This window comes from Haemorhous mexicanus, chromosome 2 (genome assembly GCF_027477595.1).
Source record: "Haemorhous mexicanus isolate bHaeMex1 chromosome 2, bHaeMex1.pri, whole genome shotgun sequence".
NCBI classification, from domain to species: Eukaryota; Metazoa; Chordata; class Aves; order Passeriformes; family Fringillidae; genus Haemorhous; species Haemorhous mexicanus.
The window spans coordinates 120626620-120768889 of NC_082342.1; the positions used below are offsets into that span (position 1 = coordinate 120626620).

General features: G+C 48.2%; 1 protein-coding gene and 1 long non-coding RNA gene across 4 annotated transcripts; one reads left to right on the top strand and one right to left on the bottom strand.

Annotated features, from left to right (window-relative positions):
* Positions 1–20779: 20779 nt before the first annotated feature.
* Positions 20780–116051, bottom strand: RUNX1 (RUNX family transcription factor 1). 3 transcript variants are annotated; one of them, XR_009485528.1, is made up of 7 exons: positions 114153–116051; positions 109001–109157; positions 87282–87386; positions 65570–65761; positions 30450–30611; positions 23038–26748; positions 20780–22991 (listed from the first exon to the last, which is right to left on the bottom strand). XR_009485528.1 is itself a non-coding variant. In XM_059840153.1 (6 exons), exons 1-6 carry the CDS (start codon positions 114420–114422, stop codon positions 26255–26257), a joined length of 1380 nt encoding a protein of 459 aa, XP_059696136.1. In that variant the 5' UTR covers positions 114423–116051; the 3' UTR covers positions 20780–26254. The 3 variants fall into 3 exon arrangements, 2 of the variants coding, with proteins under 2 accessions (XP_059696136.1, XP_059696137.1); XM_059840153.1 differs by having other exon boundaries at positions 20780–26748; XM_059840154.1 differs by lacking the exon at positions 65570–65761 and having other exon boundaries at positions 20780–26748.
* LOC132324133 (uncharacterized) lies at positions 110371–112557 on the top strand. Its single transcript, XR_009485529.1, has 2 exons — positions 110371–110646; positions 112090–112557. It is a non-coding gene; the product is annotated as an uncharacterized LOC132324133 (long non-coding RNA).
* Positions 116052–142270: the final 26219 nt, after the last annotated feature.

A 142270-nucleotide genomic window follows, 5' to 3' on the forward strand; every position in this document is an offset into this window, starting at 1 on the left:
TCCATCCCCATTCTGAACCTTTGGAGCCAACTGCTAGTATTTTTCTTGATGCTGCTCAGTAGTGCTTCAATGTTTCCAAAATGAAGCAGATGAGAGGAAACAAGGTCTTCGTATGTTCAAAAGGCAGGAACAGCAAGTCAAAAAACTGCCCATGAAAGATTTTTCAACTACTCTAGCTGATTTTTGGATGAAATCTTTTGACAGCAGACATGTTGGTCCTAACTACCTTTGTATGACTTTTGACAGCCCCGCTGCCCGGGCTCCCCGGCCCGTCCGTGCGGCCAATTCCTGGTGCCCTGGGCAGCGCAGCCGGCAGAGCCAGGGCTGTGCCCTGTGGGGCTGGGGCTGTCCTGTGGCAGCGTGGCCAAAGCCTCTGAGGGCTCTGGGCACAGCAGGGGCCAAAGGCCACAAGTGCGGGGCTGCTGCCAGCAAGTTCCTGGCTGCTCCACTGATGCTGGGCTGCCGGCGGTGGCCCTTTGTGACACGGGCCCACGGTGTCAGGGCCCTTTGTGATGTGGGACGTGCTGGCCAGAGAGCCTTGTGACATCAGGGAGCCCCGGCCTGGCTGAGGGTGTCTAAGGGGCGCAGAGCCCTGGCGTGCCCAGTCACAGGAGAGCCGCTCTCTGTGCAGGAAGCAGCTCCCTGTGTCTGTCTGCGCTGGACGCCCACAGCCACAGAGGCCGACAGCGACCGACAAGGACAGCGACGAGGACAAAGGCAACTCCAACTCCCGGTCACCAGCCCCTTGCCCAGCTGGCTGGAGGCCACCAGCGGGCAGTGGTCGGGGGCAGTGGGCAGGTCAGTCCTGTCAGACTGAGGAGGAGGAGAGGCCCTTTGCCAACATGGACCATGAGCTTTCCCAGTGGGAAGCTGTAAAAGATCTGTACTACCGAGAGGAAATACTTCGAGTCCAAGAAATGTCCCAGGGGAGATCCAGGAGCAGCCCAGAGCTGTACCCATTCCAGGTAGGTGAGATTTGGGAATTCTCCCAGTGCAGAGGTGGGACACACCAAGAGCTCTAGGAACAGGAAGAAACTGTCAGAGTCTGGGAGCTGTAGCAGTGGGGAGTCCTCAGTGAGATGTAGCAAGAGGTGTGCGAATGGGAAGAATGTGGGACCACCCAAGAGATAGCCCAGTGGGAAAAAAATTGGAGTGGGCAGCAGCAGCTGGGACGGGGAGAAGACAAAAGAAGCCCTGAGTTGTCCCTGTAGAGAGATGTGAGTGTCTCAGATGATTCCCAATGGGACAATGGCCAAGAGATGTCCCAGAGGGAAGCGGAGAGGTACCAAGATCTCTGAGTGGAGGGGACAAGATGTGCGCTGTCACATGTCCCAATGGGAAGAGAGGAGAGATCTGGAACTGTCCCAGGTGAGAGCCAGCACAGTGACAAGGAGCTGTCCCAAGGAGCAGGTGCCGCAGCCCAAGAGCTGCCCTGGTGGGACGATGGGAGTGGGCAAAAGCTGTCCCCGTGGGAGGAAGATGTGAGCAGGCAGGAGCTGTCCCAGTGGAGAAATGACATCAGCTCTGAGATGTGGGACAGAGCCTTGCTACTAGGGAGTGAGGAGGAGCCTCAGCCTTGTCCCCCAGGGGGCCCAGCTGTGGCAGCCCAGTGGGCAGAGAGGTGGCAGCAGAGGCAGTGCCTGCCCTAACCAGCTCCTCTCCTTCCCTACAGAGTCCCACGGAGGCCGAGCCAGCAGCTGCTGCCCCGGCGGGAGCTGCTGAGGAGGAGCAGTCCCTGGAGCCTCTGGCTGCTGAGGCAGAAGAGGCAGCAGAGCCTCCTGCCCCCAGGGAGAAGCTGCCATCAGCAGGGACACAGAGCCCAGTCCCTGGCCCTGTCAGCCCCCCAGGCTTCAGCCAGGCTCTGCTGGACTTAGCCTGCCTCATCAGCTGTGTGATCCTGAGCCAGGTACTGCTGGAGATCCAGGGATCCGGGCAGCAGCCGCAGGAACAGGGGCAGCAGGAAGAAATTGAGGATCCAGCAGTGGAAGGAAGAGGCAGAGCAGAGAGGGAAGAGAGGCCGGTGCCTGCCCCCCACAGCCCCCCCAGCACCAGGTCTGCCCAGCTGGCATTCCCGGCCCCCAGGGAGCAGCCGGAGTGGGCAGTGGCCGAGTCTGAGCTGGCAGAGTCAGAGCTGTCCCAGGAAGGCAGCCAGGAGGCCTCGCCTTGGGAGAGTGACTGGGACACCTACAGCGAGGAAGAGGAGGAGGAGACAGAGTCAGAGCTGTCCCAATGGACAGAGTCTTCTCTCGAAGAGGTGTCCCAGGATGACAATTGCAGCTCTGGCTCTTGGGATTTCTTGCGAGCCACTGTAGGCCCAGTGAAGGAGGAGAACAGCCAGCCTTGTCCCTCAGAGGGGCCCAGCTGTGGCAGCCCCGTGGGCACAGAGGTGGCAGCAGAGGCAGCCCCTGGCCTGCCCGGCGCCTCTCCTGCCTGGGGCTGTCCCACGAAAGCCGAGCTGGCAGCTGCATCCTGGTGCGGAGCTGCTGAGGAGCTGGCAGGGCCAGAGCTGTTGCTGCAAGGCAGCCCAGAGACCTCGGTTTAGGACAGTGAGTCCTGCAGCGAGAGGGACGCCTACTTTGAGAGGGACGCCTACAGGGAGAGGGACGCCATCAGCATGGAAGAGGAAGATGAAATAGAGTCCCTGCTGTCCCCATGGGCAGACTCTTCTCTCGAAGAGCTGTCCCAGCTGGCAGCCCCTGCCCTGGCCAGCACCTCTCCTGCCCCAGGCTGTCCCACCGAGGCCGAGCCGGCAGCTGCTGCTCGCTGCGGAGCTGCTCAGGAGGTGCTGCCAGCTGTTGCCGTGCCCAGGAAACGTCCCTCCCGCTTCAGGCGGGCGCTGCGGGCGCTGCGGGGGCTGTTCCGCTGTTCCTGCCTGAGGCCACGGCCGGAGGAGTGAAAGAGATGAGAAAAAGAGGAAGAAGAGGAAGATGAAGACAAATAATATGAAAGAGATGAGGAAGAAGATGAAGACAACAAAGATGAAGATAAAGAAGATGAAGAAGACCAAGAAGATTAAGACCACAAAGACAAAGAAGATGAAGAGAAAAATGGCAAAGATAAAGAGGACAAAGGCAAAGACGAAGAAGACAAGACAGAGAAAGCTTATTGAAGTTTCCACAGAAGAAGAATAGGAATAAGAATTTAGAAATACTTAGAAGAAGAAGAGTACTAGGAATAGGTATAAGAATTTTAAAATATGTTGGAGGAATAGAAAAAGAAGAGTAGGAATATGAATAAGAATAGGAATAGGAATAGGAATAGGAATAGGAATAGGAAAAGGAATAGTTATAAGAATCTAAAACTCTATGGAAGTAGCAAAGAACAAGAGTACTAAGAAATAGTATGAAGACGAAGAATAACGTCAAGAAGGATAATGATAGAAAAATGAAGAGAAAATTGAATGAATAAATAAAACTAGAAAATAATTTCTTTTAATTTCATATTGTTTATTTCTTTTACAGTCTATGATACAAAAAATTAATATACCATATGCTGTAATTACGATACATTCTAATGTCCCAAAACTGTTCCCGTTCTCGAAGAATTTTTCATCAAGTTGTCTAATAAAGTTTCTGAAAAGGCACAAGAACAGAGTCGCCAGGTTTCATCTCCAGTCTCTCAGCGGTGCCGATGGATTTTCGGAGCCAGCGCCGCGCAGTCCCCTGTGAGCCGCCAGCGCTGCCAGAGCCTCCCTCCCTGCATGGCTGCGCCTCTCACGGGGCTGCCAGCACCAGAGGGAGCTGGGCCAGCAAACAGCAATAGGGAGCTGCGGATGCACAAGGCAAAGACTGGGGAGGAGAGAAAGACAACAAAAGAACATTAGACAAAGATGAAGAAGATGATGAAGATGACTTGGAATTCAGTCATGCACAGTAGAAGAGTCATAAAAGCAAGAAATTACCAATAGATTGAAGAAGAGCAAGAGAAATAAGAATGTATTATATAGGACATGCAGAAGAAGAAGGAGTACCCCAACTGCCAGCTTCTGGATCACAAGATTGTTTTATGGTCACTAAGCTGGTTGCAGCAGGAGTTTGCACCGGAGACATTTGTACTGCAACAACAGGAGCAACTCTGATTTTGCTCCTTGTGTGCTGCAATGCAGCCCCAGAAAGGAGAGGTGCTTTCTGCCTGTGTGCACACACATCTGAAGCCTGGGAATCCTCCTGGACTTCCATACCCATTCTGAACCTTTGAAGCCAACTGCTTGTATTTTTCTTGATGCTGCTCAGTAGTGCTTCAAGGTTTCCAAAATGAAGCAGATGAGAGGAAACAAGGTATTTGTATGTTAAAAAGGCAGGAACAGCAAGTCAAAAAACTGCCCATGAAAGATTTTTCAACTACTCTAGCTGATTTTTGGATGAAATCTTTTGACAGCAGACATGTTGGTCCTAACTACCTTTGTATGACTTTTGACAGCCCTGCTGACCGGACTCCCCGGCCTGTCCGTGCGGCCAATTCCTGGTGCCCTGGGCAGCGCAGCCGGCAGAGCCAGGGCTGTGCCCTGTGGGGCTGTGGCTGTCCTGTGGCAGCGTGGCCAAAGCCTCTGAGGGCTCTGGGCACAGCAGGGGCCAAAGGCCACAAGTGCGGGGCTGCTGCCAGCCAGTTCCTGGATGCTCCGCTGATGCTGGGCTGCCGGCGGTGGCCCTTTGTGACACGGGCCCACGGTGTCAGGGCCCTTTGTGATGTGGGACGTGCTGGTGGCCAGAGAGCCTTGTGACATCAGGGAGCCCCGGCCTGGCTGAGGGTGTCTAAGGGGCGCAGAGCCCTGGCGTGCCCAGTCACAGGAGAGCCGCTCTCTGTGCAGGAAGCAGCTCCCTGTGTCTGTCTGCGCTGGACGCCCACAGCCACAGAGGCCGACAGCGACCGACAAGGACAGCGACAAGGACAAAGGCAACTCCAACTCCCGGTCACCAGCCCCTTGCCCCAGCTGGCTGAAGGCCACCAGCGGGCAGTGGTGAGGGGCAGTGGGCAGGTCAGTCCTGTCAGACTGAGGAGGAGGAGAGGCCCTTTGCCAACATGGACTGTGAGCTTTCCCAGTGGGAAGCTGTAAAAGAGCTGTACTACAGAGAGGAAATACTTCAAGTCCAAGAAATGTCCCAGGGGAGATCCAGGAGCAGCCCAGGGCTGTACCCATTCCAGGTAGGTGTGAGATTTGGGGCATTCTCCCCGTGCAGAGGTGGGACACACCAAGAGCTCTAGGAACAGGAAGAAACTGTCAGAGTCTGGGAGCTGTAGCAGTGGGGAGAGTCCTCAGTGAGATGTAGCAAGAGGTGTGCGAGTGGGAAGAATGTGTGACCACCCAAGAGATAGCCCAGTGGGAAAATAATTGGAGTGGGCAGCAGCAGCTGGGATGGGGAGAAGACAAAAGAAGCCATGAGTTGTCCCTGTAGAGAGATGTGAGTGTCTCAGATGATTCCCAATGGGACAATGGCCAAGAGATGTCCCAGAGGGAAGCGGAGAGGTACCAAGATCTCTGAGTGGAGGGGACAAGATGTTCACTGTCACATGTCCCAATGGGAAGAGAGGAGAGAGCTGGAACTGTCCCAGGTGAGAGCCAGCACAGTGACAAGGAGCTGTCCCAAGGAGCAGGCGCCGCAGCCCAAGAGCTGCCCTGGTGGGACGATGGGAGTGGGCAAAAGCTGTCCCCGTGGGAGGAACATGTGAGCAGGCAGGAGCTGTCCCAGTGGAGAAATGACATCAGCTCTGAGATGTGGGACAGAGCTTTGCTACCAGTGAGTGAGGAGGAGCCTCAGCCTTGTCCCCCAGGGGGCCCAGCTGTGGCAGCCCAGTGGGCAGAGAGGTGGCAGCAGAGGCAGTGCCTGCCCTAACCAGCTCCTGTCCTTCCCTACAGAGTCCCACGGAGGCTGAGCCAGCAGCTGCTGCCCCGGCGGGAGCTGCTGAGGAGGAGCAGTCCCTGGAGCCTCTGGCTGCTGAGGCAGAAGAGGCAGCAGAGCCTCCTGCCCCCAGGGAGAAGGTGCCATCAGCAGGGACACAGAGCCCAGTCCCTGGCCCTGTCAGCCCCCCAGGCTGCAGCCAGGCTCTGCTGGACTTAGCCAGCCTCATCAGCTGTGTGATCCTGAGCCAGGTACTGCTGGAGATCCAGGGATCCGGGCAGCAGCCGCAGGAAGAGGGGCAGCAGGAAGAAATTGAGGATCCAGCAGTGGAAGGAAGAGGCAGGGCAGAGAGGGAAGAGGGCCTTGTGCCTGCCCCCCACAGACCCCTCAGCACCAGGTCTGCCCAGCTGGCATTCCTGGCCCCCAGGGAGCAGCCGGAGTGGGCAGCGGCTGAGTCTGAGCTGGCAGAGTCAGAGCTGTCCCAGGAAGGCAGCCAGGAGGCCTCGCCTTGGGAGAGTGACTGAGACACCTACAGCGAGGAAGAGGAGGAGGAGACAGAGTCAGAGCTGTCCCAATGGACAGAGTCTTCTCTCGAAGTGGTGTCCCAGGATGACAATTGCAGCTCTGGCTCTTGGGATTTCTTGCGAGCCACTGTAGGCCCAGTGAAGGAGGAGAACAGCCAGCCTTGTCCCTCAGAGGGGCCCAGCTGTGGCAGCCCCGTGGGCACAGAGGTGGCAGCAGAGGCAGCCCCTGGCCTGCCCGGCGCCTCTCCTGCCTGGGGCTGTCCCACGAAAGCCGAGCTGGCAGCTGCATCCTGGTGCGGAGCTGCTGAGGAGCTGGCAGGGCCAGAGCTGTTGCTGCAAGGCAGCCCAGAGACCTCGGTTTGGGACAGTGAGTCCTGCAGCGAGAGGGACGCCTACAGTGAGATTGACGGCATCAGCGTGGACGAGGATGATGACATAGAGTCCCTGCTGTCCCCATGGGCAGACTCTTCTCTCGAAGAGCTGTCCCAGCTGGCAGCCCCTGCCCTGGCCAGCACCTCTCCTGCCCCAGGCTGTCCCACCGAGGCCGAGCCGGCAGCTGCTGCCCGCTGCGGAGCTGCTCAGGAGGTGCTGCCAGCTGTTGCCGTGCCCAGGAAACGTCCCTCCCGCTTCAGGCGGGCGCTGCGGGCGCTGCGGGGGCTGTTCCGCTGTTCCTGCCTGAGGCCACGGCCGGAGGAGTGAAAGAGATGAGAAAAAGATGAGGAAGAGGAAGATGAAGACAACAAAGATGAAGATAAAGAAGATGAAGAAGACCAAGAAGATGAAGACAACAAAGACAAAGAGGATGAAGAGAAAAATGGCAAAGATAAAGAGGACAAAGGCAAAGACGAAGAAGACAAGACAGAGAAGGCTTATTGAAGTTTCCATAGAAGAAGGATAGGAATAAGAATTTAGAAATACTTAGAAGAAGAGTACTAGGAATAGGAATAGAATTGAAAAATATGAAGAGGAAGTTAAAGAAGAATAAGAAAAGGAGTAGAAATAGGAATAGAAGTAGGAATACGAAAAGGAATAGGAATAGGAATAGGAATAAGAATTTAAAAATACATAGAAGTAGCCAAGAAGAAGAGTAGTAAGAAAGAGTAGTACGAAGATGAAGAATAACATTAAGAAGGATAAGCATAGGGAAATTAAGGGAAAATTTAATGAATAAATAAAACTAGAAAATGATTTATTTTTATTTCATATTGTATATTTCTATTACAGGCTAGAATATAAAAACATTAATATAACATATGCTGAACTATATATTTTGATGTCCCAACACTGTTCTTGAAGAATTTGTATGTTTTCTAATACAGTTTCCAAAAATGGACAAGAACAGAATCCCCACATTTCATTTCCAGCCTCTCAGCGGTGCCGATGGATTTTCAGAGCCAGCGCTGCGGAGTCCCCTGTGAGCAGGGAGTGCTCAGCCCCAGCCCAGCGGGAGAGTTCCCGGCAGGGCAGGGCAGGGCTGGCGCTGCTCTCTGCAGGCGAACTGAAGGCGCACGTTGAGCCCGGCTGAGAGAGAGCCGTGCTGGGAGAGAGCCCTTGGCAGCAGGGCTGAGCAGCCGGCACAGCGGAGCCAGCACAGCCCCGCTGGGACGCTGCCCGTGGCCCGGGAGCCGAGCTGGCTCAGGAAGGCAGCGCGGGTTTGGCGTGGGCCAGGAGCGAGGGCTGCTCCTTCCCGGGCTTGCTGTGCCTGTGAAGGTGCTGCAAAGGCTCTTCTCCCCATTTTCACTTCTAGTTTGCACACAGAACACCCAGCAGAAGGAACTTGCCGCTGAGCCTGTGGCTGAAGCCTTGCCCCTCTGCTCCCCTGTCCCTGCCCAGGGCCTGCTCAGCAGAAAGCAGCTCTGGAGTCACTTCTGGAGTCCCTACAACTTCTGCACAACACAGCGCTTGGCGTTGGCTGGAACCTGCTCTGGGTCTCCTCTCCCTGACAGGAGTTTCCTCTTTCTTTCTCTCTCCTTTCCTCACACTTCTTGTGCAGTCACATCCATGGTGTTGAATACTACGCTCCTATGGTCCCATTTGCCCCTTAATTGGGGCAGAGCCATCTCCCCCTCATCGCATGGTGACACGTGGGCAGGGATACCTTCCACTATGCCAGGTGGCTCCCAGCCCCATCTCCAGTTTTCTTTGGTTTAGGAGAACTTTCACAGAATCCCAGGATCACAGCTCCAGGGACAGGAGCTCCTGCCCAGCCCCTGCAGCAGCTCCGTGTGGGACAGCAGGGCCGGATCCTGCCCAGCCCCGTGTGGCGCCGCTGCCATCCCGGTGAGGCCGCGCTCGGAGCGGCCCCGCGGCACTGCCGGGCCCTGCTCTGTCCCTTGGCTCAGGGCTGTGTCCCTGCCGGGCCCTGCTCTGTCCCTTTGGCTCGGGGCCCTGCTCTGTCCCTGGGCTCAGGGCCATGTCCCTTCAGCCCTGCCGGGCCCTGCTCTGTCCCTTGGCTCAGGGCTGTGTCCCTGTAGCCCTGCAGGGCCCTGCTCTGTCCCTGGGCTCAGGGCCGTGTCCCTGCAGCCCTGCAGGGCCCTGCTCTGTCCCTTTGGCTCAGGGCCCTGCTCTGTCGCTTGGCTCAGGGCTGTGTCCCTGTGGCGCTGCTGGGCCCTGCTCTGTTCCTGGGCTCAGGGCCCTGCTCTGTCCCTTGACTTGGGGCCGTGTCCCTGCAGCCCTGCCGGGCCCTGCTCTGTCCCTTGGCTCAGGGCTGTGTCCCTGTAGCTCTGCCAGGCCCTGCTCTGTCCCTTTGGCTCAGGGCCGTGTCCCTTCAGCCCTGCAGGGCCCTGAGCTCTGGGCACACACGGCCGGGGGCTGCTGGTGGCCGAGCTGGTGGCTGTGTCCCTGTTCCCGGCAGGAGCCACCGAGGGGGCTGCCAGCAGCTTGGGGACACGTGGCCTTGGTGGCCCTCCTGTGCCACCCAGAGAGGGGGCAATGCAGGCTCATCCCAGCCCAGGAAAGAGAGCTGGGCTTGGAAACAAAGGCCCCATGTTGGCATAAGATGTTTGCTGGGTTTTTCATTACTTTTAGTTACTTGTTTTGACTTTTGTTGTTCAGGGAGACAGCGGGGCCAGATAATCTGCTCTTCATTTAAGATTGCTACTCAGGAATAATATATATTATTATATATATCGCTGTGTCTCTCCCTTTTTTCTTAAGAGATGCAACCCAGCCTCTGTGATTAAGCTTGTAGAATGGGATTTGGGATGTGTTCTAAGCCAAAGTTTAATTTTGGCATCCTTATGATAATTATTTCTATTTAATACCAGGTTTTTGTTGCTCTGAGGGGCCATCACTCTGCATGGAGAGTGATAACCCTTTGAAAGGGCAGCCTGAGAATAAATCACAAACCCAAAACTGTTGTCCTCCAGCCCAACCGAGAGAGAGGGAAATATCAGGGAGGTGAGTGGCTATCAGATTTGGGGGAATTCTCCACCAGTTGGGTTGTTTAGCCTGGACGAGGCTCAAGGGAGACCTCATTGCTCTGCACAACTCCCTGACGGGGGGGTGGCTGGGCTCTGCTCCGTGTCCCAAGGGAAAGGTGGAGAGGAAATGGCCTCAAGTTGTTCCACAGGAGATCCAGATTGGAGATCTGAAAAATTTTGCCCTCACAGAGTGGTCAGGCCTTGGGCTGAGCTGCCCAGGGAGGTTTGGAGTCATTCTGTGTGGGAGTGTTCAGGAGGAGCCTCGATGAGGCCTTGGGGACAAGGTTTGGGGTGATGCTGGGGCTGCTCCAGTGCTACAGGGTGACTTTGAAGGTGTTATAGATACATATTATAATATTGGCTTTTTGCATGTATTGAAATGGATTTTATATGTGTAATGGTAAAGTAAATTTGTTATAGAGTTTTTATTCTGTTGTTAATTAAGCTCAGTGCAATAGCTGATATCAGTGTGCTTGTGTTAAAATGCTTGCTTGGGTGGGATGACACCCAATGCACACAGGATGAGCTCACCTGTACAGATCTGCCAGCTACCAGCACTCACCCTCTGAAGGCAGGGTGGGCCAGGGCCCAAAAACTGGAGGTGATGATAAAAAAGGAGTAAAAGCACACCCAAGGAATACACATGCTCTAGAAAAGTGAACCCAAGAAAAAGATATGCTAAAGAGTTCCTGGAATGTGTAAAGTAGTTTTGGGAAAAGTTTACTGTGCATAAGGGTCTATGAAAATGCAAAGGGCTGATGTAATGAAAAGGTATCTAAGGGGTGTCCCTGGAGATAACAGAGTGGTCCTGGCTGAATGCCAAGATGCACCAGGTGTAATAACCTTCACTCTGTGGCCCTTGTCTCCCACTGTCCTTTATTAAACTTTTTACATTTTCACAGGAGAATGAACCTGTTTTTCACAAAGGTCGCTTCCAACCCTGCTAATTCAGTGATTCTGTGACTGCTGCAGCACTTGAACACCAGGCTGGGTTTGACAGAGCTGTTTCCCCAGCCCTCGAACACCAGGCTGGGTTTGATGGAGCTGTTTCTGCAGCACTCGAACACCAGGCTGGGTTTGATGGAGCTGTTTCCTCAGCCCTCGAACACCAGGCTGGGTTTGATGGAGCTGTTTCCCCAGCACTGGGTTTGATGGAGCTGTTTCCTCAGCCCTCAAACTGGGTTTGATGAAGCTGTTTCTGCAGCCCTCGAACACCAGGCTGAGTTTGACAGAGCTGTTTCTGCAGCCCTCGAACACCAGGCTGGGTTTGACTGAGCTGTTTCCTCAGCCCTCGAGCATCAGGCTGGGTTTGATGGAGCTGTTTCCCCAGCACTCGAACACCAGGCTGGGTTTGATGGAGCTGTTTCCCCAGCACTCGAACACCAGGCTGGGTTTGATGGAGCTGTTTCTGCAGCCCTCGAACACCAGGCTGGGTTTGATGGAGCTGTTTCCCCAGCCCTCGAACATCAGGCTGGATTTGATGGAGCTGTTTCTGTAGCCCTCGAACACCAGGCTGTCCTTCACTGAGCTGTTTCCCCAGCCCTCGAACATCAGGCTGGATTTGATGGAGCTGTTTCCTCAGCCCTCGAACACCAGGCTGGGTTTGACAGAGCTGTTTCCCCAGCGCACACAGCGAGGAAGGCTGAGGCAGCATGGCCTGGAGTCGAGCTCCATCTGCCGGGAATTCCAGCGAGCCACAGCAGCCACGGCACGCCGGGAACCCCCTCCCTGCCGCCCTGCCCTGTCCCGTCCTGCCTGCGCTCCGCAGGGGATGCTCCCCCTCGGGCCCACAGGGCAGAGCAGAGCTGGCCAGGACTGAGCAGGCAGGACTGGCCAGGCCGGGCTCGGGGCGGCCTCATGGCTCCCCTGGCACAGCATTGCAGAGCCAAAGTGAAGCAGGAGCAGCCACTCCGTGTGGCAGTGCCAGTTGTGGGTTTCTCTGGGTCAGGATTGAAGGCACTCCAGATGGTGTTTCATGTTCAGGCTCAGGTGTTTATTATTTATTATCAGTAAAGCAGTCTCACTACTGTTGAGTTCTTCAGCTTTTCATTAGAAGGCACAAAATTGCTATCCCTTGGTACAAGGTCTTTTAAGACTGAACTATCCAATGAAGAACTGACACCTGGATTATTTTCCCTTTTACCCCAATAACTGATCCCACAGAGCTGCAATGGGGACTTTTCCGCCCAATTACAAAATGCCACCCAAACCCATGGAGAAGGAGGAAGAAGAAACATGAAGAAGAAACCCAGGACCACACCCTGTGCCCTCCACCTTGCTTCCATCCACAACACACTAAACACCCCAAAACCTCAATTTCTCACCAAGTGACACACCTGCACTGCTCTCTATAATCTATTGCACACTTTTGTGGATTCCAGTCTGTCCTGAAGTCTGGGAAGCTTTCTCCATGGATGAGGGTCAGAGTCAGTGCTGCCCTGGGGGTCAGGGCACCCCAGAGCAGACAGAGAAATATTCCTGTGCCCTGGGTTTCCACACCACTGTGCCTGGGGGTTCTGTGCTGCAGAATTGCTCAGGTGGAACCTGCAGAGTTAGAGAATATCCCGAATTAGAAGGATCCTGAGAATTCCCTGAGTTAGGCACCCACCAGGATCATCCAGTGCCAGCCCTGCCCTGCCCAGACCCCCCCAAGCCCAGCCTGGGCATCCCTGGCAGCGCTGGCCAAAGGCTCCTGGAGCTCTGGCAGCCTCGGGGCCGTGCCCATTCCCTGGGCAGCCTGGGCAGTGCCAGCACCCTCTGGGGAAGAACCTTGCCCTAAAATCCAACCTAAATCCCTGCTGGGCCAGCCCCAGGCACTCCCTGGGTCCTGTCAGGTCACAGGGAGCAGAGTTCAGAGCTATCCTTGTAGGAGCTGTAGACCCCAATGAATCCCCTCTCAGTCTCCTTTTCTCCAGCTGGACGAGCCAAGATCCTTCAGCCACTCCTCGTGTGACCCCTCCAGACCCTTCCCCACCTCTGTATCCCTGCTCTGGCCTGAGAGCATTAATGTCCTTTTCACATTGTGCTGAGGTGAGGCCAGCCCAGCCCAGAGCAGAGCTGTGACCTTTGCAGCCCCAGAGCTTGTTCAGCTTAGAAGGACCCACTCCCATCCTCTGACCCAAATGGTTTCAGCATCTGTACAGTTTGTGTTTAACACTTCCAGAGGGTGTGGAAACAGCCAAGGGGGGTTTTGTCCCCAGGGCCTGTGTCTGTGACAGTGGTGGTCTCTGCCTGTTTCCCCTGTTAAGTCCCTCTCCTCTCTGACAGGGAAAAGTGATTTCTTCTTCCATCCACCCCTCCTCAGCCATTCTCCAGGAAGACCTGAGTCAGATGTTTGGTACCTAAACCAAATACCTGAGGAAGGTGGGGAAGAGGGAGACAATTGCTGGAGGGAGACACACAGTTACTGAACCAGCCTAATGTAAACAAGATCTAAAGCAAGAGTTCAAAGTTATTAAAACTAGGGGAAAATGCCAAAGAAGGAAATTCTTCTCTGTTCAGTCACTCAGCTCTGGAGCCAATGAAACCTGCTTCACTATTCCTGAAAGATGATTTATGGACATGTTTTTCTAGTGGAGACAACAATAACAACAATTGTGACCCTTTTCATCCAGGGAGCACAAAGGGCTTTTCAAAGTTCAGTGTCACTCGTGCAAGGAGGAAACTGAGGCATGGGGAGGGAGGGATTTTGTTCCTGCCAGTGGGGAAGGCAGGGATAAACCCTGAGTTAGGTACAATCTGTGCTAAGATGCATCACTCAGCACACAGAAGTCACTCAGAAACAAGGGCAGGGTGAGTGGTGGTACAGGTGAGAAAAGAGGCACCTGAGCAGTGGAGTTGAGAGAAATGCTGAGCAGCACTGGGAGAAAATGAGGTTGTTCTCCTCCTTGGGGTATTTGCCTTCATAGGCAGCACAGAAGAGAACCTAATTCCTAGGATGGTTTAGCTCTAACATGTTTCTTTTATCAAGGATAGAAAAAAAAACATTCAGGAGTTTTTGGTTTGCTTTGTTTCCCCCTCCCAGCTTTTTACAACTGGATAAATCAAAATTTGGGGACTGTTCTTGCATCTATTTAATAGACAATAAAAAAACTCATTCTCTGAACAGTGCTGGGGTTTGTCTCCTAGAGCTTTTTTTCTGTTTCCTAATTGCAATATCCACCTGGGAGGGATAAGAGATTGGAAATATAATTTTGTTTATTTAAAGATTTGGGATAAATTCGAGCTCCTGCTTGGCCCTCTTCTCCCCCAACTCCCTCTTCCCTCCTGTGCCACCAAAACTGTCTTTGTGTGGCAGGCACCTCTCAATATCCCTGTTGATATTACTGCAAACAGGCACAAAAATATCCCTCCCAGAAGTGTCTGGAGGGGTTTCTCTCTTCTCCCACTCTTCTCTGAGTGTTCTGTGGTCCTAAAAGCCTCAAGAAGTGGCAAAGTTCACCACCCACAAAGGGGGGACTCCATGGGAGACTCATTTCTCATCTCTAGTGGAACCACACTTGGAAACTTCTGGAATGTTTTATGTGGTGCCTTAATGGGAGTTAAGGTGCATGGAAGACTTTAGGAAGTTGAAAATGTCCAGCTTGGCCATGGGACACTGAGAAAGGAGATGGATCAGCAGCAGGTGATGTGGCTGAAGGCCCAGGGAAGGTGGGCAGTAATGAAGGGATCCCAAAAATCAGCTCAGATTAATGGGATCACACTGGAAAGGCAGGACTCAGAGGTAAAACAGCCCCTTTAACACCTTTGGGCTGCAAAATCATCCAGGTGACCCCATGGGGTCACAGCCACGGTGTGGACAGCACTGAAAGTCAACCAAAATCCCTGGATTTTGGCCCCTCACACCTTGGAAATATTTGGGCTGGCTTGTGGTGCAAGCTGCTGACTCAGCCCAGCCTTGTCATGCTGCTTCCCACAAAGTGACAATCCTGGAAGGGCCAGCATTCCCAGGGTTGGCAGGCTCCAGCCTTTGGCAGCAAAGACCATTCAGCTTTCATCATTTCCAAAAGGAGGCCACTGAACCATTTTTCAGGACCACACTGAGAGATTTTTGCCATCTGTAGAAAGATTTGATTTTTGGTGCAGAATGTTTTGATTTTCTGTTCTAAAATGGAACAACTTCCAGTCATTCAGCCCCAAAATCATAATTCCCATGGGATGGAAACACTGGCTGGGATCACACATCCCTCAAAGTCACCTGTGCTGGGCTGACATCTCCTGCTCCTGGCCTGCAGAAAGCTGGGGAAATATCAGAGATGAGGGATTAGAATTAAAAAAAAAAAAAAAAAAAAAAAAAGGAAAATTTTCTTTCTCCATCCCTCTGCAGATTTAGCCACAGTTTTATGGGGCAAAACTGAAACTGGAAAAATTCCTGTGTAAAATAACCTTGATTCAGAACAACTCATTTCAGAGGGGAAGGGTGAAGTTTGCCATAGAGGGATTCATGTAGGGATTTCGTTGCTTCAGTGAAAATTCACTGATTTTCAAGGAATTTCAGGTTCCTTCCAACCCAAACTGTTCTGTGATTCTGTGAACTGGGAGGTCTCAGTCCTGAGGGACTCTGGTGTGGGAAAACAGGGAAATAAAATCCAGCAGGGATAAACCTGGTGGTGTTGAGAAGCACTTGCAGTGGTCAGAGCTCCCCAGGAGCCAAGCCTGGGTCTCCTCTGCTCAGGGGATGTGTCCAGTGTAAATCTGCCACTAAAGCTTCCCCAGAAAAGCTACAGTAAATTTGTTATTTCTAGTAAATTCCTGCTAAAGTGATGGCTTCGAAAACACCTGTGTGGAAGAAGTATTTTACAGGCTAGGTTACCTTTTCCTTATCTGGTGGCTCAATGTTTTCTTGTTTTGTTTATGGATTATTAATCCTCATCAAAGCATGCTCAGTTTGTGTGAGGTTCTTCTTTTCCTTATTATCTGTATTTTTTTTTTTTAATTTATGATAGATGCTGGGCAGTTGTTAGACTAAGAAATTCAGATTAATGTAAATGCAGGCATTACTAAATTAGACTTGCCGTGGAGCTGCATTGATGTGTTGTGTTCCTGGGTTTGAGGCACTTTTTGGTGTTCCAGGAAACAATTCTGGATCAGCAGGGAGCAGCTTCCCTCTCTCACTGTTGGCCAGGACCACCCCAGTGATAGATTTGGGTTTTTTTGGTCTCTTATTTTATCCTTTATTAAACTTTACAAAAATTCTTTATCTTCTACTCCATTTTTCACACTTCCCTCAGGAAAATGAAGTTTTTCCAAAGCCCTCAGCGCAGCTCTGCCCCCTCCCTGCTCTGCAAGCAGGCTGGGTTTGAAATCTGTGGATTAGATTTTCTCCTTAAATTGTTTTATCCTCCTGTCGAAAAAACCCAAACAATTCCCAGACAGTGACTCGTGCTGACTAATCCAGTCTGGGAGACTTCGAGGTGTCCCTGTAACCTAAAACCAGCAAACAAGCTTCCTAATTCAGTAGCTAGACATTCCAATGGGGACCTGGAGCTTCTGGCCTTTTATTTTCCTTCTCCTCAGGGTTAAACATGCTTTTATCTGCTCTGTGCCTCCCTCCCCCGGCAGGCAGTAGTTGGGATGAGCTGGAATTTGGACATTCCTTTCCTGCCTACACTTCAAAGTGCTGCTCCACAGGGCATCCCTGTGGCAGAGATGTTGGGAGTGCTCCACAAAGGGAAAACAGGGAGAGAGGTGGGGCTGTGCCAGGAGAGCAGGGGGTGCCTCTGCTGCCTTGGGAAGGCTGACCCAGAGCAGAGGCTGGGCAGAGCTCCAGAATAAAGCAGGGATTTATTCCAAGGATCTCCTCCATGGACCCACTGGGGCAGCACCAGAGCCCAGCCAGGGCTGCACCCAAGATGACCCAAAATGGCCCCAAAATGCACGGCCGGGCACGGGGTCTCTCCCTGGGATCAGTTCTGGTTTGTTGGATAAGGTTCTTTTCTGGCCCAGAGATGGGCAACTGGGAGGTGTTTAAAAACTTTTATTCCATTTTCAGTCTCATGTGAAGGGTGAGACAATACAGATGTTATAATTCACACCATCACAATCAGAAGCCAATTATTCCCTAATTACAATGCACTGTAACTGTTTCTTGGCCTGTCAGCTTTAGCCACACCATGCTGTAAATGCCTCAAAGCCAATCATCTAAAATCACCCCTGGTGGGTCCCACTGCAATGCATCTTTCACAGCTCTGTTTCTCCAAACCATCCAGTCTGGTTTGCAAGGCCATCCTTGGAAACTTGTTTCTAGCTCCATTTCTCTCCCAGCAATGTCTGTCCTATTCCAGGGCGTTTCTAATTCAGCATTTCTTGTCTCAAGGTTTGCACACAGGTGCACACTGGGTGGGCCTGCTGTCAAACTTTAAAAATTCTCTAGAAATTCATTTTCCACATGCTCCATTTGCACCTTGCAGTTCATTGTCCCAGCCCAGCTTTAGCCCAGGCACTCCCACCCTGCTTGTTTTTCTCTCTCCAGCCCACGGGGTTTGTGCTCCTGGGCTGAGATTTGGCTCATTTGTCCTTGGTGCCCAGCTGGAGCAGGAATTGTTTTGTCTCCCTGCTCTGTGCACAGAGCTCACCATCTCATCATATGAAGCTCAGACCCACACACTAAAGCAGCAGAGAATGTGAAAAATAGAAAAGCTCAAACCTGAAGCATCACATGGAGTAATAATTGAGATATTCCCAAGTCATCCCACAACCCTGTAAGAAACTGAGTGCTGCAAAAAGATGTGGGGACAAGGGAAAATCCTATTTTTGGCCCTTTTACAGTGCTGGGCTGAGTCAGATTTTAGTCATGTCTGAAGGCACAGGGCCATTCTAGTGGCAGCAGTGACAGATTTCTGAGCTCTGGAGGTTGTGAACAAGCTCTGTCTGGGAGCAGATAATGCAGTTTATTGTCTGCTCTGTGGCCACACACGCTGAGCCAGGCAGCAGCATTCCAGGGAAATGGATCTCACTCCTGCCCCACCATCCAGGAGGGTCCTGGAGCCACTGGGAAGGGGAGAAGCTGGGTGCACCCAAGGGAACACAGCTGGGTTATTGATCCAGAAAATCCCTGTGGGGATGGACACACAGCTGGGTTATTGATCCAGAAAATCCCTGTGGGGCTGGACACACAGCTGGGTTATTGATCCAGAAAATCCCTGTGGGGCTGGACACACAGCTGGGTTATTGATCCAGGAAATCCCTATGGATTTGGATACACAGCTGGGTTATTTTTCAGGACACCTGTGTGGATTTGGACACACAGCTGGGTTATTTTTCCAGGACACCTGTGTGGATTTTGACACACAGCTGGGTTATTTTTCAGGACACCTGTGTGGATTTGGACACACAGCTGGGTCATTTTTCCAGGACACCTGTGTGGATATGGACACACACCTGGGTTATTTTTCCAGGACACCTGTGTGGATATGGACACACACCTGGTTTATTTTCCAGGACACCTGTGTGGATTTGGACACACAGCTGGGTCATTTTTCCAGGACACCTGTGTGGAGCTGGAGGGTGCCTTGAGGGCTGGTGGTGCTAAATGAGCCCCCGCTGGCAGGTGTGTGGGAGGGCTCTGGGGACAGCGGCTCTGTAATTACAGCTCTGTAATTAAAAGCTGGGTCTGAAGTGCCCCAAGAGGTCAACAACGTTTTGCATTCACCCTTGGCTGCCCCTCCTCTCACCACCTGCAGCCTCCAGCCTTGGTCTGCATCTCCTTCCGTACCCTTTCTTCCTCCTCCTCCTCCCTCTCGAGCAGCCACACGGGGCAGGGGGGTTGAGCTGGACATTCCCAGTTGTCCAAACTGGTGTGGTGGGGTCACCTCTGGGATCCAGGGGCTGCCCTGGCTTCCCATGGGCTCTGAGCTCCCTCTTTTCCTGGGCAGGAATGGGAGCTGCTCCTGCTCCCTCCCCTCAGCCAGCACCGAGCAAGTGCCACTGCTCTGGAGTGACACAACCACGCTGGAAACTGGGGAATCTGGGGAGAGGAGGGATTCTCCTCAGTCCAGCTGCCTGGCAAGGGGGAGGACACAGCCTTTCCACAAGGACAGGGAGTGGGATCCATGGGTCTGCTCAGAGTGGGATCCATGGGTCTGCTCAATGTGGGATCCATGGATCAGCTCAGAGTGGGATCCATGGATCAGCTCAAAGTGGGATCCATGGATTTGCTCAGAATGGGATCCGTGGATTTGCTCAGAGTGGGATCCATGGATCAGCTCAGAGTGGGATCCATGGATCAGCTCAGAATGGGATCCGTGGATTTTCTCAGAGTGGGATCCATGGATCTGTTCAGAGTGGGATCCATGGATCTGTTCAGAGTGGGATCCATGGATCTGCCTTCCCTTCCTCTCCACAACCAGAGCTCTGCTGCTCTGTTCCCTACAAAATCTTTAAATTCCAGCAGCCTGCTCTGATCAAAAGAGCAGAAAGCTCAGAAAGCTCTTTTGAGCACTCTTCAAAACCCAGCAGCAAATATTCCTGCTGAGATGCCCTTGGGTGTCATATTTTTGGGTTTGTTTTGACCATTGCTATTTGTGGCTTCCTTTCCTGCATGTCAAAACCAGTGACAAAATGAACACGTGCTCTGCCTCCCCATGCACCTCGAGGGAAAGGCTCTTGGGTTTCTTGGGGTCAGGGGAGGAATCTGCAGGGGAGTCTCTTCAAAAATATAAGTGCAGTATTTTAGGGTCGTGCTGGAAAGAAATGTGAGGGGCCAGGCTGAGCAGGAAAACCAAAAACCACATCAGAGATGGGGGTGCTGAAATTTCTACCTCTAAAGAGGCACCTGGGATCCAGTCACTGTTTTCTCTCAGTGTTTTGGCCTAAATTTTAAATAGATAATGTGGATTATGGATTGAGAGGTGGGAGGTTGCTCTAGAGCTGGCAGAAGAAAAATGCACCTTTGATACTTTGCTTTATAGCTGGTTTTCCACTTCACTGGGAGGAGCAGCTGAAAAGCAGTCATTGTATATATGAAAAAAATATAAATTATATAATATATATAAATATATAAATTATATAAAAATATATTAATATATTAAATATATTATTTATATATAAAATATATAACAACAAGGTCTGGAAGGTGTCCCTGCCCATGGCAGGGGACTTGGAACTGAGTGACCTTTAAGGTCCCTTCCAACCCCAAGCATTCTGTGATTCCCTGATTATTGTGGAGAAGGATATTACTGGAAACTTCTTTAGTATCATGCAATATGTTGTGCAAGGGCCAATATTCAAAGGTATTTTATTTATACCTACAGATGCCTGGATACAGAGTCTTTAAAAATGAACTTTCAATATATTTTGCTCATTTTGAAAGCTTGGTACACCCATAGTAATGTTTCATTAACACTTTTGTTTCATTATTTATTTAAAGAGGAAAAAACCACAAATCTTTTAAGTATCATGACCTTAACATCTGTTTTGGTGCTCCTCAAGGAAGGTTCAAACCATCAGCAGTGAAAAGGATCCAATCCAAGAAGGAAAAGAAGAAAAATAAGAGCTGTAGATGAATCTGAAACACTGAAATTCAGTTGAGAAGCCAGGGATAAAATGCAATTATTGGACTTCTGTAGACACAAAATCTCATTTCATGGAATCCTGGAATGGTTTGGATTGGGAGAGACCTCAGAGCCCACCCAGTGCCACCCCTGCCATGGCAGGGACACCTCCCAGTTCCCCAGGCTGCTCCAGCCCCAGTGTCCAACCTGGCCTTGGGCACTGCCAGGGATCCAGGGGAATCCACACCTCTCTGGGCAGCCTCACTGTAAATTTTCCCTCCTGCCTTGGTGTCCTGTTGGATTTCAGACCTTTCACCAGCTTATTCCACAGCAGGAAAATACCATTTTGACAAAAAAGAAAAAATTTTTAAAAAATTAAAACTATGGAAACCTATCTTTGATGTTTTGTGTGCCACACACTCAGCACCCTCCTCCTGTTGGCTCCTTTTTCCCTGAGATGTTTTTTTTTTTCTCCCAGATAAAATAATGCACCAGTCCCACGTGCATACTTGTCAAACATTTTATTTGTCATTCACACTAATTATGATATTGAATTTACAGAGGAAACTGTGGTACAAAGAAAGAAAAGAAAGAAAAGAAAGAAAAGGAGGAAAAGTGCTCATTAGAACTACTGCAGCAGTCCAGCTGCTCTGGGTAGTTGTAATGAATTCTCCTGTGGTGCTGGACACAGCCATCCCTGTGGACAGCAAGAATTTACCCCGGGGGGCTAGCTAGAGATTCCTGGAGTGGGGGAAAAATAAAACCTACTCTATTCTCTTTTCCTATCTGGTTCCAAAAATCAGCAGCCACCCCCTGCCCTCCCTCCCCAGGAAGAAAAATCCCTGGTAATCAACCCCCCAAAAAATCCCCAAGCTGATGGTTTCCCCTTCAGGAAGAGTTCAGCGTGAAAGGGAAAATGTTTTGTAAACATAGCCAGAAAATGCTGAACAAATTCCCTTTGGTGCCACTCTGATGGGGCTGTGTCCCCCGTCAGCCTCACCACCTCACACTGAAATTTTGGTTTTAAAAAGAGCTGGGATTGTCCAACCCAAAATACCACAAATAACCCACAGATTTTTTTTTTTTTTTTGCACGTTTGTTTCTCCCCTACCACAAAAAAGTGAAGGATGTTGGATAGAGACCATGCTATTACTGTTTACAAAAGTGAATAAAATGTAGTTCCTCTTGAAGCCTAAAAATAACTAATTTGGAAAAGAAATAAGTCTCACTACAGTATTTCAGCAAACACAAAGGTAAGTTCATTAAAAACACAGAAAAAAAAAAAAAAAGAGAAAAATGCAGAGTAATTACAAGCACTAAATATTTTGGCTAGGAAGCTTTGGAAATCTATTTACAGACATAAATACAAGTAACTCTGGGGATGCAACCTGGAAGGACAAGGAGAAAAAGGCCCAGTGGTTGGGACTGACCCAGCAAGGTGAACAAAAACCCAGCGGGAAATGGAACAAGGCAGGAAAACAAGGCAGAGTTTTGCTCTGAGGACAGAAAACAGGTCCACTCCTCCCTGAATTTCAACCACAGCCACGGAAAAGGGCACTCAGGAAGCAGCAGGGAATGTTTGAAGAGAGCAGGAAATTTGGGATGTTTTGGCATAGGCTGTTTGGAGGAGAGGATTTCTCTCCATTCCTGGTGGAGAATTTGTACAAATCAAACCCTTCTCAGCAGGGATGCTCTCTGCACCTTCTTCTCTCTGCATTAAAGCTCCTCTCCAATGCCCTGGGAGCAAGCAGGAACTCTTAAATAGATTTAAATGTTGTTGGAGAGGGAAATATTTGTCCTCAGAGCCAGCAAAATTTATGTTGAAGATATTTGACACGGACAAGGAGCTGTGGCTTGTGAAAGGAGCACCCAAGCTGAGAGTAAGGACAGCCAGGAGCTGAGTTTTGGGAGGGTGAGGTACCTAAAGCACTCTGCTGACTGCAGCTCCAGAGCAGAAGCACAAGAATTCTATTTTTCTGATTCCATTCAGCTCCCAGGATGTTAAAACTATAGAAATATATATATATATAATATCCATATAAAAATAGATATTTTTGCACTCTAATTTGGAGATGGGGATGGGGGAAATGTTTCATCCAAATGTCTTTTTTTTTTTTTTTTCTGCTTGTTACATGCTCTTAAAATATAAGAGGAAAAATGTGAGAGCATTTTCAGAGCCTCAAAAAACTGTGCCATCCTTAGTGATGGCTACAAAACCAAATATTTGAGTAAAATATGGTTTCTGATGAGTGAATACACTGAAACCCACAGTGATTAAGTAAACAGATTAATTGCCAGGGGTAATGAACTTGGCTTTTCCTTTTCTTTGCAGTGCTGGACATACCCAGAGAGGCTGGACTCCAAAATTTGGTTGATGGCAATAAAAACATGAGAAACACTGAGAAATTCCAGAAAAGTGTCAATAAGGACACGGGGGAATGTGGTGGTGACCAGTTCTGTATTTCCTCATCCTGTTCACACCAGGAGAGCCAAATTCAACCTCACCTTCAGCATGAATGGAGACAAAGGAGAGGCACAGACATAAGAAATGTTTGATTTAGGGTCTGAGAGTTGCCAGCTCCCTGTTCCTGTGAATCCCTGGTTTTTTAGCTTCCAGGGAGGGTGGGTTTCAATTCTGGGGGCAGAAAGGAGGTTGTGGTGTCCCATATGGCTGGCAAAGTTTTACCACAACAACCTCACCTTGGTGACCACAACAACCTCACCTTGGTGTCCACATTGAGCTCGCCTTGATGGCCACAACAACCTCACCTTGGTGACCACAACAACCTCACCTTGATGGCTACAACAACCTCACCTTGGTGGCCACAACAACCTCACTTCTGCCACTGGGCTGAACTCATGGAATCATCAAATCATAGAATGGTTTGGGTTGGAAGGGACCTTAAACCCACCCAGTGTCACTCCTGCCATGGCAGGGACACCTCCCACTGTCCCAGGCTGCTCCAAGTGTCCAACCTGGCCTTGGGCACTGCCAGGGATGGGGAATCCACAGCCTCTCTGGGCACCCTGTGCCAGGGCCTCACAAATTTCACAGGGATGAATTCATTCCAAATATCCCATCTAACCCTGCCTTCTTTCATCTTAATACCATCCTCCTCCTCCTGTCACTCCCTGCTTTTGGTAAAATTCCCTCTCCAGGTCACCTGGCCCTTCCTGGCTCCTCCAAGCTCCTCTCCTCTCCCTCCCTGCTGTGTTTCCACTCCCAGCTCTGTGAACTTCGGTGGTCCAGTCACAAGGCAGATGTGAGAGCTGTAATCAATTACCATTTTAATTGAGAGCTGCAATAAATTAGGGTTTGAATTGCACAGAATGTGCCAAATGGATTCTGCAACAGAGCTACTGCTCAGTGCTGTGGGACTTTTTTCTTAGGGTACTGAAGAGGTGAGAGTCCAACTATGGAAACGCTACAGCTGGGGGGGTTCTCTCTATTTCTGTATTCAGCAGGCTCTCCAGACTTTCAGTATATATTTCTGATAGAATTTGGATGTTTTCTGTCTTTTTTTCAGAGCAAACTCTGGAAATAGAAAGGATATTTCATTAAATGAAAAGCACAAGGCTGTGTGGTTTAACAGAGACATTCTGGGCTTTTGCTGAGATCTCTTGAAACACTCCCTATTTTCTGCACAAAAACAACCTCATTGACAGTGAAAATTCTTCGATTCTTTTCAATACCAAAGTGCTACTGCATCCAACTCAAACAAAGAAGCAAAATCATATATATATATAAAAAAAGAGAAACCTTGAAAAACAAATGGTTTTAAATAAGTCCAGCTGTTTTGCTGCCTGCAGCCAAGGATCTTTTTAATTTGAATCCTTTTAACTTTTTAAACTTTTTTTTTAAACATCAAACACTGATCTGAAGTCCTGCTTTCAAATACTCTCTTGAGTTGACCTGCAATTGTTTCTCTGGTTTGAGAGGTACATTAAATAACAACCAGCTCATTTGGGACTCACACGTGTCAACATCAGCAGTTTGGAGTTCAGGAGTAGTACAAGAGCTGCATTCAGAGCAAACCCTCAATAAAATAGTGCCAAAAACGTTACAGTGACATCTGACCTGTTCGTGCTGGGGCGACGGGCGGCCGTGACGGCTCCTGAACCTGCTCCTAGTAAAACCCTTGTAGATTTACTACAGGGCACAACATTGGCTCCACCAGCTTTAAATACCCCCCTCTTCTCCCAGAAGATGCAGATGGAAGGGTTGTCCTGGCCCTGGCCTTTCTGGAGCCTTCCAGGCAGGGATGTGTTTGCCAGCAGAGTGGAACGTGGCTTATGTGCTGCACAGAAATCCTGGGAGCAAATCTCACCCAGATTCCATCAGAGCCAGGACTTCCCCCTTGCCCTGGGAATCACAGAACCAGGGAATGGTTTGGCTTGGGAGGGATCTTAAAGCTCATCCACCAAAACTGCCATGGGCAGGGACCCCTTCCACTGTCCCAGGCTGCTCCAACCTGGCCTTGGGCACTGCCAGGATCCAGGGGCAGCCTCAGCTGCTCCGGGAATTCTATTCCAGGGCCTCCCACCCTGCCAGGGAACAATTCTAATTCCCAATTCCCATCCAGCCCTGCCCTCTGGCAGTGGGAGCCATTGCCTGTGTCCTGTCCCTCCAGTGGGCAGGTATTTAATTAGGGAATATTGAATTTGCCTTAGGAAGGATCTACGTCCTGATTCCTGATCCTGAGGGCCACCACTGGTGACAAAGCAGGAGGAGGGAGAGATGACTCCACCTCTTGGAAAGGTACAGAAATTCCCAGGGATTTTGGTGCCTTCCAGCAGGAACTGGACACCTCAATGCTTTTGAGGACCTAAGCTGAGTAAAATGAGAGCAAGATAATTGTAAACAATGTTTTTAGGGAATTAAGAGGTCACTTTTGCCCATCGTTATTCCAGCCTTTTTCAATGTGAGAAATTTGACTTTGGCTGCTACCAAAAAAAGGCAATTGCTGATATTTTTTTTTAATATAGGCATATTTAAATAATAATAGCATCAACAAATAAGAAAAGTCTAAATATCAGGCATAAATATCAATCAACTCATCAAAGAAATACAGTAGTTGAAAATGACCCAAGGCTGTAGCCGTTGTGTTAAAAAAAAAAAAAAAATTCCAAGAGATAAAAAGTTAAATTAACTCATTGAAAAAGGGGCTGATTCTTTCAGTTGACAAAGCAAGAAAGAAGCAAGCATGATTAAAACAAAAAAGAGAGCAAAATCTTTTTTTTTTTTTGCAATTTATAAGGTGCCAAGAGAAATAAAAAAAAATTAGATGCAAAGCAGGATGAGCTGCATCCTAAAAAAAAAACCGAAATAAAACCAAAAACACCAAAAAACCTAAACCCAAAACAAAACAAAACAAAAAAACCCAGTAATAAAAAAAAATCCATATTCTTTGGAATATACAAACAAAACAAAGAAAAGAAAGAATGAAGTCCAACATATAAAACCTCTCATTCACAGCATTGCTAAAACAGAAGCGTTCACAGTTTCCCTCTGGGAATCTTCCTATACTTCCTTACACTTAAGATGTCCCTAAGATGCAGTAAACTCACTAAGATTTATTTTTGTTTTTTGGGTTTTTTTTTTTTAAGGTTTTAAGTCTTAAAAATAGAAGTGAACCGAAACTCTCTTTTAGGGCTGTGGAGCCCTTCAAGCCCAGGCACGTTGGGAAGCCACAGGCCTGGAATCAGGCTGGATACCCTCTTACCCACCCTCGCTACCTCTGCACCACCAACCGGGGCGTCCTCCTTCCCAGAAGCTCGTTCTCCTGCCGGGAATCCTTTGCCAGGGCCTGGCAACGAGAGCCACCACCCCTGGGAGCGCTGACTTCCCAAGGGTTTGCTCCTGAAACTCGTGGATGAACGCGGCAGGGCCCGCAGGGAAGTTTCTGGGATCCCTCCGGGCGCCGGGCAATGGGAAGTGCGTGAAGTCCTGACCCTGGAGCTCCTTCCTGACCTCCTCATCCTCAGTACGGCCTCCACACGGCCTCCTCCAGCCTGGCCGTGCTGGCCATGTTGGTGGGCGAGTTGCTGTGGCTGCCTTCGGCCTCCACCACGTCGCTCTGGTTGGGCAGGTTGGGGTTGAGCAGCGCGGAGCCCGTGGAGGCGTTGGTGCAAGGCGGGTGGATGCGCGGCGGCGAGCGCTCGCCGCCGGAGATCATGGAGAACTGGTAGGAGCCGGCCGAGGTGCCGTAGTACAGGTGGTACGAGGGGGAGCTGGTCTGGAAGGGGCTGCCCTGGGCCTGGGAGGAGCCGGGGTAGGGCGGCGGGAGGTACGTGTGGTACCTGGAGGCCGTGGGCATGGCCGACATGCCGATGCCGATGGCGGAGCTGACGGGCGTGGGCGTGTAGGTGAAGGCTCCCGGGTAGTGCATGCGCGGGTCCGAGATGGACGGCAGCGCCGGGAAGGAGCGCTCGATGCCCACCCGGGGGTCGCTGAACGCCGTCAGGTCGGACGCCCCTGGGGAAGGGAAAGGAGGGAGAGGAATGTTATGGGATCCTCAGAAATAATGAGGTGAGGAGGAACCTCTGAGGTCATCCAGGCCCAGCTGTGCCCCGTGCCCAGCTTGTTGAACTGAGTGCCACGTCCATGTCTTGGGCACTGCCAGGGATGGGCACTGCAGAGTTCCCTGGGCAGCCCCTGCCAAGGCCTGAGCACCCTTTCCATGGGCAAATTCCTGCTGCTGGCCAAGCTGAGCCTGCCCTGGCCCAGCCTGAGGCCGTTCCCTCTGCTCCTGTCCCTGTTCCCTGGGAGCAGAGCCCGATCCCCCCGGCTGTCCCCTCCTGGCAGGGACTTGTGCAGAGCCACAAGGGCCCCCCTGAGCCTCCTTTGCTCCAGGCTCAGCCCCTTCCCAGCTCCCTCAGCCCCTCCTGGGGCTCCAGCCCATTCCCAGCTCCTTACAGAATCCCTGGGGCTGGCAAAGCCCTCCCAGCCCAGGGAGTGCCAGCTGTGCCCCATGGCCACCCTGTCCCCAGCCCAGAGCACTCAGTGCCACCTCCAGGGGACACCTGCAGGGATGGGCACTGCAGAGCTCCCTGGGCAGCCCCTGCCAAGGCCTGAGCACCATTTCCATGGGCAATATGCTCCTGGTGTCCAAGCTGAGCCTCCTCTGGCACAGCTCCTTTCCTCTCACTCTGAAATGTTCCACAGGAGAGTCAAATCCTGCTCTACTTTCTCTGACATCCATGGAATTATGTCCAGTCCCATCCTCTCTTTCCCTGCCCAGATTAAACAAGAGCAGCAGATCCTCATCATGACTCAGGTTAATGGAAGGTCTCATCCCCAGAGCTGGCAGCTCTGCCTGGTTAAGATAACAACAATAATTACGGAAAAAAAATCTTTCCAGAAGAAAGACAACTTCTCCTGGCAGCCAAGGCGTGGAGTCTGCAGCCGAGGAGCCGTGTGCTGAAGGAAATACTCCTGAGGAGGAGCAGAGGGAAAACAAAGCTCTTGGCTCTCCCCAGATTCCAAGCTGGAGCAGACTGAGTCTGGCATTCCTGGAGCAGACACACTCCAGAGCCAAGCTCTGAAAGCTCATCAGGACACATCAGCCCACCTTGAGGAGCTGCTCTTAATTTCTCAGAAGAGCTCTGAACTTGCTCTTTGCTTCCTTTAGAATTTGCCATCCCTTTTTTCTTTTTTTTTCCTGGAAAATTAATGGGAACACATTTCATTACCCTAAACCCCATCACCTTTAGGTTGAACATGGGAAAACACAGGATGGAACAGAGCAGCAGGAGCTCTGGAGGAGGCAAGGTTAAGGTGGCATCTGCCAAATTTTAAATGTTCCTTCCACACCTCATTCCTGAGCAACTTCCTAAAACTGCCTGCATACATTGTTAATCAGAGGAGGGTTTGTTCTGCCCTGGCAAAAAGCAGAGTCATGACATTTAATGTCAAGATGGTTCAAATATATCCCACGTGGTTGTTTTTTCCGTGGAGACACCAGGTCTTAAGTTGGGAGGGCCTAAAATCCTCCTCAAATTTGCTCTTTGTTCTGCCACAGAGAAGATTTTTTTCAAGTGTGGGTGACAGAAAAGGTTGTGACGGATTCTCCCAGGAATGCTGAATGACTTTTGGTATTAGGAATTAGAACAGGAAAAGGAGGAGGCTGACGTGGGAACAAAACCTTTCCAGGTTTCTTGACAAGGCATGGAGAAACTCTGCCAGCTCCAAGGAAAATCCCCGTGGCCATGGGCAGAAAAAGCAGCTCTGTGGAGAAGGACCTGATGGAAAACTAAGGGGAATTCTAATTTTTTTTTTAATTTGTGATTTCTAATTCTGTATAAATAAAGAATTTACAGGCTTTTTTTTAAAAAGAAGAAATGGCTTTTTCTGAAAAGTTCCCCGTGTTTTCAGTCCTGTCTACAATGCACTTCTCACCCAGACCTAGCAAATAATTTAGATTTGGTGTGAGGCTTTCAAAGCAAGCTCTACATGACAGCAGCAGAGCAGGCTGGAGCACGTTCAAGTGGTTCCCTCTGATCTCAGAAGAAACCCTGAGCCTTCAAACGAGAGCAAGATGTGGAGTTGAAGGAGGGATTTTTGCAAAAGCTGTATGCAAATTAGAATGATATGGCTCGCACTCATTTATAGAAAATTCCTGCTGCTGCACGCACAGATTGTTTCAAGATGTCAGGGACAGTTAAACTGGGTGGAATTGGGGTGGATTTCACTCCTGTTTTTCTGGTGGCTTCTAAAGCTCTGCAGGATGATTTGATGGACATGGAAAACCAAAAAATCCAGTGCAACATCTACAATGTCCAACCCCACCATCCTGCAGCCAAAATCTGCTGTGCTCTGCTCTGGATTTAGGGGAGGGAAGGAAGCAGAGCTGGAATATCTTGGAATACCTTGGAATGCCATCCATTCCTTGGCAATTTGAATCATTTTAATCGCTCCCTACACCTTCAAAGTGTTGCTTTTCCTCCTTTTCCTTCTTTTTTGACAGTGCTCTGTTGGGCTCCCAGCCCCAGGAGCAGCCCTGGGACAGTGGGAAGTGTCCCTGTCCCTGGCATGGAATGAGATGGGCTTTAAGGTTCCTCCCACCCCAAACCCCAAATACCAGTTTGGGATTCAGGTTGGACACCAGATGGAATTTCCTCCTGGAAAGGGTGGTCAGGCCTTGGGAAGAGCTGCCCAGGGAGGGGGTGGAGGTGACCAGGGAAGGGCTGGAGGTGGCACTCAGTGCTCTGGGCTGGGGACAAGGTGGCCATGGGTCACACCTGGGACTCCATGACCTTTGAGATCTTTCCCAGCCCAGTCTGGGATTGGTTTATCCCAACGCAGCTCATTTGTTAAAATTCTCTATTTATTAAAGTTCTGTTTCTCTGCTCTTCCCACAAATCCCCCAAATCCCCCAGAACCTCGGAACGAGCTTTGCCAGAGAGCCCCTGAAGGGCTGGGGCAGCACCTGGGCCACCAGTTTGTCACCAGGGGAGTGTCCCTTGGCATGGGGGCAGCAGGGGTGGGGACAGGATCACCAATTTGCCACCAGGGAAGGTCCCCTTGGTGTGGAGAACCCAGGGGTGGGGACAGGATCCCCAGTTTGTCACCAGGGAAGGTGCCCTTGGCTTAGGGGCAGCAGGGGTGGGGACAGGGCCATCAGTTTGTCACCAGGGAAGGTCCCCTTGGCATGGAGAGCGCAGAGGTGGCAACAAGGCCACCAGTTTGTCACTGGGGAACATCCCCTTGGCATGGAGAGCCCAGGGTTAGGGACAGGGCCACCAGTTTGCCACTGGGGAAGTGTCCTTTTGTCATGGAAGGCCCAGGGACGGGGACAGGGGCCACCAGTTTTCCACCAGGGAAGGTCCCCTTGGCATGGAGAGCCCAGGAGTGGGGACAAAGCCACAAGTTTGCCACTGGAGAATGTCCCTTTGTCACGGAAGGCGCAGGGGTGGGGACAGGGCCACCAGTTTGTCACCAGGGAAGCACTCCCTTGGCTTGGGCGCAGCAGGGGTGGGGACAGGACCAGCAGTTTGCCAGCAGGGAAGTGTCCCTTTATCATGGAGAGCCCAAGGGTTGGGGACAGGGCCACCAATTTGCCACCAGGGAAGGTCCCCTTGGCTTGGGGGCAGCAGGGGTGGGGACAGGGCCAGCAGTTTCCCCCGGGGGAGTGTCCCTGTGTCCCTGTGTCCCTTTGTCCCGGGGCGGCTCCTTACCCGAGAGGCGGCTGGAGAGCTCGGCCGTGAGTGAGGTCATGCCGCCGGCCCGGCCAGGTGAGATGGGCGTGGCCGGGTGCACGGTGGGCGTGGCAATGGAGCCCAGGTACTGGTAGGACTGGTCGTAGGACCAGGGCGGCGAGGGCTGCACCTGCCGGGAGTCTGCAAGCACAAACACACCCATGATTGCTTTCTATAACATTATTTTATTTTCTTTTGTGATTTTATTTTATTTTATTTTATTAAATTTAATTTTATTTTATTATTTTAGTTTATCTTATTTTGTCTTGTTTTATTTTATTATTTCATCTTATTTTATTTTATTATATCTTTTTTTTCCTTAATTTTATTTCATTTCATTTCATTTCATTTCATTTCATTTTCATTTTTTTCCTTGCAAAGCTTTTTTGCTGTTTCCCATTAAGAACAGGCAGGAAAAAATTACACCCAAAATGACACAGAGAATCACTGGGTTGGAACAGACCTTTAAGGCCATCGAGTCCAACCTATGCCCCAACACCAGAGAAGAAGAGAGGAAAAACCAGATTAAAATTTCCAAATTTTAAAGAGGGAAAAACTCCTCCTCAGTCTTTGGGGCTGTGTGCCCTCTGCTCTTTTAGCCAAAAATTGTCATGCAGGGATCCAGAAGACCTCAGAGCCCACCCAGTGCCACCCCTGCCATAGCAGGGACACCTCCCACTGTGCCAGGCTGCTCCAGCCCCAGTGTCCAGCCTGGCCTTGGGCACTGCCAGGGATCCAGGGGCAGCCCCAGCTGCTCTGGGAATTCCATCCCAGCCCTGCCCACCCTGCCAGGGAACAATTCCTCATATTCCCAAGATCCCATCCAGCCCTGCCCTGTGGCAGTGGGAGCTGTTCCTCCCTGTCACTGCAGATCCTGGGGGATGCAGAATCTCTAAAACCACCAAGGGATTCTTTTCTGCCCACAGGACCCCTTGGGATGAAGTCTGGAATCAGAGGAGCCCAAAAAGGAGTTGGTCCAAATCAGTTGCCTCAACTCTTTCCTGCTTGTTTCATTTTGCAGGTGAAGCTGAGATTTTGAAATGTCTCAGTTTTGTAGAAATCAAAGGAATCAAAGAGTTCCCTCTCCCCTTTACCCACCCAAATTTCCCTCCCTATTTTTAGTAAAATCTTTTCTATTTTCTTCAGCTTTAAGAACATCCTCCCGCAGCTCCTTTAAGACCATTGCCTTTGTTGAAAGAAAACCAAATGCTGCATGATCTGCATGCAGATCAAACTGATACCAGCAAGGAAGGGAAATTTCCCAAGTCTGAGATGAGGACTTTGATCTCCCATCAGAAAGCCCATCTGGAAAATCTTCTTTTGCTGTTCTTTAAGGAGATGAGTTTTCCATTTTGTTTGTTCCATCTGTTTATAAGGCAGGATTTATCCCAAACCCCCAGCTTCTCAAAAGCCACTGGTGAAGCTGCAGATGGAAGTTGGATTTTTTCTGCTGAGGAACAAGTTCAGATCCAGATATTATGAATATTTAATTTTTTTTTTTCACGCAGCCATCCGTCAAAATAAAATCAGTTGTCTCATGTTGGTAAAAAAGCAACATCCAACTGCATCAGATGGGCTTTAGGAGGATCACAAAGAGCACAAAAGCTGCCGTGTTCTGGATTGCAGCATCACCTGGGTGTTAATTTATGGTCAGAGTTGCCTCAAGGGCACAGGGAGGGACAGGAGGGAATCCAGTCTCCGGGGGTGGCATTAAAACAAACACCCCAAAGCATCCCCAGAGCGAGCCAAGCCTGGGGTGACCCTGCAGCTTTTGGCTCTGAAATGGGGTTCATGCAGCCACAGCTCCTGAATTTCAGCAGGCAGTCCATGGACCTCTCCCGAGTGCTGGAATCCCAGGAGCAGAATTCCAATAGGGAATCCCAGGCAGGGCATGGAAAGTGCCTTGTCCAGTCCTGCCCAGGAGCCCTGGCTGTGCTCTGCCAGAGGTCCCTCTGTCACCACCTCTTCGAGGGCTCTGCTCAACTGCACCCCGGAATTCCAGAATTCCAGAGTTCCAGAGTTCAAGAATTCCAGAACACCAGAATCCTGGAATGCCAGAACACCAGAATCCTGGAATTCCGGGATTCTGGAATCTCAGAATCCCAGAATTCCAGAATCCCAGAATTTCAGAACCCTGGAATCCCAGAATCCTGGAATCCCAGAATCCTGGAATCTCAGAATCCCAGAATCTCAGAATCCTGGAATTCTAGAATTCTAGAATCCTGGAATCTCAGAATTCCAGAATTCCAGGATTTTGGAATCCCAGAATCCTGGAATCTCAGAATCCCAGAACCCTAGAATTCTAGAATCCAAGAATTCCAGAAACCCAGAATCATGGAATCTCAGAATCTCAGAATTCTAGAATTGTGGAATCTCGAAATTGTGGAATCTCAGAATCCCAGTATCTCAGAATACCAGAATCTCTGAATCCTGGAATTCTAGAATTCTAGAATCCTGGACTCTCAAAATTCCATAATTCTGAAATCCCAGAATCTCAGAATCCCAGAATTCTGGAGTCTCAGAATCCCAGAACCCCAAAACCCTGGAATCCTGGAACCCACGAATCCCAGAATGTCAGAATCCCAGTTCGGAATCCCAGAACTCCAGAATCCCGGAATCCCAGAATTCTAGAATCCTAACCTGGGTGGGAAGCCAGCCAGTAGAACACCCGTTCATCATCACCAGCCAGCCAGCCTCCTTCACTCACTTCACAATCCTTCTGGTTCTGTTCCCCCCTGCAGCTGCTCCAGAAAACAAACTCCAAAAACTCTAATGAACTCGAACAGTTTATAAAAACATCGGTCCTGCAAGCCAAAGATTGAAGACTGAACCCCTTCTTAGAGAGACCCTACTGTTCACCTCCCTGTTTCAGGAAGAAAGGACTCAAACCTTCATCTCCATCCCCAAAGCTGCATTTTAACTAAACCACTCCCTGACCCTCCCCCTAAACAGCCTGAATTGCCCCCCGAGTGAGGGGGAATCTCAGAATTCCAGAATCCTGGAATGTTGGAACCACAGAACACCAGAATCCCACAATTCTGGAATCCCAGAATTCTGGAATCCTGGAATCCCAGAATCTTGGAATCTCAGAATCCCAGAATTCCAGAATCCCAGAATTCCAGAATCTCAGAAACCTGGAACCCTGGAATCTCAGAATCCCAGAATTCCACAATCCCAGAATCCTGGAATCTCAGACTCCCAGTATCCCAGAATCCCAGAATTCCACAATCCCAGAATCCTGGAATCTCAGACTCCCAGTACTCCAGAATCCCAGAATTCCACAATCCCAGTAGCCCAGAGTCCCAGCATCCCATGGACACCAGGAGAAGGTGCATGACAAGATGGAGGAAGCAGGATCTTGTCCCACATTTATGGAACGCCGCGAGAAGAGTGGATTGAAATCTGGTTTCTTTCTTTCAGGGCCACTGAAATGAGCAACCCAGGATGGGTGAGGTTGGAGGGACCCTGGGGGTCACCGGTGCCACCCCTGGGTCACCCCAGAGCCCAGGGATTGTGGGATTATATTCTGGAATGTCCCCGGAGGAGACTCCAGCCCCTCTCTGGGCTCTGCTCCAGCTGGGCACTGCCCAGGGCAGAAGTTGTGCCTGCTGGGCAGGGGAATTGCTGGGCTCAGCCCCTGCCCGTGGCTCTGGGGCCATGGCTGGGCCTGGAGCAGAGCCTGGGCTGCTCTGACCTCCTGCACACAGGGACAGACATAGGGACAGACAGAATTCCCAGAATTTCCAGAATGACCAGGTTGGAAAAGACCCCCAAGCCCATCGAGTCCAGCCCAGCCCCAACAGCCCAACTGAGCCCTGGCACCCAGTGCCACCTCCAGGCTTTGTCAAACACACCCAGGGATGGGGACTCCACCACCTCCCCGGGCAGCCAGGCCAGAACTTTCTCCCCCTTGCTGGAAAAACCTTTTCCCTGCTCTCCAACCTGTATTTCCCTTGGGGCAGCTCCAGGCTGTGTGCTCTGGCTGTGTCAGTGCTGCTGCAGACAGAGCCCAGCCCCAGCTGAGCACAGGCACCTTTCAGGAGCTGTGAGAGAGATGAGGGCACCCCTGGGTCTCCTTTTCTCCAGGCTGAGCACCCCCAGCTCCCTCAGGGCTCCCTCTCAGGGTTTGTGTTCCCAGCCCCTCTCCAGCCTCGCTGTCCCCTCTGGATGTGCTCAGTGTCCCAAGCCCTTCCCAAATGGAGGGGCCAGACCTGGGTACAGCACTCCAGGTGTGCCCTCAGCAGTGCCCAGGGCAGGGGCAGAATGACCTCCCTGCTCCTGGGACAGCCAGGGCCAGGCAGGGCTGAGGCCCCTCTCCCTGGGCTCCTCTCCAGGCTGAGCAGCCCCAGCTCCCTCAGCCTTTCCTGGGCACGGAGCTGCTCCAGGCCCTTGCTCAGCTCCAGGAGCTCCTGGCCCTGCTGTGCTGAGGAGCCAGAGCTGGACACAGCAGCCAGAGGTGCCCCAGGGCTGGGCACAGGGGTAGGATCAGCCCTAACCTGCTGGCAATGCCCATCCCTATGCACCCCAGAAGGAAAAACATCAGTGCACAAAAGCTGCATCTTGACTAAAAATCAAATAATGAACCGAAAGCTCTGTAAGAACGTCCACAAAAATCCTGGAAGTCCCTGACCTGCCCCATCCATTTCCTGTGACCTTCACCTCTGGGGTCCCTAAAGCAATGCCAGCAGCCCCAGAGACCCCCTTTATTCATCTCCTCATCCCATTAAGTCCTTCTTAAGTGAAGGTTCAGGCAACCAATCAATTTTCTGTCTTGCTACCTGCATTCCCAATCCCTGAACTGGCTCTTAAAGATTCCCTTTTTGCCATCAGCCTGGTTAAGGGCCTGCACTCTCCTGAGGGATGTTAACACAGTGAATGAGAGATGTACACACATGACAGAGGGTTGTGCTGATAACCCCAGGCCCCACCCTCCCAGTTTTTTTTAATAAAAAGTGGAGAAAAGTATCCCTGGAATTGCATTTTTATGGCCCAGTTTCAGTACCAAGAGGCAAACCCAGCTCCCAGTAAAGTTTGCATTTCCAGCTGCTGGATCAAGGGCCTCAATAACATTTTATTTTGTGGATATCTGCTTTCCTTCAGTTTTCACATTTCCCAAAATTAAACTGGAATGGGTTGGAATTGAACCCATAAAAAAAAAGCAACAAATTCTTTCCTGCTTCCCAAATAAAGAGGGCTCAGGATTGGTAGCTTGGCATGGGGAACTGAAGTGGTTGAAGTTAATCTGGTGAAAATCTGCTGCAAATAAACGGGAGTTGCTTCCCGACTGGGAATATCTGTGAAGAGATTTCCAGGCAGAGCTACTTCAACACAAATAACCCAAAGAGTTTTGGGTCTGCACAGTTTTCAAGCCAAACAGGATCCCCCAAATCACTGAAAAGCAGCTCAAAACAACACAAAACCAGGGAAGCTGCTGCCCAGTCTTCCCAGCGCTTCTCCCACTAGCGATTACTTTCCATTTCTACTTTTTATGGTGTGAGAAAACGCATTTCAAACATGAAAACAGTTATTAATTGCAGCCAGCCCCTGCAGGGCCAGAATTATGGTGCAATAATTCACACCTCTCCCGCAGTCACGAGCTCTCCCGTCCCCTTCCCTCCCGCCTAACACCCCATTATTGAACCATCATCTTTCGTGCCTCGTCTTGTTTTACTGCCCCGAAATCGCCGCGTTCTCCGGGCGCTCAGCAGCTGTAATTAACAGCCCTAATTAACCCGTGCAGATGTTGCGCAACCTTTAACGATTTTACCGAGCGCGCTCTGGGGGGAGGGACGGCTGCGAAAAAAATCTACCGAGGTGAGCGGGTCTCCCCTTCGCGGGGAGCTCGGGCTGCTTTCCCGGCTGTTTCCCCGGCTGTTTCCCCAGCTGTTTCCCCAGATGTTCGCCGGCCCAGCTGTGCCCGCGGGTGCAGTTACGCGCTGTGGCCGCTGGGTGGCGCTGGCGTTCCGGGCACCGCCGGCCCCGCGGAGTCCCCGGACCCTCCTGAGCCCCCCAAAAACCCCCTGAGTACCCCGGACCCTCCTGAGCACCCCCGGACCCTCCTAAGCCCCCCAAAAACCCTCCTGAAGCCCCCGGACCCTCCTGAGCCCCCCTCTGAGCCCCCTGAGCCCCCCCGGACTCTCCTGAGCCCCACGGACCCCTCTGAAACCCCTGGATCCCCTGAGCGCCCCTGGACCCCCCTGAACCCGCCGGACCCCTCTGAGCGATCTCGACCCCCCTGAGCCCCCCCGGACCCTCCTGAACCCCCCTGAGACCCTCCGGATCCTCCTGAGTCCTCCTGGACCCCCCTAAGCTCCCCCTGAGCCCCTGAACCCCCCCCCGGACCCCCCTGAGCTCCCCAAAAACCCCCTGATCCCCCCAAAATCCCGAGCTGCGGCTTCTCCAAGCCCTCACAGCGCTCTGGGAATGGCTCCTGCTGGTTCCCAACCAGGAACTGCCCAAAAATGCATCCCTGCAGCTCAGGGCACTGTGGGGGTCCAAGAGAGGGATACACAGGAGGGAGCACGGAGTGATGGAATTCCCGAGTGGGAATGAACCCCCAGGGATCCCCCAGTGCCAGCCCAGCCCTGCCCAGACCCCACCAAGCCCAGCCTGGGCATCCCTGGCAGCGCTGGCCAAAGGCTCCTGGAGCTCTGGCAGCCTCAGGGCCGTGCCCATTCCCTGGGCAGCCTGGGCAGTGCCAGCACCCTCTGGGGAAGAACCTTGCCCTAAAATCCAACCTAAACCCCTCCTGGCCCAGCCCCAGCTGCTCCCTGGGTGCTGTCCCTGTGCCAGAGCAGAGATCAGAGCTGTCCCTCTGAGGAGCTGCAATCCCACTGAGTCTCCCCTCAGTCTCCTTTCCTCCTGCTGGACAATCCAAATCCCCTCAGCCTCTCCAGGATGGCCCCTCCAGGCCCTTCCTCATCCTCGCACACCCAGGTGGATCCACCCAGACCTGGAGCCATCCCTGCTCAGCAGGCCCTGCCTGGGGAAGGGGACAAACAAACACCTGCCAGCCACAGGAGCCTTTCCTGTCCTTTCCTGGGCGTGACACAGAGCAGAGTTGGGCTCCAAAGCTGTTACTGATAGCCCAGGACAAAATGCAGAGTAACCTGATCCACTGAATGGTGTCGTGCTCAGGGCAGGGGATGGAAGGAGGAGATTTAAGGTCCCTTCCAACCCAAACCATTCTGTGATTGTGACAACTTCCTTCACACCTCACAAGATGAAGGGTCAAGGCCTCTGTCAAAAGCACAGCACAGCTCCCGAGCCCTCACAGGACACTGGAAAGCTGCCTCAAAGCACAGAGGATGTAGAAATCTCTGGGACAGAGAAACAGAAACTCCTGGGATGGTAATTCCACGTGATGCTGTTTTGGAAGGGGCACAATGTAAGGCACACCTCATGGAATCACAAAATCCCAGACTGGTTTGGGTTGGGAAGGACCTTAAAGCCCACCCAGTGCCACCCTGCCATGGCAGGGACACCTCCCACTGTCCCAGGCTGCTCCAGCCCCAGTGTCCAGCCTGGCCTTGGGCACTGCCAGGGATCCAGGGGCAGCCACAACTTCTCTTGGAAAAATGAAAGGATCTCTCCACAAATGTTGTTCTCCTGCCAGCCCTAGGAAGCCATAAATCAGCAATTTTCAGTGGGTGATTCATAAACCCTAGGTCAGATTTTTCCTTGAGGTCACAGCAAAAACCCCCTCCCTATTTCAATATAACAAACAAACCAACCACACCACGCTGGCTAAAAGTAAACCCCCATAAGATCTTTATATCCTGACCAGAAAATGCCTCGTTAAAAGCTCCAAGCCCAAAGCAGGTGAGAGATCCTGGAGCACCGGGGGCTGCCTGGGAGGTGTGGATGTGCCTGAGCCCTGCTGTGGCTCTGGAGCACGGGGAGAGCTCCGTGTGTCCCCGTGTTAAAAACAGGTTAGAAACTGCTGTAAAACAGTTGATAGATCGTTAAGCACGTACTGTTAGTTTGGTTGTTAAATTGTAAAAGGGTTTAAAGGGTCGTTATAGGAAATCTGGTGCTCAAGGTACCATAACACACCTCAGTGAAGTGCACCTCGAGCCAGCCCGGACAGAACTGTAAAGGCCAATCGAGCGCCTTAAACCTTCATGCAAATGAAGGATCCAGAAACCAATCCAAAGGGACAAAACACAGGATAAAAAGGAGCTTCTGACCCAGGGAAGCTGTGCTGCTCCCCCTGGGCCATCGGGGCCATCGCTGCTGAGCAGCCCCAGCCCCGGCGCTGCAGCAGCCTCGAGGGAACCTGCTCGGCCCCAGCCCCCTTGCTTTGGGCCTTTCTTTTTATTAGAATAAATGCTGAAATCACTTCAGAAGCGGGAGCCTGCTCTTGTTTTTAACACCCGCATGTCACACGCTGCTGCTGCTGCTGCTGCTGCGGCTCCCAGCCCGGATCCCAGCGGGATCCCGCGGTCCCGGCAGCGGCAGGGTGGGAGTCAGGCCATGGAGCGGGGCGGGGAGCAGGTACACCTCGGAACGGGTCTGACTGCTGCCTTCATCCTCCTCTCATTCCCTTCATCCTCCTCTCACTGCCGCCTTCATCCACCTCTCATTCCCTTCATCCTCCTCTCACTGCCGACGTCCTTCTGCTCTCATTCCTGCCTTCATCCTTCTCTGATTCCCTTCATCTCCCTCTCACTGCCGCCTTCACCCTCTTCTCATTCCTGCTTTCACCCTCCCCTCACTCCTTTCATCCTCCTCTCATTTCCTTCATCCTCCTCTCACTGCTGCCTTCATCCTCCTCTCATTCCCATCTTCATCCTCCTCTCATTCATTCCACCCTCCTCTCATTCCCACCTTCATCCTTCTCTCATTCCCGCCTTCATCCCCCTCTCATTCCCCCCTCCCTTCCTGCCCTCCCTCACCTCCCTTCCTCCCAAACCACCCCTGCCCGCTCCCCCTGCTGTTCCCTGTCCCAGACACCTCCTCCAGGTGATTTTTCGCAGCCGGGACGGGAAGAGGCGGCGCGGGCAGCCCCGAGCGCTGAACCCTTCATTATCCACCATTTCTATCCCATAAAATCCCCCACCCCATCCCGGCACGGCCGCAGCAGTTGCGAAATCGCCGCTGCCACCGCTGCCAGGCTTTTCTCTCGCCACTTACACAAATTTCTGTCACTCACACGCAGCAAAGCCCAAAAGCGGCTCCGCAGATCCGGCCTGGAGCGGGCACGGGCTGGCTGAGAGCTGGGAGCAGCCCGGGGGTGGCACCCTGGGGGCACACGAGAGGAAAGCCGGCTCCTGAATTGCCCTAAAGGCTTTTCTGAGGCCGGCATTTGTCCCTCTCCCCCTTTCCCGGCTCTTTCCCTGTCTAATACATCTAATAAAATATAAATGAGCTATAATATATGTATAATATACAAAATATATATTATATTATATATAATATATTAAAATTGTATAAGTAAATATATATATATAATCTGTAAATCTAATCTGCATTAGATTTGCTAATCTTTCTTTCCAAAGGGAAGCTTTTTTCTGGTGTCACTTTGCCTTCTTCCCTCGGAGTGTGAGGCAAGGAACGCTCTTGACTGGGCTTGTTCATTCACAGAGGTGTCTTGCCCAATCGAGGAAATGACCTGTGAGCACAGAAATACTCCGTGTACTTTTGAGCTCGGCAGAAAGATGCCAAAAGCTGCCCGGAAAAAAAATTTCCAGTTTGGCCTTTCCTCCTCCCCTGCTTTTGCCATCACCTCACTCCTGTCTCTGCCTCTCTTCCCGCTCCTTCTCCTGCCCCAGCAGCTCCAGGTGGAGCAGTGGGAAGCACAAAAAAATCGGGAAATGATGTGGAATGACTCGGACCTCCTCTCCCTCAGAAGCCAGGCATCCAAAATGACTCAATCGCCCTCTCCCTGCCTCCCTGGGGACGCAGCAAATCCCAGCACAGTGCGCGAGGTGTGGCACTGCCGGCAGCTGAAGCAATTAGTCATTAGCATAAATAAGGGGGACTTTCCAAAAGTCCATCCCGGGCAGGGCAGCGGCCGCACAAGGCTGGCATTCTCGGAGCTGGAAAATTACCGAGCCAACTGTAAAATTCCACCCTCGGCTCCTTTTTGCCCCCGCGGGCTGGGTCCCCTCGCGGTGCCAGCCTGCGGCACCCCCGGGCGCTGCGGGCTCCGCTCTGTCCCCCGCGGGGAAGGTTTGCCAAGGGTTTCTCCTTTCCAGGGGAATTTACGGGAGAGGAGCTCCACCCCTGCTGTCCCCGAAGCCCCTTTTGGGGCTGCTGACAGGTGACAGGAGCCCTTCTGGCTGGCGGGGACGATGACAGACGCGGGGTGGGAGAGGCTCCCAAATCCCCGGCTATTCCCTGGGAAAGGGATCTTTGGCAGGCACCTCCCAGCCTCAGCGTTTGCTTCCGTTTTATCTCACTGTTCCTGGAGTTTTGAGAAGGCTGGAGGGGTTTTGGAGCCTCTAAAAACTCTTTGGGATGGGGGATGAGGGAGTTTCTCCACACTTAGGCATCACCTCCTGAGATTAAGCGGCCAAACATCAGCCTCGAGCACAAACCTTCCAAAAGAGGTGGCTGAGGCTGTTCCAGCTGTGCTGGTGAAGATATTTTTTTTTTTTTTTTTTTTTTGGCCAGCATTTCTTTAGAAAGAGCTGCCAGGGAAAGAGGAAAACCAAAGTGCATCCCAATGGGTGTATTTTAAAAAATTTCTTTCAATCTCCTCACATCAGTGACAAGAAAGTTGGTGCTGCAGCGACAGCAAGATATTTGGAGATGATTGAGGGCAGCAGGAGAAAGCAACTGGGGATATTTTGGGGATGTTTATATAGATGGTGTTTATCCCTCAAGTTTAATGCTGCCTGAAGGAGCTGCTCAGAGCTTTGCTCCCCGTTCCGTGGGGTGCCCTAAAATCCCCCTGCGAGCGCCAGCAGGAGGAAGTGCAGTCGGTGTGAGGAGCGGGATTTCACAATCGCAGAGCAGCTGCTGCCCCAGCAGGTCCGTACACAAACTAAAAACTGCTCGGTGAAACATAAACCATCCCTCTCCTCCTCCCGGGCCGGCGGGATGGGCCCTCCTGGGCACAGGAGCGCTGACAGCCCGGCTCGGAAAGGCGAGTTTAGTCAATTAAGGATGCATTGTTCTTTGTCTCGCAGGTGTGAGTCAGCCCGAGAGCTGCAGGTATTTGTTCAAGAGGGAGACTCCGTCGCACCCCCATCCTCCTCTTCCCTCCCTCCTTCCCCGCTCCGGCGAGGAATGACAAAAAGGATTAAAGAATTCAGCCCTGACCTTGCCCTGCTGCGGCTGCCGGAGGAGCCGCCAGACTCGGTGTCGCTGCCGTGTCCTGCCCTATCTGAGTTTGTCCCGAAGCCCAGACGGACAGCGGGACTGCAGGGACACGGCACAGGCATGGCGGGGACAGCTGATGCCACCCCTGTGCCCTCCCGGCAGGTGACACCCGCGCCCCAGTGCGGGAGGGCACAGGGTCCTTGGTGACCTGCACGGGGACAAGGGGATGGCACCTCCTGGAGAGGTCACTGCTGTCCCTTGTTGTCCCCATAAATCCGCAGGGAGAAATGCAATCTCTGCGATCTGCGGGGGAATCACCCGTGGGAGGTGCCCCAGGTGCCAAACCCTGCCAGGTGACACCTCCTGTGCCACCTCTGCCCTCCTGTGCCTTCAGCTGCTCCAGGGGTCCAGGGGGATTCGGGATCCCCTTGGATCTGCAGAGGAATCACCTGTGGGAGCTCCCAGGTGCCAAAGCCTGCCAGGTGACATCTGTGCCTCCTGTGCCCCCAGGGTGACACCTCCTGTGCCTTCAGCTGCCAAACCCTGCCAGGTGACATCTGTGCCACCTCTGCCCTCCTATGCCTTCAGCTGCTCCAGGGGGATTTGGGATCCCCTCTGATCCTCAGGGAAATCACCCGTGGGAGCTCCACTGGTGCCAAACCCTACCAGGTGACATCTCCTGTGCCACCTGTGCCTTCAGCTACCAAAGCCTGCCAGGTGACACCTCCTGTGCCCCCAGGTGCCAAACCCTGCCAGGTGACATCTCCTGTGCCACCTGTGACCTCTGCAGCCTTCAGCTGCCAAACCCTGCCAGGTGACACCTCCTGTGCCCTCCTGTGCCCTCCTGTGCCCTCCAGCTGCCCCAGGTGCCCCTGGCTGCTGTCCCTGAGCCGCTCCAGCCCCAGGAATGGCTGGCAGCTGATGAATTCCTGCTGCCCCCCAGGAACTGCTGCAATCCTGGCTGGAGCTGGAGCAGGGTTCGGCTTCAGCTGAATCACAGCACGTGGGAATGGCCTGGTGTCACCTCAGGCGGGCAGAGTTCACCCACAAGCACAGCTGGGGGAGACTGATCAGCTTTGTGCTGCTTCATTCCCGTGCTGGGCTCAGGTGGGGGCAGCGCTCAGGGAAGGGAAATCCTGTGATTTATTGGTCTCCTTGAGCCGGGTCTCATAAGCTCTTGGAGATTTATATCACACCTAAGCTACCTTAGAAGGCATAAAATCAGCAGGATGGCTTCTGTGGTAGTGTTGGAAACAGAAAAGTTTTAATAACAGGCAAAATAACAAAACTCTTTACAGAGAACTCCAACTGAGCTAGGTGCAAGAGGTTCTTGCCCCTGGTAAAACACCTCACAAAAACAATTAGTTTTTTTGTTCTCTTCTTTTTCTAGTTAATTGCCCAGGAGGGACTTTTTGGCTCCTGTCCCAGTGGCCATCCTTGAGTTTGAGGTGAAGTCCCCCAGGTCCTGCGAGGTCTCTTGCCTAACTGAGGAGAGAAACTTCTGGGCTTTTTTCCTTTTTAAGGAGACAAAGGAGAATTTTGTCACTCCGTCAACAGAGGGCACTTTCCTATAATGGTGCCCCGGGAACACAGACTGAACAGGAGCTGTTAATGGTGAATAAAGTGAAATAAAGCTGTCTCTGCTGGCCCAGCCCACCTGAGAGCTCCACTCCGGAGGTGCCGACCTCGGAGCTGCCTGTCTAGACTGCAGCCTTTGCTGCCAGCAGGGCAGAGCAGACACTTGTGGGGTTCAAGTTGTTTCACCCTAAGGGAGACATCCCAGCCGAGCCAGGAGGGTGAATCACAGCCCGGGAACAGCTGGTTTTCTCCTCGATGGCAGAGATACCCTGTGATGACTGTGTCAGACACAGACACACAGTGCACAGATGGCTGCAGCTCAGTGAAATGAAATCCCAGCCTGGACAGACCTCAGAAGTTTCTCTTTCACGGGGTCAAGCAGGATTAAAGGAAATGGAGAGATATTCCCTGAGCCAGCACCTGGAAGTCCGACTGAGTCACTGCTTGCAGACATGTGGTTAAATCATGGAATCCTGGAATGTCCTGAGTGGGAATGAACCCACCAGGATCATCAATCCCACCCTGCCAGACCCCACCAAGCCCAGCCTGGGCATCCCTGGCAGCACTGGCCAAAGGCTCCTGGAGCTCCGGCAGCCTCGGGGCCGTGCCCATTCCCTGGGCAGCCTGGGCAGTGCCAGCACCCTCTGGGGAACAACCCTGCTCTAAAATCCAACCTAAATCCCTGCTGGCCCAGCCCCAGCTGCTCCCTGGGTGCTGTCCCCGTGCCAGAGCAGAGATCAGAGCTGTCCCTTGAGGCAAACTGCAGTCCCAGTGAAGTCTGACCTCAGGCCCCTCTGCTCCAGCTGGACAATCCAAATTCACACAACCTCTCCTCATGTGGCACCTCCAGCCCTTCCCCACCCTCCTGTCCCCCCTTTTGACACTCTGAGAGCTTTAAATCCTTCTCATATTGTAGTGCCAAAGCTGCATCTGCCTCTCCTGGGCAAAGCTTCCACAGCCATGGGCTGGACCTGACCCTGCTGCTCCTGTGAGGGTGCCCTGATCCCCTGGAGCTCAGCCCTAAACCTCAAAACTCATCTCATCCCACCCCTGCCATGGCAGGGACACCTCCCACTGTCCCAGGCTGCTCCCAGCCCCAGTGTCCAACCTGGCCTTGGGCACTGCCAGGGATCCAGGGGCAGCCCCAGCTGCTCTGGGCTGTCCCAAGTTCCTGTCACAGCAAAACATTCCCAGCTCTGGGTCTGCATTTCAAACAAATCCGAGGCTGGAAGCCCCTTGGATGTGTTATTCCCTCTGGAAAATCAAGGCCTTGAAGAAAAGAGTGGAATGAAGGAGTTTCTTCAGTTCACTGGGTGATAAATGTGTGACCACAACGTGGCCTCAGGGGTCTCACAGGTTGCTCCTGATGCTAAAAAACCAATTACCCCATATCCAAGTCCTTTAGCCTAAAGATAAACAAAAAGTCCTCATCAATCTCTTCATTTCCACTTTCACTGCTCCCTCCTCTTTTCCAGCATGAAAGCAGTGGAAGACAAACTTGCTCTCTGGAGCTTACAGTCATTTTATCCCCCACCAAACACTGACCTTGATGTGAACTAATTAGGATGGCAATAGATTATTAATAGGAGTGGGCAAGGTGAAGCTTTGTCAGTACAAAAGAGGCCTTTGAAGATGACAGCCATTTCCACTTTCATGATGCCATCCCAAGTGCTCAGAAGAAAGCCTAGAAAGTAATAAAGGAGAATTCATCCAGGGGCACCGAGTCACCCCCCAAACCCTTGTTCAGGATGGCAGACAAAAATCTGCTTGGATTCTTTCAAATCCCATCACAGATCAGGATTAAAAACAACTCCTGGTAATGAGCAGATCTCTGATGATCTAAAGACACCCTGGCTCATTAGACTGAGGAAGTAAGTGACATTTCAAATGCAACCTTCATTCTTGAACAGCTGAGGTCACCTTGAGAGAAATGCTGCTGAATGAAAGCTCTCTCCAGAGTGCAGCTTTGATTTGCAAGGGAGGTGAGGTCTTCTCCACGTGAACATCTGTTTGTACAGCCAGCCTGACTGAGAACCAGGTTGGGTTTGAAAAGACAACTGAGGAACTGCTTATGGTCCTAAACAAAACCAGACCTGCTGGAAGCTCTCCTAAGGGATCTGCTCCCCTAAGTATCTCAGGCTGATTTGAGATCTGCAGAACCCAGATGGGAAATGAGTCAAGCCCAGAAGTTTGTGCTGAAAGCCCCAGCTCAGAGCCTTGTCAGGGGCACTGAGGCCAAAAATCCATTTAAAATCTCAAAGAGATGCTTTGCTTCCTCTCCAAAATCCCCACCCAACCCATGGCCACGGGAGGTGACAGCAGGACCTGTCCCCTGAGCCACCCTGGAGCTGAGGGCTGGAGGGGCTCAGCCCAGGGGGGAAGGATGGGAGGAAGGCCAGGACTCATCTCCAGGCTCCCAGCTGTGGGATGAGGGTACAAGACACACACTGGGACCAGCACAGCTGGAACATCTGCTCTGCTGGACTAAAGGAAATGTCCTTCTGGATTTCATGGAATGATGGAATGTTCTGAGTGGGAATGAACCCACCAGGATCATCAATCCCACCCTGCCCTGCCCAGATCCCCCCAAGCCCAGCCTGGGCATCCCTGGCAGTGCTGGCCAAAGGCTCCTGGAGCTCTGGCAGCCTCGGGGCCGTGCCCATTCCCTGGGCAGCCTGGGCAGTGCCAGCACCCTCTGGGGAAGAACCTTGCCCTAAAATCCAACCTAAATCCCTCCTGGCCCAGCCCCAGCTGCTCCCTGGGTGCTTTCCCTGCTCAGAACAAGCTGGTTCTAAAGCTGAAGGAGAAGGGAGCAGGAGCTTTGAGGGTCCAAGTGCTTCTCTCTGGTGTTTCTGAAGGTGACAAGGAGAGGAAAACCAAATCAACCCACAGAGAATCCCTTCAGTGTCCTTCAAAAGCAAGGTGCCAAAGGTGACAGCCTTGAAGATGCAGGAAGAGGGCTGGGAATGCTCAGGGATCAGCCAGAAATGCTCTGGACACAGACTCTGCCTCAGACTGCCCCAAAAAGGGGATTCACCTGTCAGTGATGCTGGGAGGAGACCTGGGGGCAGCTGCTGATGTCCCAAGTCCTGGACATGTCCCTGCTCCTTCTCCTGGAGTATTTCTCCTGGAAATGTGGGACAACCAGACAGAATCCCAAAATTCCTGAGGCTGGCAAAGCCCTCCCAGCCCAGGGAGTGCCAGCTGTGCCCCATGGACACCTTGTGCTCAGCCCAGAGCACTCAGTGCCACCTCCAGGGGACACCTGCAGGGATGGGCACTGCAGAGCTCCCTGGGCAGCCCCTGCCAAGGCCTGAGCACCCTTTCCATGGGCAAATTCCTGCTGCTGGCCAAGCTGAGCCTGCCCTGGCCCAGCCTGAGGCCATTCCCTCTGCTCCTGTCCCTGTGCCCTGGGAGCACAGCCCGACCCCCCCCGGCTGTCCCCTCCTGGCAGGGACTTGTGCAGAGCCACAAGGGCCCCCTGAGCCTCCTTTGCTCCAGGCTCAGCCCCTTCCCAGCTCCCTCAGCCCCTGCTGGGGCTCCAGCCCCTTCCCAGCTCCCTCAGCCCCTGCTGGGGCTCCAGCCCCTTCCCAGCTCCGTTCCCTGCCCTGGACACACTCCAGCCCCTCCAGGGCTCTCCTGCAGGAGCAGAACTGGACTCAGCCCTCGAGGGACCCCAGCACAGAGGGACAATCCCTGCCCTGCTTCCCAAAATGTTGTGTCCTTCCATCCCTCTCCTGACTGCAGGTTTGTGTGCAGGGAGGTGTGAGCAGCAAGGGTGGAGTGGGGAATAACAGCGTGGAAGGAAAGTTGTAATCCTGTAGAGAACAGAGGTGTCAACACATGTCAGATGTTGCAAAATGTCCTGGTGTGGAAGAAATTCAGTAATTCCCTCTATGAACCAACAAAGTGCTGTTGTTTTGCCAGGCTGAGGAAGATTTCTTTTATGGAACAGGAAATGCTGGATGTTTTATACAAATAGGAGTTTCACTTTCTGTATGAAACAACTTCAAAATTGACCTTTAGATCCCAAAACCTGACCTTTAGCTACCAAAAACTTCGGGATTTAAAAAGCCCAGCTTGCTAAAATCTCTTTTTAAACACAACCCCATGACCAGCCTGTCTGGCCCGTAATATCCTGTAAAATTCTGGTTCTTCCTCAGCAATTCTGAGCCTCTGAAACATCAAAAAGTTTTTAGAAACTCAGCTGAGCACATCTGAACTGCCCCAAATGTGCTGAGCAGAGCAGTTTTGGGCAGCTGGCAAGGAGAGCCATCTCTTACACTGAGTAAAAGGAACTTTTCCCATTTCAGAAACCATCTCAAAGCTAAACATCATCTTGATATGGAAGCAAATATTATTTAAATAGGGGTAAGAGCAAACATTTTTTATGTTTAATGTGAAAACCCAACGCTATGGCACAAACCCAAGGTTACTGTTGTTTATATTGGGGACTTGCTTGGGATGGAAAAACTTCAAAAACTGAATTATTATTATTATTGAATTTAATTTTTTTTTGTATCTGCATTTCCAAAATTAAAAAAAAAAAAAACCAGCAACATTTGGAAACAATTTATTTGAATTCACCCACAATTCTACATTTGCTGGGGTTGTTTTGCAGTTGTTGATATTTTGAGGCCGCCAGTGAAACAAAACAACACCAAAAAAAACCAAAAAAACCCCTTTGTTTATTTGTGCAGCTCTTTCATCTGGTTCAATTAAGATGCTGCATTACTCATTTTTTCCCCACTGTGATCCCAAAATGATTCTGGAGCTGCACTGGCACCTCCTGCCAGGGAATTGAAGAGGAAAGGGTTCATCCCCCCATCCTCCAGTATGGGGATTTTGGAAGGAATTTCAGAAGGGACTCTGGAGTTATTTTAATGATATGATTTATTTTGTTTATCTTCTATATAGATAGGAAGGGTGAGTTTGGCTCACATGTTTACTGCATGGCTTAGAGGGTCATAAGACTTCTAGCTCCAAGACTTTTTAAAGATTTCTTGATTAACAAAACACTGCTAGCAAGGATATTTATGGTTTTGACTTAATCTTTAAATATTTCATCTTATGGATTCATACTACAGAGTGAGCTTTCTTAGCTAACCATGCTATTTACAGTTTCCTTTCTTTCCTTTTCCTTTTTCCTTTCCTTTCCTTTCCTTTCCTTTCCTTTCCTTTCCTTTCCTTTCCTTTCCTTTCCTTTCCTTTCCTTTCCTTTCCTTTCCTTTCCTTTCCTTTCCTTTCCTTTCCTTTCCTTTCCTTTCCTTTCCTTTCCTTTCCTTTCCTTTCCTTTCCTTTCCTTTCCTTTCCTTTCCTTTCCTTTCCTTTCCTTTCCTTTCCTTTCCTTTCCTTTCCTTTTTAAATTATTTTTATTTACTATAAATAAACGATTTTTGTTCACTTTTATAACTATTTTTCTATATCTTACACTCTAAACTTTCTCCTACTTATTGTGTCCCTACTTCAAACTACAAACCCACATTCTCACTTATAGCACCTAAGTTTGGAAGCGTTGTCTAGTCAGATCAAATCTTGTGTTTAATTCTAACCTTTAGTTTACAAGCTCTGAGAATTCCCTACATTTCAATTCCAGCACTCCAGCAGCTCTTCCCATCCTCCCCCTCTCTCTGAGCCAGCCTGAGCCTCCAGATAAGCCCAGCATGAGACACGAGGAGGCAAAGCCAGACAAACACCCAGGAAATGTTGGAAGGATTTGGGCCCCGAGGCACAAGTGCTGTTTGTGGAGGCTGGAGGAGCCACTGGAGCTCCCCAGAGCCCAGCAGGGCTGGAGAGTGGCCACCCCTGGCCTGGGAGAGCTCTGCAGAGATAACATCGAGCTCCTGTCTGCCTTTCTCACCCCGGGCCTTTTCCTGCTGCTGCAGCACAGGCGTGCATGGGCAGCAGGAGCTCTGCCATCTCTGCTCTCTCCTCACACAGCTCAAACCTCATTTTCCTGCTGGAGACCACCCCAGCAAGGGCACAGCCTTAGCTGGGCCAGCATGGAGAGCAAAAAGTTGTGTTTTGGTGGAATTTGGAGATTTTCCACCTCACTGGGCAAGAGCAGGGTGGAGGTGCCTCCCTCTCCTTTTTCCCTCCCTGCTTTTCTGCTCAAGAAGATGTTTTGGGGCAAAGAAGGGAGGCTGCAGCAAGAATGACAGAGTCAGAGAATCCCAGGAACATTGAGGCTGGAAAAGATCTCCAAAATCATCCAGTGCCAGCTGTGCCCCATGGCCACCTTGTGCCCAGCCCAGAGCACTCAGTGCCACCTCCAGGGCACACCTGCAGGGATGGGCACTGCAGAGCTCCCTGGGCAGCCCCTGCCAAGGCCTGAGCACCCTTTCCATGGGCAAATTCCTGCTGCTGGCCAAGCTGAGCCTGCCCTGGCCCAGCCTGAAGCCGTTCCCTCTGCTCCTGTCCCTGTGCCCTGGCAGCAGAGCCCGACCCCCCCCGGCTGTCCCCTCCTGGCAGGGACTTGTGCAGAGCCACAAGGGCCCCCTGAGCCTCCTTTGCTCCAGGCTCAGCCCCTTCCCAGCTCCCTCAGCCCCATCCCAGCTCCCCTAGATGAACAGGTGAAATGGCAAACCTGCCCAGGACAGGTGTGCATCCCCTGCCTCCCTCTGCCACCAGCTCAGCACCAGCAATGACGAACCAGAAAGGGCAGGAAAAAGTTCTTAACCATTCCAGCTTCCACAGGAGGCACACCTAAGACATCTGTGCTGCAGAACTGGAGGACAAAGAGTGGCTGAAGGGAGAGCACAGATGAACAACCAAAGTAAATCTCTGATATTTTATCTAAACCTACTCTCAGGCTGAGGCTGTTCCCCTTTCTCCTGTCGCTCCATTCCTTGTAAATCACCTCTCTCCATCTCTTCCTCAGGTGTCTGCCCCAGAAGATCCTCTAAAATTCTTCTTCTCCCTTAGCAATTCTGAACGTCTAAAACATCAAAAAGTTTTTAGAAACTCACATATATTTTCCCACAGAGCCAAGAGGGATATGCTCCATCCCAGCCTGCCCCCTGAGGAGACAGCACTCCCTCAGTCCTCCCTTTATTTTTTTTTCCTCCTTCCAACATGAAACAGAAGTGGGATGACAGCCCTCGGTGGAGATGTGTGCAACAAGGCCCTCATTGTCTCAGCCAGGTGTGAGATTGGGGCTGAGTGGGTGCCAAGAGCCCCGGTATCAGCGCCAGCTCTGCGAGCTGCAAACACACCGCGAGCCTCCTGTAATCCCACCGAGCCAGCCAGAGACTCAACAATTTAAGGCTTAAGACACACACACACACCATAAATCAGAGAGGATGTACCAGCCAAGCGTCAGCTCCTTGGGCAGATGCCTGCAGACCGTCTGTGCTCATCAGACCTGGCCTCGCTGCCTGCTTGGAAACATTTTGGGTTTTTTTTTTTTCTGTCAAGATGAGAGGCTGGGTGGAGCAGCCGGCTCAGACACATTTCCATGTGCCCTATCTTGCCCCAACAGCCCTCCTCTCTCTGCTGGCTCTCTGGAGGCAGCTCGCCTCGTAAAGTCTCTTTATTCACAGTGCAGGAGGGAAGGAATTACATCTTGGGGAAATGTTTAATGTACAAATACAGAAATCACATGGACGTGCCCTCGGTAGGCACCACCCTCCTGAAACAAAACCCTGCCCTGCCATGGGAGTGTGGGAGCTCTGAACATGATCAAACAAGCACAGGGATTAGCACAGCTGTTTGTCTTCTTTCTTTCTTTCTTTCTTTCTTTCTTTCTTTCTTTCTTTCTTTCTTTCTTTCTTTCTTTCTTTCTTTCTTTCTTTCTTTCTTTCTTTCTTTCTCTCCCTTTCTCATTGCTCTCTCTCTTTCTCCCTATTCTTTCTCTCTTTCCTTCTCTTTTTTTCTACTCTTTCCCTCTCTCTTTTCCTTCCTTCCTTCCTTCCTTCCTTCCTTCCTTCCTTCCTTCCTTCCTTCCTTCCTTCCTTCCTTCCTTCCTTCCTTCCTTCCTTCCCTTCCTTCCCACAGGTGCCAGGTGGATGCTGGAGACCTACCTGGGCACAAGAGCCTGGCACAAACACCCAGGGATGGGTTTCCCTCACTTGAGATGTCTCCTTCTCTTTCCATGGAATCCCTGGGGCTGGCAGAGCCCTCCCAGCCCAGGGAGTGTCAGCTGTGTCCCATGGCCACCTTGTCCCCAGCCCAGAGCACTCAGTGCCACCTCCAGGGCACACCTGCAGGGATGGGCACTGCAGAGCTCCCTGGGCAGCCCCTGCCAAGGCCTGAGCACCCTTTCCATGGGCAAATTCCTGCTGCTGGCCAAGCTGAGCCTGCCCTGGCCCAGCCTGAGGCCGTTCCCTCTGCTCCTGACCCTGTGCCCTGGGAGCAGAGCCCGACCCCCCCGGCTGTCCCCTCCTGGCAGGGACTTGTGCAGAGCCACAAGGGCCCCCTGAGCCTCCTTTGCTGCAGGCTCAGCCCCTGCCCAGCTCCCTCAGGAATTCTCCAGCCCCTGCCCAGCTCCCTCAGGAATTCTCCAGCCCCTTCCCAGCTCCGTTCCCTGCCCTGGACACGCTCCAGCCCCTCCAGGGCTCTCCTGCAGGAGCAGAACTGGACCCAACCCTGAGGGACTCCAGCACAGAGGGACAATCCCTGCCCTGCTCCTGCTGGACACACAATTCCTCACCCAGCCCAGCTGCCAGGGGCCTCTTGCCTACCTGGGCACCCCTGGGCTCGTGTCCAGCCCCTGTCAGCAGCACCCCCAGGGCCTTTTCCTGCCAGTCCCACTTTCCCACTTTTGTCCTTTTCAAGTTAACACAAGTGCTCACTTTTATGCTGAGTGGCAGAGCAGCTCCTGTTTGCTAGTGGATCCCTTCCCCCGTGAACTAATTAATCCTGAAGTCAAATTTGCCAATGGTTTTGCATGGAAAATTGCTCATATTTATGTAGCTCTCAAGGATATCAAAGGATATTCTCTGTGCTTGGAGCAGTTATTCACAGGTTGTAGGATGAGGAGCATTGTTTGGATGTGGGGTTTGGAAAATGAAATTCACCTTTATGTAATGAGAGCTGAAAGCATCACCAGTGTTGCCCTAGCTCAGGCAGCTGCAAATCATCACCCCAAGAAAATCAAGAGCTCCCTTTCACTCAGGGGTCTCTTTCCTATGGGCCAGAAGACGCAGAAATTTACAGGAATTATTTCCATGCAAAGGAATTTTGGTTTCATTGTATTTTCTTGGAGTTGATCACCTGAATTTAATTGACAAGAAGCTGAGCGAGCCCAAATTGGCCAAGTGATATGTTAAATAATTGATAATTGTAATTCAGTGTGCAAAAGGGAAGAAGTGGGATTGTTCACTTGGAGAGGACAAGATCTGGGCTGAGCTCAGATCTTGTAGGGCCTGAAGGAGCCCCAGGATACCTGGAGAGAGACAATTTCCAGGGGATGCAGGGACAGCACACAGGGAATGGCTTCCAACTGATAGAAGGAAAGCTTATCTTGGATATTAGGAAAGAATTGTTCCCTGTGATGCCAACGAGGGGCTGGGATGGAATTCCCAGAGCAGCTGGGGCTGCCCCTGGATCCCTGGCAGTGCCCAAGGCCAGGTTGGACACTGGGGCTGGAGCAGCCTGGCACAGTGGGAGGTGTCCCTGCACTGGCAGGGGTGGCACTGGATGATTTTAAGGTTCCTTCCTCATCCAAGCAACTTCTGACTCAGGATGACAATTCCAACAGTTTCTGCTTCCAATTATTTCTATTTCCATCCCATTTTTGTGTACCTGACCAAGGACATTTCAAACACCTCTCTGGGTAAATACCCCTGAAAGTTCCTGAAGCTGAGCACCCTGAAAGCTTCCAGAATCCCAGATATTGAACTGAGCATTTTTCCCCTCACAGACGAGCCAAAGCAACCTCTGACACAGACCTGGGAACTTCTTGCTGGAAATCAAACCCAACCTGAGAGCAAACCCTGGAATTTTTAATGGCCCTCTTAAATATCCTTTTGGTTTTTGATGCTTTTAAGAGAAGAGCTGTATAAATAGGCTGGGGATGGTCAGATGGAGCCAATTTGATTATCTAATGGGCACTTCCCCAGGTCACTGACTGCACATCCCAGCCCATTGTTCCTCAGCTGGGAACAATCCCCCTTTGTTGGGGTCACAATAGGCTGAATACACAGGGAGAGTTCAGGATGAGTTTGCTAAGGGTGTTGTGTGTACTCAGCCACATAAAAGGAGCCCTGTGAGCTCTGGCACCACGTGGGCTCTTCAGGGAATGATCCTGTTGGATGCCATGTCCTGCTAAAGGCCTGGCAGAGGAGGATTTGAAAGGAGCCCCCCAAGCCATAGATAAATCCCAGAATCAAGGTTGGAAAAGACCTCCAAGATCATTCCCTGTGTCCCATCCCTGCATCCCCTGGGAATTGTCTCTCTCCAGCTTTCCTGGGGCTCCTTCAGGCCCTGCAAGGTCACCCTGAGCTCAGCCCAAAGCTTCTCCTCTCTAGGCTGAACAATCCCACTTCTTCTTGGCCTTTTGCACCAAGCCTGGTGCCCACCCAGCCCAGAGCAGCGAGTGCCATGTTCAGACCTTCCTTGGACACCTCCAAACCTCCCTGGGCAGCCCCTTCCAAGGCCTGACTGCCTTTTCCAGGAAGAAATTTTTCCTGATTATCCGACTCAACCTCTCCTGGCACAGCTTGAGGCTGTTTCCTCTCTGCCCCTGTTCCCTGCGAGCAGAGCCCGGCCCCCAACAACAGCTCAAGTTTGGAGATGTTCAATCCAGAATTTGAGGGCCAAGAACACCTTGAATTACAAAATCCGAGTGGCATCTTCTGGCACCTGGGCAGCACCAGGTGAAGGAGAAGCTGTTTTCAGTGGGTGTTTGTTTTTAGGGTAAGGAGCCCTTATTTATTTATTTCTTGTTTGTTTTATTTACCACGGAAGGTAATTTGAGCTCTGCTCTCCAAACCTTGGCGTGTTCTGCCAAGAGAGGATTAAAGAGGAGAATGCTGTGGAAAGAAACTGGGTTTGTCTGTAAAGAACTCAGATTTGATTTACCAGGGTTTTGCAATCAGTGCTTTTAATCTTCCTCATGACTGGGACATTCAAAGGCCAAGAAAACGCTTTGAGGGCCAGTGGGGAACAAACCCAAACATGAAAAAACCTCAAATGCTGAACCTTTGCCATCCAAACTTCAGAATCATGGAAGGGTTTGGGTTGGAAGGGACCTTAAAGATAATTTTGTTCCAATCCCTGCCATGGGCAGGGACACCTTCCACTATCCCACATTGCTCCTTGGACACTTCCAGGGATCCAGAGCAGCCACAGCTTCTCTGGGAATTTTATTCCAGGGCTTCCCCACCCTCATGGGGAACAATTCCTTCCCAATATCCAGTTTAAACCTGCCCTGGTGGCAGGCAGAGATATTTATTTTAAACACCTCCAGGATGAGATGAGATTGACCCTGGGAAAGAGCAGGGAGCCAGACTGAGGTGCTTCCATGGAAAAGGAAGAGCTCCAGGAGACAGAAATGTCCGCTGAGGTAGAGCTGAAAGAGGCTACCCCAAAAATGAGGAGCAGAGCAGGGAGAGGCTCCACCTCAGAGAGGTGAGAGAATAAAGGAGCAAGGAGTGAGCCCAGGAAATCCTCTGGGAGAATCCTGGCATGAAATTCCTGCCCTGGGTCAGAGATCAGCTCCACTTTCCCAAGGACATAACGGAGAAGGGCTCAGGGAGTGGAAAGGGATCAAACCAAACAAACCAGAAGGAATCGCTGTGCAAGTCCAAAACTGAACTGGGAATACTTGTCCCTGCCTGCCAGCTCTGCTCTCAGGATCCATCAGCTCTCCCGTGGTAAAAGACATGGACTGATTAATGAAAATAAATCTGTGCCTGGGCATGAGCTGCCCAATTTTTAAGCTGCCTAAAGATTCAGGGAGAGGGTTTTCCAAAGGCAGCTCCATAGCTGGGACTGGCTTCTCCATGGTTCAGGTGCTTGGACATCTTTAAAAATCCTCCTGAAACGCCTTTCTGCTTCCTGAGTTTTCCTAACCGCTCTGTAAAAAGTCTGACTCTCAATTATTTGCCTAAAAAAAATCATGGAATTAGTGTCAAAACACAGAACAAAATACAGATCTCTCAACTTCTCTGCTTGATTTCCTTTTTGTTTTTTGGAGTTATCCTTGAGGATGCTCAGTGTGGTGGGAAAAACGTGGGAAAAAAGCAGAAGAAAAAACTGCTGGAAGTGCAGGTGTTGCTTGGGGACTGAGAACATATTTGTTGCTTTTTCAATCCCAGGAAGTGCCAGGCATTTGGAATATGAAGATTGGTATCTCAAATATATCCACACTTGGAAATCTTGTGGATTAACCACCATGACATAACTCTTTCCATTAGTTGATGGAAAAGCCAAACAATTTCAAGCCTTTTTTTTTTTTTTTATTTTCCAAGCTGGATATGAGGCTCTTGAGCAAGGCTGAGGCCCTGGAGCTGGGAATGCTGCTGGGAACACAGGCAGGTGTTGAGGAATTGGATCCTCACCTCGCTCTGCCCCATGTGGGAGCTGCACCAAGGGAAATACAGGTTGGAGAGCAGGGAAAAGTTTTTTCCAGAAAAGGTGAGAAAGTTCTGGAATGTTCTGCCTGGGGAGGTGGTGGAGTCCCCATCCTTGGGTGTGTTTGACAAAGCCTGGAGGTGGCACTGGGTGCCAGGGCTCAGCTGGGCTGTTGGGGCTGGGCTGGACTCCATGGGCTTGGAGGTCTCTTCCAACCCAGGGGTCTGGGAATTCTGGGAATTCTGTGAATGAAGGAGGAACAAATCTGTGGCTGAAGGGAAGGGATCTTGGAAGAGCCAGACAGATCCCAGTGCTGGAAGGGCAATGGAGGCTCCAGCACTGGTGGGATTTACCCAGGGAAGTGCTGAGGTCCTGGAGGTCCATGTGGGAACTGGGAGTTTGCAGGGAAAGGTTTCATCTGGAGACTGAGATACAGCAGAGAAAAGGGTTGAAACTCATGGAATCATGGAGTCATGGAATCCTGGAATCATGGAATGGTTTGGGTTGGAAGGGAACTTAAAGATCATCCCATCCCACCCCTGCCACGTCAGGGACACCTTCCACTATCCCAGGCTGCTCCAAGCCTCAATGTCCAACCTGGCCTTGGGCACTTCCAGGATTCCAGGGGCAGCCTCAGAGATGACTTTTAAGCCACTTCCAACCCAAATCATCCTATAATTCTATAAAACAGGAGGTTTACATCTAGATTTGTAGTAGGGAGGTGTGAAAAAGCAGGGATTTTTCCTCAGAGTGGATTTCCATGGGCCAGAATTTCAGAGGAATTGTTCTCTGTGTGCCAACCCAGCTGGTGTGCTCATCACTTTGGATGCAAACTGGTTTGTGACACCACAAATGGATCCACCAGGGTGGATCTGCAGCTGAGGGCACTTCAAAAGGGCTCCTTAAGGAGGAAAACTCTGGAAGTTACTGCTGGAATTCTCTATCAATATCATCTGCTGAGCAATAATTGCAAATCCCATCCTGCACTCAAAAAGATATTTCTCTCTAAAGGGAATGGAATGGAATGGAATGGAATGGAACGGAACAGAATAGAACAGAACAGAACAGAATAGAATAGAATAGAATAGAATAGAATAGAATAGAATAGAATAGAATAGAATAGAATGAATTATATATATTTAACATATTATATTCCCTTTTTTTGATGGAGCCACTTGGAGCCCTGCCAGCTCCACAGATCTGCTTGGCAAAATATTTTGGGAAAGCGTTCCCACTTCCACAAATTTCATGTGGCTGTGGCACAGGAGCTCTGGGTCCACACCACGGGGTGGCTTCAGCTCCTTCTTTTCAGCTCCTTCTTTTCAATTTTTGGTGGCTGCTGGCATGGAAGGGAGTGGGAAGGAGGAAGATGATTTCCTCCTCCTCATCCAGAGCAGGATCCCAGTGGAAATTCCCACTCCAGGAGATGGAGTGGGATCCATTAAAGGGGATCTTCCCTGATCAGGATGGACAAATTGTGGTGGGGAAACCTTCTGGGGGTGGAGAAAACATCCAGAAGTGCTAAATCCAGCCCTAAGGAGCAGAGCTGAGAGGAAAAGTTCCCAGCTCAGGCAGGACATTCCAGGGAGTGTTTTTTGGGAATGGAGAGGTTTTTAATCCAGTGGGAAGGGGGTGATCTGCTGGGAAAGCACCACGTGCTGGGTGAAACACCACAGTGTCCAAAGGGAATGGAATTCATCAGTTTTTAACCTATGGCACAAGGGGAAGAGCTGGGAATTCCCTGATCCTGGGAGCCTCTGGATCTGTTTGGGAGCTGTGAGCACGCCAACCCCAATGCCCAAAATCACCTGAAAATTGCATTTTCCAGCAGCAACATGTGGGGGCAGAGTGACAACCCCATAATTCCCTGCTGAAACACTGCAAATTCTTCTGGTTCCATAAACACACAGCTTATTTAAAACCAGAAATACTAAAAATTGGGGGTTGATCCAGGCAGAGAAGGAATGAAGCTTGTAATTCCCTGGTTGTGATTCCTATTTCAGTGCTGCCCTTGACTCTCCTCCTGCTTTTCATGATTTCCTGGGAACCCTGATAACCCAGGCTGTGTTTTTTGTCCAGGATCCTGATAGCAAGGACCTTGAAATGTCCCTTAAACAAAGTGTGGTGCACCTGGAGGAAGACAAAAGCCTGGCTCATAACAAAATAATCCCTCAGTCCTTGTGTTTGGTGTTAATTCAAAGAGCTGAGCTTTAAATGATCTGCCTTGCTTTGTTTTCAGGGCTAATTCTTCCCTTCAAGAGCTGTCAGCAATTTTATTCCAGCCTCTTGTTTCCAGGGATTTTAGATTTGGTCATAAAAGTGGGAAACTGAACATCTAAGGTTACAAAATTTGCTTTAAAAAAAGCAAACTCAGGTATTTTAAAGGTTATCAAAGCTTTAAAAAAGAACCAGAGGTGTAGCTTAACATGATTATTTGTTACCTCTAGAGAAAACAGCTTGATTTAATTTCTTTTTTTCAATAAATAATTAATAAATTCCCAAGTGAAAACATCTAAATGGTTGGAAAATAATGGAGAATATTCAAGGCCAGGTTGGATGGAGCAACCTGGACCAGTGGAGGTGTCCCTGGTTGGTTTTAAGGTTCTTTTCCAACCCAAACCATTCTTTGGTTCTGTGATTCTGAGAAAAAAAAAGGTTTTTAATTGCACATTTTTGGATGATATCCCTAACTCCATTTATTTATGCAATTTATTAACTCACACCAATGCCTCCACAAGAATCTTCTGAATTTTCAAATGTTCCCATTGGCCCCTCAAGAAATTCTGCTGTAAAGGAACCTTATGTTCATAATTTTTTGGAATTATCCACTCAGGTTAACCTTAACCACTGTAAAATTAAGAATTGTGGATTTAATGTCTGGTTGGTCCAGGCTGGTGTTGGGAGAAACTCAACCTTAATGCATATATTATATATTTATATTTATTATCAATTAATATATAACATAGATTATATAAATAGAAATATATAATAGAAAAACATAAATAGACAGATAATAGATTGAAATATAAATATAAATATAAATATAAATATATGTATAAATGTTAATATAATTATAAATATAAATATAATTATAAATATAAATAACTGCTTTCCAAGGCTCTAAACCCCTCAGCACAGCTGACATGGCTCTGCCTGTGTTTTATTTTCCCCTCTGCACAAAGGAAGGGGTGAGTTGAGGTCAGAATCTCCTTTTTCTGTGTGTGGAGGTCAAATCCTTTGACATTTTACACTCAGTTCTGCCATGAAATAATCTCTCAACTTAAACCATGTGGTGGAAGCTTTTCCTCCCCTCCTGTTCCCCTTTGGTCTGGGATTGGCCATGGTTAAAACTTCCAAGGGAACAGGTGGACGTGGCTCCCTCCCTGTGATATGAAAGAAGCATAAAAATTCAATTAAAGCAATTTATGGGCCCTGAATTCAGCTTTTAACGTGGATTTGTATCTGTGACACAAAAGATTTTATTATTTTTATTTTTATATTCTTTAAATTATCCCTTTTCTTATTCTTGATGTATTCTTTTATTTTTTCTATTTATTTTATTTGTATCTGAAAACAAAAGGTTTGATTCTTTTTTTAATATTCTTTAAATTATCCTTTTTATTATTCTTGATATATTCTCTTTATTATTTTTTTTTCTATTTATTTTATTTGTATCTGAACAAAAGGTTTTATTCTCCCATTTGAGACTTGCTACAATAGGAAGTTAAAGTTACCCTCAATCCTTTTCTAGCTGAAAACCTCAACAAACAAACAGTGGTTTAGTGGCATGGCAACCTGCCCCTTGCAATCCAAGAACTGCTCTGTCTATTTTAGTTTTGGGTTTTTTTTTTTAAAGATAAGTGGGTTTGGAGGAGTGGAGGAGCAGCTTGTGGTTCCTACTGGTGGGAGTTAAAGCAAAATTTTGGGATACTGCTTGGAATTCAGCAATGGACAGGGGTTTGATCTTATAAAAAGCACTTTGTGCTCTCCTTGGTAAGAAAGTTTCACCAAAAATGCTCCAGGTTAAAAAACGGGCAGGAAGGTGTGAAATGGGTTCAGAATTGTTTTGGTTTTCATGGAATCACAGAATCCCAGACTGGTTTGGGTTCTGGAAGGAACCTTAAAGATCATTGTGTTCCACCCCTGCCATGGCAGGGACACCTCCCACTGTCCCAGGCTGCTCCAGCCCCAGTGTCCAACCTGGCCTTGGGCACTGCCAGGGATCCAGGGATGGAATTCCATCCCAGCCCTGCCTACCCTGCCGGGGAACAATTCCCAATTCCCAAGATCCCACCCAGCCCTGCCCTCTGGCACTGGGAGCCATTCCCTGGGTGCTGTCCCTGCATCCCCTGGGAATTGTCTCTCTCCAGCTTTCCTGGGGCTCCTTCAGGCCCTGCAAGGCCACCCTGAGCTCAGCCCAAAGCTTCTCCTGTGCAGGTGAGCAATGCCAGCTCTCCCTTGTTTTGGAGGCCTCTGCTCTGAAACTGAATAACCAAAAGTAATAATAAAAAGAAATGAAATATCCCAGCTCACAGAGGAGATAAACCCTAATCTAATCACACTTTTGTTCACCAAGGGAAAAATGATGGTCCTGGAGCTTTGTCCCACCCCATCCCTGTTTTCCCTGCTGTGATAACATCACCCTGAAAAGATGAGCTCTGAAAGTTAAAAGGTGATGGCAAAAGCCAAGTGAGAGAGGCTTCAGTTTGGGGTTTATTTTCCTGATATCCACCACAAACCTCAACAATTCCATCTTCAATGGATAACACACATTTGGGAGGGAAAGTGAAGCAGGAGAAGAGAATATCCATGAGGAAACATCCATGGCTGAGCTACATCCACAGGTGAAACCCATGAAATCCTGTTTGAACCAGCAAAGCCCAACCACCTCCTACAACTATTCCCAGAGGGAGCAGCTGGATCCAGGCCCTGCATGAAAAACCCATTGGGAATTCCACAGGGAAGCAGGGAAAAGGGATCCTGGGTGTTAAACCTGATACTCTGCCAGGCAGAAAGTGTTCCCAAGCAGCTGAAGAATGAGAGGCTGCCACCTCCACCCACGTCTGCTCTGCTGAGCAGCCACAATAAAATTTGGGGTTTTTTATAGGAATGGAGCTGTGAGCTGGAGAAACCCAGCGTGGATTGCTCTGCAAATCAGGGAGAGAAGTGAGGGGGATGTGAGGGGTTGGATCCTTCACCTAAGCTGACCTGGAATTACTCCAGCCAGGGGAAGGAGCTGGGTGGTGCTTCCAGTTTCTTTTTGCTTTGTAGAGCACGTGATTTGTTGATTTTTAGTAGTAAACTCAGTAGGGTTTAATATGGTTAGACTGGGGTTTTGGGGAGAAAATCTTCCCTGTGGAAAAGGCACAGTTTGCCCACAGAATTTTGTTGCTGCTCCATCCCTGGAAGCATCCAAGGCCAGCTTGGACTGGGCTTGGAGCAGCCTGGGAGAGTGGAAGGTGTCCCTGCCCATGGTTTGGGTTGAAACAAAATGATCTTTAAGGTCCTTTCCAACCCAAACCATTCTCTGATTCTATGATTGTACAAAATACCCCAAACCCAGCAGATTTGCAATAATTCCACAAAGCCACAGGCCTTCCAAACCCTGGGAAGAAAGGGAAGTTCCAAGTGTTTCCTGAGGTGAGTGATGACCTTTCCTGCCTGCAGGAAAGAGCACTCTGCTCTCAGAAATGAATCCCTAAATAAGAACTTATCCTGATTCCCTGTAACTATTCCTCTCCAAAACCCCAGCAGAGAGCCTTGACTGAGACCATTTCCTTCTGCTTAGAAAAAGAGAGGAAAACTCTGTTAGGAGCAGCTAAAACCTGCTAAAACCAACACTGTCCCACTTTTTTGGGTCCATCTCCCCATGAATTTTTATAGCGCTCAGTGACCTGACCCACTGCCCAAATTTCAGCAGGAATTTCAGCAGGGACAGACTCAGCTCCAGGGGATGCCAGACTAGATTCCAAGCTGGATGACTCGGTTTCATCCGAGCCTGGGAGGAAATCAGACTCCTGAGTGATCCTTTTGCAGGTTTTCATTCCAACAAAACCCCCTGAAAAACCACCAGGCACAGAAACACCTCCAAAGCAGCCTGTCCTAGGAAAGCCTCAGCACTCAGAGGTAATTCTGGGGGCATGGAGCACTTTGCAAAGCTCTCTTTGCTGCTGCCTTCCTGGGAAAGGTCAAAGCAAGGTTTTGACAGCATTTCCCTCTCTCTCCAGCACACTCATGAACAAATGTCCATTGGGAAATACACCTGGAACAAGGCCTGGCTTTGCAAGACAAACATTGGTTCTGCAGGTGGAGGCAAACAAACGCCATGAGCTGTGCTGACACTGGGGAGACACAGAACAGGCCCCTTAAAACCTGCCAGGCTTCCCAAAATGCAAACACCCATGGAAAAGCTCCTCTTTTCACTCCTTAAAGACTCTCATGTGTCAAAGATCTCCAAGGAGAGCCCCAAAGAGATGGAAACCCAGCAGGGCCATGAGCCCACATAGGCCACAGGGTGGAGGTGGGTGAGCATAGCCAGGACTGGAATGGACTCCTTAAAACCTGCCAGGCTTCCCAAAATCCAAACATCCATTGAGAAGCTCCTCTTTTCACTCCTTAAAGACTCTCATGTGCCAAAGATCCAAAGATCTCCAAGGAGAGCCACTAAGAGATGGGGCCATGGAGCCCACAGTGGGGCCATGAGCCCGTGTAGGCCGTGGGCTGGAGGTGGGCGAGCGGAGGGAGGATTACAATGGATCTCGTAAAACATCCCCAAATTCCCAAATTCATACATCCAAGCTTCCCAAAATCCAAACATCCATGAAAAAGCTCCTCTTTTCACTCCTCAAAGGCTCTCACATGTCAAAGATCTCCAAGCAGAGCCGAGAAGAGCTGGAAGGAGAGCCGGGCTACAATCCCCCATAGGCCGCGGAGTGGAGGACTCGAATGGACTCCTTAAAGCCATCCAGGCTTCCCCAAATCCAAACACCCATGAAAAATCTCTTCTTTCACTCCTCAAAGACTCTCATGTGTCAAAGATCTCCAAGGAGAGCCCCAAAGAGACGGAAGCACAGTGGGGCCATGAGCCCATATAGGACGCAGGGTGGGGGAGTGGAAGGAGGATTGGAATGGACATCTTAAAACATCCCCAAATTCAATCATCCAGGCTTCCCCAAATCCAAACATCCATGAAAAAGCTCCTCTTTTCATCCCTTAAAGACTCTCATGTGCCAAAGATCTCCAAGGAGAGCCCCAAAGACATGGAAACCCAGCAGGGCCATGAGCCCCCCTAGGCTGCAGGGATGGAGGTGGGTGAGCAGGGGGAGGATTAGAATGGACCTCTTAAAACCTGCCAGGCTTCCTAAATTCCCAAATTCATACATCCAAGCTTCCTAAATTCCAAACATCCATGAAAAAGCTCTTCTTTTCACTCCTCAAAGGCTCTCACATGTCAAAGATCTCCAAGGAGAGACAAGAAGAACTGGAAGCAGAGCAGGGCTGCAATCCCCCATAGGCCACGGGGTGGAGGACTAGAATGGATTCATTAAAACCATCTAGGCTTCCCAAAATGCAAACACCCATGAGAAAGCTCCTCTTTTCACTCCTTAAAGACGCTCATGTGTCAAAGATCTCCAAGGAGAGCCCCAAAGAGATGGAAGCCCCACGGGGCCATGAGGCTGTGTAGGCCGCAGGGTGGGGGAGTGGAAGGAGGATTGGAATGGACATCTTAAAACATCCCCAGATTTCCAAATTCAATCATCCAGGCTTCCCAAAATGCAAACACCCATGAAAACGCTCCTCTTTTCACTCCTCAAAGACTCTCATGTGCCAAAGATCTCCAAGGAGAGCCGCTAAGAGATGGGGGCACAGTGGGGCCATGAGGCTGTGTAGGCCGCAGGGTGGGGGAGTGGAAGGAGGATTGGAATGGACATCTTAAAACATCCCCAGATTTCCAAATTCAATCATCCAGGCTTCCCAAAATCCAAACAACCATGAAAACGCTCCTCTTTTCACTCCTCAAAGACTCTCATGTGCCAAAGATCTCCAAGGAGAGCCGCTAAGAGATGGGGGCACAGTGGGGCCATGAGCCCCCCTAGGCTGCAGGGATGGAGGTGGGTGAGCAGGGGGAGGATTAGAATGGACCTCTTAAAACCTGCCAGGCTTCCTAAATTCCCAAATTCATACATCCAAGCTTCCTAAAATCCAAACATCCATTAAAAAGCTCCTCTTTTCACTCCTCAAAGGCTCTCACACGTCAAAGATCTTCAAGGAGAGACGAGAAGAACTGGAAGCAGAGCAGGGCTGCAATCCCCCATAGGCCACGGGGTGGAGGACTAGAATGGATTCATTAAAACCATCCAGGCTTCCCAAAATGCAAACACCCATGAAGAAGCTCCTCTTTTCACTCCTTAAAGACTCTCATGTGCCAAAGATCTCCAAGGAGAGCCGCTAAGAGATGGAAGCACTGTGGGGCTATGAGGCCGTGTAGGCCGCAGGGTGGGGGAGTGGAAGGAGGATTGGAATGGACATCTTAAAACATCCCCAAATTCAATCATCCAGGCTTCCCCAAATCCAAACATCCATGAAAAAGCTCCTCTTTTCATCCCTTAAAGACTCTCATGTGCCAAAGATCTCCAAGGAGAGCCCCAAAGAGATGGAAACCCAGCAGGGCCATGAGCCCCCCTAGGCTGCAGGGATGGAGGTGGGTGAGCAGGGGGAGGATTAGAATGGACCTCTTAAAACCTGCCAGGCTTCCTAAATTCCCAAATTCATACATCCAAGCTTCCTAAAATCCAAACATCCATGAAAAAGCTCTTCTTTTCACTCCTCAAAGGCTCTCACATGTCAAAGATCTCCAAGGAGAGACAAGAAGAACTGGAAGCAGAGCAGGGCTACAATCCCCCATAGGCCGCGGGGTGGAGGACTAGAATGGATTCATTAAAACCATCCAGGCTTCCCAAAATGCAAACACCCATGAAGAAGCTCCTCTTTTCACTCCTTAAAGACTCTCATGTGTCAAAGATCTCCAAGGAGAGCCCCAAAGAGATGGAAGCCCCGCGGGGCCATGAGGCTGTGTAGGCCGTAGGGTTGGGGAGTGGAAGGAGGATTGGAATGGACATCTTAAAACATCCCCAAATTTCCAAATCCAATCATCCAGGCTTCCCAAAATGCAAACACCCATGAAAACGCTCCTCTTTTCACTCCTCAAAGACTCTCATGTGCCAAAGATCTCCAAGGAGAGCCGCTAAGAGATGGGGGCACAGTGGGGCCATGAGGCCGTGTAGGCCGCAGGGTGGGGGAGTGGAAGGAGGATTGGAATGGACATCTTAAAACATCCCCAGATTTCCAAATTCAATCATCCAGGCTTCCCAAAATCCAAACAACCATGAAAACGCTCCTCTTTTCACTCCTCAAAGACTCTCATGTGCCAAAGATCTCCAAGGAGAGCCGCTAAGAGATGGGGGCACAGTGGGGCCATGAGGCCGTGTAGGCCGCAGGATGGGGGAGTGGAAGGAGGATTGGAATAGACATCTTAAAACATCCCCAAATTCAATCACCCAGGCTTCCCAAAATCCAAACACCCATGAAAAAGCTCCTCTTTTCACTTCTCAAAGACTCTCATGTACCAAAGATCTCCAAGGAGAGCCCCAAAGAGATGGAAGCACAGTGGGGCCATGAGCCCCCCTAGGCTGCAGGGATGGAGGTGGGCGAGCAGGGGGAGTATTTTGGGTACTTACCCTGAATCTGACTCTGAGGCTGAGGGTTAAAAGCTGTGCTGTGGTTCAAGGAGGCTCGAGGGTTGGGTGTGGGGGCTGGGTGGTGTGGGCTGACCCTCATGGCCGTGCGACGCAACTGCTCCAACTCGCTCAGGCGCTCAGAAAAGGACAAGCTGCCGGGCTTTGTCTGCTCATCTATTTTCTGGCGATGTCCTAGTGTGGGAGGGGGGGGAAAAAGATCAGAAAAGCTCACTTGGTACATGAGGTCGGTTGGTTTTGGTTTTTTAAAATTTTTTTCCTGTTTTTTGCAACCCCTGATCTGCTGGTGAAGGTCCTAATGTGGGACTGTCTGAAATGAAAGTGAAATCACCTCTGAAGCTTTGCAGTCTCATTGTGGGGCAGCCTGAGATGTGGCCAGGGCTGAAGAACCAGAGCCACTGAAAATTTCAGGGCCTCTCTACCCTTCCCGCGGTTTCTAAAAGGAGGAAACAGCCCCTGTGCTAAACCTGCACTGAGAAAACTCCTCAAAAATTCCATCCCAGATTGTCACCAGGCACCACAACCACACAAGTGCTACAGGGCTGAAAAATAACAAACCAAACCAAATCCTGGCTTTGGGTACTTTTGCAATGGTTTTATGGACAGGAACGGGAAATAAACACTGGCAGGACTGGAACAGGGATAATGAGGTTTCTCTTGGTGCCACTGGGAGCTCCAGGAACGTGAGGTCCCATCAGACACTCAGCTCCAAGGGAGGAAATGCTGAATTTTGAGCATCAGGAAGGGCACAGGGGACTTGGGCATGGCCACGTGGGAATTACAGGGTCCAGCACTTCCCAGAGCAGCCCTTGGAGCACAGTCCCCATGGAGCTCCAGGGTGGGAGGGGACAGGGAAGGTCCCAGAGAGCCAGGACAGCATCAGGACACATCCAGATTCAGCTGGAAGGACTGAGGTGACACATTTCAATTTTCCACTGTCCCAGGTTGCTCCAACCCCAATGTCCAACCTGGCCTTGGGCACTGCCAGGGATCCAGGGGCAGCCCCAGCTGCTCTGGGAATTCCATCCCAGCCCTGCCCACCCTGCCAGGGAACAATTCCTCATTGCCAAGATCCCACCCAGCCCTGCCCTCTGGCACTGGGAGCCATTCCCTGGGTGCTGTCCCTGCATCCCCTGGGAATTGTCTCTCTCCAGCTTTCCTGGGGCTCCTTCAGGCCCTGCAAGGCCACCCCGAGCTCAGCCCAAAGCTTCTCCTGTGCAGGTGAGCAATGCCAGCTGTGCCAGCCGTTTCAAAGGCCCCAGCCCCGAGGCTGCCAGAGCTCCAGGAACCTTTGGCCAGCGCTGCCAGGGATGCCCAGAGTGGGATTGTTGGGGGTCTGGGCAGGGCCAGGGGTGGCACTGGATGATCCTTGTGGATTCCTTCCCACTCAGGACATTCCATGGTTCTATTCTACGATTCCATGATTTCTGCACATTGGATTTGTCTCAGGAGATCAGCTCCCTCAAGAATCTCTGTGCCTTATCTTTTGTCCTTCTTTCCATTGGACCCTGCTGTCCTGCCAGGAATGCAGCTCAAATCTCCAGCCCAGGGGTCAAACTTCATTTTTCTACTTGTTCCCTTGAGGAAACAGAGGAACTTGTGACAAGAAAAGGGGGAATGGCCTCAAGGTAAAGGGAGGGCAGGGTTGGATGGGATCTTGGGGATGAGGAATTGTTCCCTGGCAGGGTGGGGAGGGCTGGGATGGAATTCCCAGAGCAGCTGGGGCTGCCCCTGGATCCCTGGCAGTGCCCAAGGCCAGGTTGGACACTGGGGCTGGAGCAGCCTGGCACAGTGGGAGGTGTCCCTGCCCTGGCAGGGAATGGAATGAAATTATCTTTAGGGTCTTTTCCAACACAAACCATCCTGTGATGATATAAAAAGCAGGCACTATTTTATTTTTTTAATCCACTATTCCTTATTCCACACTCCCCCCCTTAATTTTTAATCCATAAACATTCCTAAAAATCCCTTTTTCAATGTTGAATATCACTGAATAAGCAGCAAAAAGTTCTCTGCAGGGCCCTGCAGGCCCCTTCCTCCACAGAGAACTCTTTCAAGCCACCCTGACAGCTCAATCAAGACACAGGCCCATTTTATGCACTAAAAGGAAAATGTGCATTTAAAAGCAGTTCCCAGTAGCTGCATTTCTAAAATTAAATTTTATAACTTGTCTTATGGTTCCAAATCTCAGTGGCTCGGCATTTCTTCCCCTTGCCAGGCCCTTTGGCACAGCTTGAACTGTCTCAGATTCCACACTGTGCTGTAAATTATCCCAAGGGGAGGGGGAGGAATTAAAATATAAAAAGACATATTATATAGCAGTGGTTTCATCATTAAAGAGACCCATTAGGGCTTAAAAAAAATAAAATAGAAATAAAAAAGGAGGGGGGAAGCAAAGACAGATGAAAAGGACTTTTATCTGCCATTCTGGTTGGTTGGGAGCAAATGCTGCATTTGTCAGCAGAGGAAAGCTGGAAGTCCCTCAAGCCTTGGGCTCCTGACCCTGGATGGGGATGCCAGCACGTGGAGTCACACAAGATGTGTAAAATACCTCATCCATGGGGATTATTTTAAGCTCCAGCAGGATCAGCCCAGGGCTGGCAGAGCCAAGAGCCACATCCCTCCAAGTGCAGCCCCATGCTGGTGTTTCTTCCTGATTTTGGGTCCTCCTCAGACTTCTCCTGCTTTTAAAGGGCAGCAGGAAGGCCAAGCTTGACCCCCTGTGGTCTCTCCTTCCCATCCCACCTCTGCTGACCCAGCAGTGCCAGGCTGCTCCAGGCTGTGGGAGGATCTCTGCCTGTCTCACAGAATCCCAAAATCCCTGAGGTTGGAAATGCAGGATCCCAAGGAGTCCCGGCTGTGCCCAGTCCCCTCCTCGTGCCCAGCCCAGAGCACTGAGTGCCACAGCTGCTGGGCATCTCCAGGCATGGGGGCTCCAAACCTCCCTGGGCAGCTCATCTGAATCTTTACCAGCCTTTAACAACCCCAAAATTCCTCCTGATTTCCATGATTTCTTCATACTCTGCAGCCACCAAATGAAACTTGGACCTCCCACCCCTTCCTGTGCTGCCCCAATGCATCAATCTGATTTTTGGGGGTGCTCCAGCCTCCTGTGGGGGCCCTTTTCCACAGCCTGGGATTCCCAGGAGTGCAGGGACACAGCCAAGATCTGCCTCATCCCTTAAATTTGTGGAAGTTCCATTTGGGAAAAAGAGCAGCACCAACCTCAGAAGAACTCTGCTGCTTTTCTGGCTCCATTTTAATTCTGAGTGGGGAACACTCAGAATCAAGGCCAGCCCATTGTCACCTCAAGATGCAGCTCCAAAAGTGCCTCTTCACCCTCCCTGTCCCCAGCCAGGAAAATCTATTTATTATTTCTCCTCCTCTGACTGCACAGAACCTGTTTGGCACCAGAGCTCTGCAGCAGAGAAGCGAAGGAGTGTGTCAGAAAAAGGTAACAAACAGAAATATTTCTCCCAAGCCACTCTCAAAGCACAGGCAGCCCTTTGTGAGGGTGACCTGCATTTTGGTGTTTATTAGCTGGCCTTTGAAGTTCCCCTCTAAACACCTTGCTGGAGCAGACAAAATATCCTCAGCTCACCCCTGGGACGGGCAGCACTGTTATTAACCCTTTGTGCAGGTGGAAAATGGAATGCCAGAGAAATGAGGTGCCCAGGGCCAGGAGGTGACCCTGGGACAGCCACTCTGCTGCCAGCCCCTGAGGTGACCACAAGCCCAGAGTTCCCTTTTCCAGGATGGAGAAGAGCAGCAGGAAGGGGTTTGGAAGCTGTTTTGGCTCTGCTGAAGCACTTTGGAGACAAATCTTGATGAAAATCACTCCAACTTCCAGCTGAAAAGGAAAAGCTTGGCACAGAGCTCACACGAGGAGGAACCACTGCCTTCTTCCCCTCCTTGTGAAAAATCCCAGAGAAAAATCCCTTGTGAAAAATCCCAGAGATTTTTCACAAGGATCAGGAGAAATTTTTATTACTCTTTCTTTTAGTTCCTGTTGATGAATTTCTCTTCATACCCATTTGAAGTTTGAAACCTGCTTTCCCTTTCTCCTAATCCTACCTCACAACAAAAAAGAAATACTTTAGGAATTAACCAACACCAAAGCCACCACACTGCTTTGACACATTGACTGAGAAATTTCATAATCAGTAAAATCTCAAATGAGCAAACCAAAACCAAAACTCTTTCTCTTTAAGAGAAAAGAAAAATGAACATTTTCCCCCTCAGCCTGCAGGGTTGGTGTTTGGGATGCTGCAGTAAACAGGACATGCAGCCAGCTTGGCTAAACCACAAGATTTAGGGTCTTTTTGACTTTTTTTTTTTTTAGATTATCCCTTCCAAACGCTGCCTGAGTGAGGTCAGGAGGACTTTTTGCCGTGGAATATTATTTTGGAATATTTTTTGGAATATTGCAAAGGGAGGGCAGGGCAAGATGAAAGTGCTTCCCCTGGGAATGGCAGGGAAATGCACTTTTACAGCCTGGGAGAGCCCTGGAACACTCAGGCCTGGCCTGCAGCCAGAAATTGGCACTGGGGATGGGGAAAATGCCAGCCCAGAGTGCCCTGGCAGCACCTGCTCCCCTGGGAATGCCAGGCCAGAGGAGGCTCAGGCTGGGATGCACAAATGCAGCAAAGGAAACAAAATTGCCTTTAAATTTTCTCTTGAAATTTTGAATTTTCCTTTAATTTTTTAAATTTAAAAAAAGTTAAAGGCAAAAAAAAAAAAAATTTGCAGGCATCCTTTGGTCCTTTCAGGCTCAGAGATGCAGAATAGGCCAAGGAACCTTTAACCTTTACCTTCCTTTAAAACATTGAATTTTCCTTTAATTTTTTTTCTTTAAATTTTTATTTTTGCAGAAATTCTTAGATCCTTTCAGGCTCAGAGAGGCAGAATTGGGTAAAGTAGAGGCCAAGGAAGTGAAATTGAATTTTCTGAATTTTTGAAGTTTGGAATTTAATTTTGTTTGGGGGATTTTTGAAAACATCCTTAGATCCCTTCAGGCTCAGAGAGGCAGAACAGGCCAAGAAACCTTCCCCTTCCTTTGAAACATTGAATTTTCCTTTCATTTTTGGGGGATTTTTGAAAGCATCTTTAGATCCTTTCAGGCTCAGATTTTGGGTAAAGCAGAGGCCAAGGAAGTGAAATTGAACTTTTTGAATTTCTGAATTTTTGAAATTTTGAATTTTCCTTTAGATTTTTTTTTCTTGATTTTTGCAGGAATCCTTAGACCCTTTCAGGTCAGAGAGGCAAATTTGGGCAAAGCAGAGGCCAAGGAACCTTTATTTTCCTTTAAAATTTTGAATTTTCCTTTTTTTTTTAAATTTTATTTTTGCAGAAATCCTTTCAGGTTCACAGGGGCAGAAGAGGTCAAGGAACCTTTGAAATTTTGAATTTTTCCTTTTTTTAAATTTTCTTTTTGCAGGCATGCTTAGATGCCTTCAGGCTCAGAGAGGCAGAACTGGATAAAGCAGAGGCTGAGGAAAGGAATTGCTGCTCTCCTCCTCCCAGCTGGAATTTTTATGGAAAACCAGGACCATTTTCCAAGGAAACTCTGCTGGAATGGGTTAATGGAGATCCCTGTTCAGGAGATCTTTAAGGTCACTTCCACACAAAACCATCCTGTGATTTTATGGGCTTTTTTTTGTCTTTTTATCAAGTTTTTTTCCTTTTAATTACTCCACTCTTCTCTCATTTGCTGTCATCCACTCCCATTGCTTTTGGGAGGTGTTTATTTTTAATTTCTCTCCTTTTATTATTATTTATCCTTTTTCTTTCTTTATTTTCCATTTTCAATTATTAACTCATTCTTATCCCAACCCATGGGGTTTCCCCCCCCAATTCCCCATCCCACCACGGAAGGTTGGAGGTCAGTGTGGTTTTAAACCAAAACAGGGGAGTTTAACTAAGCTGAGCCTTTGTCCCTGAACTCTCCCCCTTCTCTCCACTTTTCCCATGTGGAAAAGGAAATTTCACACCTAAAAATGGGATTATTCCCGGGAAAATGCAGAGTCTGGCCAGGCTTTACCAAAGGAAGGAGTGAGTTTAAATAAACCTGTTTGCCTTAGAGGCACTTGATTCAAGCATCCCCTCCTTTCAGGGCTGGTTTTATTCAGGGGTGGGTCCAGGTTTAGTGGGGTAAAAAAATCACCAAAATTCCATTGTGTGGAAAAAAAAAAAATCACCAAAATTCCATTGTGTGGAAAAAAAAAATCACCAAAATTCCACAAATTATTAAAGTGCTGAACATTGTTCTGGGCCTTGGGGCTGAAATTAATGTGATTTTTTTGTGTAATGATGAGAGGAAATGTACTCCTATCGTTCTAGGAAGTGAACACAATGTATTTAATGCAAAAAAATTAATATTATAAATAATAGAATAGAATTTGTCAGGGACAAATTATAAATATTTTTTTTTTTTTGCGATCTAAATTCTTGTAAAAAATTGAATTCCTACCCACAGAAGGGTTCAAGGACAGGGCTTGGAGCAACCTGGGGTTGTGGAAGGTGTCGATCACCTGAAGTTAATTTGCAAGAAGCTGAGAGAGCCCAAATGGACCAAGTGATATGTAAATTAGTTGATAATTGTAATTAAATGTGCAAAAGGCCAGGAAGGAGTGGGATTGCTCAGCCTGGAGAGGAGAAGCTCTGGGCTGAGCTCAGTGTGGCCTTGCAGGGCCTGAAGGATCCACAGGAACACGAAGAGAGACAATGTCCAACCCAATTTTGTGTTTCTATTAATTAAAATATAACACTTCTATTTTATTACCAAGCTGGGAAATGCTTTAAAACAGAAATGCTTTCAACTATAATGAAAAAAAAAAAAAAAAGCATTATTCTTTTGCTACCAAAGCCTTAACAGCCTAAACATTGTTTTCTCTGTGCCAGATATCACAGAGATGAAATTCTCAACCCACCCTTTTTCCTTGAGCTCCTCTCAGAAGGATCAGCTCAGTCAGAGCTCACCAAACTCTCTTCCAGGGATTAAAAAATCAATTAATTTTCAATATTTATCAATTATCTATCAAGAATTCTTTTGCTACCAATGCCTAAACATTGTTTTCTCTGTGCCAGATATCCCAGAGATGAAATTCTCAACCCACCCTTTTTTCCTGAGCTCCTCTCAGAAGGATCAGCTCAGAGCTCATCAAAATCTCCTCCATTGATTAAAAATCAATTATTTATCAATATTTATCAAGAATTCTTTTGCTATCAATGCCTAAACATTGTTTTCCTCTGTGCCAGACATCCCAGAGCTGAAATTCTCGACCCACCCTTTTTCCTTGAGCTCCTCTCAGAAGGATCAGCTCAGTCAGAGCTCACCAAACTCTCTTCCAGGGATTAAAAAATCAATTAATTTTCAATATTTATCAATTATCTATCAAGAATTCTTTTGCTACCAATGCCTAAACATTGTTTTTTCTGTGCCAGATATCCCAGAGATGAAATTCTCAACCCACCCTTTTTCCTTGAGCTCCTCTCAGAAGGATCAGCTCAGTCAGAGCTCACCAGCCTCTCCTCCATGGATTAAAAATCAATTATTTATCAATTATCTATCAAGAATTCTTTTGCTACCAATGCCTAAACATTGTTTTCCTCCATGCCAAATATCCTAGAGATGAAATTCTCGACCCACCCTTTTTCCCTGAGCTCCTCTCAGAAGGATCAGCTCAGTCAGAGCTCACCAAACTCTCCTCCATGGATTAAAAATCAATTATTTATCAATTATTTATCAATAATTCTTTTGCTACCAATGCCTAAACATTGTTTTCCTCCGTGCCAGACATCCCAGAGGTGAAATTCTTGGCCCACCCTTTTTCCTTGAGCTCTTCTCAGAAGGATCAGCTCAGTCAGAGCTCACCAAACTCACCTCCATGGATTAAAAATGACATAAAACCCCTCTAAAAGCAGAATTAGACACAAATCTGACTGCTGTGGGGAGCACAAATCAGGCAGGCAGAGTTTCAAGGAGATTCACCAGTGTAGTGGTTTTGGTTTGTTCATTTGAGATACTCCTGATTTTGAGATTAATTCATAATTAATGTATTAAAGAGTGTGGTGGCTTTGCTATTGGTTAATTTCTAATGCATTATTATTTGTTGTGAGGTAGGATCAGGAGAAAGTGAAAGCAGGTTTAAAACTTTAAAAGGGTATCAAGAGAAATTTATTAATGGTAACTAAAATAAAGAGTAATAAGAATTAGAATAAAACCTTTAGAACACTTCTGCTCCCCCTATAACTTTTTCATTTTCACAGACAATGTAAAGAAACAAAACCTAAAATTTCAGTCACTTTACTCCCTCTAGAATAGTTTTCTTCAACTTACTTCTTATTGATATTATGAAGACTTCTCTACAATAAAAAATAATTTTCAAAACAATAACATTCAGCTATCACATCTTTTTTTTTCCCCTGTTTTTTTTTTTTGAAGTGCTGGAGAGCACGAGCCTCATTCTCAGACACAGAACATGGAGGCAGGCAAGAGATTCTAATATTACATATCAGAATATATATGTTACATATTACATATTACATATCACATATTACATAGTGCATCTTATATATCATATATATATTATGTTATATGTTATATGTTATATATTATATATATTTTTATATAATATATTATATTTTATATAATGTACATTCTATATTATATATTCTATGTTATATGTTACATTATATATTATATTATATTATATTATATATATATAGTATATATTATATTATATATAATATAATATAATATATATTATATATTGTATATTATACAATATATACTATAATTATATATAATATATGATATATGATATATTATATATTATACCATATATAGCATAATTATATATTATATATAATATATTATATGTTATATGTTTATGTTTATGTTATATGTCATGTTACATAATATGTTATACTATACGTTATATATTATATTATATACATTATATAATATATTAAATATTATATATTATATAATGTATATAATATAATATAATATAATGATATATTATAACTATATATTATATATAATGTATATTATATTATATAATATATATTATATATATATTATATTATATTTTATATTCTCATGGCCTGTCTGTAATAAGCAGCAGGAGCAGTTCTGGGTTGGGAAATGTGGCAGAGGCCCTGACTCCATGACCAAGCTGACCCAGAGGAGCTCTGGCACACTGGAAAACCCTTCCAGCTGAATTTTCTTCTCAGTTCCCCTGCAAAGCTCACCCTGGCTGGAATTATTCCTCACCTGGAATAACTGCAGGTAAAATGCTGTTTATGGTCCAATCCTATGCTGAGCATTTAAATTTTCCACCAAGTGATCCCATTTTTCTGTGGGCAGTGACACCAAGAAGGTGAGCCAGGATTTACAGATTCCTGCTCTCCCTATTTTACCTGGGGAAACCCCAGGGAGCTCCTTGCACCTCCTTTGGAAGTCCTGGAATTTTGTCCCTATATGTTTTCACAGAAGTTAAACAAGATTTTGACAAGATATTTTTGCTTAGCTCTTCTTTTTAATATAATTGAAACATTATTTTAGATTTTTTTTTTTAAACACAGGTAGAGGAAAATTTGTAAAAAGAAGGAATTCTGGCCCAGGACAAACCAGAGCAGGTGGGAGAGTCCAGATCAAGACCCTCTTGCCTGACATATTCTAGAAAATGAACTTCAGCTCACAGAATCCCAGAATTTTCAGGACTTCTGGAGCTCCCCCAGCCCAGGCAGGGCCACCTGGAGCAGCTGACACACGAACACATCCAGGTGGCTCTGGAATATCTCCAGAGATGGAGACTCCACGCCCTCCTTGGGCTTCCAATTACCAATTTTCTGCTCTAATTTCAGGCTGGGATCCCTTTCCATCACTGAAACTTGGCCCAGTTGTGTCAGGAGAGCTCTGGGGGGAACATTCCTGGGAAAAAGGAGGAGTGGAGGCTGTGCTTTCCCTCTCTCCACAGCCCTCCAGGGTGCCTCCCGCTCTTTCCCTCCTCCTGATGAACACACAAAATCCTCAGGTCCATCCTGAGCTCCCAAATCCACAAAAAAGCAATCCTGACACATTTCTGAATGAAATTTTTCCTCCTCCTCCCCAGCTCTGCTGGTGAGGGCTGTGAGGGACAGACAGCAAAGCACAAGTGTATTTCCACTAAAACCCCAATTATTTTGGGTAGATCCACCTCAGCTTCTACTGAATCTGTGCCCTCCCTCTTGTGGAAGTGTGATTTTTGCCTGGAATTAACCCCAGGAATTAGGTCATGGCAGTGAAGTAAAAGTCACGGAGCGTTTGGGGTTTGGAGGGAAGAAGTTGATCATGAAATTTAAATCAGTTTGTAAAATTACAGCCTCTGCTTTCATTTCCCTTTCCCCCATCTCAGCTTCCAAAACCCCAAGCCCTCGACAATGTTTGAATGAGTCCCAAGCCAAGCACTGCTTTGCCAAAATCCTCTTTTGTTTCTTTCTGGTTTGCATCTTCCCAAAGTGCCCCAGGAATCCCCTCCAGCCACGGCTGAGGCAGCAGAGCTGGAGATTTGTCTGAGAGAGAAGGTGCAGGATGAGCCCCAAGCAGCCAAGCACCAGCTCAGGGAGCAGCCAAGGAAAAAATAAAATACAGGCACAAAAAACCTCCTCTCTCCAAGGGGAAGCTGCTGAAAACATGTGGAATCCTGGAATATCCTGAGTTAGGAGGGATCCACAAGGATGATCCAACTCCAGTTCTGCCCAGATCCCCAACAATCCCACCCTGGGCATCTCCTGGAGCTCTGGCAGCCTTGGGGCCGTGCTCATTCCCTGGGCAGCCTGGGCAGTGCCAGCACACTCTGGGGAAGACCCTTCCCTAAAATCCAACCTAAATCCCTCCTGGCACAGCTCCAGCAGGAGTTGGCCCCATAGAGCTCTGCCCTCAGAGTCCCCTGCTCCAGCTGGACCAACCCAGCGCCCTCAGCCCCTCCAGACACTTCCCCACCTTTGGGACATTCTCCAAGAGCTTTTGAAATGACATTGGGAATCAGCCTAATTCCTACTCTTTCCATTGGCAGGAGTGGCATGCCTTGATTTCAGTACCTCTGAGGATGTTCTGGTGTGTGCAAGGCTTCACCAACTGCCCTGGGCTGGAGATGCAGGGTGGGGCTGAGCTGTGTGTTCTGTCACCCTCTGTCAGAGCTGGGGCAGTTCTCTGCTGTTCCTGGGGCAGTTTGTTCTTTATCTCTCCCACACCCATCCTCCCTCCAGGAGATCTCTGCTGTCCATGGCCACTGAGTGTCCCTGCAGGGCTGATCAAATTCCACCATCCCATGGGAGATGCTCCGCCCAGGGGAGGAGCCAAGCATTCCTACCTGGATCCAATCTGTCCTGGGAACAGCCCAGCAGCCTTTGGCCACTGCATTCCCAGAGGAGCAGCTTTCTCCTGCCCTGCATTCCCAGAGGGAGAGCAGGCCCATCTCCAGCAGCCCTGGAGCTGCAGAGGAAAACTCCCCCCTTGTGCAGGATCCCTGCTCCAGCAGAACCACAGCTGGCACTGCAGGAGGGCTGAGCCCCCCTGGGATGGGACTGTGCCACCACCCTGAGCCCTCCTGGGATGGGACTGTGCCACCACCCTGAGCCCCCCTGGGATGGGACTGTGCCACCACCCTGGGATGGGACTGTGCCACCACCCTGAGCCCCCTGGGATGGGACTGTGCCACCACCCTGAGCCCCCCTGGGATGGGACTGTGCCACCACCCTGACACACAGGGGACAGGGCATGCTCTGACTCTGGCAGTGGTTTGTTTTCTTTTTTGTACTATTGCCTTTTGTATTTTAATTTTCCTAGTAAAGAACTGTTATTCCTACTCCCATATATTTGCCTGATAATTTCAAAATCATAACAATTTGGAGAGAGAGGGTTTACATTTTCCATTTCAAGGGTGGCTCCTGCCTTCCTTAGCAGACACCTGGTTTTTCAAACCCAGACACTGAGCAGGAAAAGCCTGGGGTGCGGACATTTGTCACCTGTGCAGTGACTCCAAACAGGGCAATGGTTGTACAAACAGCAGAGGAATTGCTCAGACAGGAACATTTCATCACCAGTGTCTCGAGGCAGTGAAAGGTCCCCATCACTCACTCTCAGCCAGGGCTCAACAAGGCACCTGCACCTACAAGGTCAGGTCCTGTGCTCGGTGTTTATATAAACCAGGGCAATTTGGCAACACCAAATTCAATTTACTCCCTGCAGGTGCTGACTGCTCACACTTTGACCACGTGGAGCTTTGCTCCTGCCCAAGAAAAGAGCATAACTGGGGCTACACACTCCCTTGAACTTCAGACCTTCGCTTTTAGCAGTGCCTGCTGTTGCCACATAATAGTTGAAAATATCTGCTTTTCCATAGAAATGAGTTTGGCTATTTTAATCTGTTGGTTCCTCCTCCGCTGGACGAACGCTCCACTGTGAACTCATAAATTTCACGTGGTTCTGCCTGGGCTTTATTTTAACTTCTGGAACCCTTTTTATTTTATTGCTTGCCTGATTTTCTCTGCAGCTGCAGGGAGATATAGTGAGCTACTGTGGAGCACTCTGAAAGCAGGGCCTCTGAGAAGTTTCCAAAGTGGATACAAGCAGGTTATTCTTTGCCTTGTTTTCCTTGGCTCGGCCCGAGCTGCTCAGGGTGAGTCAAACTGGATTAACTTTCAAGAGGGAAGTGGTGTGGTCAACCCAAACTGTTTGTGGTGAGATTGGGAAGATACGTGGGGCAGGTAATGAGGAACAGCCCGTGGTGCTGGTTGGAGGGAGGAATCAGGCAAACAGAATCCTTGATAATTAAATCAACACTGTCCCATAAATGTTTGGGGTTTTTTTCCTCTCTCCTCAGCTTTATGTGCTGAGAGTAGTGACACAGCCTGGCTTTTGTGGACTGGTCAGCCCCAGAAGGTGGATGTGGGGCTTGATGGACTCGAGCTCCAAACTCAAAGGAAGAATAAAGGAACAAAGGTCAGGCACTATTAGAAAAATAAAAAAAAATGTCTCCATGTTTTGTTTATGACTGGGGAAATTCTTTCTGCTGCCTCCTCCCATTTTTACATGTTGTTCCTAATCTGTGCCATGATTAAGGAAGGCAGGGAAGATGTTCCTATCCTTCTGCCTCTTTAGGATGTGTTTAAGTGATTCATGAGGACGTTGTGTCCTTGTAGGACAGACGACTCCTGCCCTGATGATTCCAAGCAGAGCTGAGATGGCCTCTCATGGAATCATGGAATGGTTTGGGTTGGAAGGGACCTTAAAGATCCCTGCCATGGGCAGGGACACCATCCACTATCCCACATTATCCAGTCTGTTGTTGGACACTTCCAGGGATCTATTCAGCTTCTATTCCAGAGCCTCCCCACCCTCCCAGAGAACAATTCCTTCCCAATATCCCATCCATCCCTGCCCTCCTGCAGCTTAAAGCCGTTCCCTGTCTCCTGTCTTGTGAAAAATCCCTCTACAGCTCTCCTGGAGCCCCTTTAGGCACTGGAAGAACACAATTCTCTCCCAGGCATTCTGTCCCTCTTGCTTTGCACCCTCACACGGCACAGACACAGGATCAGCCTGACTGAGATTTCTCATGGACACTGAGAGAAAATTCATTTCCTCACTGCAATTCCACAGAATTCCCAGAATCCCAGAATGACCAGGTTGGAAGAGACCTTCAAGACCATGGAGTCCAGCCCCACCCCAACAGCCCAACTGAGCCCTGGCACCCAGTGCCACCTCCAGGCTTTGTCAAACACACCCAGGGATGGGGACTCCACCACCTCCCCGGGCAGCCATGCCGGTATTCCCAAAGAGCAGGAGCACAAATGGAGATGCAGAGCCAAAGTAAAGCCTTTTTTCCATTCTTCACCACCATGAAACAAAAGCCTGTGGTGTTTTGTGTGGGGCTGCAAGGAGGGAATGCTCCAGCTGATAATCCAGGGCAGGCAGAGCTGGGAGGAACTGCAGTGCAGGTGGATTTTTGCCAGTTTTTAGCTTGCTCCATATATATTACTATGTTCCAAAACCCCAAACTCTGAGTTTCCCACCCTGGGATATCACACACTTCTATCCAAACCCCACCCCCACAATCCCAGTTCTGTCATTCCCTTCTGGAAGCTTCTCCAGGCCCTCAGGTCACTGCAGTGTTCTCTGGGGGTCAGTGCCTGGCAGCACAGAAAGTCTGGAATTCTCAGCAGCCAGAACTCCGACAGATTTTCACTCTTTGCATTTGTATTTCAAGAAGAAATTGGGGGCTGTTCACTGAAAATGCCACGTACCTTCCTCCAGCCTTTCCCTTACACAGGTGGTGTTTTGGGGAGCCTGTAAATCAGGAATCTCCTCAAAAACTGAGGCTTTAAAAAAGATCCTGCACTGCTAAAATCTTTTTTAGCAAACAGAAGTGTCTGAGCTCTCCATGAGGGGTGAAAACTTCCCTTCTCCCAGCTCCTTGAGGAGCCGAGGAAGGAGGGAAGGAAAACTCTGGAGGAAAACTTCTCATCTGCCAGTCCCGAGGGACTGATGCTCCAACAGCCCAGCTTTGCCAGCAAATCTCCTTCTGGGAAGGGGAAAGGCAAAATAACTCCCTAAACCCCACAACAGGCACCACTCCACAAAATAACTCCCTACGACCCACAACAGGCACCTCATCCAACTCCAGACCCATCCTTTCCCAGCCTCTGCTTCAAATCTTTTTTTCCCTCACATTTTCCTATTCCTGTGGAAATTATGTTCTCTTCCCCAAAGATCTTCTTCCTGTTCACTGCTTTTAACAGCTACAAAACCTTTGTAGAGAGAGCAGTAGGCAAGAGAAAGTCAGGCCTAGTGGGGCATGTTCAGAAAGAATCTACATTCAGCTGATTCTGGCTTTGTCACAGTTCAGAGCACTTCCCCTGCTCTCAGCAGAGAGACGTCAAGGAGGGTCACCAAAATTATTAGACTGAAAATCATGTAAGGAGGGTCATCAAAATTATTAGACTGAAAATCATGTTAATTCAAGAGGGGTGAAAAAAAGCTGTGTGGGATGAAGTGGCCAAGAAAAGGGGTTGAAATAATTTCTACAGGACTGGGTGAGACTTGGCTTCCTTCCTAACCCACAGTGCAGCAGCTCTGGATTCCCGTGTCCCTGATTTCTCAAGGAAGGAGCTTGGCCTGTCAGCACTTCTGTATTTCATTTAAAAAAACCCAAAATAATTTGGGAAGCAATTCTATAGGATCTACTGCACTCCCAGAAAAGCAATATTGTCACCAGGTTTCCTGCTCCACATATTTGACCATTTCATTGAACTAAATAAATTACAAATTCCCTGCCTCACATCACCCAATCCCAACCCTCCAGCCTCAGCAGAGAGACTGATAAAGGCCAGGGAAGAGAATCCCATCCCATATGGAAAAGGAGTGTCTGCACCATGAATCCTCAGGGATGGGAGTGTTGAAGACCTACTGAGGTCCAACTTCTTGATAGGACATAAAGGATCCTCACCATCACTGCTCTGTGCCAGGAATTCCTATGGACTGAACAATCCTTTGCATTGCCAACCAGTTGAATTCCATAAATACATAAAGGGGCTGCAAAAATGCTGGAGAGGAATTTTCACCAGGGCATGGAGTGACAGGAATATGGGGAATGGCTTTAAAGTGTCAGAGGGCAGGGCTAGATGGGATATAAGGAAGAAAAGCTGAGGAAAAGGCTTAGGCTTAGAAAAGTTTAGGCTGGAAGAGTGCCATGAAATAATCATGTTTCAGTTTTATCTCCAGACAAAAGGCCTTGAAACCAAGAATTCCTGTCTTTCCTTCATGAGATCCTTTATCTGTTAGAATTCAGAGATTCGTAAGCTTTGTTTGAAATTAAAAAAAAAATAAAAAATGGAAGTGTGTACTGGAAAAGAGGTGACTTTGCTTTCATACAGAATTTATATCGTGAAATGGTTTGGGGTGGGAGGGACATCAAAGATCAGCCAGGTCCATGGCAGGGACACCTTCATCTACCCCAGGGTGCTCCAAACCCAATCCAGCCTGGCCTTGGGCACTGCCAGGGATCCAGGGACAGCCCCAGCTGCTCTGGGAATTCCATCCCAGGGAACAATTCCTCATTGCCAAGATCCCACCCAGCCCTGCCCTCTGGCACTGGGAGCCATTCCCTGGGTGCTGTCCCTGCATCCCCTGGGAATTGTCTCTCTCCAGCTTTCCTGGGGCTCCTCCAGGCCCTGCAAGGCCACCCTGAGCTCAGCCCAAAGCTTCTCCTGTGCAGGTGAGCAATGCCAGCTGTGCCAGCCTTTCCTCCCAGCAGAGCTGCTCCAGCCCTCTGCCCATCCTGGAGCCTCCTCTGGGCTCTCTGCAGCAGCTCCAGCTCCTCCAGGGCTGGGACCTCCTTTGTGTCTTTTCTCCTAAGTAACTCTCAGCCCCTGTAACTCCAGGATTTGAATTATTCCACTAAAATTTAATCCTCATCAACCACTGAAATTTAAATGTTGGGTATATTCCAATAATGAAATGATTCATTTTTTATGGTTTCTAAGTTGTTATTTGGGTCCAATTCAGCCTCAGCTTCCAAAATGAGGCACTTGCAGCAGAAAATGAGCAAGAAATAAAGGCATTATTATTATTTCAGCCCACTGAAATAATGAAAAGTTTTTTTGGAGAAGAGTTTGGCTTCTGTTAATATTATATTAGAAAAAGGTTCTGGGGGTTTCCCTAAAAATGACCTCAGGTAGGACAAGATTTTCTTCAGAACCAGCAGCTTTTTAGGCTCCTTCTCAACTCCTGCTCAGCAATATATTCTCTCTTTCCCCACCCCTCAGCATCCCACTCTTGGATATATTTTTTTCCCCAAAAATATTTGGGAAAATTACATATCCAACAGGGAATAATCACATTTAATGCCCATCTTAACTTCAGGCTAAACCCATGCAGCCTTTTCCTTTCACATCACTTTCAGGCACTTGGGCCATGAGTGAATTTGTCAGAACTTTGTAGGTTAAAACAATTCAATGAGGAAAAGCAGAAAAAAGCAGTCAAAAGAATAAAAAAACCCCTAATTTTTCAGCAGATGTACACAGCAGGTCAAATGGCCTAAGGGAAATATTTAATTTAGGACTCAGACTATTTCTACCAAGTTTCCTAACCAAAAGTATTTTCATCAGGAGCACTACTCTTGATCTGGTTTCTGCTAATGATTTTCCCCATGGACCTTGCTCATAAAAACAGAAATTGCTTTATGAATCATAGAATCAGAGAAGAAAATGATGGGTTAGGTCATCCTGCCCTTCTCCCTGACAGTGCAGCAGGATTTCTTTTCAGAAAAAATAAAAACCATTCTGAAAATGAGCATTTATTCAGAAGTGGGGAAGAAAAATGCTCAGTTCAAAAGAGGTTTTTAAAATCCATAATGAGAGCAGGGGAGGAAGAGCCAGGTTTTTAAGTACCTTGGCTCTCTTTATGAGCTGTGACAATTTGAGAAGTTTTCTCTGGGTAGGCACAGACAGGAATCCAGTGGGACAAAAAGGAAAATGTGGAATTCCCACAAATGGGAATTTATCACAATTTGGAGGGCAAATTTAGACGTGCTGCTGGCCAAAGAGCTGGACATCCCAGCAAGCATGGATGATGGGATCCATGGATGATGGCCACATCCATTGTGAAGAGCAAAGGTGGCCCTGGGACAGTGTTATTGTCACCTCTTGTCACCTCCACACATCCCAGAGAGCCCCAAAGCCACCGAGTCCCAGAAAGGCTGGAAGAGCCCCTCGGGATCACCTTCAGCCCCCCCAGCAGCACCCCAAACCCTGTCCCCAAGGCCACATCCAGACTGCTCTGGGACAATTCCAGGGACTCCAAACCTCCCTGGGCAGCTCAGCCCAAGGCCTGACCACTCTGTGAAGGAAAAATTGTTCCTAATCCTTAATCTGAACTTCCCCTGGCCCCTTGCACTTATTGGAATCCAGGCTGTCTGAGAACCATCAAAACCAGGAAGGAAATAGATCAAAAATGGTTGTTGGAGTTGGTTTTAGGAAATTAATCAAAAACGGTTCTTGGAGATGGTTTTGGAGCTCAGCAGGTTTGTCTAGAGCTCTGGAGGACAGCAGGATCCCATTTTGATGCCATTGCTGCCCAGATCTCTGGTGAACCGGGAGAAAACATCTCGGCCTGTTTGGAATTCCTTCAGGCCAAGTGACAGAGTCAGCCATGGATCTGGGGGAATGTTCCCAAATATCAGTTCCTGAAAGGAAAACCAGCCAGCAGGTTTTGTCTTGATTCCCATCCCAATCCAAGAAGGCTGAAATCCTTCTAAATCCCTTCCGTGCACAGCAGGCCTGGTTTGACAGGGCTCACCACAGACCCAGGCCAATCCCTGACTCCATCAAAGGAATTTAGGGAAAAAACATCCCAGTGGTTGTGGCTGTGATTCGGAAATCCTGGTAAGGAGTCAAATTTGAGGGCTTTGAAATGAAAGGAGAAAAACAGGATCATTGGAAAAGCTTGGAGAGCTGGGGGTGTTGGGGCTGTGGGGGGAGAAGGCTCCAGGGAGAGCTCAGAGCTTCTGAAAGGAAAGGAGAAGGACTCTGTGTGCAGGCAGAGAGTGACAGGGAAAGGGGAATGGCTGTACAGAGATGGCAGGCTTGGATGGGATCTTGGGAAGGAATTCTTCCCTCGGGGGGTGGTGAGGCTTGGGAGAGGTGTCCCAGAGCAGCTGGGGCTGCCCCTGGATCCCTGGAAATGCCAAGGCCAGGTTGGACACTGGGGCTGGAGCAGCCTGGCACAGTGGGAGGTGTCCCTGCCATGGCAGGGGTGGCACTGGGTGATCCTTAAAATCCCTCCCAACCCAAACCAGTCTGGGATTCTCTGGCTGCTTTCCTGTTTAAACCTGTCATTTCTTCTCCCCTCAAGCCCTTATCTCATCCTGTGCCCAATCCTCACACCAGGCAAACCTCTGCCATGGCTGTTCTGGTTTTGGCACCTCCCACTCATGGCCTGGTGCATTGTCCTGTGAACTTGGAAAAATCCCTTGGAGACCTGGATTTTGCCTCAGTCCCTCTTCCTTTTGCAGTGCCAGGACCCAGGGAATGGCTCCCAGTGCCAGAGGGCAGGGCTGGGTGGGATCTTGGGAATGAGGAATTCTTCCCTGGCAGGGTGAGCAGGGCTGGGATGGAATTCCATCCCTGGATCCCTGGCAGTGCCCAAGGCCAGGTTGGACACTGGGGCTGGAACAGCCTGGCACAGTGGGAGGTGTCCCTGCCATGGCAGGGGTGGAGCTGGATGAGCTTTAATCCCTTCCACCCCAAACCATTCCATGATCCCACAATCCCTTCGTGCTGTGTCATGAATGACTCAGCAATAAAAAAGCTGTGAATTCCTGCTGGGGGGAGCCCAAGCTTTCCTCATGAGATGCCTCAAACCTCACTGTGCATCCAATTTGCCTAAAACAAGAGCTGTGAATTCCAGGGAAGCCTTTGCATGCATTTGGGTCGGGCAGATCCCAGCGCTGCTTCCGTGTGGATCCTGTCTCCACTTCCTCCTTAAAATGCAGAATCTCATTAAATATTAACTCTTCTACCAACTGAAGAATTGATTTCCAACAGCAGGTTTGCCTGCAGGAGGATTTTGTTTCAAGCTGATGCATATTCAAAGAACTAAAGTTTATTCATTGTCTGCAAACCGTGAGCATGCCCAGGTAATTGCATATGCAAATCTGGGATTTGCATACGCAAATATCTGTTTTCTGTACGCAGCTGCCTGGTTCACTGAGGATATTTTTTCAGGGGCAACTCAACCACAATTTAAATAAAAAAACTCAAACAACAAACCAAAGAAATAAAAATAAATAAATAAGAAGCCTTACTCTGAATATTTGTATTTGTTTTAAGGCCTGTCCTCAAATCCAAAAAATAACTCAGATTTTTCCACTAAAAACATGGATCATGATGCAACTCAGGTAAATGAAGGCTCCAGAAGAAAACCTGAGTTTTCTAAGCTATTTTAGCTGAAGGATGAAACATTTCTTTCCTGGTTAAGCAGCCCCAAGCTGTGAGTCTCATTCCCTGGAGGGTGTTTGAGTCCTGCTGCTCTGCTCTCCCGGGATAATTCCACTTAAGCAACATCCAGAACTTCTGCCAAGAGTGTGGGAGGGGTGCAAGAAACTCATCCCAAACCTCAATTTACATTTTGATAACAATATGCAAATGCTCTGTTGGGGTGATGACTGAGGCCAAGATTGCCTCTGATGAGCAGAGGGCTGGAGCAGCTCTGCTGGGAGGAAAGGCTGGCACAGCTGGCATTGCTCACCTGCACAGGAGAAGCTTTGGGCTGAGCTCAGGGTGGCCTTGCAGGGCCTGGAGGAGCCCCAGGAAAGCTGGAGAGAGACAATTCCCAGGGGATGCAGGGACAGCACCCAGGGAATGGCTCCCAGTGCCATGGGGCAGGGCAGATGGGATCTTGTCAATGAGGAATTGTTCCCTGGCAGGGTGGGCAGGGCTGGGATGGAATTCCATCCCTGGATCCCTGGCAGTGCCCAAGGCCAGGCTGGACACTGGAGCTGGAGCAGCCTGGGACAGTGGGAGGTGTCTGGGCTGGAATGAAATGATCTTTAAGATCCCTTCCACCCCAAACCATTCCCTGGTTCTGTGATGTCTCCTTGCACATCTGCTCCACCCTCACTCCATTTCACCCAGACAGAACTGGAGTTCTGCTGCCCTCAGCACCTGAACACAAAACCCCTGTGTGCAGGGCTCGGGCATTCCCTGGGAACATCAAATCCTTCAGCTCCTCCTTGTGCTTCAGTCTTTTAAAAAAAAAGAGAAAGAAAGAGAGAAAGAGAGAAAGAGAGAAAGAGAGAAAGAGAGAAAGAGAGAAAGAGAGAGAGAGAGAGAGAGAGAGAGAGAAAGAAAGAAAGAAAGAAAGAAAGAAAGAAAGAAAGAAAGAAAGAAAGAAAGAGAAAGAAAGAAAGAAGGAAAGAAGGAAGGGAGGGAGGAAGGGAAAAGAAAAAAGAATAGAAAAGAGAAAAGAAAAGAGAAAAGAGACAAAAAGAGAAAAGAAAAGAGAAAAGAGAAGAGAAGAGAAGAGAAGAGAAGAGAAGAGAAAAGAAAAGAAAAGAAAAGAAAAGAAAAGAAAAGAAAAGAAAAGAAAAGAAAAGAAAAGAAAAGAAAAGAAAAGAAAAGAAAAGAAAAGAAAAGAAAAGAAAAGAAAAGAAAAGAAAAGAAAAGAAAAGAAAAGAAAAGAAAAGAAAAGAAAAGAAAGAAGGATTTGCTGTCTGTGCAAATCAATGGTTTCACCCAAGCTGTCCCCCAGCTGAGGCTCAGGGAACTCCAGGAAGCAGCAAACCATGACATTTATTCCTGTTTGAAGGGTTTGATCAATGCCATATTGGTTTGCAATGCTTTAAAATGCCCTTAACATTTGAAAAGCAAGAAATGATGTGCCAGGTACTGCTGCCCACCTTTTCCCAGCATCCCTTCAGTCAGCTCTTGGGACTGGGCCAAGCCAGGCCTGGCTGGGAGTTTCAGAAATGCAAGTCACTGGATCAGCTGGACACCAGTGAGACAGAGCACTTCAGGAAGGCAGGATAAAAACCACTTTAAAGCTTCAAACATTCCCATTTCTCCACATGCTGCTGGATTTGGTGTGGATGGGGATGAGCCCCTCCATGAAATCAGTTTATCCCTCTGGGAATTCTCTCTTGAGCTCACTTACTTCGGGGTTCCCGAGGTCCATCCACTGTGATCTTGATGGCTCTGTGGTACGTGGCTACTTGGGGAGGGTTTGTGAAGACTGTGATAGTCAGAGTGAAGCTTTTCCCTGCAACAGGAAAAGAGAAAATGTTGGTGAGCAAAAAAAATTCAATGGAAATAGGCCTAAAAATAAGGCCAAATTTCAATAGAAATGTAAAAATGAAATAGCTGTATAAATAAGGCCAAATTTCAATAGAAATGTGAAAATGAAATAGCTGTATAAATCAGGCCAAATTTCAATAGAAATGTGAAAATGAAAATGAAATAGCTGTATAAATAAGGCCAAATTTCAACAGAAATTTCAATAGGAATGTGAAAATGAAATAGAAATAGCTCTATTAAAAAGGCTGCATTTCAATAGACATTTCAATAGAAAGGTAAATAGAGTGCTAAATAGAACATTTATAGTCTGTTTATATAGATATTTTAAATATTTAAAAATATTCATATATTTTATAAATACAAATGTAAAAATAAAATAGAAATAGCTCTATAAATAAGGCTAATTTTAAAGAGAAATTTCAATAGAAATGTAATAGAAATTTAAAAATTAAATCCTTGAGTGTTGAGAAAAGCAAACTCCTCATTTCTGGTAGAGCTTGAACACCCTGCAAGGCACTGAAAGGTTTTATGGGGTGTAGAATGCTGGTGCTGGATTCATTCCCTCTGTGGCAACTGCTCAAAGCTTTCGGGGAAACAAAATTAATTTATATTTAAATCATCTACCACTCTGTTTGTAAAAAAAAAAACTGCCCTAAGAGTCAGGGTTTATCTGATATTCCTGACTCTGGTGTGTTACCTGGGCTTTCTAAAGGGAGTTGGTTCAGGGAGGTTGGGAAATCGTGGCTGGATTTTCCAAAACTGCCCCGGGAATCTGGGCAGCAGCACTTGCTCAAACCCCAGAGAAGTGGGTGCTCAGATCCCCCAGGCAGGCTGTAAAACCCCACACTCAGCTGAGGCCAGCAGGAGATCAATTCCATCTCTGAAAATCAGCTGCTACTACAATGCCACGAATGAAAGGGAATGGAAAAAATAAAAAATAAAAATCCCTCCTGCTCATCCACAGAGAATGAAAACATGTTATGAAGCCACAGCAGAGGACAAGGCTCAGTTTCTCTATTATTTAGCAATAAAACTGTGAAGGCTTTTTCCAAGTTGTTCTGTGCACAGCATGGCTTATGTTTTGAGAAAAGTTCTGCTACCCTGTTGGAGCCCTGGCTGCTGAGAATTCCAGACTTTCTGTGCTGCCAGGCACTGACCCCCAGAGAACACTGCAGTGACCTGAGGGCCTGGAGAAGCTTCCAGAATGGAATAACAGAACTGGGATTGTGGGTGTGGAGTTTGGATAGAAGTGTGTGATATCCCAGGGTGGGAAACTCAGAGTTGAAGGGTTTAGAATGCAGTCAGAGATAGAAAGCAAGGTGGAGGTTTTGGGGTGGAGGCTGCTCCTTCTCCTTCTCCTCCTCCTTCTCCTCCTCCTCCTCCTTCTCCATGGGTTTGGGTGGTTTTGTGTCATTGGATAAAAAAGTCCCCATTGAGGGCACGGGTGGTTGGGTGTTGGGTTAAAAGGGAAAATAATTGAGGTGTCATTTCTCAATTGGACAGTTTATCCTTCAAAGGCCTTGGAGAGAGAGATGGGGCTCCATTTTTAGTGTGTTGCAGTGAAGTGCTGCAGAGCTCAGGGTTTGTGAGACTGTGACAGAGACAAGAACTGATAAACATCTGAGTCCAACAAGAAATTCCCTCTCACACATTTCATCCCAAAAAAGAAGATAAAACTCAGCACTAGGCCTGCATTTACTCCTGGCATTTGTGAAAGAGCAGAAATAACATTCTGCACCTTTAGAAGACCTCAGCTGATGGTGTTGGCCTTGGCAGCAGTAAAACATTGCCTGGCAGCAGCTGCAGCGTGGCTCCCTCAGTGCAGGGACTCAGGGCTGGCAGGGATCTCTGGGATCAGCCAGAGGCTCTGGGGACACCACCCCCAGAGGGGAACCTGGAACTGCTGAGAGGAAATTGAGATTCTTCCTCCCTCACCCTCATTTCACCACCTGGCTCCAGCCCCAGTGAGGAGTTTCTTCCCTTCCACACAATGTTATTGTTTGCTTCAGTTAGGTCTATAAATAGGACAAATTTCAATAGAAATGTAAAAATTAAATAGAAATAGCTCTATAAACAAGGCCAAATTTCAATAGAAATTTCAAAAGAAATGTAAAAAATAAAATAGAAATAGCTCTATAAATAAGGCCAAATTTCAATAGAATTCTCAACAGAAATATAAAATTAAATAGAAGTTGCTCTATCAATAAGGCTAAATTTCAATAGAAATGTAAAATGAAATAGAAACAGCTCTATTAAAAAGGCTGTATTACAAAAGACATTTCAATAGAAAGGTAAAGAGAAAGGTAAAGAGAATGTTAAATAGAAATGTAAAAATGAAATAGAAATGGTTCTATAAATAAGGCCGAATTTCAACAGAAATTTCAATAGAAATGTAAAAATTAGATAGAAATTGCTCTATAAATAAGGCCAAATTTCAATAGAAATTTCAACAGAATATTAAATAGAAATGTAAAATGGACAGGGATCTTCCTCCTTTCCAAAATATAATTCCCTGTACCACTAAATACAACACCTAGACCACAAAAACAGAGAGAGAATTTTAAAATATACTTTATTTACTGGACTAATCTGCAGTATTCCCATCTGACTTCCAGTTTAGGATTTGACACCTGCTGCTCTGCTAGAACACATCATCAATTAATTTCATCAGAAGGTTCTGGAGAAGTTTCTAGATAGAAAAAAAATGCAGGAGATCCCCAACAACAATAGTGAAATGCAGTAAAATGTGGCCATAATTCCAGTCTCTAAAACCAGAATAAAGAAAAAGAGGAAGAAATCCACAAGGGTCATCCAGTCCAGCACTCAACTGAATGGCCTGGACAGGGATTTTCCTCCTTTCCAAAATATAATTCCCTGTAACACTAAATACAACACCTGGACCATTGAAACAAAGAGAGAATTTAAAAATATACTTTATTAACTGGACTAGTCTGCAGTATTTCCACCTTGCTTCCAATTTGGTTTTGTTTTTTTTTTTTTGTCAAGTGCTTTGCTAGAAAACGGAATTCATTTCTTTAGAAGGCTCTGGAGAGGTTTCTATATAGAAAATAAATGCAGGAAAAACCCCAACAGCAATGGAGCCAAATGTGGCCATAATTCCACTCTACAAGCCCAGAATAAAGGAGAAGATGGAGCAGATTTTGGTTTTTTTTAAAGGTTTTTTTCCAAAACAGGCTCGACTGAGCCCGTGTGGGGCTGTGCCATGGGCTGGCAGAGCAGGAGGACACTTGTGTCACTCCTTGTGCTCATGAACCACATCCTGGTTAACCACAGCCCCCAGAACCACAAACCTGGGTCACTGCTGCTCACCAACAATTCCACCTGGCTTTTATTCCCTGCTCCTTCTGTCCCCTTTCCATCCAGCTTCATTACGTGGTTTTAATACTCCTGAATTATTCATTGTTTATGGGGTCGGTTAACGAGGGTTGGATTGGAGGGATTGGGAGTTAAATGTGGGGTTTGTGGGTATTCCTGGTTTGGGATGACAGCAGGGCCATAAACATCTCCTGGGTTTTATGTGTTATGATACAGATTTTATATCCAACAGCACTTGTGTAATACACCCAGGGTGTCTGCACAGACAGACTGCCCAAAACTGAGTCAGGCACAGAGGACCTGACCTCGCTGGTGACTGGAAAAAGGGACCAAAAACCCCCAAAAGTCATCCTGAAACTCTGGCCTTGTTTGGGTGCCTCCAAAAGTCACACTGAAAGCGTCACAGCAGTGACAGCAAACCAGCACCATGAGCTAACATCAAAATCTGAGAGCCCCTGGGTTCAGCATTCCCATAAATTGATAGAAAACCACCCAGCAATCAGCTCAGGGTCGTGTGGATGGAAGCCAATCATTCTGGGCTCATCCTGGGACACGTTGATGAGGATGAAAGGAGTTTTGGGGTGCAAGAGCCACTCCAGACCCCGTTTCTCTCTAGAACTATCCCTGGTGTCTCCTGATCCAGGCACCTGATGAGCACAAGGATGAAATTCTCCAGAGGTGGGACAGGGTTTGCCTTTGGAAACCCTTCCCACAGACCCTTCCCAAGGCCTCAAAGGTGTGAGGGCACAGCCCAGGATTCACTGCTCCCATCAGCTCTTCCCTCCCAACCAGGGCAGGAAAAATCTCTTGGGAATGTTTGTTATTGCAAGAGGTGTAAGGTCAGAGCCCTTCCAGAAAAAGCAGTGGGAACAGGAGCAGTCCTGGCTGGAACACAAGGCTGAGGTTGGAAATGTCACCTGGACACTCTCTTGGGGGGGTTGGTAGAGACTGGACTTCAAAAGTGCCTTCAAGTGTCGTGGATTTGGCAGCTGAAGCCATGGAATCCCAGGATCTCTGGGGCTGGCAAAGCCCTCCCAGCCCATGGAGTGCCAGCTGTGCCCCATGGCCACTCAGTGCCACCTCCAGGGGACACCTGCAGGGATGGGGACTCCACCACCTCAGATGGATTCTGAGTTGTCCCCACATTTATAGAGTTGCTCAGGAGGTCCCTCAAGTCTGGGCAAAACGGAGAGAACTTCAGAGGAGAACAAAGCACGAAGTTCAAGAGGGAACGGCCTCAGGCTGGGCCAGGGCAGGCTCAGCTTGGCCAGCAGCAGGAATTTGCCCATGGAAAGGGTGCTCAGGCCTTGGCAGGGGCTGCCCAGGGAGCTCTGCAGTGCCCATCCCTGCAGGTGTCCCCTGGAGGTGGCACTGAGTGCTCTGGGCTGGGCACAAGGTGGCCATGGGGCACAGCTGGCACTCCCTGGGCTGGGAGGGCCTTGCCAGCCCCAGGGATTCCATGGAAAGGGAAGGGGACATTTCACAGAATCACTGGGTTGGAAGAGACCTTCAAGATCATCAAGTCCAACCCATACCCCAACACTTCAGCTCAACCCTGGCACCCAGTGCCACATCCAGGCTTTGTTAGACTCACCCATCTCAAGTGAGGGAAACCCATCCCTGGGTGTTTGTGCCAGGCTCTTGTGCCCAGGGTGGTCTCCAGCATCCACCTCCCCCAGCCCTGGCCAGCAGGAGCTGCAGATGGATGTGGCCAGGAGCATGGATCACCCCAGCTGGGCATCTGGAGGTGCCCAAAGAGCACCTGGAGGTGGCACTGAGTGCTCTGAGCTGGGGACAAGGTGGCCATGGGGCACAGCTGGCACTCCATGGGCTGGGAGGACTTTGCCAGCCTCAGGGATCCTGGGATTCTCTGATATTGTCCCTTCAACCCAGGCTGTTCCATGATTCCATGATCAACCATCCAAGATCAAAGCCTCTGCCTGTGCCCTGGAAATCCAGGAATTTGGAGCCCCATTCCAGGCCCATCCCCCTCCAGCAGGATCCCAGTGGTCTCCAGGACCTCCCTGCAGAGCTCTAGAGGGAGCAAGAGGCTCATGAGCTGCTGCCCTGGGAATGTCTGGGAGGAACCACGGGGGAGGACATGAATCCAGGGTGACACCACGGTCACATGAAGCTCCTGTGTCCTGCCTGAGTCATCCCTGAGTGCTGTCACCATCAGCTGGGGCTGCAGGGGGGAGGAACGCTTCTAATAAAAGTGGCTGCATGGGCAGAAGGAAAAGGGAGTGAGAAGGGTTGGGAAAAGAGACAGAATCTCTAATTAATCTCTAATTAATCTCTAATTAATCTCTAATCTGCAGATATACTGCAGATTAGTCCAGTAAATTAAATCTATTTTAAAATTCTCTCTCAGTTTTAGTGGTCTGGGTGTTGTATTTAGTGGTACAGGGAATTATATTTTGGAAAGGAGGAAGATCCCTGTCCAGGTCCCAGATCCCTGTCCTTGAACCTCTCTATTTTTAATTTCTGTTTGCTTCATTGTGATCCTTTGAAAAAGCCACTGAATCCATGGATAAAGGGTCATCCCAGTGGGAACAGAAAAAACAGGAGTGAAACTTTTAGAAATTTGGCTGTGGAGGAGGGAGAAAAAGGCAAAGAGATGAGGTTGGTGCCATCACTGCCTTTTACTTTTGGGCTTTGTTCTAATAAACCTTTGTGCCATTACATTTGGTTTGTTTTTTTTTTCTTTTTCTTTTTAAAAAATCATTACAGTAAATTATTAAAGAAAAAGAAGGGAAAAAAAAAAAAAGAAGGAAAGCAGCCAAGAGTGTCTGTGCTGACAAGGACAAAAGACATAGGTGGAAAACTATGAAATGTAAGGCCCAAATGCAACTCAAATGACATTACAGACATTTCTATTCTATTAAGGAGAGAATTCCAGGTTCTGGGAAGAAACAGGATGATTTTATTTCTGAGGTTTTTTTATCCATTTTCTGCCTTTTAGCCCCTTTGTACCAGTATTAAACCACACTCAATGATCCATTTCCCCCATTTTTTCTGGCTCCTCCCAGCATCTCCCTGGCTCTGTGCCAAACCAGGAGCTCTCCTGCACTGAAGCATCTCCAGGATGCCATCCACATAGTCCACAAATGTCACCTCCCAGACACTGGGGCCGATTTTTTGCTGGTTCTTATCTCTGAGCCCTCCAAATGGGATCAATAAGTTGAGAAGGGCTGAAATCACTTGACCCTTCATGAATTAACAGCTGCTCATCCTGGGAGTGAAAAGGTTTTTTTGCAGGTGTTCAAAGCCTGCATCAAGCAAAATTCTGTGCTCAGGTGGTGGCTTTTTTCTCCAGCCACCAGTGATGGTTTGGCACAGAATAAAAATTGGCCTCTGATCTGGTGCTGTCTCATCAGAAGAAAAAAAAACCAAAAAAACCAAAAAAAAACCAACAAAACTGCAGCTGGAGCAAGAGGCATCAAAAAAAAAAAAAAAAAAAAAAAAAAGAACATGATTTGTTTACCAGCAGCACCACAGAGGCCACTGGATTTAAATATGAAATAAAGCTGTTATTCACCTCAGCTCCAGAGGATTTGTAAATGTGTAAACTGTCACCACCACAGACCAACGGTCCAAACACCCAAATGAGGCTGGTGGCCCCAAAAAAAGCACCAGGGAGAATTGAGAGCTTTTTCCAGGGCCTGAAGGAGCTCCAAAACAGCTGGAGAGGGACTTGGGCCAAGGGATGGAGGGGCAGGAATGGTTTAGGATGGAGGAGGGCAGGGTTGGATGGGATTTTGGGAAGGAATTCCTCCCTGTGAGAGTGAAGCACTGAAAGTTGTGGCTGTCCCATCCCTGGCAGTGTCCCAGGCCAGCTTGGAGCACCCTGGGACAGTGGCAGATGTCCCTGCCCATGGCACTGGGTGACTCTGAAGGTCCTTCCCAACCCAAACCATTCCAAGATTTAAGAGAAGTGAAGCAGTCACAGGGGGAATTGAGCTGTTCATGTATTTTTATGATTTTTTTTCAGGTTGAAGCACGTGCCAAACTGGAAATTTAGGAAATACACCTCCTTCCCTCCTGCCAAAGCAGGATAAACCTGACCTTGGGAGCATGTCAGTGGCAGATGGGACAGTGGCAGATCTCCCTGCCCATGGCACTGGGTGACTCTGAAGGTCCTTCCCAACCCAAAGCATTCCAGGACTCCCAGAGCTGCCCATGGGAATCAGTCACAGGGGGAAATGGAGCAGTTTGTGGATTTTATGGGGTTTTTTTTCAGGTTGAAGCACGTGCCAAACTGGAAATTTGGGAACTACACCTCCTTCCCTCCTGCCAAAGCAGGATAAACCTGACCTTGGGAGCATTTTTCTCACTCCAGGAAGTTCTCTCTGTGTTTACACAGCAGCTCCTTCCCCAGATGAAATCTCCAGCACTCTAAATCAATAAATGTTTTGTTCTGGGTTTCTACAGGGCCAAAAGGGGTCCTGCTGCAAACTGGAACCCCCCAGGAATGCTGGATTTTTTTTTTCACAGTAAAGGTGGAAAAGCAGCTTGTTCCTGCAGGAACATGGCTGGTCCTGGCTTTTCCCTTTTCCTTTCCTCTCCAACTCCCAAATCCTGATTTTTTTAAACAATATTTTTGGGAAAGTAGCTCATGCCTGCATGAACATGGCTTTTCCATTTCCTTTCCTCCACAGCACCAAAATCCTGATTTTTTTATTGCAAGAGGGTTGGAAAAGCAGCTCATCCCTGCAGGGACACGGTTGGTTCTGGCTTTTCCCTTTTCCTTTCCTCTCCAACTCCCAAATCCTGATTTATTTTTTTTTTCCCACAATAAAGCTGGAAAAGCAGGGACATGGCTGGTGCTGGATTTCCCCCTTCCATTTCCTCCCAGCTCCCAAATCCTGATTTTTTTTCCCCCAGTATTTGTGAGAAAGCAGCTCAATCCTTCAAGGACACGGTTGGTCCTGGATTTTCACTTTTTCTTTCCTCCCCAGCTCCCAAATCCTGATTTTTTTCTCACAATAAAGCTGGAAAAGCAGGGACATGGCTGGTGCTGGATTTTCCCCTTCCATTTCCTCCCCAGCTCCCAAATCCTGATTTTTTTTCTCCCCAACATTTGTGGGAAAGCAGCTCATTCCTACAGGGACATGGCTGGTCCTGGCTTTTCCCCTTCCCTTTCCTCCCCAGCTCCCTGCAGCACCCCAGACATGCCCTTCACACTCTTTTCCTCCCTTTCTCCACATTTTTTTCCTGGCTAAAAATTCCAATTCTGACCTGGAAAGCAGCAGAGCTGCTGTGGCATTCCCAGAAGGTTTTGTCTTGGGGTGGAATCCTTTCAATTCTTTGGGTGAAATCAAAAGAGCAGTGCTCAGCCAAAAGGCACCAATCATTTTGGCACTTTTAACCTCAGGCAACGCAGGAATTACATTGAGCAACCCAAATTACATCCCTGAAATCAAGTAATAGAGACATTGCCAGGCTCAGCAGGCACCCAGACTGAGCCTGACTTTATCTGGGTGATAAGGGAAGTGCCTGTCGCTCTTGGGGAGACTTCCCCTGATCATTTGCTTCTTTCAGAAGTCAAAAATATCATCCTGAGCTGCAGACATGAAATATTGACCCAGGCAGATGTGGGAGCTGCTGCTGCTCTCAGTGTTATTTACCCTTTGTTTGTCATTTCCATTACTTGTTTGGTATTTTCCCATTGTTTGTTATCATTTTTAATTGCTTGTTCTATTTCTATTTCTTTATTTCCACGTTTTTCTGGCTGTTCAAATCAAGGTAAGCCAGGCTCTGAGATTTGCTGCTACCTGGGATTTCAATTCCTTGGAGGAGAGGTGAAAAGATTCCCAAAAAATGTTTGGGAGGAGTCTCAGGGAGATGCAGGCTCCATGGAAAGAGAAGAATCAGCATGGGCAGGAGGCTGGGGCTGCTCCCTGGGCTAGCAAGTGCCTGAATCAAGGGATGAAAAGATTCTGGGGGATCCTCAGAGGAGTTCTAAGTGGATCTCAGAATACCCAAAAAAGCACAAATATCTTGGGGAGCTCCCCTGGAGGAGTCTGGGGCTGCCCCCTGAAATCTCAGCTCCCTCAAGGAGCTGAGGGAGGTTCTAAAATCACTTTTCCCCTCTTTTCTTGTGCTGCAGTGGCACCAACATTCCCATCAGAGAAAGGATGGGCTGAGCACCCAGCGTGCCAAAAGGTGTCCGTGCCAATTTCAAACCACATTTCTGCCCCAGTGCTGCTGTTTGTCCCTCCCTGGAGCAGGCAGCACCTTCAGCATCTCACCTGGAGCCCTCAGAAGCTCCCCCTGGCACAAGAGGCTGGGAAACCTTGCAGGGCTGGCGTTGAGCTCACTACAAGCCACAGTTTTTCTGTCTGTGAGGTTTTTGGGGGGTGGGAAGAGATGTTTACACTCAAATTGGACAATTGGTGTGCAGCCAGTTTCACTTCTGTGCTGCTGAGGGGTTTCACTTCCCCGGGCTGTGGGCTGGGCTGGTGACACCATCCTCTGCTGGTCCCTGCCCTGCCAGCCTGGCACGCCTGGAAATGGGCAGCTGGTGGCACCTGATGGCACTTCTGTCCTCCAGCAGCTGGGATTTGATGGGAATTCCTTGGAGAAGTTGCAAAACAGGAGTTTTACAACTGGATTCCTGCTCTCCTGCTCTCCCTCTCCCAGGCTGCTGCTTCTGCCACCTTGGTGTGATCTCTCCTGTCAGTGTGCTCGAGCAGAGAGGCCACAAAAGCTCAATTTGTGCTCAGAGTATGAAAATGTGAGGCTGTTGAGTTGTGTGGGTAGGAAATGGTCGTGGCCATTGATCAGGAAGGAGCTGAAGAAGGAAAATACCTGAGAATCTGGGAGAGGTGGGAAATAAAAGAGGCCATAAAAAAGAGGAGGCCTCTGGAGGCAGGGTGTCCTGCAACAGAATCCCAGACTGGTTTGGGTGGGAGGAACCTTAAAAATCATCTCATCCCAGCCCTGCCATGGCAGGGACACCTCCCACTGTGCCAGGCTGCTCCCAGCCCCAGTGTCCAACCTGGCCTTGGGCACTGCCAGGGATCCAGGGATGGAATTCCATCCCAGCCCTGCCCACCCTGCCAGGGAACAATTCCTCATTCCCAAGATCCCACCCAGCCCTGCCCTCTGGCACTGGGAGCCATTCCCTGGGTGCTGTCCCTGCATCCCCTGGGAATTGTCTCTCTCCAGCTTTCCTGGGGCTCCTCCAGGCCCTGCAAGGCCACCCTGAGCTCAGCCCAAAGCTTCTCCTGTGCAGGTGAGCAATGCCAGCTGTGCCAGCCTTTCCTCCCAGCAGAGCTGCTCCAGCCCTCTGCCCATCCTGGAGCCTCCTCTGGGCTCTCTGCAGCAGCTCCAGCTCCTCCAGGGCTGGGCCAGGGCTGGGGCAGCTCTGCAGGTGGGAAATCACCTGAGGGGCACAGAGACACAAAAGCCACCCAAGGGTGACACCCAGGAGCTGACACAGCCACGAGTCACCTCTGGCAACCCCAAACACCAACCCCCAGGAATGGCCTGGGTGCTGGTGGCCAATTCCAGAGTGGGTTTCCAGCTCTGGGAGGAATTTGGCTGCCAGGAGCCTCGTTTGTGTCTCAGCACCCTGAGCTCCCACGGAAATCCTGGCTCTGGGGCTTTGTGGTGGCTCCTGGGGATGTGTCTGTGCACCAGTGACACCAACCTCTGAATGGGCTTTTTTATCCTCAAAAACAACCCCAGAGACCTGCTGGAGCTGAATTTTTGGGGTGGGATGCTGCCTGAGACTGCAAGCCTGCAGATCAAGTTTCCAAAATGGATTAAAGCATGAAATCCACGGAGCTGGGAGGGGGAAGGAAGGAAGAACATTGAGTGGAAAAGCCAAGCACCTCAAAGTGGAGCTGCTGCAGTAACCAGCATAAAATTCTGCTGAATTTGGGTGGGGACAATGATTACAGCCCAGCAGGAACGAAGGGTTTGGGGTGCCTGGCCCCTGCACAAGGGGCAGCACAAGATCTCTGCTGCAGCCCTTAGAAACAATCCTTGGTATTAAAATATCTGAAGGCTTGAATGAGAGATACTCAATTTCCACAAACAGCATGGTTGAACACACATTTGGAGAGAGTGGAGTTTCTGGAGTTATTTTTTCCTCTAAAAATGGCTCTCATGGAAATTTCTGATGCTTGTGTGCATGGGCTCCCCAAAACCTGAATTTTTGCTTCCAAGCTGTGAACTAAATATTAGGGAATTTTGGTTTTTTTTCCTCGAAATAATTTTTGTTTTAAATGAAGTGCTGACCTGGGGCAGATCTTGGGCTGCCTGTGGAGTGCTCAGAAATGAGCTGACCTCCACAAAGTGCATCCCACAAACTGTCCTGAGTGCTGTGTCACTGCTGAGGAGTCCAGGGAAAGGGAAAAACAGGAAGAGCAGGTGGAAAGGACAGTTCAGGATGAAATGGCTCCACTGCAAAGCTTCTCCCAACTTCTCACTGAAAATACCTTGGGATCCTTAAGCCTAATGATAGTCCTGAGCCCAGCTTTAATTTCAGACCATTCATCAGCTTTTTGAGGTAGAAATTATCCCCCAGACTTTATAGGGATGACAGAGACATGCAGAGGTTAAGGCCCAGGTTCATGAGCGGATTTATCCCTCTGAAGTGGGATTAAATCCCAAATGACACCTCTCAGCTCTCCCCTTCCCCCAGCCCAGGGGGATTTCTGGGGAAACCCCTGGAAAATACCCCCAAGGCCTCGAGGCCTCAGCCCAGGCTCTCAAAGGGGGCTGGCCATGACCTGCAGCCTCTGTCCCCTCCCCTCTTCTCCAAGGAATGGAGAGAGACAATTTCCAGGGGATGGAGGGACAGGACCCAGGGAATGGCTTCCAACTGAGAGCAGGAAGGCTTCTATTGGAAATTAGGAAGGAATTGTTCCCTGTGATGGCAACGAGGAGCTGGGATGGAATTCCCAGAGCAGCTGGGGCTGCCCCTGGATCCCTGGCAGTGCCCAAGGCCAGGCTGGGCACTGGGGCTGGAGCAGCCTGGGACAGTGCAGGGTGTCCCTGTCTGGAACAAGAGGACCCCTAAGGTCCCTCCCAGCCCAACCCATTCCATGATCCATGACAATATTCCCATTTTTCACCCTTACAGGACCCTGGCCATGTCATTAAGCACAGCCCTTCCCCCAGAGCAGGCTGACCAAGGTGTGATCCTTGGCTTTCCCTCCCTGCACTCCTCATTTCCAGCTGCACCTCAGCTGAAAGATGCCCTGAATTTCTCCTCTTTGTGTTGTCCAGCTGCAGCCCAAGCCCAGCTTTGCTGAGCTTCCTCATCCAGCCCAGCTTGTCAGGATTTCCTTGAGAGTCAGGTTTTGTTCATTGTTCTGCAGTGACAAGGTTCCCTCTCAAATCAGATTGCTCTGCCAAGCAAACCCAGGGATGCTGTGAGTGCTCTGTGCTCCCCTGCTGGGTTTTATTCCAAAGGTCTGACTGGAAATTCAGATTTCATTCCCGGTTTTCCATGGTTGCTCTTTGCTCTGCCAGCCTGGCAGTGCCCAGGGCCAGGTTGGACACTGGGGCTGGAGCACCTGGCACAGGGGAAGGTGTCCCTGCCATGGCAGGGGTGGCACTGGGTGATCCTTAAAATCCCTCCCAACCCAAACCAGTCTGGGATTCTCTGGCTGCTTTCCTGTTTAAACCTGTGATTTCTTCTCCCCTCAAAGCCCTTTTCTCATCCTGTGCCCAATCCTCACACCAGGCAAACCTCTGCCATGGCTGTTGTGGTTTTGGCACCTCCCATTGATGGCCTGGTGCATTGTCCTGTGAACTTGGAAAAATCCCTTGGAGACCTGGATTGTGCCTCAGTCCCTCTCCCTTTTGCAATGCCAGGACCCAGGGAATGGCTCCCAGTGCCAGAGGGCAGGGCTGGGTGGGATCTTGGGAAGAAACCCTTTCCTGGGAGGGTGGGGATGCCCAGAGCAGCTGGGGCTGCCTCTGGATCCCTGGCAGTGCCCAAGGCCAGGCTGGATGTGATTCTGAACAACCTGGGATAGGGAAAATTCTCCCTGCCCATGACAGTGGGGTTGGAATGAGGTGATCATTATGGTCCCTTCCTTCCCGTTCCCATTCCATGGCAGGAGCTGGGAACAAACCCTGGGCACGGCTGCAGGCAGAGGCTGCAGCTGCAGGGAGCAGGGAAGGTGTGGATTCTCTGGAAGAGCAGTAACACCCTGTCTGAGCAGGAAAGGCAAAGAACCCTCCCACCACCATCAGGGCTGCTCCTGCAGTGAGGAGTTCACAGAATCACAGAGTCACAGAATTTCTAGAATTCCCAGAATTCCCAGAATTCCCAGACCCCTGGGTTGGAAGAGACCTCCAAGCCCATGGAGTCCAGCCCAGCCCCAACAGCCCAACTGAGCCCTGGCACCCAGTGCCACCTCCAGGCTTTGTCAAACACACCCAGGGATGGGGACTCCACCACCTCCCTGGGCAGCCAGGCCAGAACTTTCTCCCCCTTGCTGGAAAAACCTTTTCCCTGCTCTCCAACCTGTATTCCCTTGGGGCAGCTCCAGGCTGTGTGCTCTGGTTGTGTCAGTGCTGCTGGAGACAGAGCCCAGCCCCAGGTGAGCACAGGCACCTTTCAGGAGCTGTGACAGTGATGAGGGCACCCCTGAATTGCACCTGAAGCAGATCAATCCCAACCTGAGCATTCCCCAGGAGCTCTCTGAGCCCAGCAGCTGCCCTGGGGCTGTTTCCTCAGAGCTGATTTTACTTGGAGCAAGGAGTCTCTGTGCTGTCATCCCACTAATGCAGCTCCCATCGATCCCAGAGCTCGGAAGAGCCCCGGGGTCACTCGATGGATATCTGGGAGGGGGATAACGCTGCCATTACCAACCTGGAAGCTGCCAACTTCCAGCCCTGTGGCCTTGGAGGTGAGCAGGGCTTTGTGCACTAAGTCCAGCCTGTGGAAAATTTGTGGCTCTGCCAGAGCTTTTCCTTCAGTTCCTCCCTAAATTTCAGGGAACTGATGTGGACACACAGCTCCAAGCACCGCCCCGCTGGAGAGCTCTGATGGCACTGAGCCCTCCAGGCAGCTCCTTCCCTCTCCAGAACCTCCTTCCCACACACCTTCAGTGGGAAAAGGCAACAGGAATTTAGGAATTTAGGAATTTAGGATCCTCCCTTTTATCCTTTCCTGAGACCCAGACATGCCCTGGTGCTAAAGGTTTGCACAGAATTCCCACCCTGTGCCCAGAGGCTGCAGCTCTCCAAGGGGACTCCCAGAAATATCATCCAGAGATGAATGGAATAATGATTTGGAGAGGCTGGGGAAACTCTGTGGACAAAATATGGTGGCAAAAACATTGGGGGAGCAGGATGGGGGCAAAAAAGATGGAGATACATAGCGTTAAGATAATAAAAAAAAATTTAAAGTCTATTTTTATTTTTTTTCCTGCTCCTAAAGGGTTTTTGGAAGGGAACAGAGACTGATTCAGCCAGATGAGGGTTTATGCACATGACTGTGCTGGAAAAGACTCTCCTGACAGCGATTGAGAGCCACTGATTTGCAGCATCCTCACTCCTGCTCAAGTTCTCTGGCCAGCCCTAAGCCTGATTTATCTCCCAGCAGGATTTTATTTTGGTGACAAAATATCTGCTCTAATTGGACTTGGGATAAGGGGACACACACAGCCACAAAAATCAGTGTATTTTGACCAGAACTCCAGGAGTTCTGAAGGGTGGCACCAAAAAACCCCCAGCAAAATAAAATACCAATTTGAAAACAAACATAAAACCAACAAGAGACAAGCTGCAGGGCAAACAGATCTGTCGAAACTATGTAACCTTTTCATCTAGAGAGGTACTTTGTTTTCCCTAAACAACATTCTGGGAAGCCCTTTTATCAGGGCAAAAAAAAAAAAAAATTTGGGAAAACGCTCCGAGCGTGGCGTCTGCCTCGTCCTCACCGCTGCAAAAATGTGCGAGTGGAGCTGAGCAGAACCAAAAAATAGATTTATTGTTATTGGACTGAGGGCAGTGGTTCAGCACTTGGCATGGCCCCTGTTTACAGCAGGAATGCTCCCAGAGACAGGAAGTTCTCCGAGCCCTCTGCCGTTGTTTTTCTCCTGTTGACGCGCTCGGAGCGGGAGTTTGTTCGCCCCGATGAAATTTTTAGTAACGAGGCAGAGAGGGGTTTTTGGGAGCTGGCAGAGCCATTGGAGGCATGCTCAGCCTCGTCCCATGGGGTGGTTTTTGGGAGTCCAAGCCCTGTGAGGAGCAGCATCATCCATGGGTTCATTTCCAGTCGTGGATTCCCAGGTCTGGCTGCTCGGAGCGAGGGAGCTCCTTGGGCACTGGGAAAAGCTTCTCCTCTCCTTTCCTTCTGGCACTGAGGTTTCCATCCCTTTGGAGGGCTGAGTTTGCTGCTCAGCCTCATCCTAGAAAATGTTTTTTGGGAGTCCAACCCCTGTGAGAAGCAGCATCATCCATGGGGTAAATTCCTCAATCAGGAATTCCTGAATCCAGCTGCTCAGAGCAAGCCCAAGGCACTCTGGACGCTGGGAAAGGCAGTGTCCAAGGAACCCTGAGCAATGGGAAAAGCTTCTCCCCTCCTTTCCTCCTGGCACTGAGGTTTCCAGCCCTTTGGAGGGCTGAGTTTGCTGCTCAGCCTCATCCCAGAAAATGTTTTTTGGGAGTCCAACCCCTGTGAGAAGCAGCATCATCCATGGGGTAAATTCCTCAATCAGGAATTCCTGAATCCAGCTGCTCAGAGCAAGCCCAAGGCACTCTGGACACTGGGAAAGGATTTTCCTCTCTTCTCCTGCCACCATATCCCTGCTGAGTTTTTTATCCCCTTAGAGGGCTGGGTTTGCTGCTCAGCCTCATCCTTCAGGATGGTTTTTGGGAGTCCAACCCCTGTGAGGAGCAGCATCATCCATAGGGTTAATTCCACAATTGGAAATTCATACCCCCAGCTGCTTGGAGCAGTGTCCAAGGAACCCTGAGCAATGGGAAAAGCTTCTCCCCTCCTTTCCTCCTGGCACTGAGGTTTCCAGCCCTTTGGAGGGCTGAGTTTGCTGCTCAGCCTCATCCCTCAGGATGGTTTTTGGGAGTCCAACTCCCATACAGAGCAGCATCATCCATGGAGTTAATTCCTCAATCAGGAATTCCTGAATCCGGCTGCTCGGAGCAAGCCCAAGGCACTCTGGACACTGGGAAAGGATTTTCCTCTCTTCTCCTGCCACCACATCCCTGCTGAAATTTTTATCCCCTTAGAGGGCTGAGTTTGCTGCTCAGCCTCATCCCTCAGGATGGTTTTTGAGAGTCCAACTCCCATACAGAGGAGCATCATCCATGGGGTTAATTCCACAATCAGGGATTCCTAAATCCAGCTGCTCGGAGTGAGAGTGCCCAAGGAACCCTGGGCACTGGGAGAGGCTTTTCCTCTCCCTTCTCCTGCCATCACATCCCTGCCAAGGGCCAGCCTGGATAGTTTTTGGGAGTCCAGCCCTTGTGAGGAGCAGCACCATCCATGGGGTTAATTCCACAGCTGGAGATGTGCACAACCCAAGCTGCTCAGAGCAAGCCCAGGGCAGCTCGGGCACTGGGAAAGGCTTTTCCTCTCCTTCCCTCCTTCCATTACTTCCCTGCCAAGGTTTCCATCCCCTTGCAGGGCTGGGTTTGCTGCTCAGCCTCACTGGGATTGCACGGAAATCTTGGCTCAAATTAATGATGCAACCAAGCCACCCTAAATCGCTTCAAAAGAAATGGATCACTCCTGGCCTCTGGTTTTCAGGGGGAAATTCACCATTCAGAACAGAATGGAGGGAGAAGAGTCCTTGGAGAAGAGTCATGGAAGCACAAAGAGCCTCTAACACACGCCCAGGGCACTGCCCCTTCCTTTCACTGAGTCACGAAATCATGGAATGGTTTGGGATTGGAAGGAATAATAAAGATCACCCAGTTCCCTGGGCAGTGACACCTTCCACTGTCCCAGGCTGCTCCAACCTGGCCTTGGGCACTGCCAGGGATCCAGGGGCAGCCCCACCTGCTCTGGGAATTCCATCCCAGCCCCTCCCCACCCTCTCGGGGAAGAATTTCTTCCCAATATCCAAAGAAAATTCCAATTCCCATTCCCTTCCACTGGATGTAGCATCCTTCAAATGCCACATCCTTATCAAGCCAAACTCCAAATAAATATTTGATTTTAAACTCTATCAATTGCCCCTTTTTTTCCTGTTGATTGCTGATGGATTTCTCCTATTTTCATCCCATCTGGCAAATTCTGCTTGTTGTGACTCCAGGGTCTGATCCCACGTCCCCTGAAGCATTCCAAAGGCTTGGATCAGAACCTGGACGCCTGCTTAATGCTGGTTTTACGACCCTGCTGAAGGGCAGCATCCTCTGTTTTGCACATACTTTTATAATTTTGATTGCATTTCAGTCAAAAAAATAAAATCCATTTCAACCAAGTGCTCAAATAACACAGCCTGCACAGAAGGAGCAAAATTCTGGCTTGGGAAGACCAATAAAAATAATTGGATTTGGAATCCTGGCCAGTAATTTTTGGAGTTTGAGTATTTTTGAGATTTTTGTCTTAGAGTGAATTTTTTTTTCCCTGGGAATGATATCCAGAGGGAAGAGGCTTGAGGGCAGAAATTGTGCTTGGTAAAATTTCTCGTGTTCTACAAAGCTACACCTGCTTTGGCTCTGTGGAAGTTGAAAAATACCACAAAATTTACTCCAGTTCCTCTAATCCTGGGGAAATATCCGCATGGATTTAATTTTCCATCCTTTCCAAGGTGCAGTTTTTAAAACTCTCCTGGAGCTGCAACTCTCAGGTTTAGATTGAGATCTCCTGCAGCAAGCCAAGACACTTCTCCATTAGCTACTCTTAGGATAACCCATTAATAATCATTTTCATCTGGAAAACATGTTTATTTGTTGGGATTTTTGGAATCTTACATCCTCCAAAGAAGATAGGAACCGGGATTAATGATTCCATGAGGAAAATATGTCGTGTTCCCCAAGCCACAGAGCTTTCCCTCTCCAAAATAACTATTTATTTTTTATTTTAGCCAATGAACCTCTACAATGTCAGGCTTTTTGCATCAGATCCATTTCATCAGAGTGACCTAAACCGGTTCTTTATCCACAAAAAAAACAGGGATACGTCGCAGCAGGAGCAGTTGGAAGCTTGGAATTTTCGCGAACGGAGGGCGAAAAATTAAGAATAATTTTGTTTTAAGCAGGTAATCAGGCCAAGGGGGGAGGCTGAGATTGGCTGGAGATTTAAAAGGAAATTTTTCTTCCCGAAATGACTCCCAGCCAGACGGGCAGGTTTGCCCAGCAGCATTCTCCAACTGGGCTGAGGAATCGGAGCCTTGGATCCCGGCCAAATCCAATGGAAATCTCTCTGGTTGAGGAAGAAAAAGCCAAATTGCTTTTCTACCACATCTCCAGGTTTTGGGTGACCTGTGACAGTCTCACTCCTATTTTGGGTGTGAAGAAAATCAAATGTTTTGGGATTTTAGCTCTAAGCAAGGCTGAGCAGCACGGGGCAAACTCCGGGTGTTGGGCACGGAACGAGGCTGAAACTTTGGCTGATATTTGGTGCCAAATATTGATGAGGGGAAATCAGCCCCCAGATCAGGGGGATTCACTGTGACCCTCCCAAAACCAGGAGGAAAACATGGGAAATAATCTTTGATGCAGTCTGTCTTGCTGCATTCCACGGAAGAAATTGAAATTATTTATGAAGCGTGTCAAGAATAGGAATTTCCTCCTCGGAAAGGAAGGAGCTGTGCCTGCTGAGGAGATTTTAATGGGGATTCTGATGATCACCACTCGAAACCATTCCTGATTCTCCATCCGGGATTTAAAGCAAGGATTTTAAATCCCCCGAGGGACGCAAGGAGCCTCCACCGTGGCCTGAACCGAGGTGAACTCTCAGTCCCTGCTCGCACAACGCCCCTGGCACCGCATTATCACCGGTGGCACGGAGCTGATCCCAGCTCAAATATTCCACGGCAAACAAAGTCGGGGTTCATTTTCCTGCAGCCAAGTATCAAAGGCAGCAGTGCCCTTTGAAGCAGCCACCTTCTGCTGCAGGCTTTGTGCAAATGCCGCAGAACAGCAGCTCCCAAATCCCGCACAAAGGCAAACAATCCCCGCCTTTGGAAAACAATCCCCTGGCGGAGGAGTAAACAAAAGCATCCATTAGTCACCGCCCCAAAGATGGGCAGGTGAGGATGTTGAACCTGGGAGCCTGACTAAGAGCACGCAGCGTTCCCAAATCCCTCCACTTAAAGGATCCTCAGCACCTGGCTCTGGATAGCACACCTGGAAAGCCAGGGTTGGTGTGTGAGCGGCAAAAGGAGCAGGGAAAGGGCTCCCTATCCCCAAGAAACAGGGCCTGTTGTATCCCAGCTGCTGGATTTTGACCTTGAGGCTCCCCCAGTTGCCTGTTATGATTTCCAGCCTCATTACCATGGCCAGGAACTGAACTACAGGTTTGTTTTTATGAGCTTCTCCAGCACTCTGCCAGCTATTCATTTGAATCTTCTAAACAGTCAGCTCTGAATCATAATGCAAATTCCATTTACTGAAAAGGTGGTACCTTTAATATTCCAAATGACCACGTTTAATGACTGATACTTTTAGACATTACAGCATCTCTCATGTTTTCAGTAAATGGATATAATTTGCTCTGCATTACCCTATTATTATTCCTCACTGGCATTACAAGGCGACGTTCTCAGCTGCGGGTGTTTTCCATTTGAAGACGGCCCAAACAACACAATTTGAGAGGCAGCTGCCTCTGTACCCTCAGCTGAAAACGCTGCAGGACCCAGAGGAAAACTGGATGGGGATTTTATTCCTAAAATGTGTTTAGTGCTCCGTCAGGGCCGCGCTTCTGCGGCGTTGTGGCGCTGTTTGTGTTGGAAGGGTGTCCACGGGTGCTTTTCACTTCAAAGGAGAGGAAAGGCTGTTGTGTATAATCAGGAGAACTTCCTCGCTCTCCAGCCTGACACATCTCCCGTTTGGAATAGAAGCCAGAAGTGGGTCAGCTTTGGGACTCTCCTGAAAATCAGGAATCCCTGTGTGGAACCAGGACATGGCTCGGGTGTCGCATGGGAACAGAGGGAGGGGAAAGTGGTGAGGAAGGGGCAGCAATCCCTGATCCTGAGGGAGACCAGAGCACAAATTGCTCCAAAATGAGACCTCCTGAAGTTCAGGAGGTGCTGCTCTGTCACTAAATTGTCCTGGAATAACGCTGCAATACCACAACGCCCCATTCCAATTTTGAAGACAAATTAAACAGAAGGAAAAGACAAAATAAAACACCATCTGAACTCACACTGGAAATGTGATGGATTTTCATCCCTGACCTTAAAAAAAAAAGAAAAAGGCTGCTCCTTCTCCTGAGCTTTTTCTGAGCTCCAACTTGCTGGATTCTCTTTGGGGGTTTGACCCAACCTCCCTGAAGCCCCCTCACCATTCTATTAGTTCATTTTAAATGCTTCTCTTGGAATGCATGGGATTTAGGATTAAGGAGTGAAGTTTTAAAGGGTATTCTGCAGATTATTTTGGGATGAAGTTTTGTGCACCTGCCCACTCACAGGCAACGCGTCAGGTGCTGTTTGCAGCTTCCTAATATTTTTATATAGTGTACTCTAAGTCGGCTTCAACTCTTATTTGTTATTTATGCTCCAGAAGCCTTTTTATTTCTGCTGGTTATGGCAGAGATAAATCAGATTTTGAACCCCTCCGCCCTGCCTGGTCTCTCCATATTGCAGGAGATATCAAGGGCCGTGACTGTTGAATTTTGAAAGGAAAAAAGGTCAGAGAAAGAGCCTTCAGCAGGCCAGGAACCTGCAAAATTTTTACATCTAAGTGGGAATTATTTGTATTTTTAGCCTGACTCACTCTGTTGCAAAAATCAGTTTTTGTGGAGAGTGCTGGGGAGCCCGGAGACGACCACAAGCTGAAAATTCTCATTTTAAATTGAAAATCTGCCACTTAACCCTAACCACGGGTAACACTGTGCTGCCTAAATAAGCAAGGGTGGCTTCCAGAGTCAAAATGTCACTCTCTGGGTGGGTTTTGATCTTTTGTTTCCCAACGGGATTTCACTGCTTAAAAATCGGCGCGACACGGAAAACCGAGCGGAAACGCAGAAACCCATCCCGCGCCTTTGGAACCGAAGGAACTGTGCTGGATTTTCCAGCATTCCCTGGTGGATAACAACTCCCAGCTCCTGTCCAGGAGCTGCAGCTGGAGCTGGAGCCCCCCCCGTACCTCTGCCGCTCCTGCCCACGAAGCGCAGGTCGTTGAAGCGCGCCACCTGGTTCTTCATGGCGGCCGTGGCGTTGCGCAGCTCCGCCGAGTAATTCTCATCATTCCCGGCCATCACCGTCACCAGGGTCCCGTCGGGGACGTCCCCCAGGGCCACCACCTGCGCCAGCAAGAGCAGAACCCTCAGTTTCCTTGAAAGGTTGAAGCAGGGGGAAGAAGCCGCGGTGAAAAGCTGGGTGGGCCAAGCGGGCGTTGGGAATCATTCCAGATCTGCTGGGATGGGAATTCTCTCCTTCCCACCAAGTGTTATGGTTGTTCTCTAATCAAAGATTTTCAATTTGATTACAGAATTTGAGCTCTGAAAGGATAAATTCCACAGCTGCCCGCTGCTAAATGGCAGCGTGGTGGTTGGTTTGTTGATGCACTTAAGTGTTTTCCAACCGGGATAAAAAATTCTTCTCCCCTGGAAAAGAATTTCCAGGGGAACTCCAGGAAATTTCCTGGAGAAGCAAAGTTCCTAAGATAGTGAGTTTTTAAAATATCATTATATTACCATAACTTTTATTCTTTAAATGCATCTTTTTTTTTTTACTCCTCATTGTGGATTTCTCCCATTTTAAACCCAATTTTTCCCAATGGTTGCACAGAAATCCTTCCTTGATGCACCTCTGAAACACCCAGCAGGATGTGAAATGAAAAACTGCTCTGAGATGAAAAACACAGAAAATGAGCTTTCCATAATCTCTGTAATTGTCAATAAATAAGTTCGAGCAGCAGCGCTCGATGGTTTGATTTATATCAGGAGCTCTTAACAGAGCTGCCCAAGCAGAAATCCAGAGCAAGGCCGTGGAAAATCAGGCCTCAATCAAATGTTTAATCCCAATTTACTGCACAATTCCTTTCTTTCCTTCAGGAGCATAAAGCAAATAATTTTCAGGCCTCACCCTCGAGTGGATGGATGGAAATCATGACCTGAACTAAGGACTTTCCTCTTTCCCCAAAATATTTTTGCTCCTTGGTGCCAGAATCCATCAAACCTTTAGGAACACAGGATTCAACGGGATTTTGATGAGAAATATAAAGATTTCTGAACTTTAAGATTCTGATTTTTTTTTAAACTGTTCACGATGGTTTAATGATAAAAAATTTAATTTTTCTTGTATCTCTTTGAATTCCCCAAACAAATTCAACCTGCTGGAACTCCATGGACATCTGGGATCTCTCTCTGTGTCTTCTGCCAAAAATCAGAGCTTGAATTATTTTGTCTGATTTTCCTTAGAGCCCATTGTTGTTTCCCCAATTCCACAGCACTACCACCACAAAAACACCCCCAAACCCCCCAAAAAAGCAAACCCAGAGATAAAAATCCAGCTCATTTTTAATTCCTCTTTTGCCTCTGGAAGAGGAACCAGCCCTGCATTGCATCCTCTGAGTTGCAGCTCGAGATTTTCCTTCCTCTTAACATTTTCTGACTTCAGTCCAGGCAGTTACAACTGGCTGAAGTTTGTCACAACCTGATTTTATTTCTCTTTTCTGATCTGTTTGCTCTTTAAAAACAAGATCAGCAGCTCCTTTACTCGATCCAGCCCTGATTTTGATTCCTCAGCCACAGCCACCTCCCAAGAGATGAGAGAATTCCCCATTTTCAGGTATTTCCCAGCTTTTCTTTCCACAGGAGCCTGAGCTTTTCACTTCTGTCCTCTCCCTTTGCTCACCCCTAACCCTGATTTTCACTTCCACATGCAAAGCTAAAATCTCTGGGTCAAAATTCCCTCTTTACATCTTGATTTCAACTTCCTCTTTCCCCGTTCCTCCCCGGCCCTGATTTTTGGGTTTTTGTTCTGCTCTCTGTGCTGTAATTTGGTTTTTTGGGCCTGCACTCAGCTCGGCTTTTCAGATTCCCCTGATTTTGGCAGAAATGGGGCCCTGCTGGAAATGCTGAAGCTTGGAAATCCTCACAAAATCAGCAACTCTGCAGCCAGTTCTTAAAAAATCCTACAAAACCTTGATGCATCTACATCTCATAGACAAAAAACAGGGAAAAGGGAAAATCTGGGCATTCCCCTGCCAGGGAAATATTGAATTTAAGGGAATTTATGCCCGGATTTTAAGCTTTCACAAAGTTTTTCATGGGTCCAGGGCCAGTTGTCTCTGACAGAAATATTTTAAAGCTTTCAAATCCCAACCTCGGTGACAAGAAACGGGAAGAAAAATCTTAAAAACGAGTCAAAAACTGACCCAGCCCAGAAAAGAAACTGGACTTGAAAGTCCCAGACAATAGAAACAGAAATACAAATATTTACATTTGAAAAAAGACTAAACAGATAAGCTGGGACTTGTTACTGGAGTTATCAAGGACTTGCTTGTACTTCTTACCTCTAAAATTTGTATTTCCCGAGGAGCAAGAAGAATGTCAGGCTTGCAGTGCTGTGGGGTATCTAAATTTATTTCTCCTGCATCAATTAATCCAAATTGGCCTCTTAAATGAAGATTTGGATCCTTAGCAGCATTTGGACAATGAATTTATATGGCACCTCATTGGTTGTTGTGAATTATTTTTTAAGTTTCTCGGAATCGTTCTTAAATTTAGGAAAAACCAATGAAAATTGATCACTTGGATTTGAAATAATATCCCAATCCTGCAGATTTTTTAGTGGATTTTTCTAAACGTGAGGAGAAAACCTCTCTGCCTGCCTCTTTTTCTTCCTACAATGAATAAAAATAACAAATACTCGATGAAACCCAGCACATTTTGTCTGATGCAAACTAAAATATTGTCAGCAGAGGAATGATCTGAAGTGTATTTTTTTTTTTCCACTGGGCCAAACGATCTGAAAAATCCTGATATTTTTAAAAATGCCTTTGCAAATAGTTAATGTTTAGTAGAAAACCACAGAGACGTGGCAAATCCTTTCAGGATTTATTTCTCAGCCGTGCACAGAGAGAGAATTTGGGGGGGGAAATGAAGAACACGGGAGCAGCAGGTGCCTGCTGCCCACCCTTCCAGGCTCTCCTAATGAACCTTCTCCTAATTTTCGGGTGGGCTTGATAATTATTTTTTCTGTTCTGTTTTTTCTGCTGGTTATTTCCAGGTGGAATTATCCCAGTTTTCCAACCTCCTGGAGAAGCTGAGTTTGGAGCGGGGTGAAGGCTGGGGACAGAGGAGGGAAAGCGGCTGCGGGCATCTCTGAAACCCCCTGGAATTTTTTTCCAGGGGGAATTTCCACATCATCGAGGCATTCCCAGGGATGGGATGGGGATCGGGCAGGAGAGGGAAGAGCCAGCTCTCCTTTCCTGGATGTCACCCGGACTGGGATCCCCCAGGAAAAATCGGGATTTCTCTCATCTCCCTTCCCGGCGGGGCGGAGCGCTTTTCACTCCCGGATTTTTCCAGCAGGAAAAAACTTCCCGGCTAATTAAGAGCCCGATGCGTGGGGAAGAGTGTAATAATTAATCTAAATGTGGGAATTTAGGAAGTGACCCCGTGATCGGTTCCTCCCTTTGCCCTGCTCTTATCTGCAGAGAACGAGAGCAGACACAATAAAACTTTTCCCTCCTCAGCTTGAATTCCCGAAGCTGAGCTGATTCCCTTCTCCCTCGTTTCTCCTCTCCCCAAAACACAGGAAAAGCTCCAGTCTGGTGGCCTTCAACACACACACAAAAAAAAAAAAAAAAGTTATGCCCAAGCAGCCGGGGTTTAGTGACCGCAAAAAAAAGCTCAGGCTTGGCAAATCCCGATCCTAAATCAACCCCCGGGGCTCCCAGGAGCTGCGTGTCCGTGCGGCTCCCGGCTCGGTAAAAGGATAAGGAGAAGAATTCCCTTTTCCACCCCTAGCCCAGGAGCCAATTTTCAGAGAAAATAGCGAGTTCAGGGAGTCAGCCACAGTCCTGGGTCAAAAAAACAGCGTGAGCGAGGGGAGGAGGAATTGACTCCAAGGGAGGAGGATTTTACTCCAAGGGAAAAGGATTTTACTCCAAGGAAGGAGGAATTGACTCCAAGGGAGGAGGAATTGACTCCAAGGAAGGAGGATTTTACTCCAAGGAAGGAGGATTTTACTCCAAGGAAGGAGGAATTGACTCCAAGGAAGGAGGATTTTCCTGGGAGCCGGGTAACGGGAAGGGAGGAAAGCGCCACAAGCATCCCCCGCCCGGCTCGGACAGGCGGGAGCCGGGATGTTCTCTCCCATTCCCTCTCCCCTTCTTTTCCCGGATTTTTTTCCCTTCTTCTCCCGGGTTTAACAAGGGACTCCGCAAACGCGGGGAGAATTCCCAGCGGGCTGCCCGGGTTAGGCCGCGACTTTTGCTGTTGTTAAACCGGGCCAGCAAAAGAGGAAATGTGGGGTTTGGGATTGTCGCTGGGCTGATTTGTGGTGTTTTTTCTCTCGGTTGTTTTGTGGTGTTTTGTCCCTCCGAGAGTCCCTGGCGGGGGAAAGTCCCGAGCGGGGCCGGGGCTGCGGGCGGGTGTCCCTCGTGGGTGGCAGTGGGACAGAGGGACAGAAGGACAGAGGGACCTGCCACCACCCTGGGCGACTTCTGGGGGATCCCGGGGCTGCTCCAGCTCTGGGTCGCTCGTGTTCAGCTGCGGCATCTGCTCCCCAGCTCAGCCAAACTCCGCGGGGCCGGCTTTTGGAAATCAAATTATTTATTTCTGTTTCCTCCCCCGAGCAGAGCCGCCTGTCACTGCCAGAGCTCTGAGTGGGGAGAAGAGGGAGGCAGCGGCTGCAGGGAGCTTTTCCCGGCCCTTGGCATTCTCTGGCTGCCCCCGCTCCTGCCGCGAGAGCGGCCGGGAAGGACGGAAAGGATGGAGGGAAGGAGGGAGAGAAAGGATGGAAGGAAGGAGGGTAGGGAGGGAAGGAAAAAGGGAAAGGAAAGGAAAGGAAAGGAAAGGAAAGGAAAGGAAAGGAAAGGAAAGGAAAGGAAAGGAAAGGAAAGGAAAGGAAAGGAAAGGAAAGGAAAGGAAAGGAAAGGAAAGGAAAGGAAAGGAAAGGAAAGGAAAGGAAAGGAAAGGAAAGGAAAGGAAAAAGGATGGAAGAAAGAGGGAAAGGATGGAAGGAGGGAAGGGCAGAGCGAGCCGGGAGCAGATCCGAGCCCCCATCCCCGCATCCTTTCCCCGCTTTTTCCCCCCCATCCCCACCCACCCCTGCCCGGGACCTACCTTGAAGGCGATGGGCAGCGTCTTGTTGCAGCGCCAGTGCGTGGGCAGCACGGAGCAGAGGAAGTTGGGGCTGTCGGTGCGCACCAGCTCCCCGGGGTGATCCGCCAGGACCTCCACCATGCTGCGGTCGGCGCTGCGCAGCTTCCCCGGCAAAGCCCCGCTGTGCTCGGCGCCGGGCAGCGCCAGCGGCTCGCTCATCTTCCCCGGGCTCAGCGTGGTGGAGGGCGGCGTGAAGCGGCGGCTGGTGCTGGTATCTACGGGGATACGCATCACAACAAGCCTTTAGAGCCACACAACACCTCCACTGAGTTCCTACAAAGCGGCCACGCGAGCGCAACTCCTCAGCGAGCCGCTCTCTGGGGACCAACATAAACGGGCGCGGGCTGAGCCCCCGCTCCGAGGAGAAGTTGGTGCTGCGCCAGTCCCCCGAGTTAATTATTTTTTTGCTGATAGCCTGAACTCTCGGCTTCCCGGCCCGGCGGAACAGATCCCGTTAATCCGATAAACGCGAGGGTCGTGCGGCTTTACCGCGGCCGGGACGCGGAAAGGGAGCGGGGCCAAAGCTCATCCCAAAGTGGCCGGAAAAAGTAAAAACAGGGAGGCGAGCAAGCACTGAGGCGGTCGGAAACACGCGCAGAGCCTGCGCTGCCCAGGTCCTTCCAGGTGATTTCTCTCCGGTCCCAAGAGAAACCAAAAGGCGCCGGCGTCTTCTGGAGGCAAAAATCGCTCTTGGAGGGAAATTCGGGGCTGTTCCTCGGAGGAGGCGGATCGAGAGCTCGGCTTGCTGAGCAAAGGTCAGCTGGCTACAACTGGATAGAAATTCACGGCCACACACTCACGCACACGCACATCTACCGGACTTCATCAAATATTTACAATAGAATCTGTAGAGAATTTAAACACAACAGGAATCCATTAATGTTCTCCGCCAGCTTTCTTTTTCCTTTTCTTTTCTTTTTTTTTTTTTTAAAGCAGCCTTGAAAATGAGCTTCAGTAGTTTGCTTGTCGTTGCTCTAAGAGCGCTCGTGTCATGACCTTTCAATCATTCTTGCGCAAAAAGGAAAAAAAAAAAAAAAGAAAAAAAAAGAAAAGAAAAGCTCAGTGCATGGCATTCAAGCTTCAAGCCTCAATCTTTGGTATAACGCCTTTCATTAATTTAAAGAAAAGTCACAGCCGATCGCAAGCGCCGGAGCTGAGAGGTCCAACAGCTGCAAACTCGGGGTTGGGGATGTTGGTTAAATTGTGGGTTCTCTCTGTGGTTTTGTGTGTGCAACAGCGCTCTCTCTCTCCCACTCACGTCCTCCTCAGCAGTCAAACCAACAGTCTGCAACAACTTCGGCGCTCGTTGCCAATTCTCTTTTTTTTTTTTTCTCAGTATCTCAGGCAGTCTTCCTCTAATTCGGCCACAGGAACCGGCTGCTTAACAATATTTGAACCGCAGCAGGTGGAAAGCTGCTTTGGCAAACACGGCTTTTCTCCCCCTCGTCCTGCGGGATGGAGCCCGCCGCGCACACAGAAACCCAAAACCACCGGCGACAGCAGAAAAATAAAAATTAAAAAAGCGGAAAAAAAGAGAAAAAAAACCACCCCTCCCCACTCAGCGAAATCTCTACTTTTGAACGGGTGAAATCTTTCCTTCCGCGAAACGAGGCGGCGGCGGGAGGGGGTGACCCCACAACGGCGGCAGAGGCGGAAAGCGGCGGGCGCGATCAAACCCCGGAGTTGCCGGCCGGCTTTAGAGAGCAGCTCCAGCCTCCGCTCCACGGCCGGCAGCTTCCCGTGGGCACGGAGAATTCCTGCCGGGATGGGATGGGATGGGATGGGATGCGCGGGGCCGCGGGGCGAGCGCGCCCGGCCGGCGGCCGCCGGGCTGGCTGGAGGTGGCCGGGAGCGAGTCGGGGCGGCGGAGGCGTGCGGAGGAATGTCATTCCCCCGGTGCTTTGCATACGGGGAGGGCACCGGCCAATCACGGCCCTACCGGGGCGCGGCCGCGGGCCGGGGGCTCCCGGAATCGGCGCGGGCCGAGCGCCGGCTCGGCGGGGACACCGCGACCGCGCCTCGTCCCACGGGGCTCCGCGGCCGCCCGGCCAGCGGCACCCCCGGCTCCTGCGACCCCCGGCCGTGCCCGCCTGCCCGCCGAGACTCCCGCTCGCCCGCGGCTCACCCAGCCAGCCCCCGGTGCCCGCACGGTGCCCGCAGAGCCGCAGACACCGCCCCGCCACATGCCCGCCGCCGGCCCCGCTCCTCCCCGGGTGGCCCCCGCTCCTCCCCGGGCGAGCTGACGGCGCTCTTTGCTCCGGGGGGACACCTGGGGGGGTCCCGGACACGGCCACCGCCGGTTTGGTGTCCCCGCCGCACTCTTGGCCCCGAGGGGCGCCCGGCGCCGCTCGGTTTGTTGGGGCGGTGGCGGCGCTCCCAGCCAGGGCCATCCCTGCCAGCCTTCCTCCTCCTCCTCCTCCTCCTCCTCCTCTGCACAGCCCAGCGCGGGGACAGCACCGCCGGGGACAGCTCGGGCACAGCCACACGGCCACCAGCGGGTCGGGTCGCCAGCCGCCGGTCGCTGTGAGCCCGCGGAGCCGGTAGCGAGGATGCTGGGGGGAGGCGGGGCTGCCGGGTCGGCCTGGGGCTTTTTGGTTTTGGTGGCTTTCTTTAATTTTTTAAAAAAATTATTATTATTTTTTTAAATTCTGGTTGCCGATTCCGCGAGCGTCACCCAGACCGGGAACGGGGCGATCCCGACCCGTCCCCTGCCACTGCCGGAACCCAGACCGGGAACGGGGCGATCCCGACCCGTCCCCGCCGCGCTCTCGGCGCTGTCTTTGCGCTTCCCTCCGCCAACTCTCCCACCCCTCGCCCGCCGCATCCCCGCCCCTCCCCGCGGCCACCCGCGGGCCGCCGCCCCCTCCTCCAGCCTCGGCAGCTCAGAGATGGATGGATGGATGGATGGATGGATGGATGGATGGATGGATGGATGGATGGATGGATGGATGGATGGATGGATGGATGGATGGATGGAGAGATGGATGAAGGGATGGATGAAGGGATGGATGAAGGGATGGAGGGATGAAGGGATGAAGGGATGGATGGATGGAGGTGGTCCGGGGACCCCTCGGGGCCGCTCCCGTCGGAGCCGCGCCTGGGGCGGCGGGGGCGCGCTGGGTGCAGTTCCCGCCGTGACCGCTGGAGGGAGCGCGCGGCCCGCCGGCCGAGCGGCACCGGCGGGGGGCGCGGGCAGACCCCGGGATTTGGGATTTGGGGTCGGGATTTGGGATTTGGGGTCGGGATTTGGGTTTGGGATCGGAATTTGGAATTTGGGATCGGGATTTGGGTTTGGGAGCGGCCGCTGCGGCCTAGGGAGCTGCGCCCACCACGGCCCCTCCTGTTCGCACAGCAACTGAGACCTCCCGCATCCCCGGGACAGCGCTCCGGGATTTGGGATTTGGGATTTGGGGTTGGGATTTGGGGCGAGCGGCCACCGCAGCCTCGGGAGCTGCTCCTATCCCGGTCCCTCCTGTCCCCACAGCATCCGAGACCCCCGCAGCCCCACGGGAGCAGGGGATGCTCGGCTGCGCCGGGAGCCGCTTTGGGGACGGATTTTGCCTTTGATGCTGCGGGGTTTAACGCAATTAATTAAAAATAAATTAATTAACCCGGCGGGGAGAGCTCGGCGCCCGCTGCGGGGACAGGGATGCGCCGGGGTCCCGAATTCCCGGCAGGAGCGGAGCTTTTCCCATATCCCCCGGCTCCGGTGTCGCTGTCCCGCTGTCCCTGTCCCGCTGTCCCTTGGTGGGGCACCCAGGGATGCCCATCCTGGCACTGCCCAGGGGCGTTCCCGCATCCTGTGCCCCCCAAAAAGCGCCCGCCCGCCGCACTTGCAACAGGTCCCTGCTTTTAAGCAGTCGAATTTGGTGCTTGAACTATTTCCCGCCGAGTTCCTAAATTTTTCGAAGTTTTAAAAATTTTTCTTTATTTTAATTTTTTTTGAATCCCATGTTTTCCACTTTTTCGCTGCCGTATTTAATTTTCTTTTCGATTTTAGGGGGGGAAAAAGAGAAATATTCAGGCGAACGGCTGTTGCAAACCCCAGTTTAAAACCCATCTGGGCTCTATTAGTGGCTGATAACTTTTTACGGGCACGGCAGAGATAAGAGGAGTTATTTTACTGATGTGCATCCATCTGCTAAAACGTGAAAAAACAGCGTTTAATTGGTTCGTTTTTTTTTTTAGTCAAGAGCTGGAGAGGGTTTTATATTTAAATTCACGAATATTTTGAGCTGAGTTTCGCTCCTTGCTTTGCATCTCGCCTTAATTCGAGCTCATTGTAATCACGAAATAAACACGAAATAAACGCGAAATAAACACAGAATAAACACAAAATAAACGCAAAATAAACGCGAAATAAACACAAACGGGCCCCACGAGAGTGGGGAGACCCAGAAAACGCCACGATTTAGCAGAAAATCCACAATATTTACATTTTCCCCACAAATTCCCGGCGTTCTCAGGATTTAATGTGGGTTAAAGGCGACAATTTTCGATTTGACTGCACGGAGGCTTCTCTAGGGAAGGTGAGGAGTTAAATCAGAGAGAGCAGCCAGGGCAAACACCGCGGGGAGGAGATTTTGATATTTTGGTGCAGATCGAGCTGTTTATTTTACAGCCCCATTAGCACCGCCCGCACCTGGCTGCGTTTGGTTTTATTTGGTGGTGTGTGGTTTTTTTTTTTTTTTTGTTATTTTTTTCAGTTTTGTGGGGTTTTTTCTGTATTTTTTTTTTAGCCAATTCTGTTGGCCCTCTCCATTCTAATTTTATTTTTGCATGATAAGGAGAGCAGCCCTCAGTGGTGTTGATTGTCCTCGCGTTGCTCGGGAAAAATGGGAATTAAGCAGCTTTTGGGAATGGGAAACGGATGCTGCTCCTCCCAAAATGGGGATTTTAGCACCCCTAAACTGAGGACGGGCTCTCAGACCGGGTTTTGGGATCCTTTTGGGAATCACCACGGCTGTTACAACTCAATTTGTATTACAACCCCAAAAATACAACCCCAATTTGTATTTTGGCACCAATTTATGTCTGCTGGAAACAAACCCCAAGGGAATTTCCATCCTCCGCGAAATCCCTCGAGCACAAAATCCCGATTTTTTTCCCCCACACTGCACCAAGGAAAGCTCTGGAAGCGCCAGAGAGGGCAGAAACAATTTCGGGGTGAATTTTAACAACGCACGTCAAGATTCCCCGGCCAAGTTTTTCCTTTTTGCACCCGAATTCTTTAAATTTCTGCCCCAAAAAATCCCTGATCCTACAAATCTCACTCATTCACGGAGCTGCTGCTTTGCTGCTGGAAGCAAAACCCGCTTAAAGCACCACTAAAAATGTAGTATTTATTGGATTGGAGCCACTGCCTGAGCTGAAAAAAAATTCCTATAAATTAAATTAAATTATTTGGGGTTTTTAAATGAAAAAAAAAAAAAAGGGAAAAGTAGCAGACAATCAAGAAAAAGATGATTTTTGTCCCGATTTCCTGCACTGGTGTCTCCCACACAATGGGAAATCCCCCAAAATGCCAGCGGGAATGGGGGGATGGCAATTCCCTGACTCCCAGGGACTGGGAAGTGCCCAAATCCCTGCAGGAATTTTGGCTTTGATCTCTGTGACCGCCCCAAATCCCTCCCGGAGCAGGGAAAGTGCCGGAGAGAAAAATAACCCCAAAAATCGGATTATTTGGGATCCTGGAAAAAACTCCCGAGGACTTGCTGCCCCTTTAGGACCCTCGGCTGATCATGGAGCCTAAAATCCCAAATCCTGTAGGATCCTCAGGTGGTAATGTCCAAAATCCCAAATCCTGTAGGATCCTCAGGTGATAATGGCCAAAATCCCAAATCCTTTAGGGTCCTCAGGTGATAATGGCCAAAATCCCAAATCCTGTAGGATCCTCAGGTGATAATGGCTAAAACCCCAAATCCTGTAGGATCGTCAGGTGATAATGGCCAAAATCCCAAATCCTGTAGGATCCTCAGCTGATAATGGCCAAAATCCCAAATCCTGTAGGATCCTGAGGTGATAATGGCTAAAACCCCATTGCTTATAGGATCCTCAGGTGATAATGATGGGCAAAATCCCAAATCCTTTAGGATCTTCAGGTGATAATGGGGCTTAAAACCTTAAAGCCTCGGGTAATAATGGTTAAACATCATTGCTTTTAGGGTCCTCAGGTGATAATGGCTAAAATCCCATCGCTTATAGGATCCTCAGGTGATAATGGGGCTTAAAACCCCATTGCTTATAGGATCCTCAGGTGAAAATGATGGGCAAAATCCCAAATCCTTTAGGATCCTCAGGTGATAATGGGGCTTTAAACCCTAAAGCCTGTAGGATCCCTGGGTAATAATGGTTAAACCCCATTGCTTTTAGGGTCCTCAGGTGAAAATGATGGAAAAATCCCAAATCCTTTAGGATGCTCAGGTGATAATCGCTAAAACCCCATTGCTTTTAGGATCTTCAGGTGATAATGGAGCCTAAAACCCTAAAGCCTTTAGGATTCTCAGGTAATAATGACTAAACCCCAATCACTTTTAGGATCCTCAGGTGATAATTGCAAAAACTCCATTGCTTTTAGGATCCTCAGGTGATAATGATGGGGAAAATCCCAAATTCTTTAGGATCCTCATGTGATATTGGCTAAACCCCAATCACTTTTAGGACCCTCAGGTGGTAACAATGGGTAAAACCCCAAATCCTTTAGGATCCTCAGGTGATAATGGGGCTTAAAACCCTAAAGCCTGTAGGATCCCTGGGTAATAATAGTTAAACATCATTGCTTTTAGGGTCCTAAGGTGAAAATGATGGGAAAAATCCCAAATCCTTTAGGATCCTCAGATGATAATCGCTAAAACCCCACTGCTTTTAGGATCTTCAGGTGGTAATTGCAGAAACCCCCATCGCTTTTAGGACCTTCAGGTGATAATGATGGGAAAAATCCCAAATCCTTTAGGATCCTCAGGTGATAATCGCTAAAACCCCATCGCTTTTAGGATTTTCAGGTGATAATGGTAGGTAAAATCCCAAATCCTTTAGGATGCTCAGGTGATAAAGGCTAAAACCCCATTGCTTTTAGGATCCTCAGGTGATAATGGGGCTTAAAACCCTAAAGCCTTTAGGATTCTCAGGTAATAATGACTAAACCCCAATCACTTTTAGGATCCTCAGGTGGTAACAGTGGGTAAAACCCCAAATCCTGTAGGATCCTCAGGTGACAATGGCCAAAATCCCAAATCCTGTAGGATCCTCAGGTGATAATGGCTAAAACCCCATTGTTTTTAGGATCCTCAGGTGACAATGATGGGCAAAATCCCAAATCCTTTAGGATCCTCAGATGATAATCGCTAAAACCCCACTGCTTTTAGGATCTTCAGGTGGTAATTGCAGAAACCCCCATCGCTTTTAGGACCTTCAGGTGATAATGATGGGAAAAATCCCAAATCCTTTAGGATCCTCAGGTGATAATCGCTAAAACCCCATCTCTTTTAGGACCTTCAGGTGATAATGGTAGGTAAAATCCCAAATCCTTTAGGATGCTCAGGTGGTAAAGGCTAAAACCCTATTGCTTTAACGATCCTCAGGTGATAATGGGGCTTAAAACCCTAAAGCCTTTAGGATCCTCAGGTAATAATGACTAAACCCCAATCACTTTTAGGATCCTCAGGTGATAACAGTGGGTAAAACCCCAAATCCTGTAGGATCCTCAGGTGACAATGGCCAAAATCCCAAATCCTGTAGGATCCTCAGGTGATAATGGCTAAAATTCCAGATCCTGTAGGATCCTCAGGTGATAATGGCCAAAATCCCAAATCCCGTAGGATCCTCAGCTGATAATGGCCAAAATCCCAAATCCTGTAGGGTCCTGAGGTGATAATGGCTAAAACCCCATTGCTTATAGGATCCTCAGGTGATAATGATGGGCAAAATCCCAAATCCTTTAGGATCTTTAGGTGATAATGGGGCTTAAAACCTTAAAGCCTCGGGTAATAATGGTTAAACATCATTGCTTTTAGGGTCCTCAGGTGATAATGGCTAAAATCCCATCGCTTATAGGATCCTCAGGTGATAATGGGGCTTAAAACCCCATTGCTTATAGGATCCTCAGGTGAAAATGATGGGCAAAATCCCAAATCCTTTAGGATCCTCAGGTGATAATGGGGCTTTAAACCCTAAAGCCTGTAGGATCCCTGGGTAATAATGGTTAAACCCCATTGCTTTTAGGGTCCTCAGGTGAAAATGATGGAAAAATCCCAAATCCTTTAGGATGCTCAGGTGATAATGGCTAAAACCCCATTGCTTTTAGGATCTTCAGGTGATAATGGAGCCTAAAACCCTAAAGCCTTTAGGATCTTCAGGTAATAATGACTAAACCCCAATCACTTTTAGGATCCTCAGGTGATAATTGCAAAAACTCCATTGCTTTTAGGATCTTCAGGTGATAATGATGGGGAAAATCCCAAATTCTTTAGGATCCTCATGTGATATTGGCTCAACCCCAATCACTTTTAGGACCCTCAGGTGGTAACAATGGGTAAAACCCCAAATCCTTTAGGATTCTCAGGTGATAATGGGGCTTAAAACCCTAAAGCCTGTAGGATCCCTGGGTAATAATAGTTAAACATCATTGCTTTTAGGGTCCTAAGGTGAAAATGATGGGAAAAATCCCAAATCCTTTAGGATCCTCAGATGATAATCGCTAAAACCTCATCGCTTTTAGGATCTTCAGGTGATAATGGTAGGTAAAATCCCAAATCCTTTAGGATGCTCAGGTGATAAAGGCTAAAACCCCATTGCTTTTAGGATCCTCAGGTGATAATGGGGCTTAAAACCCTAAAGCCTTTAGGATCCTCAGGTAATAATGACTAAACCCCAATCACTTTTAGGATCCTCAGGTGATAACAGTGTGTAAAACCCCAAATCCTGTAGGATCCTCAGGTGACAATGGCTAAACTTTGAGTATTCTCAGGTGCAAATGGCTGAACCAAATCACTTTTAGGATCCTCAGGTGAAAATTGCAAAAACCCCATTGCTTTTAGGATCCTCAGGTGATAATGATGGGAAAAATCCCAAATCCTTTAGGAACCTCAGGTGATAATGGGGCTGAAAGCCCTAAAGCCTGTAGGATCCTCGGGTAATAATGGTTAAACATCATTGCTTTTAGGGTCCTCAGGTGCAAATTGCAAAAACCCCATCCCTTTTAGGATCTTCAGGTGATAATGATGGGGAAAATCCCAAATCCTTTAGGATCTTCAGGTGATGATGGCTAAACCCCATCACTTTTAAAACCATCAGGTAAAATCCCAAATCCTTTAGGATTCTCTGGTGATAACAGTGGGTAAAATCCCAAATCCTTTGGGATCTTCAGGTAACAATGGCTAAGCTCCAATCACTTTTAGGATCCTCAGGTGATAACTGTGGGTAAAACCCCAAATCCTGTAGGATCCTCAGGTGATAACTGTGGGTAAAACCCCATCCCCTTTAGGGTCCTAAAAGCCCCTCCCGTTGTTCACCAGAGATTTTTCCTTTCCCAGGAGGACAATCCATGCTCTAAATGTTTTGAGGAGGTGGGGAATGATTTTCCTAAATTTTCAGCAGCTTCTCCCAGAAATGGAGGTGGGATGGACACGGATCCAGGCAGGAAGGGAATTTCCTTTCCTCCTTTCAGCCCCTCATCCCTCGGATGTTGCACCCCAAAGATCATCCCTTAATTAAACTGCTGGCACTGATGGGAAGGGAGAGGGGAACAGGCAGGGAGGGACAAAAAAAAAAGAAAAAGTGGGAATAATTTAAATGGGAATGTTTTAAATGGGAATAATTTTTATGGGAATAATGTGAATGGGAATATTTTTTATGGGAATAATATAATGGGAATAATGCCAGGAGTCACCAAGGAATTTCCTCCTTGGATTTACAGAACTGCTGAGAAATCCCTGGGGGGAGCTGGGGACAGGGGGAAATTTTGCTGCAAAAATCCCTTTTTGGGGTTTCTCCTGGGTGGGTTTGCTCTTTCTCCTGTGGGACTGATGCCTCAGGTTTGAGCTTTTCTATTTCCCACACTCTGTGCTGCTTTAGTGTGTGGGTCTGGGTTCATATTATGGGATGGTGAGCTCTGTGCACAGAGCAGGGAGACAAAACAATTCCTGCTCCAGCTGGGCACCAAGGACAGATGAGCCCAATCTCAGCCCAGGAGCACAAACCCCGTGGGCTGGAGAGAGAAAAACAAGCAGGGTGGGAGTGCCTGGGCTAAAGCTGGGCTGGGACAATGAACTGCAAGGTGCAAATGGAGCAGAGCTGATCCCAGGGAGAGACCCCGTGCCCAGCCGTGCATTTTGGGGCCATTTTGGGTCATCTTGGGTGCAGCCCTGGCTGGGCTCTGGTGCTGCCCAAGGTGGGTCCATGCAGGAGATCCTTGGAATCAATCCCTGCTTTATTCTGGAGCTCTGCCCAGCCTCTGCTCTAGGGCTGCCTGCACAAGGCATCAGTTTAGAGATGTGAAAGGCATCACTCTACAGCTGGGAGGGATTTTTCCCTTCCTCAAGAGGAATTTGGGTTTTATAGAATTGTAAAGACATGGAATAGTGGGAAGGAAGGGATCTCAAAAAGCATCCCATTCCTACACAATCCTGAGCTCCACAGGACATTCCTGATGCCAGGGATCACCTCAGGAATTGGGAGTTTTGCTGTGGATTTAAATGTTCCCAGGATTTCAGGATTTCCCCACAAGGAAATGGGGACAAACATAAAATGTTGGTTCTGACTTCTCTGCCCTTCAGCTTTCATCAAAGCAGAAGAGAAAGTTCTGTCTGCAGGGACCTGCTGGGAAATCAGGCACCAGTGAGGGGGCGTAGAGCACCACTTTCCAAACATCCATGGAATCAAGGAATGGTTTGGGTTGGAAGGGATTAAAGATCATCCAGTGCCACCCCTGCCATGGCAGGGACACCTCCCACTGTGCCAGGCTGCTCCAGCCCCAGTGTCCAGCCTGGCCTTGGGCACTGCCAGGGATCCAGGGGCAGCCCCAGCTGACTGTATTTGCTGGGAATGTCCCGATGAAGGCAGGAGCAATGCATCTGACTGCATGTTCTCAGCAGGCTAATTTATTATTTTATGACTCTGTATTATATTAAAGGATGCTATACTAAACTATGCTAAAGAATACAGAAAGGACACTTAGAGAAGGCTAAAAAGATAATAATGGAAACTGGTGACTCTCTCCAGAGCCCTGACACAGCCTGGCCCTGACTGGCCAAGAGTGAAAACAGCTCCCAGCAGAATGCAATGGAATATTATATATTATATTATATTATATTATATTATATTATATTATATTATATTATGTATTATTTTACACTGTATATGTAGTGTCAAATAATAATTAAAATCTATTATGTTAAATAATGACATATATATAATATATTATGTTAAATAATAATTAAATCTCTCTTTTACATAACATAATATATATAACATAATATAACATATTACATACATAACATATATAATAGTATATTAAATTTTATTATATGGTGTTATATTAACAATATAATATATTCTATAGCTAATATAATATATGTAATATAATATATAGAATACATAATGTAATATAATAAATTATAATATAATATATTAATATAATATAATATATTAATATAATATAGTTAATATAGAATATATATTACACACACACACACATATATATAAAAAATATATAGGTCTGTAAAGTGAGGTTAAAATTCCTATTTTTTCATCCCAAGTTTCCTCCTGCTAAAGTTATTTTGGATGCTCTGATGAGATTTTTTTATTTGATTTTTCTTTTGTGAGGGATTCAAAACTCCTCAGTCCTGGAGGCTGGACATTTAATTTGAATTAAAAACCATCAAACCTGGGACTGGGAACGACCACGAGACCCAAATCAACCAACAGATCCTGATCCTCCATCCTCCCTTTGCCAAATATTTCCAAATTTCCAACCATCCCACATGAAATTCCAGCACAGGGCATCCATCTCCCCAAAAATATTTGAAATAAAAAATAAAAATGCGATTTTGTCGCATTTCCTGATGAGAAAACCACAGCAGTTACAAAGATTTGCAACGTTTTTCTCAGAGCAACAAAACCTGCAGGAAGCTCCCGATTTCCAAGAGAAATTCTGACTTTTAGGGGGTTCTTTCTTACCCCATTTCTTGCTGTTCATCCTCCCTCCTCAACAAAGGGAAATTTGGGAAAAGAAAGGAGCAAATTGAAAAACAGAGCAAACTGAAAAATGACTTTTAGAGGTTTTTTTTTCCTCCAAGTTTTGCTGTTAATCCCTACTCCACGACAAAAGAAAAGAAATAATTTTTACCAAATAAAAGAATCTCTACCAAAGTAAAGAAAGAACTTTTACCAACGAAAATAAAGAATTTTTACCAAACAAATCTGCTTTTCCTCAGCAGGTGCATGCTCCAGGGGAAGTGCCCAGGGTTCACTCTTAGGGTTATTTTTAGGGTTCATTTGAGATGGCCAAACCCCAGTTTTAGGGTTCAGAAATTCCTCCAGCACCTCCCCAATTCCTGCTGTTGATCCCCACTCCACAACAAAGGGAAACTTTGGGAAAAGCAAATAAAGAAAGAATCTTTACCAAAGAAAATGAAGATTTTTACCAAACCAATCTGCTTTTCCTCAGCAGGTGCATGCTCCAGGGGAAGTGCCCAGGGTTCATTTTTGGGTTCATTTTTTGGGTTCATTTTTTGGGTTCATTTTTTGGGTTCAGAGATGCCCAAACCCTGCAGGACACCTCCCTTCTTGCTGTTAATCCCCACTCCATCACAAAGGAAAAGAAAATAAAGACTTTTCACCAAATAAAGAATATTTACCAAGAAAAGAAAGAATTCTTACCAAAGTAAAGAAAGAATCTTTACCAAACAAACCCAATCTTCACCAAACAAATCTGCTTTTCCTCAGCAGGTTCATAGTCTGAGAGACAGGAGCTGCCGACCCAAAGTGCCCAGGGATCATTTTCAGGGTCATTTTTGGGGTTCAGAGATTCCCAAACCCTGCAGGACCCCCCAGTTCTTGCCATTAATCCCCATTCCACAACACAGGAAAAGAAAATAAAGACTTTTTACCAAAGAAAATAAAGAATCTCTACCAAAGAGAATAAAGGCTCTTTACCAAGGACAATAAAGAATCTTTACCAAGGAGAATAAAGGATTTCTACCAAAGCAAATAAAGACTTTCTACCAAAGAAAATGAAGGATTTTTACCAAGGAAAATAACAAATTTTTACCAAGAAATTAAAGATTTTACCAAGGAAATAAAGGATCTTTACCAAAGCCCCCCAAGGCCGCTCTTCTCCTCAGCAGGTACACGCTCCAGGAGAGGGGAGCTGCCAGCCCAAAGTGCCCAGGGTTCATTTTTAAAGTTATTTTTGGGGTTATTTTTGGGGTTATTTTTTGGGTTCTGAGATGCTGAAACTCTTCAGGTCCCCCCCAGTTCTTGCTCGTAATTCCCAGTCCACAATAAAGGAAAAGAAACGAAAGCATTTGTACCCAGCAAATAAAGAATTTTTACCAAAGGGAATAAAGAATTTTTACCAAAGCAAATAAAGAACTTTTACCAAACAAACCCAACCTTCACCAAAGAAATCTGCTTTTCCTCACCAGGTTCATGGTCCAGGACACAGGAGCTGCCAACCCAAAAACTGCTCAGAGCTCATTTTTGGGGTTCAGAGATTCCCAAACCCTGCAGGACCCCCCCAGTTCTTGCCATTAATCCCCATTCCATGACACAGGAAAAGAAAATAAAGACTTTTTACCAAAGAAAATAAAGAATCTTTACCAAAGAGAATAAAGAATCTTTACCAAGGAGAAGAAAGGATTTCTACCAAAGCAAATAAAGTCTTTCAACCAAAGAAAATAAAGAATTTTTACCAAGGAAAATAACAAATTTTTACCAAGAAAAGAAAGAATTTACCAAGGAAATAAAGGATCTTTACCAAAGCCCCCGAGGCCGCTCTTCTCCTCAGCAGGTACACGCTCCAGGAGAGGGGAGCTGCCAGCCCAAAGTGCCCAGGGTTCATTTTTGGGGTTATTTTTGGGGTTATTTTTGGGGTTCTGAGATGGGGAAGCTCTTCAGGTCCCCCCCAATTCTTGCTCGTAATTCCCAGTCCACAATAAAGGAAAAGAAACGAAAGCATTTGTACCCAGCAAATAAAGAATTTTTACCAAAGAGAATAAAGACTTTTTACCAAAGCAAATAAAGAACTTTTACCAAACAAACCCAATCTTCACCAAACTAATCTGCTGTTCCTCAGCAGGTTCATGGTCTGAGAGACAGGAGCTGCCAACCCAAAAATTGCTCAGAGCTCATTTTTGGGGTTCAGAGATTCCCAAATCCTGCAGGACCCCCCCAGTTCTTGCCATTAATCCCCATTCCACGACACAGGAAAAGAAAATAAAGAATCTTTACTAAAGAAAAGAAAGAACATTTGCTAAAGAAAAGAGAATATTTTTACCCAAGAAAATAAACAATCTTTACCAAAGCAAAGAAAGTATCTTCACCAAAGAAAATAAAGACTTTTTACCAAGAAAATAAAGAATATTGACCAAGGAAAATAACAAATTTTTACCAAGAAAATAAAGATTTTACCAAGGAAATAAAGGATCTTTACCAAAGCCCCCCGAGGCCGCTCTTCTCCTCAGCAGGTACACGCTCCAGGAGAGGGGAGCTGCCAGCCCAAAGTGCCCAGGGTTCATTTTTGGGTTTATTTTTGGGGTTCTGAGATGCCCAAACCCTGCAGGAACCCAGCAGCAACTGAACCCGAGCAGGGCTGAGCTTTCCCTTCTCCCTCCCTCTCTCCTGCCCCAGAGATCATTATTTACAGGAGCAAATTGAAAAATGACATCCAGCCATTCTCAGGCTGGGTTTTTTTTCCCTCCCTCCACCAACCAAACTCACAGGAGATTTCCCATCCTCTCCTCTCCCTCCCTCCCTCCTTGTTTTTTTTGCCTCGGGCGTTTCTAGATGAATAATTCTCATTTTAGCTCCTCAAATGATTTTTTCCTGCCTGATTCCAGTCGAAGGAGGTGAGGATTTGAGTTCAAAGTTGGGTTGGGTGGGAAAAATTTGGGATTTCTCCCGTTTTTTTCACAGTTTGGGACGTTCAGGGATCTCCTTCCAGTAATTATTGCCATGGAAAATGACTTTTTTTAACCTCACAATATTTCATAGGCCCTCACAGCACATTGGTTTCACGGAAATATCTTAAATATTGAGGGGTTTTTTTCCCCCCACTGTCATTCCATAGGAATAATTCCAGGGATGGGAATGTTGAGTGAGGAAATAAATTCCAAAAAGTGAGGCAGGGACTGCAAAACATGAAATTCTTCTGGAGGAAAATTCACTGCACCTCTCCAAGCTCTGGTGTTTAAAGGGAATTTGTCCTTCTGTGTAAAAATTCTGTCACATTTCATGGAATTCAGCATTTTCTGGGAATTCATGGAGGAATAAACACAGGGATGAAAGGAGGAAAGAAAGGATGGAAAAGCAGATCCCAAAGTGTCAAACCATTGGAGAAATGGAGTAAAATGGAATTTTATCCCTTTTTTTGCCCAACATCCAAAATGCTGCAGGCACTGAAAGAGGGAGAGAAGCTTGAAATGAACAAAATCCAAATTAAATCCAAATTTCCAGAGCATTCCCTGCCCTTGCTGATCCCTGGGTGATCCCTTCCCTCTCTTTTCCCATTTTTTATAAAAGCTAAATTTATTCCCTGGCCTTGGCCATCTCTTCTTCCCTGATTTATTTCTCCTCCTAAAAATTGGAGAGATGGTCACTCTGATATTTAAAGGAATTTGTCCTTCCTGGGTACAAATTCTGTCACATTTTATGGAATTCAGCATTTTCCTGGGGATTCAAGGAGGAAAGAAAAACAGATCCTGAAATGTTCATCCAGACTCTGAATTTTATCCCATTTTTTGCCCAACATCCAAAATGCTGCAGGCAATGAAAAAGTGAGAAAAGCTGGAAAATGACCAAAATCCAAATTAAATCCAAATTTCCAGAGCATTCCCTGCCCTTGCTGATCCCTGGGTGATCCTTTCCTCTCTTTTCCTGATTTAATAAAGGAAATCCAAATCTATTCCCTGGCCTTGCCCATCTCTTCTTCCCTGATTTATTTCTCCTCCTAAAAATTGGAGAGATGATAATTCTGATGTTTAAAAGGAGTTTTTCCTTCCTGAGTACAAATTCTGTCACATTTCATGGAATTCAGCATTTTCTGGGAATTCATGGAGGAAAAAACGCAGGGATGAAAGGAGAAAGAAAGGATGGAAAAGCAGATCCCAAAGTGTCAAATCAACAGACAAATGGAGTAAAATGGAATTTTATCCCATTTTTTGCCCAACATCCAAAATGCTGCAGGCACTGAAAAAGTGAGAAAAGAACAACCAAAATCCAAATTAAATCCAAATTTCCAGAGCATTCCCTGCCCTTGCTGATCCCTGGGTGATCCCTTCCCTCTCTTTTCCCATTTTTTATAAAAGCTAAATTTGTTCCCTGGCCTTGGCCATCTCTTCTTCCCTGATTTATTTCTCCTCCTAAAAATTGGAGAGAAGATAATTCTGATGTTTAAAAGGAGTTTTTCCTTCCTGAGTACAAATTCTGTCACATTTCATGGAATTCAGCATTTTCTGGGAATTCATGGAGGAATAAACACAGGGATGAAAGGAGGAAAGAAAGGATGGAAAAGCAGATCCCAAAGTGTAAAACCATTGGAGAAATGGAGTAAAATGGAATTTTATCCCTTTTTTTGCCCAACATCCAAAATGCTGCAGGCACTGAAAGAGGGAGAGAAGCTGGAAAATGAACAAAATCCAAATTAAATCCAAATTTCCAGAGCATTCCCTGCCCTTGCTGATCCCTGGGTGATCCCTTCCCTCTCTTTTCCCATTTTTTATAAAAGCCAAATTTATTCCCTGGCCTTGGCCATCTCTTCATCCCTGATTTATTTCTCCTCCTAAAAACTGGAGAGAAGATCACAGGGGTGAGAAGACACAAAATCAAGCAGGAGAAGTTGGTGCTGGGTAATAAAAAGTTGCCAAACTCGTGGTTGATGTGGGGAGGGAGATTTGGGGTTTTTTCGTTTGTTTTGGGTTTTTTTGTTTGGTTGGTTTCGGGTTTTTTGTTGTTGTTGTTTTTGCTTTTTGGGTTTTTTTTGGGTTGTGTTTTCCAGGTTCCAAGCTGGGATTTTTCCAGTGAAATCAGGGAAAAAATGTGGGGAATAAAACGTGGTGGGATTTGCTCCAATTGCACATTTCAGTAATAAAATTTTATTATAAAATAATAATTTTATATATATATATATATATATATATATATATATATATATATATATATGTAATTTTTAGATATACAAAAATGCAATATATTATATAAAAATCTATTATATTATATATTTGTATATAATTATATAGTGTATGTAAATTTATATTATGTATTTATAATTATACATATATAATATCTTTATTTATATTGCATAAATAGAAATGATAAATATAATATATATTATATTTATCAATATAATATAATAAAATATAATATAATAAAATATAATATAATATAATATCATATCATATCATATCATATCATATCATATCATATCATATCATTATAATATATTATATTATAATGTAATATATAATATAATATAATATAATATAATATAATATAATATAATATAATATAATATAATATAATATAAACTATTATTATATTTATTGTATTATATTTATTATATTACATTATATTACATTGTATTATGTTACATTATATCATATTATATGACATAATATCATATTACATTATATTATATTATTTATAATATAATTTATATTCTTATTATTTATATGATATATTTCTTTTATTTCTATTTAAAATATATGATTTCCTATAAAACCACCAAAAGCTCCCTTGCCAATATCACAATTCCCTACAAACACTGGAAGAGAAGGAAAATTTCAGCTTTTCCAGGAATGGCCAAAGCTGTTGGTTTGGGGGAGCAAATTCCATTTTCTGGGAATTCTTTCACCATGGTGGAAAAAGGAACACGGGGAAAAAACCCAGAATTTTGGGAAAAGCCCATCCAGAAACTCTTTGGACAGGAAAATAAAACAAAAAAGGAAAATACAACAAAAAAGGAAAATACCACAAAAAAGGAAAATACAACAGAATTTGGTTGACTTTGAAAGGAAAAATGAAGAAAAGCCCAAGGAAAAGAATGGAAAAAGAAGGAAAAAAAGCAAATCCCTGGAATGAAGGGACCCAAAGTCTCCTTGTCTTGGCCAGCCCGGAGCTGTGACATTATTGAAGTGTCCCAGGAGGATTTGGGTGAAATTTCATCAACGGCCCCAAGATGTTTCCTGGGCTTGGCAAAACCCCCTCTGCTCCAGAGCAGATAAATCCTGGAGCTGCTATCTCCAGGATTCCTCCAGGGCTCAGCATTCTCCTGGTTTTTATTTGAATTTTTATCAGTTCTCACCTCCCTTTCCCTCTGTTATCACCTGGAGCACCTTGGGATATTTGCATGGAGATAAGGAATGCTGGGGCTGCCTGAGGACAGCAGATCTTCAGGGAAAAGCAAATTAAAGCCCCAGGAGGGCTCGGATTTCGTGCTGGAATTCTTTCAGGAAATCCCTGACTCCACGGAGAGTCGATAAGGCTGAAAAAAATGAATTTTCCCCCTTTTTTGTTCGGTTATTTTGGGGATTTCAGGGAAAATTCGTGAGGAAAATGCTTTTGAGCCCCTGTGTGAGAGTCCAAAGATGCTCAGGTGAACATTAAAAGTGAAATTTCAGCTCAATTTTGCCACTTTGGATATTACAAAGTCAGCCTGGAGCTGGCAGGGACAGAGGGAAGGTTTTGAGAGCCAAAAAAATGAATTATTCTTATTTTTTTATCTTTTTTTTTCCCCACTTTTTCAGCATTGAGCCAGAATTTAGTGCTGAGCCAACCCTCAGTGAAGGAAAAGAAACATTTTGGCAGCTGGATAACCTGGTTTTAAACTATTTGCCTGAAAAAAAGTGGAATTATTTGGGAGTTCTGCGCCTTTTGATGGTGTCCCAGGAGCAAGGAACAGGAAAAACGTCATGGATTTCACTTGGAGCTTTCCAAAAGAATAAAACCAACTCTGCTCAAAGTAAAAATTAGGATTTTATCTCCTCAAATATTGCACCTGGACTGCAGGAAAACCTTTCCATGCCAATAAAACTTTTCCTTCCTGGAATATTCCAGGCAGGAACGTTGGGAAGGTCCCACAAAAATCCATTTTAATGCTTGAACAAACTGCTATTTCTGTATTTAAATTTCTCAAACACGGGGGTTTGGATTCCTTAGTGAAATTCTGGATTTCTGTGGGCTCTGCTATCCCAAAAAACAGCCAAAAAAGGGGAATTTAACTTTTCCTTCACGGAATATTCCAGGCAGGAACGTTGGGAAGTGATGGGGTTCCCACTAAAATCCCTTTAGATGCTTGAATAAACTGATATTTTTACATTTAAATTTCTCAAACATGAGGGTTTTGGCTCCTTATTGAAATTCTGGATTTCTGTGGGGTGTGATATCCCAAAACCAGCCAAAAAATGGGAATTTAACTCTTCCTTCATGGAATATTCCAGGCAGGAACATTGGGAAGTGATGGACTCCCAATAAAAATCCCTTCTAAATGATCAGATAAACTGATATTTCTTCATTTAAATTTCTCAAACACAAGAGTCTGTGCTCCTTACCGAAATTCTGGATTTCTGTGGGCTGTGATATCCAAAAACCAGCCCAAAAAATGGAATTTTACCCGATATCCCTCTCCCCTCTTTCTTTGGAGCTGCCTGTGATGCATTTGAAAATGATCAAAAACTCGTTTTTCCCCTTTTTTTCTTGTCATGGCCACTCCTCCCATCCCCATCTCCTCCATGAAGCCCAAGAGTTGGGAAATTGATGCTTTTAGGGTGGGAAATTTAGGAAATGAGGAATCTTTGCAACCTGGGAATGCACCTGGAGGCTTGCAAAGCTTCAGGCAGAACTGAAATTCATCCTGGGAGGTTTTCTGAGCAGAGCCTGGTGGAACCAGAGCAGAAATGAGATTTTCTGTCAGCTCAGCTTCTCCCCTGGCCCTGGAGCTGGAGCAGCACCGAAAGCAAGGCAGGGACTCAGAGTGGTGTGGGTCTGCTTGGGAAAACAGGGCTGGGAATGCTCTGGAGAGGGATTCGGGATTTTAAGGATCGTCCAATGCCACCTCTCAAGATAAATCCAAACCAAGCCAACCTCTGCTCCTGTCTGATAGAAACTTTGATATTTTTGTGGGGATTTTTGGGGGTTTTTTTTGTTTGTTTGGGGTTTTTTTTTGGGTTTTTGGGTAGAATTTTTCTCTTGATTTCATCTTAGAATCACAAAATGGTTTGGGTTGGAAAAATCCTTGAAGATCATCTAATTCCAAGTCCTTTTCATGGGCAGGGACAGCTTTCACTGTCCCAGGTGGCCTCAATCCCTGTCCAGCCTGGCCCAGGACACCAGACCTGGGGGCCCTGATGGGCTCAGGATGTGCTGGGTGAGAAAAAGCTGAAATAAACCTGAAAAATCCAATTTTCTGCTGCCCTCAAATCCGAGCCAAGCCAAGCACTGCTCCTGCTTGGCAGAAATTTTGCTGGAATGTTGCTCGTGATTTAATCATGGAAACATGGAATGGTCTGGGGTGGAAAAATCCTTGAAGATAATTAATTCCAAGTCCTTTCCATGGGCAGGGACACCTCCCACTGTCCCAGGTGGCCTCAATACCTGTCCAACCTAGCCTGGGACACCTCCAGGGCTCCAGAGGCCGCCACAGCTTCTTTGGGAATGCCATGCCAGGAAGGAATTCCTCCCCAAAATCCCATCCACCCCTGCTCTCCTCCAGTTTAAACCCATCATCCCTCTCAAAAGTCCCCCTCCCTCCTTTTCCTAAGCTCCCTTTAGGTGCTGTCCCACAGCAGAGCTAAAATGACCCCACAAAATCAATATTCCAACCAAACCTCAGAGCTGTCCCCACCCAGAAGCCACCAACATTTCTGGCACCCTCTGGAGCCCCCTGCCCCTCTTATTTCTGGGGTTTGATGGAAGGATTCGCTCCCTGTGACCCCTCAGGAAGTTTTCCTCTTGTGTGGGGATTTAAAACTTCCCCAGTGGGTTTGGGATTCGTGGCCAGGATGAGGTGGAGGTTGCTGGCCATGGGGGAGGTGAAGCTCTCCCAGCTTCTCCAGGCTGCAGGATATTCTCTAATTTGACCCAACACCCCAAAGGTAAGAACGCTTCCAGTCAAAACCAATCCCTATTTTTCTGGTGAAAGGCTGAAGTTTTCATGAGCTGACTTTTCTTTTTGCCTGGGGCTTTCTCAGGGTAGGATTTTTCATTTATCTCCTCAGATCATTTTTCTCTGCTCACTTGGAAGGGTTGGAAGGGATAAAGGGATAACAATCCTGAGTTTTGCTGGAAGGATCCAGGTTGGGATTCAAAGTTCTGCTAAATATCTGATTATCACCTCAGATGTGACCTGAGAGGCCAAAAAAACACCATCAGAGAGGGCCCTGGCAAAGATTCATCAGGAATTTGAGTTATTTGATTTCTGCAGTGCCAGGGAGATGCCTGGAAATCACCAAACCTGGGAATTCTGTACCTGAACCCCACAGAGCCAGAATTTCCACTGACCACAAGGAGGAAAAATCACAGCTACATCCCAACTCATCAGTCTTTGGAGCAAATCCCATTCCCAAAGCTCCATGTTGCAATTTCCCAGGCCTCCAACGCTGTTGGGATTTTGGTGAGGGGTTTAAAGGCAGGACTGAACCCCCAGGGATCAAGGTGTGGTATCTGTGCCAGAGCTGGAGCCCAAACCCACCCTGGGCTGGATTATTTGGGTGCTGAGCTGCTCATCCCAACCCTTCCCAAGCTCCTGGCAGGGGGAAGAGGGAGAAGAATGAAGGGAGGAGACCAGGGGTTGTCCAGCTCAGATTTGGATGGAGTTCTGCAGCTGGGAAAGGAATCCCACAGCAAATCCTGAATTATCCCAGGGCATTCCCCAATGCTGGAGGTGACACTGATGGGACAACCTCACCCTCCTGGTGCCCTCCAGACTTTCTCACTGAAGTTTTCCACCACAAGAAGAGAAAATCCCAAATCCCAACCCCAACCTCACCTCAGAGCCACCTTCCCTGATTTGGATGGAGTTTTGCAGCTGGGAAAGGAAAGTCACAGCAAATCCTGAATTATCCCAAGGCACCCCCCAATGCTGGAGGTGACACTGATGGGACAACCTCACCCTCCTGGCGCCCTCCAGACCTTTCTCACTGAAGTTTTCCACCACAAGAAGAGAAAATTCCAAATCCCAACCCCAATTCCACCTCAGAGACACCCTCCCTGAGTTGGATGGAATTTTCCAGCTGGGAAAGGAATTTCAGGAGCACCTGCATTATCCCAGGGCAGCCTCCCACACTGGAGGTGACACTGGTGGGATAACTTCACCCGAAACCTCCTGGTGCCCTCCAGGCCTTTCTCACTGATGTTTTCCACCACAAGAAGAGAAAATCCCAAATCCCAACCCCAATCCCACCTCAGAGCCATCTTCCCTGATTTGGATGGAGTTTTGCAGCTGGGAAAGGAAAGTCACAGCAAATCCTGAATTATCCCAGGGCAGCCTCCCACACTGGAGGTGACACTGGTGGGACAACTTCACCTGAAACCTCCTGGTGCCTTCCAGACCTTTCTCACAGAAGTTTTCCACCACAAGAAGAGAGCAAATCCCAGATCCTAAACCCAATCCCAACCCCTGATTTATTCCCCCACGGAGCAACTCCCACAGACTGAGCCACAGGAAAAGCAGGAGGGGATGCCCCACCCAGGCTGTGTCCCCTCAGCAATCCAGGGACAATCCCAGCTGGACAGAGGGACACAAAGCCCCAGCAGATCCCTGGGGGAAGCTGTGGAAGGGCAGGGAAGGCCCTTCCTGCTCCCGAGTCTCTTTCCATTATTCCCATCTGGAGAATTGCACCTCCAGAGAAAGGAGAACGCAGGGATCCATCCCAGATCTCTGGTGCTTGGCTTTGGGAGGCAGAACCCTCCCTTTTCCCCCTCTTTTGGCTCCTGCTCCCTGCCCAACAACGTTGATTAGGCTCGAGGGCAGAAGCAGCATTTTGCACTTTCCTCCAAGCCAGGCTTTGACAGCGGAGCAAACTCAGCCTGGCTTTCTTTAATAATTCACAGGGCAGGATTGTGTGGATACTCCTAACTGCTACTTAAAAGTAATTAATTGATTTTCTGACATATCAGTTAACGATGTATTGCGCTGACATGAAGTTGGGGCTGAGCTCTTGATTGGGCTGGAGGCCTCAGAGCATCAGGCCGGGCTCAGGAGCTGAGCTGAAAACGCTCTCAATTTGTTGGGCTATAAAAGGAAAGGCATTTTCCAGGGAGGGATGTCTCAAACTCCCATCCACGCTCTGCCTCCAACGCTGGCAGGGGCAGGGATTTCATTGTTATTTACAGGAGGCTGAGAGGGTTTAAATTTAGAACATCCGGGAGGTACGAAAATACCATTTTGGCTGGCAGCACATGTGGGGCTGCAGGAGGATTTTTGTGTGTTTAGAAACTGAGAGAGGTTTGGAACCCTGGTCACTGAGAATTTCAGGCTTTCTGTGCTGGCAAACCAGAGAACACTGTGATTGACCCGAACCATGGAGAAGGCTTCCAAAATGGAACGAGAGAATTAAGACCGTGGCTGTGGAGTTTGAATAGAAGTGTGTGATACCACAGGGTGGAAAACTTACAGAGTTTAAGGTTTTAGAATATAATAAAATATATACAACAAGGTAGAAGTTTTAAGACAGAAGCTTGTCCTTCTTCTTCATGAGTTTCAGTAGTATTGTGTAATGAAATAAAAAATTCCACATTGCCAGTCACAAGTAGTCAGTTACTGAGGCAAAAATAAAAATAATTGAGGTGTCATTTTTTAATTGGACAGTTTATCCTTAAAAAGCTTTGTAAAAAAAGAGACACAGCTCCATTATTACCTTGTTAAAGTTAAGTGCTGTAGAACTCAGAACTTGTGAGAATTTATGTTTGGGGCATCTCCTTTCTCCAAAGTGTTGGAAACTCCGAGATCTGGGTGGATCAGTCTGAAGCAGGAGGACAAAGAACCAGAACTCAATTTTCAGAGGTATTTTTACAGCTTTTTATCTTTACAGGAGGTCACCACTTCTAATAAACCCCAGGGCTGGGTGGTAACAGCAGGTTAAACAAATTATTGTGCTCCAAAAGTTCCAACCAGGAATATTCTGGTATAGCCAAACTACAGAGGATTCCCCTGGCTTTAATGAAATTTAGGAGCTCTTATAAACTCCCCCAGTCCCAAATTCACAAATCTCCCGTTTATAGCTTAGGCTTGAAAGCTCTGCCCTGGATAGAGGAGGGAAACTCCTGGAAAAATTCCCATTTTTTATAGAGGATATGAATTTACTTGCCTGTGATCTCTGCTTTGATTTAGGGAATCCCATCATGGATAACTTAGGAGGTCACATCCCTGTTTTTATGTGTTCCAGGGTGCTTCATGTGTTGAACACTGCTTGGCTCCTGTTCTCGAAGAGATTTTTTCTCCTTCCTTCCCTTTCTATGAACCACCATACAAAAACTATTGAGGAGCAGAGCAGCTCCCTCCTAAAAGTGCTTTTAAAGTGATATTTTATGTGAAATGACTCGTAGGGAGCTGCAGGTGCTTTTGCTGGATTTTCTGCTGCCTTTTCCAGTGGTTTCTCTCCACATTCACCCCCAAAATCCTGCCATTTTTATCTCCTGTTTGTCAAGAATGCCAGAAAATTTCTTCCCCACCCTCAGTCTTGTCACCAGCTCGAGAAGCTGCAACAGGAAATGAATTTGCCCCAGACCATCCTGTTTATGCAATTACAGAATTATTTGGCTTCACTTCTGCGTGCAGAGCCTCACACTGTGAAAGAACCTCCACCCTCCAACTTATTTATCACCAATCACCCAGATTTCCTCATTAAAAATAGCTTCAACACATTCAGGACTTATTTAAACTTAAATAAAACTTAAAAGCATCATCAGTATCAGCACAGAGCGTTTTGTGGGGCGTTCATCTTCAGAAAAAAGGAGTTTTGGGGAAGAAGAGAGAATAAAAATGAATTATGGACAGCCCCCTCTGTGGAGGGGAGGTGTTGGAGCCCTGGCTGCTGAGAATTCCAGACTTTCTGTGCTGCCAGGCACTGACCCCCAGAGAACACTGCAGTGACCTGAGGGCCTGGAGAAGCTTCCAGAATGGAATGACAGAGCTGGGATTGTGGGGGTGGGTTTTAGATAGAAGTGTGTGATATCCCAGGGTGGGAAACCCAGAGCTGAAGGGTTTAGAATGCAGTCAGAGATAGAAAGCAAGGCGGAGGTTTTGGGGTGGAGGCTGCTCCTTCTCCTTCTCCTTCTCCTTCTCCTTCTCCTTCTCCTTCTCCTTCTCCTTCTCCTTCTCCTTCTCCTTCTCCTTCTTCTCCTTCTCCTCCATGGGTTTGGGTGGTTTTGTGCCATTGGATAAAAAAGTCCCCATTGTGACACGGGTGGTTGGGTGTTGGGTTAAAAGGGAAAATAATTGAGGTGTCATTTCTTAACTGGACAGTTTATCCTTCAAAGGCCTTGGAGAGAGAGATGGGGCTCCATTTTTAGTGTGTTGCAGTGAAGTGCTGCAGAGCTCAGGGTTTGTGAGACTGTGACAGAGACAAGAACTGATAAACATCTGAGTCCAACCAGAAATTCCCTCTCACACATTTCATCCCAACCCTGGCAAAAAGGAGATAAAACTCGACATACATCTTCAGAAAAAATGGAGTTTTGAAGGAGAGACTAAAAATGAATTATTAACAGCCCCCTCAGTGGAGGGGAGAAAGTGTCAAGATTTTGTTGAAGTCAAGGATTGATTTTCTGACACTACAGAAGAAGAAGATGTGGGAGCAGCCACTTGGATGGCAGTGTCAGATATCCAATTTATCCATTTTATCCAATTCATCCAATCCACCAGGAAATGGGATTGCTCCACTCCCTCAGTAAAACAGGCAAGAAAAAGTGGGAAAAGGAGGTAACAATTTGAATAAAAATTAAAGAAATCCTGTTTGATAGAGCTGGGTGCAATTTTAGGGTCAAATTTTTTTTTTTCCCTCACTGAAATAATGCAGATTTTGGCTGAAGTGATTTGATTTGGCTGAAGTTTCATGGATTTGTGGCTATTTTTGAAGTTAGAATAAAAAATTGGAGCCCTGGAATGCTTTGGGTTGAAGGGAATTACAAGCTCATTCCATGGCCAGGGATACTGTGGTGGGCTTAGTGTTGGTTAATTATTAGTGTATCTATAAGAATATTTTTTTTTTATTTTTGGTTGTGAGATAGGATTAGGAAAAAGGTAAAGTAGGTTTAAAGTTTTAAGAGGGTGAAAGAAAAATTTATTAATATTAATTAAAAGAAAGAGTAAAAAGAAAGAGAAAAACATTTAGTATTTTTTTCTTTTTATAATTTTTTAAAATTGATAATGAAATGAAATAAAACTTAAATTTTAGTTAGTTTTTTTTTTAGTTCATTTAGGGAGAGAAGTCTTTTTCCATTGTCTTGGAAGACTATGGAAACTTCTCTATAAGAAAATATTTTTGTGGGTTTTTTTTGAATAGTAGTTGTTTGGTGAAACTTGTAATTGTAAAACTTTAAAAATTTTTTACAAGTTTTTTTTTTTTTATAGTTGTGTTTTTGGGTTATTTTAATTTCTGGGGTATTGTTTTAAAGATGAGTTGTTTAGAGGTAAAGGTTTTTTACAATTTATCTTTGAATTTTTTGAGGGGGTATAGGATTTTTATTATATTTTCCTTTTTTTGTTTAAATTTGTCCAGGATTAAAGTTATTTCAATATTTGTTTACTATAATATGGAGGAGTTTAGTCCAGTACGGAGATTTTACAAGGAAAAAAAAACCAAACCAAAACAACCACAGACACCTTCCACTATCCCAGGCTGCTCCAAGCCCCATCCAACACCGGGAAAACCAAACATTTCTTCCCCCATGGGCCACTTCAAAGAATTCCCAGAATTCCCAGAATTCCAGGTGGGAAGAGACTTTCAAGACCATGGAGTCCAACCCAGCCCAAGCCCCATCCAACACCGGGAAAACCAAACATTTCCCACCTTGCTGATCTTTTCTCCTTTTTTTCCTCTCCTAATGTGTGGCACACTCCAGAGTCCCACTCCAGCTTTTCCACTGGCAGGTGCCTGTGGGACTCCTCCCCCTCAGGGAAATCCTCAGGAATTGGAAGAATTGGAAGAATTGATCTTCGTTTTCCCCACCTGGGCTGACAGAGAGGGCTCAGCCCATGGTGCTGCCAATCTACATTTCTTCCCCCATGGGCCAGCTCACAGAATTCCCAGAATTCCCAGAATTCCAGGTGGGAAGAGACCTTCAAGACCATCGAGTCCAATCCAGCCCAAGCCCCATCCAACACTGGGAAAACCAAACATTTCCCACCTTGCTGATCTTTTCTCCTTTTTTTCCTCTCCTAATGTGTGGCACACTCCAGAGTCCCACTCCAGCTTTCCCACTGGCAGGTGCCTGTGGGACTCCTCTCCTTCAGGGAAATCCTCAGGAATTGGAAGAATTGGAAGAATTGATCTTCGTTTTCCCCACCTGGGCTGACAGAGAGGGCTCAGCCCATGGTGCTGCCACTCCTCATTAGATTTCTTCCCCCATGGGCCAGCTCACAGAATTCCCAGAATTCCAGGTGGGAAGAGACCTTCAAGACCATCAAGTCCAATCCAGCCCAAGCCCCATCCAACACTGGGAAAACCAAACATTTCCCACCTTGCTGATCTTTTCTCCTTTTTTTCCTCTCCTAATTTGTGGCACATTCCAGAGTCCCACTCCAGCTTTCCCACTGGCAAATGCCTGTGGGACTCCTCTCCTTCAGGGAAATCCTCAGGAATTGGAAGAATTGGAAGAATTGATCTTCGTTTTCCCCACCTGGGCTGACAGAGAGGGCTCAGCCCATG

What these genes read in the sequence shown, in the direction of transcription:
- RUNX1 (XM_059840153.1), bottom strand. Translation starts at nt 114,422, where the DNA reads ATGCGTATCCCCGTAGATACCAGCACCAGCCGCCGCTTCACGCCGCCC. An exon ending in TGGACCTCGGGAACCCCGAA is followed by an intron (nt 65,762 to 87,281) that starts GTAAGTGAGCTC and finishes CTCCCACACTAG; the next exon opens with GACATCGCCAGAAAATAGAT. An exon ending in GCCTCAGAGTCAGATTCAGG is followed by an intron (nt 30,612 to 65,569) that starts GTAAGTACCCAA and finishes TTGTGCTTGCAG; the next exon opens with ACTCCCGGCAGGTGCAGCCC.